This window comes from Somniosus microcephalus, unplaced genomic scaffold (assembly GCF_052327205.1).
Source record: "Somniosus microcephalus isolate GS21.2 unplaced genomic scaffold, FLI_Smic_1.0 scaffold151, whole genome shotgun sequence".
Taxonomy (NCBI): Eukaryota; Metazoa; Chordata; class Chondrichthyes; order Squaliformes; family Somniosidae; genus Somniosus; species Somniosus microcephalus.
The window spans coordinates 463585-607763 of record NW_028225338.1 but is presented as its reverse complement, the minus strand read 5'-3'; the positions used below and the strand labels follow the sequence as shown (position 1 = coordinate 607763).

Here is a 144179-nt window from a genome sequence, read left to right as displayed (position 1 = left end):
GAGCATACTAACTATTGGAGGGAAAAGATTCTACACTTATGCTATTCGGCTGCCTTATGCTGCACAAACTATAACAATATTCCACCAAGCTGTTGCCTCACTTGACATGTTTACATCACGTTCTCATCCTTTAGGCCTCGAACTTTCCCCATAAGCATTGTTTATTGTATATTAATGCGTGGGACAATCTTTTGCTTTTAATGTGGTATCTGGTGTCTTACCTGCTAGTCCCATATCCAGGGATGGACAATCTCTTGATCTGGGTGTTTATCATTCTCTTTCTTTGAGTTTCCAAGCTGTCATTTGTTCACACCAAGAGACAAGATTCACCTACCCCTTTCCTCCCATTCGACTGGAACACGTATGAGTCTTTAAATATTGTAACATTAATAACAAAATAATTTGTAGAATTGTAATGTAACTGTAACTGCATACATGATGAATTGTCATTGTTTAACAACAACAGGAAGTGTATTGTGAAACGGTGATAACTGCAGGCATCAGGAATGGCAAAATAATAAAAACTGCAGATATGTCCTATTGTGATACATTGATCACCACAGACATGGGGAATTGTAATATATTAAAAACTACAAGTATGCCAAATGTAATATTGATCACACAGACAAGGGGAATTGTAACATATTAAAACTATGTTAAAACTACGTCAAAGGTTGTAATCTCTGGATTACTCCCGGTTCCATGTGCTAGTGAGTATAGGAATAGGAGGATAGAGCAGATGAATGCGTGGTTAAAGAGTTGGTGCAGGAGGGAGGGCTTTAGTTTCCTGGATCACTGGGCCTGCTTCTGGGGAAGGTGGGACTTATACAAGTCGGACGGGTTGCACCTGAATCAGAACGGGACAAATATCCTTGCGGGGAGGTTTGCTAGCACTGTTCAGGGGGGTTCAAACTAAAATGGCAGGGGGTTGGGAACCTGAGCAGGGAGACAGAGGAAAGGGAACAGGGATAAAAGCAAAAGATAGGAAGGAGAAAAACAAAAGCGGCAGTCAGAGAAATCAATGGTTTAAATCAAACGTGGCCACAGTAAATAATAATTCTAATAGGTCTAAGAGCGTTAAAAGAACAAGCCTGAAGGCTTTGTGTCTTAATGCGAGGAGCATTTGTAATAAGGTGGACGAATTGGCTGTGCAAATAGAGGTAAATGAATATGATTTGGTTGGGATTACAGAAACGTGGATCAAGGATGGCCAAGATTGGGAACTCACCATCCAGGGGTATTCGATATTCAGGAAAGATAGGCAAAAAGGAAAGGGAGGTGGGGTAGCATTACTGGTTAAAGAAGGGATTTATTCAATTGTAATGAAGGATATTACCTCTGATGATATGGAATCTGTATGGGTAGAATTGAGAATTACTAAAGGGAAAAATACATTAGTGGGAGCGGTATATAGACCTCCCAACAGTAAGGCAGAGGTTGGGGATGGCATTACAAGGGAAATTAAAGAAGCGTGCAATAAGGGCACAGCAGTCATCATGGGTGACTTTAATCTACATATAGATTGGGCCAACCAAATTAGTAACAATACTGTGGAGGAGGAATTCCTGGAGTGTTTACGGGATGGTTTCCTGGACCAATATGTCGAGGAACCAACCAAAGATCAGGCCATCTTAGACTGGGTATTATGTAACGAGAAAGGCTTAATTAGCAATCTTGTTGTACGAGGCCCCTTGGGTCGGAGCTATCATAATATGATCGAATTCTTCATTAAGATGGAGAATGAAGTAGTTGACACAGAGTCTAGGGTCCTCAATTTAAATAAAGGAAACTACGATGGTCAGAGGAGCGAGTTGGGTAGGATTGATTGGGGAATGGCACTCAAAGGGTTGACGGTGGATAGGCAATGTCAAACATTCAAAGACCGAATGGCTGAGCTACAGAATTTCTTCATCCCAGTTTGGCATAAAAATAAAACAAAAAAGTGACTCAAGCATGGCTAACAAGGGAAATTAGGGAAAGCATAAGATCCAAGGAGACGACATATAAATTGGCTGGAAAAAGCAATAATCCTGAGGATTGGGAGCAGTTTATGATTCAACAAAGGAGTACAAAGGGATTAATTAAGAAAGGGAAAATAGAAAATGAGAGTAAGCCAACAGGGAACATAAAAACTGACTGTAAAAGCAGTTATAGACATGTGAAGGGAAAAAAATTGGTGAAGTCAAGTGTAGGTCCCTTGCAGTCAGAATCAGGGGAATTTATAATGGTAAACAAAGAAATGGCAGAACAACTAAATTCATACTTTGGTTCTGTCTTCACAAAGGAGGACACAAATAACCTCCCAGAGATGCCGGGGAACATAGAGTCCGATGAAAGGGTGGAACTGAAAGAAATCAGTATTTGTAGGGAAATGGTGTTAGGAAAATTGATGGGACTGAAAGCCGATAAATCCCCAGGGCCTTATAATCTACATCCCAGGGTACTTAAGGAAGTGGCCCTAGAAATAGTAGATGCATTGCTGGTCATCTTCCAGAACTCGATAGACTCTGGAACAGTAACCATGGATTGGAGGGTAGCTAATGTTATCCCACTGTTCATAAATGGTGGTAGAGCAAAAACGGGTAAGCCTGACATCGGTAGTGGGGAAAATGCTAGAGTCTATTATAAAAGATGTAATAGCAGAGCACTTGGTAAGCAGTAACATGATTGGACAAAGTCAACATGGATTTGCAAAAGGTAAATCATGCTTGACTAAACTACTTGAATTTTTTGAGGATGTAACTGGTAAAATCGGTAAGGGAGAACCAGTGTATGTGGTGTAGTTGGACTTTCAGAAGGCTTTCGATAAGGTCCCACATAAGAGATTAGCGTGCAAAATAAAGGCACATGGGATTGGGGGCAAGGTATTGACTTGAATAGAGAACTGGTTGGCGGACAGAAAGCAAAGAGTTGGAATAAATGGGTCATTTTCCGAGTGGCAGGCAGTGACTAGTGGGGTACCGCAAGGATCGATACTAGGACCTCAGCTGTTTACAATATATATTAATGATCTGGACGCGGGAATTGGATGTAATATCTCCAAATTTGCAGATGACACAAAGCTGGGTGGGAGGTTAAGCTGTGAGAAGGATGTCGTGAAACTCCAGTACGATTTGGTCAGGTTCGGTGATTGGGCAGAAAAATGGCAAATGCACTATAATGTGGATAAATGTGAGGTTATACACTTTGGTGGCAAAAACATGAAAGCCGATTATTATTTGAATGGCAATAGATTGGGAGCAGGGGAAGTGCAAAGAGACCTGGGTGTTCTTGTGCACCAGTCGCTGAAGGTAAGCATGCAGCTGCAGCGGGCGGTTAAGAAGGCAAATGGTAAGTTGGCCTTCGTAGCAAGAGGGTTCGAGTACAGGAACAAGGATGTCTTGCTACAGTTGTACAGGGCCTTGGTGAGACTGCACCTTGAGTACTGTGTGCAGTTTGGTCGCCTTACCTCAGTTCTTGCCATGGAAGGGGTGCAGCGAAGATTCACCAGGCTGATACCTGTGATGGCAGGAATGACGTATGAGGAGAGATTGTGTTGATTGGGCTTATACTCACTGGAGTTTAGAAGATTGAGAGGGGATCTCATCGAAACCTATAAAATTATGTCAGGCCTGGACAGACTAGATGCAGGATGGATTTTTCTGATGGCCGGGGAGCCCAGAACCAGGGGTCATAGTCTAAGGATAAGGGGTAAGCCATTTAGGACTGAAATGAGGAGGAATATCTTCACCCAGAGAGTGGTGAACCTGTGGAATTCTGTGCCACAGAGGGCGGTGGAGGCCAGTTCATTAAATATTTTCAAGAAAGAGTTGTATATATTTCTTAAGGCTAAAGGGGTCAAGGAATATGGGGAGAAGGCAGGGACAGGATATTGAAATTGGATGATCAGCCATGATCTCATTGAATGGCGGAGCAGGCTCAAAGGGCCGAATGGACTACTACTGCTCCTATCTTCTATGTTTCTATCCAATTGTAATATTGAACACACAGACATGGAAAATTTGAAATATATTAAAAACTAAAGGTATATCCAATGTAATATTAATCACCCGCTAACAAGGGCCTGAATGAAAGGCAGCAGATGAACTGTGTTTATTTGAGGTGTTGTCGTGAGTGAGCGAGCCTGGGGAATAATTTGAAACATTCTGTTACATGGCAATGTTGGGCCGTCTTACCTTACTAGGTTCCTTGTCCCGGACAAGCCCAGTGTCACTCTCGTCTCTGATGATCGTAGTTTCAATATCCACACCAAGGGTTTGTGCACATAATTGGACATGACTGAATGAGTGTTGCATTGTTGGGTGTGCCGTCTGTCGAACAGAAAACGCAATAAACTTCACCTCTGCCTCGGCAGGTGGAAGGGAAATAACCACGGCTCTTTTGCAGGAAGAGCAGGGAGCTCCTACTCGTGCCTTTATGCTGATTGAGAGGCCTGGAATAATGATCCAGAGACTTACGTTCAAATTCCACCATGGCAGATGGGGAATGGAAATTGAGTTAATTAATTCAACCTGGAATATAAAGCTTGTATCCTGTAACTACCGGATTGTGTTAAAAACCATTAGGTTCACTAATGTCCTGTAGGGAAGGATATCTGCCGTCCTAACCTGGTAAAGCCTACAGTTGACTCCAGATCCACAGCAATGTGGTTGACTCTTAAATGCCCTCTGAGGTGGCCGAGCAAACCACTCAGTTGCATCAAACCGCTACAAAAAAGTGAAACGTGGGAGTACCTTCACCACACGGAGCACAGCGCTTCAAGAGGGCGGCCACCACAACCGTCTAAAGGGCTATTAGGGATGGCCAATAAATTCCGCCTACATCTCAGGAATGAATAAACGAATGACAATTACTGTTGAATTAAATGGTTATTGCTCTATAAAACGGTGCTTATTTCATGACTAAACGTTATTAGATTTTAAGTAAATAGTTGTAAAATTAACCCGAATTAATTATATTTTGTGTGTGGTAACAGAATGAAGGTTCTCGATGGTCTCCTGATCCAACTCCCTGCCTCGGCCAAGGGTTCATTTTAATAAACTGAGCGCGCTGTTTGTCTGGATTCATTTCACTGCTTGTTCAACACAGTCACCTGATTATTGTGGACTTGATTTAACAGGAAAATAAAAAAAAGATATTTCAGTCCTTTAAACAGAAACTGGAGTTTCATGAAATGACGTGTATATTCAAATTTTATAACATTTCCGATGTGTAAAGAAGGTGACTGTCAAATGTTTTACCATCGAATTCAGTATTTTAGATGCAATTTAAATGGTCGGGGTTAACAGTAACAGATTTAGCTCTGGTGGTGTAAAAAATCCATTTTTGGAATCGCAGTCTCATGGTTAGAAAAACTGGCTGAATATTCAGGGTCAATGTTCTGAAGTAAACTCCAAACATGTGATGTTGGTTTTGTGACTTCCGTTGTCAGTTATTTTCAGTGAGTGATTTCTGTGTTGCCAGGGTAACAGTCTGTCAGATCTCAGCACAAGAGGCCTTGGCTCCAATTTATATCCGAAAGACCGGGAAACATTCAGTGTAAACTCCTGTCTGTGTAGTCTGCAGTCCAGGAGTAGGAACATCTCCTGAATAATTTTAAGACAATGGCCACAATATTAAAATAAGATTCTAAAGCTGTTGTTTTGTTGCAGTATGTTATATAGATACAAATAATGCCTAATACATCCACTTGCCATGGTTTAATAATGCTTCTTATATTCATAAAGCCTATTTCAACCCCATTCTGTAAATGGAATATTGCTCCATGTGTTCACACATGTTCCAACATTTGGCCAGGTCCACCTGCCATTCTGGCCTATTCCAACAGATGCGATGAATTTACATTTCAGTTCATCAATTGAGATTGAGCAATGCCATCGAGATTCACCAGTGTTGAATTAATTCTTGTTTGTAAAGTACACTTTCTGTAAGATTCACATTTTCTGTTGGCCCAACTCATCTCCTGTTAAATTCATTTCCTGTTATACCTCAGAAATCAAAGTTCTAGCGAATCCTTTCACACGTCCAAATAGCAGTGGATCTGCTAGTTCTAATTACATGAGAAACGTTTATTCATGTTACAACTGTTTAGAGAGAGTCCTTAAGTGATAGATTCTGAAAATTGGTTCCAGATAATTAACACATGATAGAAATATCGGACAATACAAGATCATAGACCGATAGTAACAAGTGGAAGCCATTCAGTCCCTCAATCCTATTCCGTCAATAACTTTGGTGAGAACTGGCATTCGATAAGGTGCCACACAAGAAGTTATTAAACAAAACTTGGACTCATGGGATTTGGAGTAATATATTAGCATGGATTGAGGATTGGTTATCGGACAGAAAACAGACAGTTGGAATAGACAGGTCATTTCCTGTTGGCATGCTGTAACTCGTGGGGAACCGCAAGCATCAGTGCTTGGGCCACAGCTATTCACAATCTACATCAACGATTTGGATGAGGGAACAAAATGTAATATATTCAAGTTTGCTGACATTATAATGCTTTGTGGGAATGTAAGTTGTGAGGTGGATGCAAGGATGCTTCAAGGGGATTTAGACAGGCTATGTGATTGGGCAAGATCATGGCAAATGTAATATAATGTGGAAAAATGTGAAGTTAACCACTTTGGTAGGAAATATAGAAAAGCAGTGTATTTTTTAAATTTTGAGAGTTTGTGAAATGTTGGTGTTCAGAGGGACATGGGTGTCCCTTTACACAAATCACTGAAAGTTCAAATGCAGGCACAGCAAGCAATTAAGAAAGCAAAAGATTAGTTGTCAATTATTACAAGCGGATTTGAGCATAAGAGTGAATAAGTATTACTACAATTATGTAGGATCATCGTGAGACCACACCTGATGTATTGTGTACAGCAGTGGTTCCCAACCTGTGGTCCGTGGACCAGCAGTGGTCCGCGAGGGTACTGCAGGTGGTCCGTGAAAAAATGGTCCAACCCCCTAAAATAAACGTGTCTGTAGTCTCCACAGATGTTGAATGACCCGTCGTGTGGTTCCAGTGTTTTTATTGCTGTTTAAATCTGGGTTTTGGGCATGATCTGATGTAAGTGAAAACCTGCCGCGGATGGAGGGCGAATTGGTTTTCTGCAAGGAGCAAATCAACTGGGCCGAAAAATCAGCTACAGACAAATTCACCAAAATATTTCCCACCTCACTACTGCACAACAGCAAGTGCTGCTCCACTCTAGCATATAAATCCAACTGGTGCTCCCTAAATTCAACAATCTTCACCTGTGTCTCCACTATGATACAACCGCAGGTGTGCATGTACTACAGAGTGTGGGTCTTTGACTGTGGGATTTATACAACAGCAGCGGCCAGTCCTCTTGCGTCATACTAAGTAAAACTAGTTGTCATAAATATAACATCCTCAATCATAAATCCAGTACGGAATTCAGGAAAACTTGTTTATGCAAAGAGTGTTTGGAATGTGGAACGCAATACCACAGGTACCAGATATCAGTGAGTGGAGCAGAAAAACTTCAGCTTCGTGGCTTAGCTGGTCAAAGCAACTGTCTCAGAGAGCCTGGATTAGATAGCCAGCGGGGCATTTCAAAAAACAAAATATTATCTTATGATCCCACAGAGGATGGTTGCTTTTCACCTGAAAGTGATACAATCCTTTGGGATGGAAACGGATAAAGGCTCATCACACGCACATCACAAATACATATTAAAGTCTGACTGTCATTCGGCGAACATGCTATCATTTAACATTTCCTCCAGTCTGCAACAGAAAGTTAGCGGTATATTAATGGCGTTTAAAACAAGTATTCATCGTGATACTGCCTTTAATTATAGGTTCGTGTAATTAATTTAATAAACTGCGCAACTGTTTTCAAAAATCTGACCGGAAATCAAACCTGTGCTCTGGTTGCACCAAATTCCAACACCTGGCCCATCAAGGAATGCTCCGCACAGCAGCTGTGTGAACTGTAATTATACTGTGTGCATTCCCGCTGGATACAAATGTATTCCTGATTGTGTTCGATGTAAATGTTTATTATCTCCGCAAGCATGCAAACGAGACTCCAGGATGGTGTGTTGCCTCCCTGGTGCAAGGGTCAAGGATGTCTCAGAGCGGCTGCAGAACATCTTGGATGGGGGGGTGAACAGCCAGTTGTCGTGGTGCATATAGGTACCAACGATATAGATAAAAAACGGGATGAGGTCCTAAAAGCTGAATATAGGGAGTTAGGACGTAGATTTAAAAATAGGACCGCAAAGGTAGTAATCTCAGGAGTGCTACAAGTGCCACGTCCTAGTCAGAGTAGAAATAGAAGGCTATTTCAGATGAATACATGGCTAGAGGAATGGTGTGAGGGGGAGGGATTCAAATTCCTGTGACATTGGAACCAGTTCTGGGAGATGTGGGAACATTTCAAACTGGATGGTTTGCACCTGAGCAGGGCCAGGACCAATGTCCACGGGGAGTGTTTGCTAGTGCTCTGGGGGAGGGTTTAAACTAAAATGGCAGGGGGTTGGGTACCTGAGCTGGGTTACAGAGGAAAGGGAAACAAGGATAAAAGCAAAAGATAGGAAGGAGAAAAACAGAAGTGGCAGTCAGAGAAATCACTGGTTTTAATCAAACATGGCCACAGTAAATAACAATTCTAATAGGTCTAAGAGCGTTAAAAAGACAAGCCTGAAGGCTTTGTGTCTTAATGTGAGGAGCATTCGTAAAAAGGTGGATGAATTAGCTGCGCAAATAAAGGAATACGAATAGGATATGATTGGGATTACGGAAACATGGCTCCAGGGTGGCCAAGGCTGGGAACTCAACATCCAGGGGTGTTCAATATTCAGGAAAGATAGCGAAAAAGGAAAGGGAGGTGGGGTAGCATTGCTGGTTAAAGAAGGGATTAACACAATTGCAAGGAAGGATATTAGCTCTGATGATGTGGAATCTCTATGGGTAGAACTGAGTAATACCAAGGGGCAGAAAACGTTAGTGGGAGTGGTATATACACCTTCAAACAGTAATGCGCAGGTTGGGGATGGCATTAAAAGGGAAATTAGAGAAGCGTGCAATAAGGCCACAGCAGTCATCATGGGCGAATTTTATCGACATATAGATTGGGCTAACCAAATTAGTAAGAATACTGTGGAGGTGGAATTCCTGGAATGTTTACGGGATGGTTTCCTGGACCAATATGTCGAGGAACCAACCAGAGATCAGGCCATCTTAGACTGGGTATAATGTAACGAGAAAGGATTAATTAGCAATCTTGTTGTACGAGGCCCTTTGGGCAGGAGCGATCATAATGTGATCGAAATCTTCATTAAGATTGAGAATGATGTAGTTGACTCAGAGACTAGGGTCCTGAATTTAAATAAGGGAAACAACGATGATCTGAGGCGCGAGTTGGGTAGGATTGATTGGGGAATGTCACTCAAAGGGTTTACGGTGGATAGGTAATGGCAAACATTCAAATAACGCATGGATGAACTACGTAATTTTTTCATCCCTGTTTGGCTTAAAAATAAAACAAAAAAGGTGACTGAACCGTGGCTAACAAGGGAAATAAGGGATAGCATAAGATCCAAGGAGAGGACACATAAATTGGCCAGAATAAGCGGTAAACCTGAGGACTGGGAGCAGTTTAGGATTCAACAAAGGAGGACAAAGAGATTAATTAAGAAAGGGATAATAGAATATGAGAGTGAGTTGGCTGGGAACATAAAAAACTGACTGTCAAAACTTTTATAGATATGTGAAGAGAAAAAGATTGGTGAAGTCAAGTGTAGGTCCCTTGCAGTCAGAATCAGGGGAATTTATAATGGGGAACAAAGAAATGGCAGACCAATTAAATATATATTTTAGTTCTGTCTTCGCAAAGGAGGACACAAATAACCTCCCAGAGATGTCGGGGAACATAGGGTGTGATGAAAGGGAGGAAATGAAAGAAATCAGCATTTGTAGGGAAATGGTGTTGGGGAAATTGATGGGATTGAAGGCCGATAAATCCCCAGGGCCTGATAATCTACATCCAGGGGTAATTAAGGAAGTGGCCCTAGAATTAGTAGATGCATTGCTGATCATCTTCCAACATTCGAAAGAATCTGGAACAGTACCCATGGATTGGAGGGTAACTAATGTTACCCCACTCTTCAAAAAAGTTGGTAGAGAGCAAACGGGGAATTACAGACCAGTAAGTCTGACATCGGTAGTGGGGAAAATGCTAGAGACCATTGTAAAAGATGGAATAGCAGAGCACTTCAAAAACAGTGAAAGGATCGGACAAATTCAACATGGATTTACAAAAGGTAAATAGTGCTTGACTAATCTACTGGAATTTTTTGAGCATGTAACTAGTAAAATATATAAGGGAGAATCAGTGGGTGTGGTGTATTTGGACTTTCAGAAGACTTTCGATAAGGTCCCACATAAGAGATTAGCGTGTAAATTTAAGGAACATGGGATTGGGGGCAAGGTATTGATTTGGATAGAGTACAGATTGGCAGACAGAAAGCAAAGTGTTGGAATAAATGGGTCTTTTTATGAGTGGTCCCTATATCCAGGGCTCTAATACCTATGGTCCCTATATCCAGTGCTCTTATATTCTCAGCCCCTATATCCAGGACACAAAAGACCCGTTGGAATAAACCGGTCTTTATCCGAGTGGCAGGCAGTGAATAGTGGGGTTTTGCAGGGAGTGTCCTTGGACCCCAGCTATTCACAATATATATTAATGATCTAGACAAGGGAACTAGATGTAATTTTTCAAAATTTTCAGACGACAAAAAGCTGGGTGGGCGTGTGTGCTTTGAGGAGGATGCCGAGAAACTACAGGATGATTTGGATAGGTTGGGTGATTGGGCAAAAGCATGGCAAATGCAAAATAACGTGGATAAATGTGAGGTTATCCTCTTTGGTGGCAGAAACAGGGAGGCAGATTATTATCTGAATGGCAATAATTGAGAGAAGGGGAAGTGCAACGAGACCTAGGTGTTGTTGTGCACGAGCAGCTGAAGGTAAGCATGCAGGTGCAGCAGGCAGTTAAGAAGGCAAATGGTATGTTGGCCTTCATAGCGAGAGGGTTTGAGTACAGGAACAAGGATGTCTTGCTGCAGTTGTACAGGTATTTGGTGAGACCACTTCTTGAGTATTGTGTGCAGTTTTGGTCGGTTTATCTGAGGAAGGATGTTTTTGCCATGGAAGGAGTTCAGCGAAGATTCACCAGGCTGATACCAGGGACGGCAGGAATGACGCATGAGGAGAGATTGGGACGATTGGACTTGTACTCGCTGGAGTTTAGAAGAATGAGAGGGGATCTCATTGTAAATTATAAAATTCTGACAGGACTGGACAGAATAGATGCAGGAAGGATGTTCCCGATGGCCGGGAAGTTCAGAATCAGGGTCACAGTCTAAGGATAAATGGTAAGCTAATTAGGACAGAAATTAGGAGGAAGGCAGTAGACGCCAATACATTAAATATATTCAAGAAGGAGTTGGATATATTTCTTAAGGCTAAAGGGATCAAAGGGTATGGGGAGAAAGCAGGGACCGGGTATTGAATTTAAAGAAGCCATCCCCTATGGATAAGACCTGCGAATACACAGGATCTGCTCAGACAAGGAGGAACGCGATGGACACCTACAGATGCTGAAAGACGCCCTCGTAAGAACGGGATATGACGCTCGACTCGTCGATCGACAGTTCCGATGGGCCACAGCGAAAAATCGCATAGACCTCCTCAGAAGAGAAACACGGGACATAACCAACAGAGTACCCTTCGTCATCCAGTACTTCCCCGGAGCGGAGAAACTACGCCATGTACTTCGCAGCCTTCAACATGTCATCGATGATGACGAACACCTCGCTAAGGCCATCCCCACGCCTCCACTACTCGCCTTCAAACAGCCGCCTAACCTCAAACAGACCATCATTCGCAGCAAATTACCCAGCTTTCAGTAGAACAGCGACCATGACACCACACAACCCTGCCACAGCAACCTCTGCAAGGCATGCCAGATCATCAACACAGATAGCTTCATCACACATGAGGACACCACCCACCAGATACATGGTACATACTCATGTGACTCGGACAACGTTGTCTCCCTCATACGTTGCAGGAAAGGATGCCCCGGAGCATGGTACATCGCGAGACCATGCAGACACTGCGACAATGGATGAACAGACACCACGCAACAATCGCCAGGCAGGAGTGTTCCCTCGCTATCGGGGAACACTTCAGCAGTCAAGGACATTCAGCCTCCGATCTTCGGGTAAGCATTGTCCAAGGCGGCCTTTGAGACACACGACAATGCAAAATCATCGAGCAGAAACTGATAGCCAAGTTCCGCACCCATGAGGACGGCCTGAACCGGGATCTTGGGTTCATGTCATGCTACATGTAACCCCACCTGACGTAGGGTCATCTAGACTCGAGTCGTCGTTGGCTTGTTCTCTCCACACAGATGCGGCCGGACCTGCTGTGATTTCCAGCAAAAAAAATGTTAATTGTCTGTTTTTTTGTTTTTCATACAGACACCACCTCATTGCTTTTTGATGTAATGTTTTCCTGATTGACCTGTTTGGAAACCATTTACACCTTTGATTGCTGTGATTATCTCTCTGCCGAGGTGTGATAAATGGCAGTTAGAAAGATTACCTGTAAACATCTGACATTATTCTCTGACTATATAAGCTGTGTTTTTATGCATCTCTCCACTTCACCTGACGAAGGAGCAGCGCTCCGAAAGCTTGTGATTTCAAATAAAGCTGTTGGACCATAACCTGGTGTTGTGTGATTTCTTACATTTGTCCACCCCAGTCCAACACTGGCTTCTCCACACCATGACTGTCTATAAGGTCAGAGGGATCACATCCAGCTATATATAGTGAGTGTATAAAAATCGCAATCATAAATTAAAATAATTAAGATCAAGAGTCAAAAATTCAAAAATTAGAAGCATAAATCTGTCAAGAAAAACAATAAAACACCACAAGACCGTTTGAGACCAAGTACAGGATCATTTAATTCTTGAACATAAATAAAGGCAATTACAAAGCTATGAAGACAGAGTTGGCAATCGTGGACTGGGAAAATAGATTAAAGGGCAAGTCGTTAGAAAAACAGTGGCTGTCAATTAAGGAGATTTTTCATAACTCTCAGGAAAGGTTTATTTCAGTGAGAAAGAAAGAATCTACGAGAAGGATGAATGATCAGTGACTAACTAAGGACGTGAAGGATGCTATGAAATTGAAGGAAATTCTGCTGATGATACAAAGCTAGGTGGGACTGTAACTGTTAGGAGAACACAAAGAGTCTGTGTAAACATTAACCTGGGGAAGGTATTCTGTAACATCATAAACAAAAGACTTATAAACTTCCTTGAGGAGCACAATGTCTTGAGTAAAAGCCAAATTGGATTCCTGCCAAACTATAGAACATCAGATCATATCTTCACCCGACAGACCCTAATTGACAAACACGTTCACCATAACTAAAGTTAAATCTACGCATGCTTTATAGATTTCCAGAAGGCTTTTGACTCCATCTGGCATGACGGTTTATTCCTGAAACTTATCGAAAGCGGGGTATGGGGAAAAACATATGATGTAATTAAATCAATGTATACAAACAACAAATGTGCAGTTAAAATTGGAGACAAACAAACAAAATACTTCCCACAGGGGCGGGGGGTGATGCAGGGCTCGCCAATCTCACCGACACTCTTTAATATTTACATAAATGCATTGGCAAAACTACTTGAACAATCTACAGCACCCGGCCTCACCCTATATGAATCCAAGGTTAAATTCCTCCTCTATGCAGACGACCTGCTTCTGCTGTCACCAACTAAGAAGGGTCTACAGCAGAACCTGGATCTGCTGGAGTCGTACTGCCAGACTTGGGCCCTGACAATAAATCCCCAAAAAACCAAAGTCCTTGTGTTCCAGCAAAGATCCAGACAGCAGGGACCCAAAATAAATTTCACACTAGGAACAACCAAAATTGAACAAACCACTAACTGCACATACTTGGGCTTAAAAATCAGTTCTACGGGAAACTTCAAACTGGCTGTGAATGAACTGAAAGAGATAAGCAAGAAGGGCTTTCTATGCCATTAAAAAAACAATCCAAATAGAAATCCCAAATAGCAGTTGGCTAAAAATTTTCAAATCAGTAATTGAACCAATTGCACTCTATGGCAGTGAGGTATGCAAAATGGGACAAACACCCAATTGAGATCCTACATGCAGAATTCTGTAAAAGTATCCTCCGGACTCAAAGGAAAACAGTAAACAATGCATGCAGGGCGGAACTAGGCCAATATCCATTAATAATCACTATCCAAAAAAGAGCCACCAAATTTTGGAATCACCTACAAATGAGCAACCCCCAATGCTATCACTACGACGCCCTGAAATGCCAAGAGCTGACCATAAAGAAGAATACCCTCAGTCAACTAGTCCTGGGACTCAGTGAAGTAACTACTAACACTACTAACAATAACCAGCCCCAGGACAGTGACAGCATAACACAAAGAATTCGACCCAACACAATCGTCGCTGAGCAAAAGGAAAAATATCTGACATGTTGGGCAGAAACAACAAAAACCCAAAGCAAACTCAATTGCTACTTGGCCCTAAACAGACAATACAACATAGCTGATTACCTGATCTTGGTAAAGGACAGCAAACTGAGAAAAATCCTGACAATGTACAGACTTAGTGAACATAGCCTGGCGATCGAAAAAGGTAGACACAGGCAGACCCGGCTACCAAGAGAGGACAGGATATGCTCTCACTGCAGTCAGGGAATGGTGGAGACAGAGATGCACTTCCTCACAGCTTGTAGAAAATATCAGGGCATAAGGGAGAATTTCTACCCAAAATTTACAAAAATATGCCCGGAATTCAGAAAATTGAATGACGACCAAAAACTCACATACCTACTAGGGGAAGAGAGAAGTTGCATAACACTAGTGGCACACTATGTTACAGCTTGCCATAAACAGAGGGACAACCACTAAAGATAAGATAAGAGTATATATAAATTATATGAAAGTATATTTATACACTCAGGGATATATCTGTTTATACACTGTATGGATAGATCTGTATTTTTGTGAACAAACATGAATGTTTTCCGATGCTTTGGCAACATAAGATGTAACTTGTCATGCCAATAAAGCGATTTGAATTGAATTGAATTGATATATATCTATACATATAAATCGGTCCTTCTGTCTGTCCTTCTGTCTGTCCTTCTGTCTGTCTGCACGTGTGCATCTGGGCGGCAATGCGCTCGAAAGTTACAGGGCGTACCTACGCGTGCGTTACGTCGAAAGAAAGCTTACCTTTCCAACACTGTTTTAAGCATATTTAAGTTTCGGCCTGGCTAAAATCGCGCCCGCGGCATCTGAAAAACCTTAACATTCCGCTCATTAGCATCTCATTATCCGCTCATTAGCGACAGAGTGACCTCGAGCTCGACCAATCGTACGCCAGGTTGCTGGCGTGTGCCGCCGGGCCAATCGGTGCGTGTGTGGGCGGGACTTATCGTTCTGAACCGAGGTGAGTCGCTGCAATCTTGATTCCAAAATTTTCCTTTCTTTTTCCCGCTTTCTGCGTCTTTAAAAAAAACGTTGCTTTTAAAACACATATTGTTTTTTAAAAAAATGATTTAGAGAATGTAATTAACTTATCTAATCTCATTAATTTTCCTACCTTTCCCCGTTTTTCCAGGTTGGCGTCGAAGCCTCCGCCTCTCCTCCGCACCCACGCCCGAGCTAGGCACCTCCCGGCCCCACTCGAAGGCTGGAGGGGCGGGCCTCAGCCCAGCGCCGCTACCTTACAAAAGGGTGCGTGCGCGTGCAGCAGGAGCAGCTGAGATGCGGTGTCTCTCTCTCTCTGGCTCGGCTGGGGGGGCGGGGCTTGGTGAGCGTCAAGGGTTACCCTGGCAACCGGGCCCGCCGGCCGTCTCGCACAGCCGCAATCTTGAAGCCAGCTCGGGAGGCCGGTGCTCGGAAGATCACGCCTCCGGAGTTCGGTGCTTGGTTGGTGGGGGGGGCGAGCCTCGGGGGGTGGGGGTGGGGTTGGGGGTGGTGGTTGGGGGGGCGAGTCTCGGGGGGGGCAAACCTCGGGAGTTTGGGGGGTGGGGATCAGGTGGCTCGGGAGTTTGGGTGGACGGGGATCAGCGGGCTTGTGGAATCACCCCCTTCCCCTCCCCTCCCCCCCTCCCTTCTCTCCCCCTCCTCTCTCCTCCTCCCTCCTCACCCCCTCCTCCCCTCCCTCCCTCCGCCCCTCCCTCCCCCCTCTCCTCCTCCCTCCCCTCCCCCCCGCCCTCGCCACCCTCCCTCCCTTTCTCCCCCCTCCCCTTCCCTCCCTCCCCCCTCCCCCCCCCTCCCCTCCCTCCCCTCCCCATCCTCCTCTCCCCCCTCCGCCCCTCCCCTCCCCCTCTCCTCCCTCTCTTCCCCCCAGTCGTTCTCTCTCTTCCCCCCAGTCGCTCTCTCTTCCCCCCCCAGTCGCTCTCTCTCTTCCCCCCCAGTCGCTCTCTCTCTTCCCCCCCAGTCGCTCTCTCTCTTCCCCCCCAGTCGCTCTCTCTATTCCCCCCGAGTCACTCTCTCTCTTTCCCCCCAGTCGCTCTCTCTCTTCCCCCCCAATCGCTCTCTCTCTTCCCCCGAGTCGCTCTCTCTCTTCCCCCCAGTCGCTCTCTCTCTTCCCCCCCAGTCGCTCTCTCTCTTCCCCCCCAGTCTCTCTCTCTCTCTCTCTCTGTCTCTCTCTCTCTCTCTTCCAACAACAACATGCCCTCGAAAAAACCTCGGCACCGCTGGGCACTCCAGCTAGTATATATATATATAGATACTAGCTGGAGTACTCAGCATTGCCGAGGTAACTGAAGAATCCTCTGCCATGTTTATAAAACTGTTACTAAAACAGTTGGGATTGAAGAACTCTTCCTAAGCACCCAGGAGGTGGCTCTTTAACTTTGTTTTTTGTTTATGGGGATCGCCAGTAGCCATATACTCCAGGTTTTATAGTTTTGGGTATGTCTCGCCTGGTCAACAGCTTGCCGTGCCTGAGTCTCGTCAGGAGTCTGAGGCTCTGGCTTGGGTATGTCTCGCTTGGCCAACAGCTTGCCGTGCCTGAGTCTGGTCAGGAGTCTCTGACACCCCCCTCCCTCCCTCACCCTCTCTCCCTCCCTCCCTTCCTCCCTCCACCTCTCTCTCCCTCCCTCTCACTCCCACCCCTTCTCTCTCTCCCTCCCTCCCCCGTCTGTCCCACTCCCCCTCCCCCTCTCACTCGCTCCCCTTCACTTTCTCCCTCCCTCCCCCTCTCTCTCCCTCCCCGCGCTCCTTCTCAGCCTCTCCTCTCCCTCCCTCCCCCTCTCTCTCCCTCCCCCTGTCTCTCCCTCCCTCCCCCTCTCTCCCCCTCTTCCCCCTCTCTCTCCCTCCTCCCCTGACTAACAATCTATCTCTTCCAATTGTGCCTTCAGTGTCCTTGCCCGCTGTACTCTGTCCTTGCTGCCCATCCCTGCCCCGGTTGAGAGAAGTGCCAGATGAATGCAAGTTGCTGCCGAGGAGGAGGGTAATATTGGCGTCCGAGCAGGTTGACGGGCAGCTGCAGGGCAGAACCAAATAGATGGAGACTGGAACCGTTCACAGTAACTCCAAGTGTGGTTAGGAGAGAGAGAGAGAGGGAGGAGGAAGGAGAGAGAGAGAGAGGGGGGGAAGGAGAGAGAGAGATAGAGAGGGGGAAGGAGAGAGAGGTTTGAAGGAGAGAGAGAGAGAGGGGGAAGGAGAGAGAGAGAGAGGGGGAAGGAGCGAGAGAGAAAGAGGGGAAGGAGAGGGAGAGAGTGGGGAAGGAGAGAGGGGAGAGAGGGGGAAGGAGAGAGAGAGAGAGGGGGAAGGGGAGAGAGGGATGGACAGAGAGAGAGGGAAGGAGAGAGTTAGAGAAGGAGAGAGAGAGAGAGGAAGACAGCCCAGGGAAGGCGTTGGACACAGAGCCCGAGCGCAGTGACCCGGAGCCCCTGTGCGTGGCCTAGCGCCTCAGGCCCGGCCCGACTCACCTCAGCTGAGCTCCTGCTCCAGCCCACCGCGCGCGCTCCCCCGCTCACTGTCTCTCGGGCCGCGCAGTTCTCTCTGTGTAGATACATAGGAGAGAGAGAGAGAGAGAGGGAGGGGTGAAGCAGAGAGAGGGGGAAGGAGAGAGAGAGAGAGGGGGAAGGAGAGGGAGAGAGAAGGAGAGAGAGAGAGAGGGAAGGAGAGAGAGGGGAAGGAGAGAGGGGGGAAGGAGAGAGAGAGCGGGGAAGGAGAGAGAGAGATAGAGAGGGGAAGGAGAGAGAGAGAGAGAGGGGGTGAAGGAGAGAGAGAGAGGGGGAAGGAGAGAGAGAAAGGGGGGGAAGGAGAGAGAGAGAGAGAGGGGGAAGGAGAGAGAGAGAGGGGGGAAGGAGAGAGAGAGAGAGGGGGGAAGGAGAGAGAGAGAGAGAGGGGGAAGGAGAGAGAGAGAGAGGGGAGAAGGAGAGAGAGAGAGGGGCGAAAGGAGAGTGAGAGAGAGGGGGAAGGAGAAAGAGAGAGAGGGGGAAGGAGAGAGAGAGAGAGGGGAAGGAGAGAGAGTGAGCGAGGGAAGGAGAGAGAGAGAGAGAGAGGGAGAGAGGAAGGAGACAGTAAGGGAAGGAGATAGAGAAGAGAGGAAGACACCGCGGGGAAGGGGTTGGACTCAGAGCCCGGCCTTGGTGACCTGGAGCTCCCATGCGCAGCGTAGCGCCTCCGGCCCAGCTCGAGTGACCACAGCTCAGCTCTCGCTCCGGCCCGCCGCTGCCGCTCTCCTGCTCGCTGTCTTTCGGGCTCTCAGGCCGCGCAGGTGTGTCTGTCTCTGTGCGTGTATGTTCGCTGTCTCTCGGGCTCTCGGCCCACATGGTTGTCTCTGTCTATGTCTGTGTATCTGTTTTCCAGGTCCCGCACTTACGGCAGGCTGTAGGATTAGGCCCGCCCCACTCACACCATGAACCGCCCCCCATTGGCAACCATCACGTCACTCAACGCTAATGAGCGGATTTTGTCTTTTTTTGAAGGTTTTTTGTATACAATCCGAGCAATTTTTATCTAACAAAAAAGTAAGTACATCTGTGACATTCCCCTAATCATAACCTTTCTTTTGATATAACAGATGTGTAGGTACGCTCTATAACTTTTGAGTTTACCGTGGACATACAGACAGACAGACAGACAGACTCATTTATATATACTGATATATATAGAAGAAGTGAGTGGGCAGTAAGGTAGCAGGTGGAGTATAATGTATGGAAATGTGAGGTTATTCACCTTGTCAGGAAATATAGAAAAAGATAATATTTTTTAAATGGTGAGAAACGTTCAAATGTTGGTGTTCAGAGAGACTTGGGTGTCCGTGTCCAAGAAACAGAGAACCTAGCATGCAGGTACAGCAAGCAATTGGCATGTTGGCATTTATTGCAAGGGGGTTGGTGTACAAGAGTAAGGAAGTCTTGCTACAAATGTACAGTGCCTTGGTGAGACCACACCTGTAGTACTGTGCACAGTTTTGGTGTCCAATTCTAAGCTAGGATACACTTACCTTTAAGGCAGTGCAACGATGGTTCACCAGACTGATTCCTTGGATGAGAGATCTGTCCTATGATGAGAGATTGTGTAGAATTGGCCTATACTCTCTGTAGTTCAGAAAAATCAGTGGTGATCTCATTGGAACATACAAGATTCTGAAGGGGTTTTAAAGGCTCAGAGGCTGTTTCCCCTGGCTCGAGTGTCTGTAACTAGGGGACATTGTCTCAGGATAAGTGGTAAGCCATTTAAGACTGAGATGAGGAGGGATTTCTTCACTCAGAGGGTTGTGAATATTTGGAATTCTCTGCCCCAGAGGGCTGTGAACGCTGAGTGTTTGAGTATATTCAAGGCTGAGATAGATATATTTTTGGACTCTGGGGAATCAAGGGATATGGAGATCGGGCTTGAAATTGCAGTTGAGTTCGATGATCAGCCATAATTTATTGAATGGCAGAGCAGGCTCGAGGGGCCGTATGGCTTACTCCAGCTCTTACATCTTACGTTCATATGTCCTTATGAAAAGGCATACGACGTTGCAAGATTAGTGGTAGGCCAGAGCATTGTGATTTTTTTAGAAACCAGCAAAGGATGACTAAAAAATAATTAAAATGGAGAAATAGGTTATGAGAGTAAACTAGCAAAAAATATAAAATTATAAAAAGAAGAGAGTAGCTCAAGTAATGGTTAGTCATATAGAGGATGAGACTGGGGAATTAATAATGGGAAACAAGGAAATGGTAGAGAATTTGAACAAAATTTCGTATCAATCTTCATGGTAGAAGATTGTGAATCAAGCGGCTATAGGGAGGGAGGAATTTGAACAATCACTCTTAGCAGAGAAAATGTACTAATCAAACTAATGGGACTGAAGAATGACAAGTCCCCTGGACCTAATGGCACACATGCTATTGTTTTTAAAGTACTGGCTGCAGAGATAGTGGATGTGTTGCTTGCAATCTACCAAAATGGATTGCGGATAGGTCCCAGCTGATTGGAAAACTGCAAAAGTAACTCTGCTATTCAAGAAAGGAAGGAGCCACAAAGCAGGAAACTATAGGCCAGTTAGCCGACCATCTGTTATCGAGAAAATGTTGGAATCCATTATTAAGGATAAAATAACAGGACATTTAGAAAATCATAATATAATCAAGCAGAGTCAACATGGCTTTATGAAAGGGAAATCGTGTTTGACAAATTAGCTGGAGTACTTTCAGGATGTATCGAACAGGGTGGATAAAGGGGTACCAGTAGATGCAGTGTATTTGCATTTCCAGAAGGCATTCAATAATGTGCCACATAAAAGTTTACTGCACAAGATAAGAGCTCGTGGTATTGGTGGTAATACATTCGATTGGATGGAGGATTGGCTGAATAAAGCAAATCAGAGATTCAGAATAGATGGATCATTTTCAGGTTTGCAAAATATAACTAGTGGGTTGCTAAAGGGATCAGTGTTGGTGCTTCAACTATTTACAATTTATATTACTGACTTGGATGAAGGGATCGAGTGTACTTTTGCTGAATTTGCTGACGATACAAAGATAGGTGGGAAAGCAAGTTTTGAGGAGTACAGAAAGAGTCTGCAAAGGGTTAAATTAATGGGTAAAAAATTGTCAGATGGAGTATAATGTGGGAAAATGAGAGGTTATCCAATTTGTTAGGAAGATTATAAAGCAAAATATGATTTAAATGCAGAGACACTACATAATTCGTCGGTGCAGAGGGATCTGGGTGTTCTTGTACATGAAGCACAAAAAGTTAGCATGCTGGTACAGCAATAAGGAAGGCAAATGGAATATTGGGCTTTATTGCAAGGGGGAAGGAGTATAAATGTACAGAAGTCTTGCTACAACTGTACAGAGCGTTGGTGAGACCACAGCTGGTGTACTGCGTACAGTTGTGGTCTCCTTATTTAAGGAAGGGTATACTTGTATTGCAAGAAGTTCAGAGAAGCTTCACTTGGTTGATTCCTGAGTTGAATGGGCTGTCTTAAGAAAAAATGATTGATCAGGTTCGACCCATACTCATTGGAGTTTAGAAGAATGAGAGGTGGTCTCATTGAAACATATAAGTTTCTGAGGGGGCTTGAGATGGTAGATGCTGAGAGGATGTTTCACCTCATGGGGGAATCTAGAACTATGGGGCATAGCTTCAGAATACTGGTCGCCCAATTAAAACGGAGATGAGGAGGAACTTCTTCCCTCAGAGGGCCGCGAATACTTGGAAATCTCTACCCCAGGGAGCTGTGGAGCTGAGTCATTGAATATATTCAAGGCGGAGAAAGAAATCTCTATTTGAAAGTATGGTACATTCAAGAAGAAGGAAGCATAAGGGAACCAAAGCAAGGGCTCATTGGATTACGAGAGAGATAGAGAAGATGATGAAACAAAAAAGAGGGTGTATGATGCATGTCAGGTGAATTCTTCAAGGGACAACCAGACTAAATATAAAACGTTGGGAGGGGAAGTGAAGATGAAAGTAATATTGGCAAAGAGAGAATATGAGAGTAGAATGGCCGTTAACATAAAAGGGAACCTGAAAATCTCCTACCAGCATATAAAGAGTAAACAGGTATTAAGAGGCGGGGAGGGGCCTATTAGGAACAAAGCAGTTGATATATGCTCAGAGGCACAGGGCTAGAATACTTAATGAATACTTCGTATCGGTGTTTGCTAAGGAAGTGGATGCTGACAAAATATTGGTAGAAGCCGATATGGTAGAGGTATTGGATGGGGTGGAAATTATAGGCAGGATGTACTGGAAATGCTGGATATGCTTCGAGTGGGTAAGTCGGCTGGTCCAGATCGCTGGCATCCCAGATTGCTAAGGCAAGTAGGGTTTGAGATAACAGAAGGGCTTGCCATAATCTTCCAATCTTCCCTAGACACGGGAGAGGTGCCAAAGGATTATAACGTGGCAAAGATGACACACTTGTTCCAGAAAGGGTGCAAGGACAATCCACGTAACTACAGTTTAATATCAGTGGGGGGTCAGGTTTTAGAAACTATAATCAGGGAAAAATTAACAGGAACTTGTAGAGCTTTAAGTTAACTAAGAAGAGCCAGCACGGATTTACAAAGGGCCGCTCATGTTTAATTAATCTAATTGAATTTTTTGATGAAATAACAGAGAAGGTTGATGAAGGGAATGCAGTGGATGTTGTCTATATGGATTTGAAGACCGCGTTTGAAAAAGTACCACATAAAGGGCTGGTTATCAAAATTGGGCCTCATGGAATAGGAGTGTCAGTGTCAGCTTGCATAAGAAACTGGCTTAAGGACAGAAAACAGCGAGTCATGGTAAATGGTCATTCTTCAAACTAAAGCATGGTAGACAGTGGGCCTCCCAAAGTGTTAGTGCTGGAGCCACTGTTTTTTGATATATATATATATATATATATAAACGACTTGATATTGGAATACAGGACAAAATTTTAAAGTTTGCCGATGATACCAAACTTGGAGGTGTGGCAAACAGTGAGGAGCATACCAATCTACAGCAACAGAAAATAGATAGGCTGGAATAACGGGAAGACAAGTGGCAGCTGGAATTTAATACAGAGAAGGATGAGATGATGCATTTTGGCAGAAGGATAGGGAGAGGCAATATAGACTTAATGGCACAGTTCTAAAGAGTGTGCACAGACGGACCTGGGTTTCATGAGCACAGATCTTTGAACGTGGCAAGACATATTGAGAGAGTAGTTTTCAAAGCATGTGGGATCTTGGGCTTCATAAATAGAGGTATAGAGCATAAAAGCAGGGAAGTTATGCTGGAATAACAACAGAAAATGCTGGAAAAACTCAGTAGGTCAGGCAACATCCGTGGAGATAAATTTGAGTTGACGTTTCGTGTCGAACCCTTCTTCAAAACTGGAAAAAAAAGAAAATAGATCGAAGGCAGGGCTGCGATCGGACAAAAGAAGTGAAAGAAACAAAAGAAGTAAAAGTGCTAGACGAGATGGTAATAGGCTGAGATTAGGTGTAAAGTGTACTGGCAGGGCAAGAGATAGCTGCCAGGTGTGAGAGAGAAACAAAAGGAAAGGGGGGAGGAAAGGAGTGGAAAAATTACAAGAAAAAATGTGAAATAGGGGCCGAGGTTATGATCTGAAATTGTTGAACTCGATATTGAGTCCGGAAGGCTGCAGAGTGACCACTTTGCGGAACACCTCCATTCAGTCCGTAAGCGTGACCCCGAGATTCCGGTCGCCTGTCATTTTAATTCACTGCTCCATTCCCACTCGGACCTCACCGTCCTTGGCCTCTTGTATTGTTCCACGGAAGCTCAACGTAAACTCGAGGAACAGCACCTCATCTTCCGATTAGGCACTCTGCAGTCTTCCGGACTCAATATCGAGTTCAACAATTTCAGATCATAACCTCGGCCCCTATTAAACATTTTTTCTTGCAATTTTTCCACTCCTTTCCCCCCCCCTGTCCTTTTGTTGCTCTCTCACACCTGGCAGCTATCTCTTGCCCTGCCAGTACACTTTACACCTAATCTCAGCCTATCACCATCTCGTCTAGCTCTTTTACTTCTTTTGTTTCTTTCACTTCTTTTGTCCGATCGCAGCCCTGCCTTCGATCTATTTCCTTTTCTTTCCAGTTTTGAAGAAGGGTTCGACCCGAAACATCAACTAAAATTTCTCTCCACGGATGTTGCCTGACCTGCTGAGTTTTTCCAGCATTTTCTGTTGTTATTTCGGATTTCCAACATCTGCAGTATTTTGCTATCGTACAAGTTATGCTGGACCTTTATAAAGCTCTAGTTAGGCCACAACTATGCTATTGCATACAGTTATGGTCACGACAGTTTAGGAAGGATGCGAAGGTGCTTGAGCTGGTTCAGAGGAGATTGTCCAGAATGGTTCCAGGGATGAGGATTTTTATCCAGAAGGTTAGGTTGCAGAGGCTGGGTTGTTCTCCTTGGAGAAAACGAGTTTGAGGGGAGATTTGATAGAGGTGGACAAGATAATGACGGGTTTGGATAAGGTAGACAGAGAATGGCCGTTCTCATTAGCTGATGATATAAGGACTAGGGGATACAGATTTAGCTTTAGATCTCCACTGTTTCTAGCATTGGACCTCTAATATTTCTAGCATTGAAATTCCAGTTTTTCTAGCTTTGGACCTCTAATATTTCTAGCTTTGAAAGTCCAGTGTTTCTAGCTTTGGACCGCTAATATTTCTAGCTTGGAAGTTCCAGTGTTTCTAACTTTGGACCGCTAATATTTCTAGCTTTGAAATTACACTGTTTCTAGTTTTAGATCTCCACTGTTTCTAGCTATGAACCTCCAGTGATTGTAAATTTGGAACTCCACTGTTTCTAGTTTTGGACCTCCAATGATTCTAGCTTTGAACCTCCAGTTATTCTGGATTTGGACCTCCACTGTTTCTAGATTTGAACCTCCACTGTTTCTAGATTTGAATCTCCAATGTTTCTAGCTTTGAACCTCCAGTGATTCTAGATTTGAACCTCCACTGTTTCAAGGTTTGAACCTCCACTCTTTCTAGATTTGAACCTCCACTGTTTCTAGATTTGAATCTCCACTGTTTCTAGATTTGAACCTCCATTGTTTCTAGTTTTGGACCTCCAATGTTTCTAGATTTGAACCTCCACTGTTTCTAGATTTGAACCTCCACTGTTTCTAGATTAGAATATCCACTGTTTCTAGATTTGATCCACCACTGTTTCTAGCTTTAGATCTCCAATGTTTCTAGCTTTGGACCTCCAGTGATTGTAGATTTGGACCTCCAGTGATTGTAGATTTGGACCTCCATTGTTTCTAGCTTGGGATCTCCACTGTTTCTAGATTTAAACCTCCAGTGATTGTAGATTTGGACCTTCACTCTTACTAGTTTTAGACCTCTACTGTTTCTAGCTTTGACTCTCAACTGTTTCTAGCTTTGGGCTTCCTCTGTTTCTAGCTTTGGATCACCACTTTTTCTACCATCAAAACATTATTCCTTTTACTGTATTTATAAATCACTGCTGACAAGATGAAAACCCGTTCAGACCCTCCTGTAACCTTCGACTTTTATTATGTTAATGGCGACTTCAACTTATTATATTAGACAAGTTACTGGGTTTTAAAGTCAGGGACAGAGGAACACCAGCCCAACAAGTTAAGAGCTGCTATGATGATTCGGCATTAACGTTTACATTACCAAGGCGAGTAAATGGAGATCAGATACAGATCAACCATGATCCAATTGAATGGCAGAACATGTTCGATGGGGTGAATGGCCTTCTACTATTCCTATGTTACTAATCAAGCCAAATAATCTTAAATTGCTAAGTGTTTCCCCTTGCATTGCCCGGATACCACCAAAATCAATGTGTTTATTTTGTTTTACAGTTGATTCAAAACATGAAGATCTTTCCTGGTGCAATATGTGGTTTCAAATTTCGTCCAAAAAAATGTTTACTTTTTTTGTGATCCTTTTGGTGACACTTGGTATATTTGGATATTTACTCTGCAACATTCCTGACCCTTGTCTTTACACAGAATTAAATGACACTTCCTATTTAATGTGACCTGATAGGAGATGTGATATCAGTCCCACATTTCTGGTCCTTCTCATCACCAGTGCCTAGGACTAGTTCGAAGCTCGCTCGGTCATTTGCCAGACCTGGGGGAGAGAGCCGACAACACAGGGCAAGAGGGTCATGACCTATATCCTGCTCGGGTACAGCCAGGAGCATCAAGAGCATCTGCTAGAGGAAGGTTTGCTGCACAAAGACATCATACAGAAAGAGTTCAGCGACACTTATTACTACCTGAACACCAAGGTGCTGATGGGACTGGAATGGGTGAGCCAATTTTGTCCGTCTGCCTCCTTTGTGATGAACACCGATTCAGACATGTTTGTCAATGTTGATTATTTAAGAGATCTCTTGTCGTGAACCAGTCGCAGGAACATCTACACCGGCCACATACAGAGATATGCAAGACCTGTCAGGGACAAATCCAGCAAATGGTACGTGAGTGAACAGGAATACTCTCTGGAAATGTATCTGCCATACTGCTCCGGCACTGGGTACGTGCTCTCAACTGATGTCGCCTGCCGAGTTTGGAACGTTGTGAATACCGTCCCGAAATTGAAACTCGAGGACGTTTTTGTCGGTCTCTCTCTGGCTAAGTTGAAGATAGCGCCGGTGGAACTCCACTCATGGCAAACGTTCCACATTTCAAAGGTCCCATTTTCTGTTTGTGACTTTTGTAAATTCATGGCCTCTCATAGGGTGAAACCCTCCAACTGCTGATCTACTAGAAGACACTGGCAGATGCAGAAACTGAGGACTGCCCTGGAGATACGTTAAGGGGGCCAACTTGTCCTTTGCCCCTCCAAATGCCACTTGCTCCAGTCCATTTATTGAGAGGCATCACTGCATGCTGTCTGAACCCATCACTGCGGCCGCAGGGGTGCAGGCAGAATACTCACTGCCCCTCCAAAATAAGCTGTGTCAAGTGCACTAAGGTGTTTCTCGGAGATTCGACAAGGTGTTACGGTTATCTACCCTTTATTGGAATTTGTAGATCTCCTTTGATTCACTACATTCTGTTCACTTTTAGGAAGGTTAGCTCCAGTATCGACTTCCATGCTGTAATTAAACGCTCCTTCCAGTTGTGGTGCTGCCGAGCCTCAGTTTGACATCTCCCACTTCCTCCGCCTGTATCAGAGAGAAGCCAAATCCACATCTCCGCTTCCCAAATTGCCATTTACCTCGATTTATGACCACAAATAATAATATAAATTCAAGATATGTAAAGATGTTCATTTTTAAGGGAGTTAGCCATTGAACCAGAGAGAAGATGAGATTAATTTTTGTCTCGCAGCAACTTCTTATGATCTGGAATGCAGTGCTTTGAAATGGTTGTGGAAGCAGTTTCAATAGTAACTTTCAAATTAATTGGATAAATTCTTCAAGGGGAAATCATGCTGGGCTATGGGGAAGGATCAGAGGAGTGGGACTAAATAGAGGCTCTTTCACAGAGCCGGCACAGAAACAAGTTTCTTGATCAATCAATAAATTTAATCAAAGAGATCGTTGAAAATAATATCTGTCATTTTTTTCAGTAACTGAAATGTCTAATCTTCAAAATAAGTATCTAAATAAAAACAAAAATATCATTTTCGCATCAACATCATTCAATCTAATGATTGCATTGTTTTAAATATTTATTTCAGGGCCTTCCATGAAGATTTGCCTTCAAAGCCTCAGCATATCTCAGAAACTTGGGTTTACATGAAGATTTTTAACCTTTGAATTGTTAAATAAATCTTTCAAAGTCACATGTACATTCTAAGATGTTCGAATTTCTGAATCCCAGAAAGCCACATTTCATATTTCCCCCAATTACCTAACAACAGTGCCGTTCTCTGTGTTCACAAACTTTTAGGCCACATTCCCAGTGCTCGCTGATCCCAAGTCTGGACTCAGTGCTCTGACACCCTGAGATCCCCAATCATTTTCCCAGGGCCCTAAAACTAATGCTAAACCGTGAAACCTCAATGTACAAAAAAAACGTCGCTCTTACAAAACGGAATCTATCCATTCCGCCCAATCAGTCAATTACTTTATTTACCCTCCACACGAGCAAATAGCTCCACATTGACCGCCCCTGTTCCAAAACAAGTTGCGAATTTCAAGGTAATTGACAGGAAAGCCAGTGACGTCATGAGGAAATATTATTTTTGTACAGCGAGTCGTTGTTATCGGGAATGCAACACCTGAAAGGGTGGTGGGGACAGAATCAATAGTAATTTGCAAAATGGAATTGGAAACGGCAATAACCGTTGCTGTAAAATCCGTCTCACGGCATGTTATGAAACAATGAGAGTTTATTCTGTCCCGTTACAAGTTTAAATGTCCCTGTACTCCTAATTTATAGGAGGGGGCAGTCTCTCACTTTATTTCCCCATTAAACTGGATCCACAACGAATTCAGCTGTAACTTGCGCGAAATTTTTGGCAGAGATAACAGAAGTTCTCTCCCCGAGCGGGGCCTCACACACAGCTGGAAGATTAACTGATGTTCCCGGGTTAATTGTCCCCGTTTAACCATAAGATGATGGGACGATAAAGGGTTACTCGATGCGGCAAATGTATTTGGAGATTTGTCATGGTTCATGTCGGGACAAGTGACAAAGGGCAAAAAGGGCGGCGTTCTAGCTGAGGGATTATGTGGAGTGAGGAGCTAAATTATCAACCAGGTCTTCAAGGGTGCTAATCTCAGCATTATTACCCGGGCCACGTTCTAATTGTTAAAGAGACAAGCAGACCAGAAAAGTGAACACATGGCTGGATGAGTGGTGTATGAGGGAGGGGATCCATTTCATGGGGCAAAGTACAGGGCAAAGAGATAGCCATACCGTTGGAACATGTTGTACCTGAACTAAGACAGAACCAAGGTCCTAGTGGAACGTATAAATAGCGAGGCAAAAACACATTATTCTCATAAATGGGGTGGGGGGAGGATTCAGTCATAAACAACAGTAAAAATTATAATTGAACGATAAAAAGGATTAGAGCAGATTGCAGGTCATGACGTGATACTCCAGTGAAGGGAGTACTAAAATAATTAAAGCAGTTACAGCAGGCGAGACAAATAAGAAAGGTGTTAAGTTGAACGGTGTAAGAAAGACCGCATCAGGTCAAATACGTGTGCTACGTACTAATATATGGGGTATAAGCAATACATTGAATGAATTGGAGGCTGCAATGTGTCAAATGAATCCGAGTTTGCAGATGATACAAAGTTGGGTGTGAAAGTAAGGTGTGAGGCAAATGCAAAGATGATGCAAAGCAATATAGACAGGTTACGTGAGTGGGAAAGAAAATGGATGATGGAATATAAGATGGAGATGTGTGACCTTATCCACTTTGGTAAGAAAAAGAGGAAAACAGAATATTTTTAAATGGTGGAAGATTGGGTCATTTTGGACTTCAATTGAAACTATGTGTCCTTCTACACTGCAAGTTAGCCTGCAGGTGCAGTTAGGAAAGCAAATGACATATTAGCTGTGTGGTGGACCTGCGAGAGGCATAGAGTCAGCGAGAGGAGGATAAAAAGAGCGTGGAGAGGAGGCCTGGTACCGGAGCTGAGCAGTGGACCTGTGAGAGGCACAGAGCCAGTGAGAGGAAGAATAAAAGAGCACGGAGAGGAGGACTGGGACCGGAGCTGAGCGGTGGACCTGTGAGAGGCACAGAGCCAGCGAGAGGAAGAATAAAAGAGCACGGAGAGGAGGACTGGGACCGGAGCTGAGCGGCGGACCTGCGAGAGGCACAGAGTCAGCGAGAAGAGGATAAAAAGAGTGCTGAGAGGAGGCCTGGGACTGGAGCTGAGCGGCGGACCTGTGAGAGGCACAGTGTCAGCGAGAGGAGGATATAAAGAGCATGGAGAGGAGGACTGGGACCGGAGCTGAGCGGTGGACCTGGGAGAGGCACAGAGTCAGCGAGAGGAAGAATAAAAGAGCACGGAGAGGAGGACTGGGACCGGAGCTGTGTGGTGGACCTGTGAGAGGCACAGAGTCAGCGAGAGGAAGAATAAAAGAGCACGGAGAGGAGGACTGGGACCGGAGCTGAGCGGCGGACCTGCGAGAAGCACAGAGTCAGCGAGAGGAGGAAAAAAGAGTGCTGAGAGGAGGCCTGGGACTGGAGCTGAGCGGCAGAAATGCGAGAGGCACAGTGTCAGCGAGAGGAGGATATAAAGAGCATGGAGAGGAGGCCTGGGACCGGAGCTGAGTGGCGGACTTGCGAGAGGCACAGAGTCAGCGAGAGGAGAGAGAGAAGTAAAAATAATTGAAGTGTGACGTCACCAGAAAGCAGGTAAGTGATTGGTTGGTGAATATTGCTCTCTTTCTCGCTTTTTTTCCAAATTTAATTTCCGTGTTTTATAGTTTCTAGGGTTCCTGTTGCATAGCGGTGAGTGCTGGTAAAGAAGGGCACTGAGTATATAATTTAATTGTAGTGTAATTAGCGGTATTGATTTGATTTAATTTAATTTGAATTAATTAAAGGGTAATTAATGGCAGAACTGCCCGGCTCTGTGGCATGCTCCTCCTGCTCTATGTGGGAAATCAGGGACACTTGGTGTGTCCCTGATGATCAAATGTGCGGGAAGTGTATCCAGCTGCAGCTACAATCAGACCACATTGTGGCGCTGGAGCTGCGAATGAATATATACTGAAGCATTTGCGATGCTGAGCACATTGTGGATAGCATGTATAGGGAGTTGGTCACACCGCAGGTAAAGTCTGCACAGGCAGGAAGGGATTGGGTGACAACCAGGCAGACTAGTAAGCGCAGGCAGGTAGTGCAGTGGTCACCTGTGGCCATCCCACTTTCAAAGAGATATACCACTTTGGATATTGTTGAGGGGGTTGGGTTCTCGGGAGAAGGCAGCAGCAGCCAACTTTCTGGCAGCATGGGTAGTCATGCTGCACAGGATGGGAGGAAAATGTGCGGGAGAGCTATAGTGATAGGGTATGCTATTGAAAGAGGAATAGAAAGGCGTTTCTGTGGCCACAAATGAGACTCCAGAATGGGATGTTGCCTCCCTGGTGCAAGGGTCAAGGATGTCTCGGAGCAGCTGCGGGGCATTCTGGAGGTGGAGGGTGAACAGCCAGTTGCCGTAGTGCAGATATGTACCAACAATATAGGTAAAAAACTGCATGAGGTCCTAAAAGCTGAATATAGGGAGTTAGGAGGTACATTAATAAATAAGCCCTCAAAGGTAGTAATCTCAGGATTGCTACCAGTGCCACGTGTCTGGTTAGTGTAGAAATAGAAGGATATTTCAGCTGAATACTTGGCTAGAGGATTGGTGCAAGGGGGAGGGATACAAATTCATGGGACAATGGAACCAGTTCTGGGGGTGGTGGGACAAGTAAAAAGTGGACGGTTTGCACCTGGGCAGGACCGGAACCGATGTCCTAGGGGCAATGTTTGCTAATGCTGTTGGGGAGGGTTTAAACTAAAATGGCAGGGGGCTGGAAACCTGTGCAAGGTGACAGAGGAAAGGTAAGCAATGGATAGAAACAAAAGGCAGGAAGGAGAAAAGCAAAATTGGAAGGCAGAGAAATCAAGTGTGGAAATCAAACAGGGCCACATTGGAGAATAATTCTAAACAGGACTAAGAGTGTTAAAAAATCAAGCCTGAGATCTTTGAGTTTAATGTGAGGAGCATTCATAATAAGGTGGATGAATTAGCTGCGTATATAGATGTAAACGGGAATGAGATCATTAGGATTATGGAGACTTGGCTCCAGGGGGACCAAGACTGGGAATTGAACATCCAGGGGTATTCAATATTCAGGAAGGAAAGGAAAAAAGGAAAAAGAGGTGGAGTAGTATTGCTGGTTAAAAAGGAGATCAGCAATAGTAAGGGAGAATATTAGCTCTGATGTTGTGGAAATTGTATGGGAATAGCTGAGCAATACCAAGGGGAAGAAACCGTTAGTGGGAGTTGTATACAGACCCCCAAACAGTAATGCTGAGTTTGGGGATGGCATTTAACGGCAAATTAGAGAAGCCTGCAATAAGCGCAGTGCAGGTATCATGGTTGACTCTAATCTACATATAGATCGAGCTAACCAAATTAATAAAAATACTGTGGAGGAGGAATTCGTAGAGTGCATACGGGATGGTTTCCTGGACCAATATGTTGTGGAACCGACTCGAGATCAGGCCATCTTAGACTGGGTATTATGCAATGAGAAAGGATTAATTAACAATCTTGTTCTCCGAGGCCCCTTGGGGAGGAGCGATCAAAATATGATGGAAATCATCTTTAAAATGTAAGAAGTCACACAACACCAGGTTATAGTCCAACAGCTTTATTTGAAGTCACAAGCTTTCGGAGCGCTGCTCCTTCATCAGGTGAAGTGGAGAGATGCATAAAGACACAGCTTATATAGTCAGAGAATAATGTTAGATGTTTACAGGTAATCTTTCTAACTGCCATTTATCACACCTCGGCAGAGAGATAATCACAGCAATCAAAGGTGTGAATGGTGTCCAAACAAGTCACTCAGGAAAACATTACATCAAAGAACAATGAGGTGGGGTCACAAGGGGTCAAGGACATTCAGCCTCTGATCTGCGGGTAAGCATTCTCCAAGGTGGCCTTTGAGACACACGACAATGCAAAATCGTCAAGCAGAAACTGATAGCCAAGTTCCGCACCCACGAGGACGGTCTGAACCGGGATCTTGGGTTCAAGTCACGCTACATGTAACCCCACCTGATGTAAGGTCATCCAGACTCGAGTCATCATTGGCTTATTCTCTCTACACAGATGTGGCCGGACCTGCTGTGATTTCCAGCAAAAAAAATGTTTTTTGTCTGTTTTTCTGTTTTTCACACAGACCCCAGCATCTGCAACATTTGACCCCTTGTGACCCCACCTCATTGTTCTTTGATGTAATGTTTTCCTGACTGACCTGTTTGGACACCATTCACACTTTTGATTGCTGTGATTATCTCTCTGCCGAGTTGTGATAAATGGCAGTTAGAAAGATTACCTTTAAACATCTGACATTATTCTCTGACTATATAAGCTGTGTCTTTGTGCATCTCTCCTCTTCACCTAATGAAGGAGCAGCGCTCCGAAAACTTGTGACTTCAAATAAAGCTGTTGAACTATAACCTGGAGTTGTGTGACTTCTTACATTTGTCCACCCCAGTCTAACTCCGGCATCTCCACACCATCATTAAAATGGAGAGTGAGGCAGTTGACTCAGAGACTAGGCTCCTGAATTTAACTAAAAGAAACTAGGAGGATATGAGGCACGAGTTGGCTAGGATTGATTGGTGAACGTTACTTAAAGGGCTGACGGTGTACAGGCAATGGCAAACATTTAAAGATCGCATGGATGAACTCCCAAATTTGGTCATCCCTGTTTGTCATAAAAATAAAACAAAAAAGGTGACTCAACCGTGGTGACAAGATACATTATGGATAGCATAAGAAACAAGGAGAGGACGTGTAATTTGGCCAGAAAAAGCAGCAAACCTGAGGGTTGGGAGCAGTTTAGGATTCAGCAAAGGAGGACAAAGGGATTAATTAAGAGGGGTAAAATAGATTATGAGAGCAAGCTAGCTGGAAACATAAAAACTGACTGTAAAAGGTTCTATAGATATGTGATGAGAAAAAGATGGGTGAAGTCATGCGTAGGTCCCTTGCAGTCAGAATCAGAGGAATTTATAAAGGGGAACAAAGAAAAGGCAGGCCTATTAAATACATACTTTCGTACTGTCTTCACAAAGGAGGACACAAATAACCTCCCAGTGATCTCGGGGAACATAGGATCTAATCAGAGGGAGGAATTGAATGACATCAGTATTTGAAGGTAAGTGGTGTTAGGGAAATTGACGGGATTGATGGCCGATAAATCCCCAGGGTCTGATAATCTGCACCCTAGGATAGTTAAGAATGCCCTAGAAATAGTAGATGCATTGCTGCTCATCTTACAAAGATCTATAGACTCTGTAACAGTTCCCATGGATTGGAGGAGAGCTAATGTAACCCCACTATTTAAAAAAGTTGGCAGAGAGAAAACGGGGAATTATGGACTGGTAAGTCTGACATCGGTAGTGGGGAAAAAGCTAGAGTCCATTATAAAAGATGTAAAAGCAGAGCACTTGGAAAACAGTGACAGGATCGGACAAAGTCAACATGGATTTACAAAAGGAAAATCATGCTTGACTGATCTACTGGAAATTATTGATGATGTAACTGGTAGAACATATAAGGGAGAACGAGTAGATGTGGTGTATTTAACTTTCAGAAGGCTTTCGATAAGGTCCCGCATAAGAGATTAGCGTGCAAAGTTAAAGCACATGGGATTGGGGGTAAGGTACTGTCTTTGATAGAGAACTGGTTGGCAGACAGGAAGCAAAGAGTTGGAATAAAAGGGTCTTTTTCCGAGTGGCAGGCAGTGACTAGTGGTGTACCGCAGGGATCAGTGCTAGGACCCCAGCTATTCAAAATATATATAAATGATCTAGCCGAGGGAACTAGATGTAATATCTCCAAGTTTGCAGATGACAAATAGGTGGGTGGGCGTGTGTGCTGTGCGGAGGGTGCTGAGAATCTCCCATATTATATTGACAGGTTGGATGATTGGGCAGATGCATGGCAAATGCAGTATAATGTGGATAAATGCGTGGTTTTCCACTTCGGTTGCAATACAGGAAGACAGCTTATTATCTGAACAGCAATTGATTGGGAAAAGTGGAAGTGCAACGATGCCTGAGTGTCCTTGTGCACCAGTCGCTGAAGGTAAGCATGAAGGTGCAGCTGGTAGTTAAGGAGGCATATGGTATGTTGGCCTTCATAGTGAGAGGATTCATGTACAAGAGCAAGGATGTATTGTTGCAATTTTACAGGGCCTTGATGAGACCACACCTTGAGTATTGTGTGCAGTTTTGGTCGCCTTATCTGAGGAAGGATGTTCTTGCAATGGAGGGAGTGCAGCGAAGATTCACCAGACTGATACATGGGATGGCAGGAATGACGTATGAGGAGAGATTGGGTCGATTAGGCCTGTATTCGCTAGAGTTTAGAAGAATGAGAGGGGAGCTCATTGAAACTTATAAAATTCTAACAGTACTGGACACACTAGATGCAGGAAGGTTGTTCCCGATGGCGGGGGAGTCCAGAACCAGGTGTCATAGTCTAATGATAAGGGGTAAGCCATTTGGGACTGAGATGAGTAAGAATTTCTTCACCCAGAGAGTGGTGAACGTATGGAATTCTTTACCACACAAGGCAGTTGATGCCAATTCATTAAATATATTCAAGAACGAGTTAGATATATTTCTTTAGGCTAAGGGCATCAAGAGATAAGTGGAGAAAACAGGGACATGGTACTGAATTTGGATGATCATCCATGATCTCATTAAATGGCAGAACAGGCTCGAGGGGCCGAATGGCCTACTCCTGCTCTTATCTTTTCTGTTTCTATGTTTCTATTACAAACCGATTGAAGTATAATATTAAATCAGTCACTCTGCAATTTTATACGTCCTTGCTAGGGATGTTGAGGATGGGGATGTTCATTGATCTTTCTCCCTCCGGTTAGTTGTTTAATTGTCCACAACCATTTATGACTGGATGTGGCAGGACTGCAGAGCTTTGATCTGATCCATTGGTTGTTGGGTGACTTAGCTCAGTCATTAGCATGTTGCACTGCTATTTAGCATGCATGCACTCCTGTGTTTTAGCTTCACCACATTGGCACCACATTTTCAGGTACGTCGGTTGCTGCTCCTGGCATGCTCTTCTATATGCTTCATTGAACCAGGGATGTTCCCCTGGCTTGATGGTAATGGCAGAATGATGGATATGCCAGGCCATTATAAGATCGCAGAGGGAACCTGGATCCAATTGATTCGAGGTTGAACCGTACTGGGGACAATAATTTCTCCTTATGCAGCACAAGCAAGGCTTAATACATTACACTGTTTGAGCAGTCGTTTGGAGAGGACACTTGAGACTTACATTAATCTGTTAATCTCCGGGTAGAAGCGCAACCGTGAAAAAGTTGCACCCTATGTCTCTGGTCACTCCTCTTCCTTTTTCTCCCGAGTGTCTCCTTGAATCTTCCTGAAATCTTCTACAAAATGACCCAGAAATTCGGGTCCCCATGCAAGAGTACACGCTGGGTACTCATGCATCGGCCCAACGAAAGTGCCGGTTTTGTGCATGCACTGCACATGCGTGGGAAACCGGAACTTCCATTCCCTTGAAAGAAGGGGTTGACAGGTGGAACGCGTGCACCAGAGAGGCAGTGCGTGCGCATCAAACTTACGTTTTTTTTGCAGGTTTCTCCGGGAGGGTAAGTCTCCAGCAGTTACACTTTTACAAAGCAGACGCAAGGCCTGCTTCTAACAAGGTAAGTGGTGAATTAATTAAAGTTAAAACATTTTTCCACAGGTTTATTATTCTTAAATACTTTAGCGAAAGATAATGTTATTTTTAGCCCCATTAGAATATGTAATTAATTTTTTCAAAATTTTAAATTATTGTTTAAAATAGTTGTTTCTTGTTATTTATAGATATTTAAAAAATATTGTCCCAGAAATTCGGGTCCCCACTCGAGAGTACGCTCTCGATACTCACGTGTAGGCCCAACCAAAGTGCCGGTTTTGTGCATGCACTGCACATGCGTGGGAAATCGGAACTTCCGTTGCCTTGAAAGAAGGGGTTGACAGATGGAATGCGTGCGTCAGAGAGGCAGCGCGTGCGCATCGAATTTATGTTTTTTTTGCAGGGTTCTCCGGGAGTGTAAGTCTCCAACAGTTACACTTTTAAAAAGTAGGCGCAAGGCCTGGTTTTGACAAGGTAAGTGGTGAATTAATTACAATTAAAACATTTTTCCACAGGTTTATTATTTTTAAATGCTTTAAAGAAAGGTAAGTTTATTTTTAACCCAGTTAGAACATGTAATTAATCTTTTCAAAAGTGTAAATTATTGTTTAAAATAGTTATTTCATATAATTCATAGTTGTTATAAAAATGTGATTTTGTAAAATTAATTGAAGTTTTAGTGATGTTTTGGGGCTTATAGTATTTATAGGTTTGACAGCTCTTCCTGTCAAATTTATGAATGAAGCATTCCCTGCTACCATTGGTTCTCCATGGCCCACATGATCCCAAGGGATGCTTTGAACTAACTACGCCCCTGCTATACGCAAGCACTATGCGCCGGCAGTTGCAGGTGGCCCAGGATTGGAATACCACGGGGGCCCACAGCACAACGTCCAGCGCGCAAGGTAAGTGCAGGTTAGAGGCTTGTGCCCTCGGGAAGCCTCTGACACGAATTTCTGGGCCTTTGTGTCTGTTAAGATCCCCCTGTTATACACTTACTCGCATTCAAAACCTTTTGGACTCTTACTGTGCAATTGCTGGCTGCCATCCAAAAGCCCTCAAATCAAATCACAGAGATGCCACGTCCGCTCCTACTTGGCTTACGCATGTTCTAGACATAAGTGAATAATACATCAACTGTTTTTGACCAACAAGACACATATTTGGGTTAATTATGGCAATACAACGGCACATGTCTCCAGTTTGCAGAGATATAGCGTCCTAGCTGTTTCTGTGAAAGGCTTAGGTTTTCGTTTCGTTGGAGAAGTCGTAACATTCCATTACAGTGGCAGCTACACCTGACCTTGCCTCTCAGGCTAGTTGCACTCTATGTATCATCCTTACTGTGGCTAATATCCACCTTTCACCCACAACCTCCCTATTCGGCTATAGCAATTCTCTTTCTCATCCATAAGCTTACAGCATAAGTACATCATTTTAATTATAAGCGCAATGATTACAAAAATATAATTCAGGTTACCATTACATAAAAATGATGATAACAGATTTCTACATTTAATTCATATACATGATTATAACCTCATTACAGATGATTGGATTGGAGGCAGTTATAGAGTGGTGTTCCCCAGAGGTCTGTACAAGGACCATTGCTTATCTTGATATATATTAATGACTTGAGCTTGGGTTTACAGGGAACAATCCAAATTTTCAGATGACAGAAAACTTGCAAGTATAGTGAACAGTGGGGAGGATAGTGGTAGACTTGAAGAAGACATAGGCAGGTTGGTGAAATGGGCAGACACGTGGCTGATTAAATTTAACGCAGAAAAGTGTGAAGTGTTACATTTTGGTGGGAAGAACGAGAAGAGGCAATATAAACTAAAGTGTACAATTCTAAACTGGGTGCATGAATAGCGAGACCGGAAGGTGTAGGTGCTCAAATAGTTGAAGGTGGCAGGGCAGTTTGAGAAAGCGGTTAAAGAAACATTCGGTATCCTGGGCTTCATAAATAGAGGCATAGAGTACAAAAGCAAAGAAGTTATAATGAAAGTATATAAAACACTGGTTCAGCATGAACTGGAGTATTGTGTCCAATTCTGGGCGCCACACTTTAGCAAGAATGTGACGGCCTTAGAGACATTGCAGAAAATAATTCCGAGAATGATTCCAGGGACGAGGGAATTCAGTTACGTGGATAGACTAGAAACACTGGGGATATTCCCCTTAGAGCAGAGAAGGTTGAAAGTAGATTTCATAGATATATTCAAAATCATGAGGGGTTTAGACGGAGTAGATAGAGAGAAACTGTTCCCATTGGCGAAAGGGTCGATGAACCAGAAGACACAGATTTAAGGTGATTGGGAAAAGAACCAAAAGCAACATGAGAAATATTTTTTTATGCAGCGAGTGGTTAGGACATGGAATGCACTGCCTGAAAGGCTGGTGGTGGCAGACTCCATCGGAGCTTTCAAAAGGGAATTGGATAAATACCTGAAGGAAAAAAATGCAGGGCTACGATGAAAGGGCGGGGAAGTGGGACTAGCTCAAGTGCACCTGCACAGAGCCAGCACGGGCTCGAGCGGCCGAATGGCCTCTTTCTATGCTGTAAATATTCTGTGTTTCTATGATTATCGATATTTATTATAAGATATTAAATCAATATTCTAAAATCCAATTAATGCATGATAATCTTGCACCATGGCTTTACAGATTGTGGTCTTATCCAATTTTGTGGCTGCTGATGGCGCACGGCGTCTAGTAGAAGCTATGTTTTGAGCTGCTAATTCTGTTCTGAATCATTTAGCAAGGTGGTCGTGCCACACAACACGTTGGAGGTTCTCCGCAGTGAATAGCCGGCACTTCGTCTCGACAAGAACTGTGCGGTGGTCTCTCCTAAGTATACTGTCATAAACAGATGCATCTGCGACAAGTAGATTGCTGTGGACGAGGTCAACTAAGTTTTCCCTCGTGTTGTTTTTCTCACCACCTGCCCCAAGCTGAGTCTGGCAGCTATTTCCTTCTGGAGTCGGCCAATTCGGTCAGTAGAGGTGCTACTGAGCCAGTTTTGATTTTGGACATTTAGGTCCGCCTCTCAGAGAACATTCTGTGCCCTTGCTACCCTTAATGTTTCTTCCAATGGTGTTCAACATGAAAGAGCACTTCTTCGTCACTGATGGAGGCTGGTATGTGCTAATCAGCATGAGGTTTGCTTGCCCATGTTTGGCCTGATGGCATGAGACTTCATGAGGGCCGCAGTCAATATAGAGTATTCCCAGTGCCGCAACTTCACGAATGCATACCACACTGTTGGCACATCTTGGAGGTTTCTCCTGCTGGTGGGACAGCACATACCCACGGATGGTGATAGAGGAGCCTTGGACATTAGCTGCCTGACTGGGCTTTTGGCAGGTGGTGAGAGAACAATCACGAGAGTAAAAACTACTTGACCTCGTCCTCACCATCTACCTGTTGCAGATGCATCTGACAATTACAGCACTGATAGCAGTGACCAGCGCACGGTCCTTGTGGAGATGGAATCCCGTGCTAAATGGGATAGAATCAGATAAGATCAAGCAGCTCCAAGCTGGGCTCGGTGAGGCGCGTGGCCATCAGCTGCAGCAGCATTGTATTACACCTGAACCTGTAAACTCATGGCACAGCATATCCCTCATTATGCTGTTACCATCAAGCCAGGGCCTTTGCAACCTTCTTCAGCCAGTATTGCTGAGTGGATGAACCGTCTCAGCCTGCTCCTGAGATCGCCACCTTCACAATTAGCTCAGAAATTCGGGTCTCCACGGGTGAGTACGCACGGGGTACTCACCTGTAAGCCCAATGGAAGTGCCGGTTTCCTGCATGCACTGCACAAGCGCGGGAAACCGGCACTTCCAGTCCCCTGAACGAAGTGGTTCAGAGGTCAAACACGTGCATGGGAGAGGCTGCGCGTGCGCATCAAACTTAGGTTTCTTTTGCAGGTTTTCCCGGGAGGGTAAGCCTCCAGAAGTTAGACATGTAAAAAGCAGGCGTAAGGCCTGCTTTTTACAAGGTAAGTGGTGAATTAATTAAAATTAAAACATTTTTCCACAGGTTTATTATTTTTAAATACTTTAAAGTGAGGTAAGTTTATTTTTAGCCCCGTTAGAAAATAAAATTATTTTTTTCAAAAATTTTAATTATTGTTTAAAATAGTTATTTCATGTAATTTTTAGTTTATTTAAAAAATGTGAATTTTTTAAAACATTTATTTGAAGTTTTAGTGCTATTTTGGGGCCGAGGTATTTGTAAGTTTTGACAGCTCTTCCTGTCAATCTTATGAATGGAGCACTCCCTGCTCCGATTGGCTCTCCATGTCCCACATGATCCCAGGGGACGCACTGAACTAACTGCGCCCCTGGGATACGCAAGCACTGTGCACCGGCAGCTGGACCAGGCCCCGGATCGGAATTCCACGTGGGCCCACAGCTCAATGGCTGGCGCGCAGAGTAAGTGCAGGTCGGGGGCTCGCATCTGCGGGAAGCCCCCGACCCGAATTTCTGGGCCAATGTCAGTTTCATCCAATTCGATTCACTCCACGTGACATCAAGAAACGACTGAGCGCGCTTGATACGGCAAAGTCTGTGGCCCGACAGCATCCGGGCTGTGGTGCTGCAGATTTGTGCTCCAGATCCAGCTGCACTTCTAGCCAAGCTCTTTCAGTACAACTACAACATTGGCATCTACCGATATAGTGAAAAATTACCCCGGAATGACCTGTCAACAATAATCAGGACAAATCAAATTCGGCCAATTAACGCCTCATCACCTTACTCTCAATTATCAGCAAAGTGATGGAAGGTGTAGTCGCCATTGCTATCAAGTGTCCCTTAATGATCAATAACCTGATCATGGATGCTCAGTTTGGTTTCCACCACGTTAACATGGCTCCAGATCTCATTACAGCTTATTCCAAACATGGACAAAGGATCAGAATTCCAGAGGTGAGGTAACGATGATTGCCCCGGACATCAAACAGCATTTGACCTAGTGTGACGTCCAGCAGCCCTGGTAAAATTGACGTAAATTGGTTACAGGGGGAAAATAATTCTCTGGCTGGAGTCATACCTAGCAAAAAGGAAGATTGTTGCAGGTCAGTCATATCAGCCACAGAACATCGCTGAAGTATTTCCTCAGGGCAGTGTTCGAGACACAACCATCTGAAGCAGCTTCATCATTGAAGTTCCAGCCATCATAAGAACAGAAGAGTCTGGATGTTCACTGCTGATTACAGAGTGTTCCGTTCCATTCATAGTTCTTGGGATAATGAAGCCCACATGCAGCGAGAGCAGGACAACTTGCGGGCTTGGGCTGAAAAATGGCAAGAAATATTGCTGACAGACATATGCCAGGAAATGAAAAAATCCAAAAAGAGTGAGTGTAACCACCTCCCCTTGAAAGCCAACGGCATTACCATTGTCGAAACTCCCAGCACAAACATCGTAGGAGACACCAATGACCAGAAAATTAACAGGAGGCGCCAAATAATTAATGTGGCTGCAAGAACAGGTCAGAGGTCGGGTGTTCTGCGGCGAGTATCCCACCTCCTGACTCCCCAAATTCTTTCTCCCATTTACAAGGCAGGAGTGTGATGGAATACTCGCCACTTGCCTTGATGAGTGCAGCTCCAACAACACTCAAGTAGCTCAACAGTTCCAGGACAAAGCAGCTCTCTTGATTGGCACCGATTCACCACTTTAACCATTCACTCCGTTCACCTCCGTTGCACTGTGACTGCAGTATGTACCATGTACTGCAGCAACTCGCAAAGTTTCTTCGACAGCCCCTCCCAAACATGCAAAATCTGTCGCCTGGAAGGACAAGGACAGCAGGCACATTGTGAAAACGACCACCTGCCAGTTCAACTCCAAGTTACACACTATTCAGACTTGGAATTATGTCTCCGTTTCTTCGTCGCCCTTCGGTCAAGATCCTGGAAATCCCTCCCTAACAGCACTGTGGGAGGACTTTCAACAAATGGACAGCAGTTGTTTAAGAAGGCGGCTCACCACCAAATTCTCAAGGGCAACTGGTGATGGGCAATAACGTTTGGCTTTGACTGTGCACACCAACATCCCATGAGCAAATAAAAAAAACGTCAGAAGCAGTAATGGTAGAGATGAGTCATCACCCATTGGCTTAGATTATTGTTACCAGCAGTAACATTTGAGATGGGTCACTACCAGCAATATTAAAATCGGATCACCAGGAATAATGGTGATTAGGGTCACCTACATTATTATTAGAGCCATGTAAGCACCAGTAATATGATCGTAGAGTCACCAGCAGGAATGTAACAGTAGGGGCATAGCCATTAATGTTAGAGTAGGGTCACCCCCAGTCATGTTAAAGTAGAGCCACCGCAAGTAATGTTTGAGTAGGGTCACCCCCAGTCATGTTAAAGTAGAGCCACCGCAAGTAATGTTTGTGTAGGGTCTCCCCCGTCATGTTAATGTACAGGCACCACCAATAATGTTAGTGTAGGTGCATCACCTGTTTGTTAGAGTAGTGTCTTCACCAGTAATGTTAGAGCAAGAGCACCACCAGTGACGTTAGAGTAGAGCCACCAACAGTAATGATAGAGTAGAGTCACCACCACTAAAGTTAGATTAGGGCCAGCACAAATAATGTTAGAGTAGGGTCACCACCAGTAATGTTAGAGTAGAGTCAGCACCACTAAAGTTAGATTAGCGTCAGCACAAATAATGTTAGAGTAGGGTCACCACCAGTAATGTTAGAGTAGGTTCACCACCTATAATGATAGAGTAGAGTCATCACCATTATTGTTGGAGTAGCGTCACCATCAGTAATGTTAGAGCCGATTCAACATCATTCATCATCACAGTAAAAAACACAGTTTAATTAGGCAATGGATGAGCGACAATTTCACCAAATTAAGATGAGGCTCCAAGAAAGATGAGGCAGCACGGTGGCATAGTGGTTAGCACTTTTGCCTCACAGCGCCAGGGACCCGGGTTCGAATCCGGCCTCGGGCGACTGTCTGTGTGGAGTTTGCACATTCTCCCCGTGTTTGCGTGGGTTTCCTCCGGGTGCTCTGGTTTCCTCCCACAGTCCAAAGATGTGCAGGTTAGGTTGATTGGCTATGATAAATTGACCCTTAGTGTTAGGGGGATTAAATACGTGGGGTTATGGGGATAGGGTGGGATATGTGTTGGTGTAGGGGTTACGGGGATCGGGTGGGATATGTGTCGGTGCAGGCTCGATGGGCCGAAATGGCCTCTATCTGCACTGTGGGGTTTCTGTGATTTCTGTGATTTCTGTGAAATCAACGCAATATCCGGGGGAATGTTTGCTTTATCCTTCAGGATTTACTGGACACGCGCAGAGTGCAGTGCTTCTGGGATTACTTTCCGTTAATGGATGCTAATAGACGGAGTTTCATGGACTGAGCTGTTCAATTTCCCCATTGGCGGCCCGGGCGCACTGAAGTTGAAAATCGCTCCTTGTTTGTTAAGTGACTGTAACTAAAGCCAATTATTGTGTAACCGGATTGTCCCACCGGGGCACCGATTGGTCTATAAAGGGGGAGCATTTACGGATCTCAGAAACACTCAAGCCGGAACCGTAAACTAGCTCAGAATTCACACAAATCTTAAAAACAATGGTACGGCCAATAATTCTACAGATACGGGACATTTACTACCATGTCCTCGCAGCATTTGGCATTCCCGGTAAGTCAATGTATACTGTTGCCTAATACCTGTTGACTATCTCAGTGTTAATGTAACAGATTCCGAGAATGTCCACACTGCAGAGTCATTTATTCACCGGGATCAGTCGGTGAAAATCAACGGCAATTCCAGTCGCCCGCACGACCGCTGAGGCGCTGTTCCGGTCGCTGGATCGCGGGCACCGGGCGCTCAATATTCCTCCCTGTACTGAGGGAGGGCGAGGCTGATTCCCCGGCCTCCCCAACAACACATAGCTAATAAAGAATGTGTTGCTCAGTGCCCATCATAATCACGTCTTTTGTGCCGTTGTTCCCTGTCTACATTACGTTGATAATAACTCGGACTGCAGAAACTTCCATCCAACAGGCGTTTTACGAAATAAATTCCACGCTGGAAGGAGCTCACCTCCTCTCTGCAGCGTTTGAGTATAACTTGAACGCTTGTTTTTTATCGGAGTTGAGAATTTTATTTGAATTATATCTTTCCATTAATTGCCGTGTAATTATATTTAATACTTGACTGAAGTTTGCTGGACGGACGGCGTGTTTTCAGCCCCTCGATATTGAATGTTCAGTGATTACCTTCCTTTAAATAAAGTGTCTTCACCATCGCCTATGTTAATGAATAAAACCGTGCGATTAACGCTAAATAGGGACACATCTGAACATTTCCCCACAATAGTCTGTGAGATTTATCTGAATGACCCAGTTACTGACCTCTTGTTGCTCCTTCTTACAGCGAACCTACTGACAATCGTGATTCTCTCCAGAGGAAACTGCGGCCTTTCCAGATGTATCTCTGTCTACATGGTGGCCATGGCAACAGCAGATCTACTGGTCATGATCGTCAATTTATTAGTGAACCGCATTTTACGTTATTACTTTCCACATATATTCCTGTCGTTAACTGCTGTCTGTAAGTTCATTATATACCTGCAATGTGTCGCACTCTATCTGTCGGTGTGGTTTACAGTCTCGTTCACATTTGACCGATTTGTAGCTATATGTTGTAAGAAGTTTAAATCCAAGTATTGCACAGTAAGAACTGCAGCCGCGGTTATAACAACGATCTCTGTCCTGATCTGTTTACAGAGCCTCCTCTATTGGTTTGCATTTGAACCTGAGCGAATAATTAAAAATGTTCACTGGGGTTGCCGCTCCAGAGCGGAGTTTATTTCATTGCCTGTAGGTGTGGCGTTTTCCTGGTTACGTAGCATTTGTTTTTCTTGGCTTAGTTATGCTTTGATATTACTGTTTAATTGTTTGACAGCCAGACGTATTTTAGTGGCCAGTCGAGCCCGCAGGGGACTCCGGGGTCACAGCAGTGAGAATCATAGCGATCCAGAGATAGAGAGCCGAAGGAAATCGATCATTTTACTGTTCTCTGTATCGGGCAGTTATATATTGTTGTGGCTGACAGCTGTAGTATCTGTTTTAACTGCCAGTCTGATAAGCACCGTGCATTACAAAGGAGATTATGCAGCCCCTGCCTATATTGCCACTGAAACCGGATATATGCTCATGTATTTGAGTTCCTGTACAAACACGTGCATTTATGCAGCTACACAAACTAAATTCAGGGAAGAGTTAAAGCAGCTGATGAAAACTCCTTTGACATTTATTTGCAAATAAATAAACAATAAAACAAAATTTCTGGTCCAAACTAGAGTGCAAATACTATGGTTTGCTGTAGTGAAAATTGAAAGGCATCAGAGAACAGTTACTTCACTTTGTGTCTTGTGTTTGTTGTCTGCTGCTTTCCCCTGGTGAACAGAATCGATACCCGCTAAAACAGCGCACTTCCCGCTCAAGATCCAAAGAGAACAGTTATGACTGAGCTTCAGCAGTGGAGTAGAACATGTGGGCGTCAGCGTTAACCTGCTTACACCGTAGTTACTGGAATGAGACGCCCCAGTATAATTAATAGTTAAAGGTTTCTTTAATGTAGAACCTATGTGATACAATCGTGGTTTTCTGCAATTCTGTAATGTTGGTGTGAATGTTGCAGGCGCTGGTCTCCCCATCAGACTCCTCCCCACATTGTCTCCTGGACCAATAGAACGGGGCCTGTCTCCTGATCAGTGTCTCATGATGGAGACAGTAGGAACTTGACTCGTCAATGTGACACTAGACATCTTTGTTCACAAATGTTTACTTAAATCCCAAACTGGTCATCGAAATGTTGTAGAATTGATAACAGGGGAACAGATCATTTTAGCCAAGGAGTTCGTGTCCGCATTTACACAGCACCCGAGAAAATATTTCCATTCACTTTAAACCCCCTGATCTCAACATCCCATCAACCTATTTTTATTCATTGATATATACAATTTAAACTTGAAATGGACGTAATTTCTCCCTCTGTGAATTCCACAACCTCACAACTCTCCATGTAAAGAGGGTTATCCTACTCGCAGTTCTAAATCACTTCCGTTTATTCCTTTATCTATGGCAGTTAGGTCTTGATCCTGAACTAAAGCAAACTCTCTCATTCTATCAATGCTATCACGTCCCTTCTTAACGAAAGTCACCTTGGCACGACTCGTTGAAAGATATAAGTCTGGAATCAATGTACAATCTTTTGAAAACAACCCTACTTGAAAAGGTTAATGTGGTTGTGGAGAGTTTAATGTGTAAAACCAATGGGTAGAGATCTGCACAAAAGAATAGACCGCGATAGATATACGTTGCTGATGAGATATAGATTAATGCTGACATGAAATACTCTAATCCTATGACGGAGGGCACTGTACGGGAAGGGAAAATCAGACTGTCCTGAAGTCTGCTAATGCTATACTGTATTGGTTTATCTTAATGTATTAATATTTACCTTTAGCCTTTGCCTCTTAAGCAGTTAATTTAAAGTAGCACTGAGCTGATGAGCGAGGGCTCACCCTGCAGCAATGATCAGATTCAGGATGCAGTAAGAAGAAATGTAATTAAAGTCATATAATTTTAAACTGATTCATATATTTCATAGAACTTTACTCATTTGATAACAGTGTTGGAAATCTGTTAATTATGTAAAGGAAAACATCTGGAATGTCATCATAATTTTTTATTCGTTCATGGGATGTGGGAGCGCTGGCAAGGCCAGCATTTATTGCCCATCCCTAATTGCCCTTGAGAAGGTGCTGGTGAGCCGCCGACTTGAACCACTGCAGTCCATGTGGTGAAGGTATTCCTACAGTGCTGTTAGGTAGGGAGTTCCAAGATTTTGACCCAGCGATGAAGAAGGAACGGCGATGTACTTCCAAGTCAGGATGTTGTGTGACTTGGAGTGGAACTTGGAGGTGGTGGTGTTCCCCTGAGCCTGATGCCCTTGTCATTCTAGGTGGAAATGTTCGTGGATTTGGAAGGTGCTGCCGAAGGAGCCTTGGCGTGTTAATTTGTACAAATAGCACAGAAAAAAAGACAGAGTTATAATTAAACTTGGTCAAATAGCAATTAAAGGAACAAGAGTGAAATTATTGTTCTTATAATGAACTAAGCTAATTATACGGGTCAGCCAAGAGGAAAACGTCCTCTTTAAGTAAAGATAACTATCATTTATGATAAAAGGATGAGACCATTAAATTTTCCTCATATAGATTTGTATTTTTACTTCTATATGATTAGATAATGCAAAATTGTGAGGATTGATACGAAGAGGCAGTGGAAATGTGACAGTTTGGACTGAGCATTCGCAATGGTCCAAGTAACTGAGTTCAGAATTACAACACGTTTGAATCCCCAACCAACAATCAGCAGCTGTGATTGTAGTTAGTAACTTTAATTGTATGATTAATTACTATTGCTTATACTTTGTGCTAAAATACCTATGCCACATCACTTCAATGCTCAAGAAGTTGATTGAAGACAATTCGCTGACAATAGCTTCAGTGCGTTGTGAATGAGCTTCATTTATTAATCGTGATTAAGTGCCCTATTAAACCGTCACTCTTCAAAGTTCCTCTTGATCCTGAGCTTCTGTAAAAGACAAACTCCACTTGGTTTCAAGTCTCTCGAGAGCCCAGGCTTTGCCAATCCGGCTGCCATCCAGCTTCTGCGGAAGTGATTATGAGTTTCGAGTAAGTCTGTGTAGCAGGCACATTCTCATTTAACTGGAATCAGTCGTACATATGGCACCAGTAAGGCTTCATGCAGAGGTTTTCACTCCATCAGACTCAGATGCGATGCATCTGCACCCAGCTACAATCGTGAGAAGTCGATATGTAATCAATCGCATCATCCAAAATCAAAAAGTAAAATAGAAAGCAAAGTTAACAATTGCATTAACGTGTCAAATTCCATTCCATATGGTTGTGATTCTCGACCTCGTTTCTAATTAAACAGCCAGGACATAAAAATCACTCTTCCCTAAACCTTTCCAATTCTGATGAAGGGTTCAATCTGAAACGTTGCTTTTAATTGTCTCTCCTCCATGCGGCCTGAACTGCTGAGTGTTTCCAGCATTTTCTGTTGTTATATCAGATTTCCAGCTCTGCTCTATTTTGCTATTCACATTGAAGTGTTGTTGTGTGCTCCTGGCATTCCTGTGATCTCTATTTGTTATTAAACGGTGAATAGCCTTCCATGTCCACAAATTACTCTGCCATCTATCACTAATTACATAGTTACTGTGTTCCCCTGAGTACCTGCACTCTATCTCTAATCACACAGAAAATGTGTTCCTCGGAATAACCTGCCCTCTGTTTCTAATCAGACAGTTACTCTGTGCCCCTAAATTAACATGTCCTCTATTTCTAATTACACAGTTACTGTGTTCCCCTTAAATTTCCCTGTCATCTATCACTAATTACAGAGTTAGTTTTCCCCTAAATTACCCTGTCCTCTATCTCTAATTACACTTACTGTGTTCCTCCATATCATCCTGTCATCTCTCTCTAATTATCGTTACTGTGTTGCACTAAATTACCCTGCCCTCTATCGCTAATTACAAAGTTATCGTGTTCACCTAAATTAACCTGTCCTCATTCTTTAATTACAGTTACTGTGTTCCCCTAAATTACACTGCCTCTATCGCTAATTACACAGTTACTGTGTTCCTCTAAATTACCCTGCCCTCTACCTTTAATAACAAATTTACTGCATGGCCCTAAATTACCCCATCTTCTATCTCTAATTACACAGTTACAGTGTTGCCCTAAATCACCCTGTCCTCTATCTCTAATTACACAGTAACAGTGTTCCCCTAAATACACCTGTCCTCTATCTCTATTTACACAGTTACTGTATTCCCCTAAATTACCCTGCCCTCTATCTCTAATTACACAATTACTGTGTTCCCCTAAATTACCCTGTCCTCAATCAGTAATTACAGTTACTGTGTTCCCCTAAATTACACTGTCCTCCATCTCTAATTAAACATACACTGTTCCTCTATATTATCCTGGCCTCTATCTCTAATTACACAGTTACTGTGTTCCCCTAATTGTCCCTGTCACCTATCAATAATAACATAGCTTGTTTTCCCCTAAATTACACTGCCCTCTATCTTTAATTAGACAGTTACTGTGTCCCCTAATTGTCCCGGTCATCTATGACTAATAACATGGTAGTTTTCCCCTAAATTAACCTGTCCTCTATCTCTATTTACACAGTTTCTTTGTTCCCCTAAATTATCCTGCCCTCATTCTCTAATTACACAGTTACTGTGTTCCCCTAAATTACACTGTCCTCAATCTCTAATTACACAGTTACTGTGTTCCCCTAAATTACACTGTCCTCTATCTCTAATTACACAGTTACTGTGTTCCCCTAAATTACACTGTCCTCTATCTCTAATTACACAGTTACTGTGTTCCCCTAAATTACACTGTCCTCAATCTCTAATTACACAGTTACTGTGTTCCCCTAAATTACAATGTCCTCAATCTCTAATTATACAATTACTGTGTTCCCCTAAATTACACTGTCCTCTATCTTTAATTACACAGTTACTGTGTTCCCCTAAATTACACTGTCCTCTATCTCTAATTACACATTTACTGTGTTCCCCTAAATTAAACTGTCCTCAATCTCTAATTACAGAGTTACTATGTTCCCCTAAATTACACTGTCCTCAATCTCTAATTACACAGTTACTGTGTCCCCTAAATTACACTGTCCTCCATCACTAATTACACATTTACTGTGTCCCCTAAATTACACTGTCCTCTATCTCTAATTACACATTTACTGTGTTCCCCTAAATTAAACTGTCCTCAATCTCTAATTACAGAGTTACTATGTACTCCTAAATTACACTGTCCTCAATCTCTAATTACACAATTACTATGTTCCCCTAAATTACACTGTCCTCAATCTCTAATTACACAGTTACTGTGTTCCCCTAAATTACACTGTCCTTTATCTCTAATTACACAGTTACTGTGTTCCCCTAAATTACACTGTCCTCTATCTCTAATTACACAGTTACTGTGTTCCCCTAAATTACACTGTCCTCAATCTCTAATTATACAGTTACTGTTTTCCCCTAAATTACAATGTCCTCAATCTCAAATTATACAATTACTGTGTTCCCCTAAATTACACTGTCCTCTATCTTTAATTACACAGTTACTATGTTCCCCTAAATTACACTGTCCTCAATCTCTAATTACACAGTTACTGTGTTCCCCTAAATTACACTGTCCTCAATCTCTAATTACACAGTTACAATGTTCGCCTAAATTACACTGTCCTCAATCTCTAATTACACAGTTACTGTGTTCCCCTAAATTACACTGTCCTCTATCTCTAATTACACAATTACTGTGTTCCCCTAAATTAAACTGTCCTCAATCTCTAATTACACAGTTACAATGTTCGCCTAAATTACACTGTCCTCAATCTCTAATTACACAGTTACTGTGTTCCCCTAAATTAAACTGTCCTCAATCTCTAATTACACAGTTACTATGTTCGCCTAAATTACACTGTCCTCTATCTCTAATTACACATTTACTGTGCCCCCTAAATTACGCTGTCCTCTATCTCTAATTACACATTTACTGTGTTCCTCTAAATTATCCTGCCCTCTATCTTTAATTAGGCAGTTACTGTGTTACCCTAAAATAATCTGTCCTCCATCACTAATTATACAGTAACTGTGTTCACCTAAATTAAACGGTACTCTATATATAATTACACAGTTACTGTGTTCCCCTAAATTAAACTGTCCTCTATCTCTACTTATACAGTTACTGTGTTCCCCTAAATTACACTGTCCTCCATCTCTAATTAAACATACTCTGTTCTTCTATATTTTCCTGACCTCTATCTCTAATTACACAGTTACTGTGTTCCCCTAATTGTCCCTGTGATCTATCAATAATAACATAGTTTGTTTTCCACTAAATTACCCTGCCCTCTATCTTTAGTTAGACAGTTACTGTGTCCCCTAATTGTCCCTGTCATCTATGAATAATAACATGGTAGTTTTCCCCTAAATTACACTGTCCTCTATCTCTATTTACACAGTTACTGAGTTCCCCTAAATTATCCTGCCCTCTGTCTCTAATTACACAGTTACTTTGTCCCCTAAATTATCCTGCCCTCTATCTTTAATTACACAGTTACTGTGTCCCCTAAATTATCCTGTCCTCTCTCTCTAATTACACAGTTACTGTGTCCCGTAAATTATCCTGCCCTCTCTCTCTAATTACACAGTTACTTTGATCCCCTAAATTATCCTGCCCTCTATCTCTAATTATATAGTTACTGTGTTCCCCTAAATTACACTGTCCTCAAACTCTAATTACACTTTTACTGTGTCCCCTAAATTACACTGTCCTCTATCTCTAATTATACAGTTACTGTGTTCCCCTAAATTACACTGTCCTCTATCTCTAATTATACAGTTACTGTGTCCCCTAAATTACACTGTCCTCTATCTCTAATTATACAGTTACTGTGTTCCCCTAAATTACACTGTCCTCTATCTCTAATTATACAGTTACTGTGTCCCCTAAATTACACTGTCCTCTATCTCTAATTATACAGTTACTGTGTTCCCCTAAATTACACTGTCCTCTATCTCTAATTATACAGTTACTGTGTCCCCTAAATTACACTGTCCTCTATCTCTAATTACACATTTACTGTGTTCCCCTAAATTACACTGTCCTCTATCTCTAATTACACATTTACTGTGTCCCCTAAATTATTCTGCCCTCTATCTTTAATTATACAGTAACTGTGTTCCCCTAAATTTAACGGTAAGCTATTTATCATTACACAGTTACTGTGTTCCCCTAAATTACCCTGTCCTCCATCACTATTTACACAGTTACTGTGTTCCCCTAAATTAAACTGTCCTCTATCTCTAATTATATAGTAACTGTGTTCCTCTAAATTAAACGGTCCTCTATTTATAATTACACAGTTACTGTGTTCCCCTAAATTAAATTGTCCTCTATCTCTAACTATACAGTAACTGTGTTCCCCTAAATTAAACGGTCCTCTATTTATAATTACACAGTTACTGTGTTCCCCTAAATTACCCTGTCCTCTATCACTAATTGCAGAGTTACTGTCTTCCCCTAAATTACCCTGTCCTCTATTTCTAATTACACATTTACTGTCTTCCCCTAAATTTCACTGCCATCTATCACTAATTAAATAGTTACTTTGATCCCCTAAATTACCCTGCCCTCTAGCTCTAGTTACATTTACTGTGTTCCTCTATATTATCCTGTCATCTGTCCCTCATTATACATACTCTGTTGCACAAAATTACCCTGCACTCTATCACTAATTACACAGTTACTGTGTTCCCCTAAATTACCCTGTCCTCTATCACTAATTACACAGTTACTGTTTTCCCCTAAGTTACCCTGTCCTCTATCTCTAATTAAATAGTTACTTTGATCCCCTAAATTACCCTGTCCTCTATATCTAATTACACTCTTACTGTGTACCCCTTTTGATTGTGGGATCGCTTAGCTCTGATTATAGCATGCTGCTTCCGCTGCTGAGCATGCATGTACCTGTGTTGCAGCTTCCCCAGTTTGGCAACCCATTTTTAGGTACGCATTGTATTTCTCCTCGCATACACTTCTGCACTCCTAATTGAACCAAGTTTGCTACGCTGGCTCGAAGGTAATGGGAAATTGAGGGATATGCTGAGCCATGAGGTTACAGATTGTGGTGAAATACAATTCTGCTGCTGCTCATGGCCCACAGCGCCTCATGGATGCCCAGTTTTGAATTGCTAGATCTGTTCTGAGTTTTACATTTATCACGGTGATAGTGCCACACAACACGATGGAGGGTGTACTCAGTGTAAAGACGGGACTTCGTCTCCATAATAACTTTACCATGGTCACTGCTACCACTGCTATCAAGGATAGCTGCATCTGCGACAGGTAGATTGCTCAGGACGAGGTCAGGTAGCTTTTTCCCTCGTGTTGGTTCTCTCACCACCTGCTGCCGGCCAAGACTGGCAGCTATGTCCTTCGGGACTCGGCCAGTAGTGGTGCTATCTTGGTGATGTACATTGAAGACCCCCAGCCAGAGTACATTCTGTGCCTTTTCTACTCTCAGTGCGTCTTCCAAGTTGTGTTCAACATGCAGGAGCACTGAATCATCAGCTGAGTAAGGGCAGTAGGTGGTAATCAGCAGGCGGGTTCCTTGCCCATGCTTGACCTGAAACTTCACGGGGTTCCCAGTCAATGTTGACGGCTCCTGGGTCTAGTCCCCCCCGATTGTACACCACTGTGCCCCCACCTCTGGTGGGACATGACATATCCAGGGATGGTGATGGAGGAGTCTGGGACATTGGCTGAAAGATATGAAACTGTAAGTATGACTATGTCACACTGTTGCTTGACTAGTCTGTGGGACAGCTCTCCCAATTTTGTTACAAGTTCCCAATGTGCGTGACGAGGATTTGGCTGACTCAACTGGGCTGGGTATGCCAGTGGTGAGGTCCAAGCCAAGAGTTCCATCTGCTTTTATTCTTATTCGTAGCGGTTTGGTTCAACTGATTGACTTGTTATTCCATTTCAGAGGCCCGTTCAGAGTCAAGCACATTGCAGTGGGTCTGGAGTCACATATCAACCAGACCACGTAAAGTCAGCAGATTGCCTTCCCTAAAGGACATTATTGAACCAGATGAGGCTTTACGACAATCTGATAGTTTCATGGTAATCATTACTGATACAAACTTTTTTATTCCAGACTTTTATTTAATTAATGAAATTAAATTCCTCAGGTATTATGGTGGGATTTCAACTCACGTCTCGGGATCACTAGTCCAGGCCTCTGGATTACAAGCACAGTAACATAAACACTATACCACCGTACACTCATAGGAGCCCACAGTTAGAAATTGCATCATGTTAATGTCTCACTTTCTTAAGTCCTACTGCTTGTCAGTTTTAGCTCACTTCCTGTTCAGAGACACACTGATGGAGGTACATCTCATAGAGCTCTGCCTGCAAAAAAGAAAGGAGTATTCCCATGTTAATAAAGGAAATTCAAGAATGAATTGCGTCAAAACTGGAATGTCTGGTGAATATAATTGTCGAGAGACAGATATATACAAATATAGAAGATAAATACAGGGCCTGTAAAAGGCAAATATAATGCAAATGTCGATATAGAGAAGTTTATAGGTCGATTGTTAGGATCAGAGAGAGGACAGAAAGACAGGAAAAATTCACCTGTTTCTCAACCACAACACATTTGACATAGTCACGGTTTGCTTCTAGTTTCTTTTTCTCCTTCCTCAATAGAGTCGTTTTTGTGCTGAAAAATGGAGGCAGAAATTCAGCAGAGTGAGTGGGTGAGCAGTTTCCTCATCTCCTCATTCACAATCTAGCATTATTTATATCTGGCAAACTGCACCTGCAGAAATCTTCCTCCCTGGTTAAATGCCTACCCCTCTACTGATGATAGTCTCCTTCAAACTATCTCTCTCTCTCTCTCTCTGTCTGTCTGTCTCTCTCTCTCTCTCTCTCTTGCTGTATATCGCTGTCTCTCTCTTCCCTCTATCTTTGCTTTACTCTCTCTTTCTGTCCCTCTTTCTTTCTCCCTGACGCTCTCTTGGTCTCCTCGATCTCTGTTTCTCTCTCTGTCTTTCACCTCTCTCTCTCTCTGTGCTTCATTATATCTCTGTCCCCGAGTTTCGCCTGTATTTCTCTTTAACCCCCTCTCTCTGTTTATGCCTCCACTTGTCTCTGTTTTTTCCCTTACATCTGCCTGTGTGTTTGTAGATGTCTTTGGCTCTTTCTGATATTACCTAGCTTCCTTCACCTGTTACTCCTTCTCTTCCTATATCTGACTCTTTCAGTCTCTCCAGCCTTATCCCTTTACATCGCTTTCCCTTTGTTTTTGTTCTACTGCATCTTCCGCTGTCAGAGTAACATTGAAACGGACATGAATCCGATCAGCATCATCAGCGCCAGAAGGTAACTGTCTCCGGTTAACCACTTCCAGGTTTTAGTTCTCATGTTTGAAGGAACCACATTTTGTGTAATAAAACACTTTCTTCATTTACAATGGCATGTCTGCTACTTACATGCATCTTGCCCTTCACAGGCTTGGGGGTATCAGACCAGTTCCATTCCTGTTCTTGGAATGGCAGCAAGCATTCCGTGAGAGGGGCCTAGAAGCTACTTCTGATCAGACTCTGAAGCACAGCCTGAGAAGAGCCACTCGCGTAGAAGTTCAGGGCAGCAGCCATCTTCTCAGCCACCAACAGAGATGTCCTGCACGTTATCTGATGCTGCAGATCTGGCTGAAGCAGCTGGCACAGCTCAGTCACCACCTCCTTTGTAAAGCGCAGCCTTCTGATACACTGCTCCTCCGACATGTCCATGTAGGAAAACTGCTGTCGGAAAACCCTGCCAGCGCAAGGTCTGGTGTGGCGACATCAGTTGGCCATCCTCCGTCTGGCCATGCCTGCCCCTCTCTCCATGTTTCTCTGTGCCGTTCCCTGATGATTCAGCAGCAGGGCGCTCCCCTCCAATGCAGCCCCCATAATAAGTGCACACAGGAAGTTTTCCCATTGTCAATGCTCACCAACACCAACGTGATGGTCAGAAGGCTGAAGTTCCTCTGCCAGTGCTGGCTCAGTGGTGAAATGGCTCGCAGTGTGCAGCTCAGCAACTCTCTGTAACTCTCGAGGAACTTGTGAGCCAAAAAGGCTGGCGCTTTCAAACCACACCAGTCCCCTTTAAATAACGCCCCTCCAGCCCAAGAGGGACTGGGGAAGGCTTGAGGTAAGGGCCTAGAAATTCGGTAGGCTTAGCGCCGCTTTTGAGGCGCTAGAGGGTCTAGCGCCAGAGTTATGGCCAGTTTAGAAATTGAATGGGTCCCTAAATTGGCGTTAGGCCGTTAGCGCTGCGCCGGCACTGATGACGTCATCGGTGTGCGCAGCGTCCCGGTTGCCATGGTAACCCGCTCGAACTCCGAAATTGACTTGCGGCCGCCTCGCCCGTGGCAGCCGCAAGCAACGTTCTGGCAGAGGTGCCTTACTGGACTTTGCGCCGGCGCATAAAAGGCCCCGCGGCGGCCGGCCGCTTTCCCGCCGGCCGCCTGGCTGCAGCTCCCTCCCCGGACTTCTCCGCCCCCCCCCGGGATAGATGCAAGCCCGGCACTTGTCCGAGGTGCCGGGCTCATTTTTACAATGATTTTCGCGGGCCGCGACCGGGTGCAGGCAGCTCCTCCTTAAGGGAAGGAGGAGGCCTGCACTTCCCGAACCTGCCGCACCGCAGCGGGCGCCGCAGCGCCGGAATAGCACCGCAATTCAGCACGTAGCGCCAGTTTTCAGGCGCAAACAGCTTTCAGCAGCGCCGGCAGCCGTTTGGGCGCAGAACTAGTGAATTTTTGGCCCGCCCAGCGCGACTTAGCTCCGGCACTAACTTCCGGCGCTAAAGCCGTCGCTGCGCCAAAACCCAATTTCTAGGCCAAGCTGTCCTTAATATCGCCAGGCGGTACGGAATGGGGCGCTACTGAATTTCCGGTCCGGGGCACCCTAAAGTCGTTGCACGCTCAAATGATGTCATCATCTGCCTGCGCCTGTGAGCGGGCGCTAAGATTTTGCGCTGGCGCTAAATATCAGCTCAATATGGGGAGAGGTGCTGGGTTCGCTGCGCCCATCTGGAAATTGGCTAGCGCCCCATTTCTCAGCCTCTTTAGGTGCTGAACGGTGGCGCTACCAACCGAATTTCTCCCCCATGAACTTTTCTTTAATGCAGAGATTATCGTCGATAATTTGTATATTCAGTTCCTCGTCTGTAAATAGGCACAGTGACAGGAGCTGAAGTAATCACAGATTGGGGAATTAACATGCTAGTTACCACGTGGCCTGTGTATGACCACTTTCCAATGAGTTGCCATAGAGACGGATCAACTTTGTTCAGACTTGTACTGCCACCAATACATGGTCGCTGCCTCGCTGTCTGTCCTTGCATCCACAACATCCCTGTATATATTGTTTCTTTTTTATTTTAAGAAGTATTAAGCCGGCATTGATAAAAGGTCTTTTTCCAGTGGACTCATCTGTATTTTGAGTTATAATGCTTAATAATATCAGAAATCCGGCTCCACTTCCATGAGAAAATGTAGTTTCGGCTTATATTTTTTGGTTAAACAACACTTGTGGTACAGTTGTTGTTAAAAGCAGTTTATTTCTGGCACACCACCAGCGGCAGGCACTTTTCAATGCAATGTGTGCGCGTGTGCGCACTTCATGCAAAAAATAACAAGATATGGCAACAGAAAAAAGTTAGTAAAACATCCAGTCATATCATGAAGTTGTCTCTGATAGTTGCTAGCGAGACAGAAGAAAATGTCCTTATTATTCTATGTTTGTAAAAATGTCAACTAGCTGGTATTAATTTTACCTTTGAACGATAGAGTAAGTTAGTTATATCGAGTTTACTGCAGAATCAACTTACAGTTCGTTATAACAACGGTAAACTCAAATGATCACTTACTTTGAAAATTCTGACATCCACGGTTCCAGATAACCTCTCACTTTTTGCGAGGTTAATGTCGCTATTTGATATGAAGTTTGACATATATTCCCCATTCCAATTTATAATTCAACAGTTACTGTGATCCCCTATATCCCCAATTCCCATTTATACTTAAACAGTTACTGTATTCCCCTATATCCCCATTCCCCATTTATAATTAAACAGTTACTGTGTTCCCCTATATCCCCCATTCCCCATTTTTAATTAAAAAGTTACTGTGTTCCCCTATATCCCCATTTCCCATTTACAATTAAACAGTTCCTGTGTTCTCCAAATCCCCCATTCCCCATTTATAATTAAACAGTTACTGTGTTCCCCTATATTCCCCATTCATAATTAAACAGTTACTGTGTTCCCCTATATCCCCATTCACCATTTATAATTAAACAGTAACTGTGTTCCCCTATATTCCCCATTCCCCATTTATAATTAAACAGTTACTGTGTTCCCCTATATACCCATTCCCCATTTATAATTAAACTGTTACTGTGTTCCCCTATATCCCCATTCCCCATTTATAATTAAATAGTTACTGTGTTCCCCTATATCCCCCATTCAACATTTATAATTAAACAGTTACTTTGTTCCCCTATATTCCCCATTCCCCATTTATAATTAAACAGTTACTGTGTTCCCCTATATCCCCACATTCCCCATTTATAATTAAACAGTTACTGTGTTCCCCTATATCCCCCATTCCCCATTTATAATTAAACAGTTACTGTGCTTCCCTATATTCCCCATTCCCCATTTATACCTAAACAGTTAATGTGTTCCCCTAGATTCCCCATTCCCCATTTATACCTAAACAGTTACTGTGTTCCCCTATATTCTCCATTCCCCATTTATCCCCAACCAGTTACTGTGTTCCCCTATATACCCCATTCCCCATTTATAATGAAACAGTTACTGTGTTCCCCTATATCCCCATTCCCATTTATAATTAAACAGTTACTGTTTTCCCCTATATTCCCCATTTATAAATAAACAGTTGCGGTGTTCCCCTAAATTCCCTATTCCCCATTTATAATTAAACAGATACTGGGTTCCCCTATATCCCCATTCCCCATTTATAAATAAACAGTTACTGTGTTCCCCTATATACCCATTCCCCATTTATTATTAAACAGTTACTGTGTTCCCCTATATTTCACATTCCCCATTTATAATTAAACAGTTACTGTGTTCCCGTATATCCCCCCATTGCCCATTTTGAGTATTGTGTGAAGTTCTTTTCGCCTTATGTGAGGAAGGATGTTCTTGCCATGGAAGGAGTGCAGCGAAGATTCACCAGGCTGATACCTGGGATGGCAGAAATGACGCATGAGGAGAGGTTGGGTCGATTGGGCTTGTACTCGCTGGAGTTTAGAAGAATGAGAGGGGATCTCATCGAAACTTATGAAATTCTAACAGGACTAGACAGACTAGATGCTGGAAGGATGTTTCCGATGGTCGGGGAGTCCAGAACCAGGGGTCACAGTCTAAGGATAAGGGGTAAGCCATTTAGGACAGAGATGAGGAGGAATTTCTTCCCAGAGAGTGGTGAACCTATGGAATTCTCTGCCAAAGAAGAAGTAGAGGGCAATTCATTAAATATATTCAAGAAGGAGTTGGGTATATTTCTTATGGCTAAAGGGATCAAGGGATATGGAGAGAAGGCACGAATAGGATACTGATCATTGAATGGTGGAGCAGGCTCGAGGGGCCGAATGGCCTACGCCTGCTACTATCTTCTATGTTCAACAGATGTTGGAGTCTCTGGCAGGTTTTGTCTCCAGGGTCACTGTGATTGTGAAGCGAATGGAGGAGTCCATAGCAAACATGAGCAGAGCCTTTGTGGAGTCATTGGCGCTTGAACGCATCACCATGGAAAGGATGGCAACCTGCATGGAGGAGATAAGTCGCCAGGGTATGGAAAACATGGTGAGTGTTCATAATAGAATGACATCTCTTGAGGAGCGATGGGCATCTATTGAACAGAGAAACCAGACCTTCATGGAAGTCCTTCTGAGTTGGACTGCCAGTGCAGAAATGGGTCCCCATGATGTGCAAGCAACGTGCTCTCAAGCCACTTCCAAGTGCTGGCCCGTTCAGCTTCAGGTGGGTGAGCAGCAGCCTGGTGCTCCTGTTGCTGCTGCTGTTCTTCCTGGTTCTGCTGGTGCCACGGCTGATGTTCGAGGTCATCTAATGCCCAGAAGGGAAGGAAATAAATGGCTCCCATGCTTCTGGTATATGCCTTTGTTGAGGAAACGCTGAGTGAAGCTGGCGAGCAGGGTTTCGCAGGAGGTCACACTGGCGATGTGTGTGAGGCTCCAACCTTCCACAGGTGTGGTTAAGCCTGGTAAAATTTGCCCCAGGCCTGAAACAACATAGTCCTGCCACCTGCAAATGATGACTGATCAAATCTCCTCTTTAATGGTTGACATGGTTGACCTGCAGCTAATAGTCAGCAAGCCAATAGTGCTCATGCCAGGTTTTACAGGCGTGATCTGCACCAGGTGTGTTTTACGTAGGAAAAGGGTTAAACAGGCCTGTTAAAATGGTATTATAATGGCCAATTAGTGCTGTTTTAGCGCCCTGAAGACCAGTCCCGCCTGTTGCAGGCGGGACTGATTCGGGACCAGCAGACATGCCTGGGATAAAATGGCTAGGCATCTGGAACCAGGCGGGGGGGCCCGACCCCCAGGTTCTGTGATTTTAACCCCTCACATGCCTCAAAGCCCACCTGATGGCTGAGTTAAAATTGAGCCCAATATATATATAATTTGTTTTTACAAAATTATTGTCTTGATTGGGTTGATCTGAAGGGGAGAGTAAAATCCCACAGCAGGATATGACATGAAACACTTCACAAACATTCCCTGAGAAAGTCTAGTCCAGGAAAGTAACACACACACACACACACACACACACACACACACACAAAATTGCCACAAATCACTGTCAGCCATGAAAGAATGTTGAATTCTCTCATTGCTCTGCTATGTTGGGTATTTTAAAAGCAAACTGACACTGTTCAGTATCTTATCTTTTCATTTCACGGCCGACAGAAACGAGCTTTCTATTCTGCATCAAAAGCAAAGGCTGTGGATGTGGGAAATCTGAAATAATAAAAGAAAATGCTGGGAATACTCAGCAGGTCAGGCAGCATCTGTGGAGGGAGAGAGAAACAGAGATAACGGACCCGATTTTCTGGATCGTGCGTGCAATTTTCGGGTTCCCTGAATGTCGGGTTCCGACCTGAAAATAAATGGGTCAGCCAGCTGCACGCAATTTTCCCTCAAGTGGCCAATTAAGTTCCAGCATGTGGGCAGCCTTGCTAATTGTCCATTTCCAGTCAGAAAGCCCCACAGTATCATGTCATCATTCGTGGTGCTTTTAAAGTGTCCAGCCAGCTTCTCAACCTCTGCAGGCTTCTCAACCACTCTTGCAGAATTGCAGAGGAGCCTGCATCAGCTGCTGCCAGCGGCAGAGGCCGAGCTGCTGCCAAATTCAACGAGACGTCACTGCAGACATTGGTGGATGGGGTAAGGACCCATAGTGAGGTCCTCTACCCTCACTCAGGGAGGAAGAGGCCTCCCAAAGAGACCAGGGCTGCCTGGATGGAGGTTGCTGCAGAGGTCAACACTCTGGGAGTCACCTGACGCACCTGGATGCAGTGCAGGAAGCGCTTCCATGACCTTCACCGCACAGGGAAAGTACGAACGAAGTTTCCATCACCCACAACCTGATTCACATTGCCTTTCCCCAACAGCACTCAGCTTCAGCAATCTCTTCCTCCACATCCCACTTCACAGTCACATCCATGCACCCTTACCCTTTCCATATGTCTCTATGCACACATTCACATCTCTATTCCACCATGCAGCCCTCACACTGCCTCTCACTCTGATGCTTGGAACACAAATGACAACATACAGGGAGGGCCCTTGTGTCAGGGTTGCTGTCAAGGGGCCGTGTAGACACGGGGCCGTGTTGTCCAGGCGAGGCTGCTTCTGGACCCAAGTGCAGACAGACGAGGCGAGTAGCAGGTATGCAGTCTTAAATAAAGGTAATTTACTAGAATCACACAGGTAAACAGTACAAGTATAGGAGCTCAAGACAAGCTACCACATAGGCAAACGGCTGGTCAAGATAGGAACCCAAGACAAGCTACCATGAGGCAACCGGCTTGTCAAGACTGAGCTCGAGACAAGCTACCACAGGGCAACCGGCTTGTTCGAACTGAGCACCTTATCAAGACTGAGCAACTTGTCAGCACCTTGTCAAGACCGAGAACAAAGAGAAAAACCACAGAACTTAAATACAAGCAAAACATAACACAGATAAACAGTTATAGACATAGGAGCTCAAGGCAAGCAACAACTAAAGCAACCGGCTTGTCAAGGCAAGCTACCACAGGGCAACAGGCTTGTCGAGACTGAGCACCTAGTCAAGACAGAGCACCTTGTCAAGACTAACTCCCTTGTCAGGACTGAGCCCAGAGGGAAGAAACCACAGACTTAAATACAAGCAAAAACAGGTGAAACCAATAAACTAGATAAAAGGCAGTTAAATAATAAACACAGGAGAAACTAGTCAATTAACAAAGGGAATACCAACCAGTGAAGGTGCTATCTAGGGGTTACTGAAGGAACTGACCGTCACCCTCACAGGACCCCCTCCCCTAGGAACGGCTCCTGAAGTTCCTCCTGGACGATTAGGGTGGCGACGGCTAAAATCCCTGATGAGTTCAGGATCCAATATGTCCCAGGCTGAAACCCAGGAACGCTCTTCAGGACCATAACCCTCCCAGTCGACCATGTATAGAACGCTCCTCCTAACCCAGCGACTATCAAGGAGGCGACGGACAGTGTAGGCTTGCTGACCTTCAATCATGTGGGGCGGGTGGGCGGGTGGGCGGGGGGGGAGTCTGGAAGCAGGAACCAAAGGACTGATAAGGCAGTATTCGTGGTCCTGGTGTACAAAACTCCATGCCTGTACAGCCAAAAAAGCGTCATTTAGCACAGTCATTGCCTCTACCTTAAAACACTCAGCTTCAAACATTTAAAAACAAAACACAAAATCAATTAATCAAGACAGAACTACCAAGAGCACATTTAGCAAAACAAAAGAACCCAGAAAGCTTGCTGCCCAAGAGCAGTGGTGAAATGGCCAATACACCTCCTGCAATTTGGGTAACCAGCAACATGAGAGCAAACAAACAGCAAAACATTGCTCAAAACAAACCATAAAGCACATAACCAGAAACAGACAATTATAAAATGGCCCTTGTTTCATTATAAAGACATAAGGCATAAAAAAATCATTTAAGTAAAAATAGAGCATATGCTTAAATCATCCACACTTCTGTATTATAGTGGTATGGATACCCAAAGGGGAAAAAGACTTAAAAGGCTCAAACTTGATAACTCCGAAGTCACAGTCACACGTGTACAAAGGTAGCTAGCCACACACCCTCCTGGGAATTTAGAACTAGAAGTCAAAAATGAAAGAGTCTGTATTAGTACACATAGCGAATTTTAACGCTTTTCAAGCAGTGATATTTCCCATTCCGACTGAGCACGAACTGCAGATGTTCAGAAATCTCAAGACAAAATCAACCTCCTCATCCACTAGCGGCAGGCACATGTCATAGCAATCAAATGATCATAATCTTCATAAGCGACGGAGCCATCATTTTCCAGAGTTAGCACGCTCAATGGATTATATTCCGAAGGGATGCAGGAAGGGCGAGGAAAGCACCTTAACAGGCGAGAATAGAACGAAATTTCTCCATCGCTGCTGGGTCCATACTGGCTCAGTCCTAACGTCAGGGTGGCTGTCACGGGGCCGTGCTGTCCGGGTGAGGCTGGTTCTGGACCGAAGTGCAGACAGACGAGGCGAGAAGCAGATATGCAGTCTTAAATAAAGGTACTTTACTAGAATCACACAGGTAAACAGTACAAACATAGAAGCTCAAGACAAGCTACCACATAGGCAACCGGCTTGTCAAGATAGGAACTCAAGACAAGCTACCATGAGGCTACAACACTGGCATTCACCCGGCAATGTGGAAAATTGCCCAAGTATGTCCTGTCTTCAAAAATCAGGACAAATCCGACCCGGACAATTACCGTCCCATCAGTCTACTCTCAATCATCAGCAAAGTGATGGAAGGTGTCATCGACAGTGCTATCAAGCGGCACTTACTCAGCAATAACCTGCTAACTGACACCCAGTTTGGGTTCCGCCAGGGCCACTCAGCTCCTGACCTCATTACAGCCTTGGTCCAAACATGGACAAAAGAGCTGAACTCAAGAGATGAGGTGAGAGTGACTGCCCTTGAAATGAAGGCAGCATTTGATCGAGTGTGGCATCAAGGAGCCCTAGCAAAACTGAAATCAATGGGAATCAAGGGAAAAACTCTCCATTGGTTGGAATCATACCTAGCAAAAAGGAAGCTGGCTGTGGTTGTTGGAGGTCATTCATCTCAATCACATGACATCACTGCAGGAGTTCCTCAGGGCAGCGTCCTAGGCCCAACCATCTTCAGCTGTTTCGTCAATGACCTTCCCTCCATCCTAAGGTCAGAAGTGGGGATGTTCGCTGATGATTGCACACTGTTCAACACCATTCGAGACGCGTCAGATACTGTCGCAGTCCGTGTCCATATGCAGCAAGACCTGGATAACATTCAGACTTGGGCTGACAAGTGGCAAGTAACATTCGCACCACACAAGTGCCAGGGAATGACCATCTCCAACAAGCGTGAATCTAACCATCTACCCTTGACATTCAATGGCATTACCATCGCTGAATCCCCCACTATCAACATCCTGGGGGTTACCATTGATCAGGAACTGAACTGGACCAGCCATATAAATATTGTGGCTACAAGAGCAGGCCAGAGGCTGGGAATTCTGCGGCGAGTGTCTCAACTCCTGACTCCCCAAAGCCTTTCCACCATCTACAAGGCACAAGTCAGGAGTGTGATGGAATACTCTCCACTTGCCTGAATGAGTGCAACTCCAACAACACACAATAAGCTCGACACCATTCAGGATAAAGCAACCCACTTGATTGGCACTCCATCCACCACCTTCAACATTCACTCCCTCCACCACCGCCACACTGTGGCTGCAGTGTGTACCATCTACAAGATGCACTGCAGCAACTCGCCAAAGCTCCTTTAACAGCAGCTTCCAAACCCGCGACCTCTACCACTTAGAAGGACAAGGGCAGCAGACACATGGGAACATCACCACCTACAAGTTCCCCTCCAAGCCACACACCATCCTGACTTGGACCTGTATCACCGTTACTTCACTGTCACTGGGCCAAAATCCTGGAACTCCCTTCCTAACAGCATTGTGTGTGTAACTACACAATATGGACTGCAGCGGTTCAAGAAGGCGGCTCACCTCAATCTTATCAAGGGCAATTAGGGATGGGCACTAAATGCAGGCCTAGCCAGCGACGTCCGCATCCCATCAATGAATAAAAAATAAAAAACGGCTTGTCAAGACTGAGCTCGAGGCAAGCTACCACAGGGCAACCGGCTTGTCCAAACTGAGCACCTTATCAAGACTGAGCAACTTGTCAAGACCGAGAACAAAGGGAAAAACCACAGAACTTAAATACAATCAAAACATAACACAGATAAACAGTTATAGACATAGGAGCTCAAGACAAGCAACCACTCAGGCAACCGGCTTGTCAAGGCAAGCTACCACAGGGCAACAGGCTTGTCGAGACTGAGCACCAATCAAGACAGAGCACCTTGTCAAGATTAACTCCCTTGTCAGGACTGAGCCTAGAGGGCAGAAACCACAGAACTTAAATACAAGCAAAAACAGGTGAAACCAATAAACCAGATAAAAGGCAGTTAAATAATTAACACAGGAGAAACTAGTCAATTAAGAAAGGGAAACCCACCAGTGAAGGTGCCATCTACGGGTTAGTGAAGCAACTGACCGGCACCCTCAGAGGAGCTCATTGTGTTGCAGCAGTGAGAGGAGAAGGCTGTGCTGTTCCTGAGCTCCTGCTGCTGTGGGGAGCACCACTACTAGCAGCCTACATCATCCTGTTGCAGCAGTGAGAGGAGAAGGCTGTGCTGTTCCTGAGCTCCTGCTGCTGTGGGGAGCACCACCACTACTACTAGCAGCCTACATCATTTACAGAGGTGCCTGGAGAGGACGGAGGACAGGACAGAGGGGGAGGCCAGCATTCCAACAGGAGGGGCTTTTTTTACATCACTGCCTCCCAAGTCGGCCTCCAGCCCAGGAGAGGGAGAGAGGAGACCAAACAGCTCCACGTGGAAGGAGGGGAGGAGCTGCAACTCGAAACATCTGCAGGTGGGTGTCTATGTGCATTCCCCCCTAAAGACTTTACATCCTAGGCGGGGGGAGGAAAGAAGACGGGCCGAAAGCCTGGCCTGGGTTGGCTGGAGCCTGCCCAGGTGAAGTTTTGTTTCCTCCATACCAAGAAGGCCTGGTGTGGGCTGAGCCTGGGCTTTTTTCCAGCCAACCCAGGTGAAGACATCCTCTCCCCCTGCCCGAAGACCATCGGGAAAGACTTTTTAATTCCATCGGGGGAGTGCACCCAGCCGACGCCCACCCACCGACCAACACCTTAAGTGGGGACCCTGCCTTTGCGGCCCCCCTCCTTCCCATCCCCCTCTTTCTCTCTCCTTGTCCTCTCTCTGCCTCTCCAAAAGGCACCTCTTTTTTCTAATTACCCATTGAGCAGAGGGAAGGAAGGGCCCCCCTCCCAATTAATACCATCAGGGGGAGAGGCGGGCCAGTTAATTTACACTCCCTCTGCTCTGGGAAAGACACACTTACTGAGGCCATTAACATCCTGGGGTCTGTGACTTTTGGGGTGTGTGTAGCTCTTCCTTAAAAACCGCCCCATTATGGCGAGCACTTCTTCGGCGGTGACGGGGTCAGCAATGACCTATGCGGTGGCGGCGGCCAAGGCCGGGGCTGCTCCCGCTGCTGCTGCAGCCCCGTCGCCATTCCGACTAATGAACATGAAGCTCGGGGTGAAGAGCTACACCCACCCCAACATGACTATTGAGGCGTGCATGAAGGCTATGGCCGGGGTTGTCGGCCCTCCGGCCATAGTCGCTGCCTCAAAAATGTACGGGAAGGCTGTCTTCTTCCTGGAGTCCGAGCGGGCGGTGGCCCTGGCCATCGCCCAGGGGCTCACCGTGGGCGGGACTTTCCTGCCGGTGGAACCGCTGGAGGCCACCGCGCAGAGGGTTGTCCTGTCGAATGTCCCGCCCTATATCGCCAGTGAGCTCCTCCTCCCCCACCTTCGTCAACTTGGGGAGGTGAGGTCGGGGATTTCCCCGATCCCGCTCGGGCTCCGGGAAAGCAGCCTTCGCCATGTCTTCTCCTTCCGGCATCAGGCCTTTGTCCAGCTGGCGCGGGAGGGGGAGACGGACGGGGCTTTCACGGTCCTCCACGGGGGGACACCGTACCGCGTCTTTTGGACCATGGACAGCGTGCGGTGCCACGCCTGTAGGGAGGTGGGGCACGTTGGGAAAAACTGTCCCACCTCCAAAGCCGCCAGGGTGACTGGCGCGACCAAGGCTGGCGCCACCGCCGCTCCTCCCTCCGGGTCCAGCCGCGCCCCCTCCCGAACAAAAGCTAAGGGGCGCGGTCGTCATCGGAGACCATCGTCATCCAGGCCTCCGGCGGGGGGGAGGAGGGAGGTCCGGTCGGAAGGAAGGCGCTGGGAAAGAATAAACACCGTAGGGTGTGTCCCCCCGTGGAGGGCGAACCCTTCGATATGGACCCACTGACGCCCGAGAGCATCGCGGCGTTGTTCGTGGAGTGCGGAGCTGGGGGGGACCCCATGCCTGAGCCCGTGGCCGCGACCGCCGAGGCGGGACCACCAGAATCTGCGGCCGGGCTTGGGTCCGGGGGACCCAAAGAACTCGCTCCTCTGGAGGGAGCAGGGGGGGCCCCTGAAGACATGGAGGCCTCCCTCTACCCCTCTGCGCTCAAGCGAAGGCGCGACTCCCAGGACGAGGGGGGGGACCTGTAGGTGGAAGGACCCTCCGGTCAGGGGGAGTCGTCGCCCGCCGCAGGCGCTGAGCCCCACCCCACCGCTATCACCATCGCGAGCGAATGGCGGGGGTCGCCCCTCCCCGGGGAGGCTGAGGCAGAAGCGTCTGCCCAGCTCGTGCCTCCCGGGGACGGGGACGAGACCCTGCCCGTGGGGGGGGTCGCGGGACGTCCCGCAGCGGGGATCGATCCCCTGTTGGTGGCGTTACCCCTCGATGGGTCGGGCGGCCAGGGGACCGGGCCGGGCGAGTCATCCGATGATGAGCTCGCCCAGAGCGGCCCGGACCTTTCCCAGGTGCTGCTCGACCTCGTCGAGGTTTGTCAAAATTTTTCCCCGTCTGCTGGGTCGGAGGCCGGGGGCGTTGCGGAGGACGGCCCTCTCTCTGTGTCTCCGGCACCGGGCGACTTGGAGGGGGCCGGGTTTTCGTTTTCTCCGGTCTCTCCGGTCGTTCCGGCGCCTGGGGCGGAGGGGGTCTCCGAGCCGCCGCCGCCTGCTGGCCCGGCCCCCCTAGAGGAGCCCGGGGGGGAATCCTCCGCTACCGATCCTGGGGGTGGGATCCGGGCGGAGGCGGAGCCGGCTGTCGCGGCCGGGCCGCCCGATGCGCACTGCGTGGCGGACGGTTCGGCCGCCGGTGGCGACCCCCCGGAGGAGGACGGGGACTCGGTGGTGGGGGCGGAGGAGGACTTAGAGTCCATCGCCGACGAGGCGATGGATGACCTCGCGCCCCTCGCCGGGATCCCCTCGTTCTTATTCCCATCAGGGAGCTCCGGGAATTTGTGGCCACGAGCCAGGGTCGCCGCATGACCCAGCTGGCCCTCGACAGATGGTCGGGGCTGGCGCTGCTCATCGGGTCGGCCCGCGTCGCCTATAAGACCATGGGTGCGGACGCGGGCGTGAGCCCGTCCGAGCTGCGTCGGTACCGGACATTCCTCACCGGGCTGCTAAGGGAGTGGCGGTTGAATAGCGGCCGCCCTCCCTTCCCCCGTTAGGTTTAAGTAGGGGTTGGTTGTGCTTCTGAAATGAAGATAACCATAGCCAGCCTCAACGTCAACGGCAGCAGGGAAGCTAGCCGCAGATTTAATAACTTTTCGGTCCTTCGGGACGGGAAGTATGCGGTGTGCTTCCTGCAAGAAACCCACACCGTTCCGGGAGACGAGGCCACGTGGCTCCTGGAGTGGCAAGGAGGGGTCAACATGAGTCACCTCTCCAATGTTTCCAGTGGGGTGGCTATCTTCTTGGCCCCGCATTTTCAGCCGGAGATCTTGGGGGTCAAGGAGCTCGTGCCGGGCCGCTTGCTCCAGGTCACTGTTCGCCTGGGGGGCGTGCCGTTCCATCTAGTGAACGTGTACGCCCCTCGGGCCGTTGCGCAGCAAGCGCGCTTCTTTGAAGAAGTGTCCACTCTTTTGGGCTCCATCGACGCGGGCGAGTGCGTCGTCCTCGGGGGGGATTTTAATTGTACCCTCGAGGCGAGGGACCGCACGGGTACCCAGCCAAGCCCGGCGTCGGTGGAGAAGTTGAGGGACCTGGTCGGGTCCCTCGACTTGGTGGACGTCTGGCGTAATCTCCATCCCGACTCCAGCGCCTTCACTTTTGTGAGGTCTGGGGGAGGAGCGTCCAGGATCGACCGCCTCTACATTTCCCGGGCATACGTCTCCTGCGTTCCGACGGCTTCCGTGCGGCTGGTGCCGTGCACGGACCACCACCTGGTGTGGGCGGAGCTCGTGCCGCCGCGCGCCGGGGGGGTGTCCGCGTACTGGCACTTTAACAACCTGCTGCTGGAGGACGCGTGGTTCCGGGATTCGTTCGGTCGGTTCTGGGCTGGCTGGAGAAGGAAGCAGGGGGGCTTACCCTCCTTGAGGCTATGGTTGGATGTGGGCAAGACTCACATCCATCTCTTCTGTCAGGAGTACGCGAAGGGGTCGACCAAGAGGCGGGAGGCCCGGGTCGGGCAGTTGGAGAAGGAGGTGCTCGACCTGGAGACCCGTCTCAGTCAAGTCGCCGAGGACCCGGCCCTGCGGCTGGCGTACGAACAGAAGAAGGGTGCGCTGAAGGACCTGCGGCTCGTCGGGTCCCGAGGCGCGTACGTGAGGTCGCGGATCCAGTTCCTGCGGGACCTGGACCGCGGCTCCCCCTTCTTCTACTCGCTGGAAAAAAGACGGGGTGTCCGTAAGCAGCTTTTGGAGCTGCTGGCCGACGACGGATCTCCGGTCTCTGATCCGGAGGGTATCCGCGCGGAGACCCGCGCCTATTACGGGGCTCTGTTCTCTCCGGATCCGTCCAGCGAGGACGCGTGCAGAGTTTTTGGGAGGACCTGCCGAAGTTCGGCCTGGAGGGCGCCGAAAAATTGGACGCTCCTCTGAGTTTGGAGGAGCTGTCCGGCGCCCTCCGCCAGCTCTCTAGGGGGAAGTCCCCGGGGCTGGACGGGCTGACCGTGGAGTTCCACAGGGCGTTCTGGGGCGTCCTGGGGGGCGACTACGTGCGGGTCCTGGGGGAATGTTTGGCGACCGGGGAGATGCCCCTCTCGTGGCGCAGGGCGGTGATCGTCCTGCTGCCTAAGAGGGGTGATCTCCGCCTCCTTAAGAACTGGCGCCCGGTCTCCCTCCTCAGCACGGATTATAAAATCTTTGCCAGGGCCATGTCTGTTCGCCTTGGCACCGTGCTGGCCCGCATGATCCATCCCGACCAGTCCTACACGGTCCCGGGCCGGACCATTCACGATAATATCCATCTGGTCCGGGACCTGGTCCACCATTCCCAGAGGGCTGGTCTGTCGGTCGCCTTCCTTTCCCTGGATCAGGAGAAGGCGTTCGACAGGGTGGATCACGAGTATCTTTTCGGGACTCTGCGCGCTTTCGGGTTCGGGACGCATTTCGTCGCCCGGATCCGACTTCTGTACGCTGCCGCGGAGTGTCTGATTAAAGTTAACGGGTCCTTGACGGCGCCCCTTCGCTTCGGGAGGGGGGTGCGTCAGGGATGCCCCATGTCCGGCCAGTTATACGCCATTTGCGTGGAGCCTTTCCTGCGCCTCTTGCGGAAGAGGTTGGCGGGATTGGCTCTGCAAGGGCCGGGCGTGGAGGTGGTCCTCTCGGCTTACGCCGATGACGTGCTCCTCGTGGTCACGGATCCCGTTGACTTGCGGAGGATGCGGGAATGCCAGCAGATTTACTCGGACGCATCCTCCGCCAGGATCAACTGGGGGAAATGTTCCGGACTCCTGGTGGGTCAGTGGCAGGTGGACTCTCTGCCGGAGGAGTTCAGGCCCTTCGCCTGGAGTACTACGCACCTCCTCTACTTGGGAGTCTACCTCAGCCCGGCCGAGGACGCCTGGCCGGCGAACTGGCACGAGCTGGAGGCCAAAGTCACCGCTCGCTTAGGACGCTGGACAGGATTGCTCCGAGTGTTGTCCTACAGGGGTCGGGCGTTGGTCATAAACCAACTGGTGGCCGCCATGTTGTGGTACCGGTTGGTTACTCTGACCCCCCCCCCTGCGTTTGTCGCCAGGATACAGAAGAGGCTCGTCGACTTCTTCTGGAACAACAGGATGCACTGGGTCGCTGCCGCGGTTCTGAGTCTCCCGCTTAGGGAGGGCGGTCAGGCGTTGGTGTGCCTCCGCACCCAGATTGCGACTTTCCGTCTTCGGACGCTGCAGAGATACCTGTACGTCGAGAATCCTCCAAGATGGTGTGCGCTGGCGACGTATTTTTTCCGCCAGCTGCACGGCCTCAATTACGACACGCAGCTCCTGTTTTTGGAGGGGAGCGGCAGGCGTGAGAGCCTGCGGGAGCTGCCTGTCTTTTACCAGGAACTACTATGGGTTTGGAATCACGTCGCCTCCAGGCGGAGCTCTCCCCCGTCAGGAGCGGCGGCTGTCCTCCGGGAGCCGCTGTTCAGGAATCCGCACCTCCACGTCCGCGAGTTCGGGTGGCTGGCGGAACGGAGGGCTGTGCCTGCCGGGGTGACTAGAGTCGGGGACCTACTCGATGGCGGAGGAGCGGGCTGGATGGCGCCAGAGGAGCTGGCGAGGCGCATGTCGTGGGACGACGTCCGGCTCGCGGTCAATGCCATCGGGGCGGTGAAAGCGATGCTGCCCCCCGGCGCCACGAGGTGCGTCGAGGCGGCTCGGGCACGTGGGGAGATCCCGTCCGAGCTTACTCCCGTTCGGATGGAATTCCTTATCGGCGCCTTTCCCCGAGACTCCCCTCGGAGATCGGCGCCTCACAACTTGAGCCGTCTCGAGGAAATACCCTCCGTGCTTTTTCATTCTGCGCGGAGGGGTTTCCTGTACGGGCTGCTCTTGCACACCTTCCACTTTGCCATCTTCGCCTGCCGTCCGGACACGCCGTGGCGTGCCGTTTTACCTCCGGACGGAGGCGGAGGTCCCCGATGGGGGGCTCTCTATGCGGGAGTCCTCCCCTGTTCTATCGGGGATTTGGCCTGGAGGGTGTTGCACAGAGCAGTTCCGTGCAATAGATTTTTAAGTAGGTTTACGGACTCCCAGACCGCCTGTTTGTTTTGCGGTCTGGAGGAGTCCGTCTTTCACGTCTACACGGGGTGTGAGAGGTTGCAGCCCCTCTTCCATTTTTTGAAGGGGCTGCTCCTCAAATTTTGGTTGCACTTCAGTCCCACGCTCCTGATCTACGGTCACCCCGTGCGGAGGGGAGCGGGCAGGTCGGAGGACCTCCTCGTGGGCCTGCTCCTGGGCCTGGCCAAGAAAGCCATTAATTGGTCCAGGCAGCGGGCGGTCGAGGGGGTCGTCCGGCCGGATTGCCTCCCTCTCTTCCGCGGCCACGTTCGCGGCCGGGTGGCCCTGGAGATGGAGCACGCGGTGTCCGCCGGCGAGCTCGAGCTCTTTCGTGACCGGTGGGCGCCGCGGGGACTGGAGTGCATAATTGGTTTAAACAACCAGACTTTAATTTAAGGGGTTAAGTTTTGTTTCGGGGTTTATTGGATTGGGTGTATTTGTTTAATGTTTTTGTTTTATTGGTTTAACACAAGAGGAGAAACTAGTCAATTAAGAAAGGGAAACCCACCAGTGAAGGTGCCATCTACGGGTTAGTGAAGCAACTGACCGGCACCCTCAGAGGAGCTCATTGTGTTGCAGCAGTGAGAGGAGAAGGCTGTGCTGTTCCTGAGCTCCTGCTGCTGTGGGGAGCACCACTACTAGCAGCCTACATCATCCTGTTGCAGCAGTGAGAGGAGAAGGCTGTGCTGTTCCTGAGCTCCTGCTGCTGTGGGGAGCACCACCACTACTACTAGCAGCCTACATCATTTACAGAGGTGCCTGGAGAGGACGGAGGACAGGACAGAGGGGGAGGCCAGCATTCCAACAGGAGGGGCTTTTTTTACATCACTGCCTCCCAAGTCGGCCTCCAGCCCAGGAGAGGGAGAGAGGAGACCAAACAGCTCCACGTGGAAGGAGGGGAGGAGCTGCAACTCGAAACATCTGCAGGTGGGTGTCTATGTGCATTCCCCCCTAAAGACTTTACATCCTAGGCGGGGGGAGGAAAGAAGACGGGCCGAAAGCCTGGCCTGGGTTGGCTGGAGCCTGCCCAGGTGAAGTTTTGTTTCCTCCATACCAAGAAGGCCTGGTGTGGGCTGAGCCTGGGCTTTTTTCCAGCCAACCCAGGTGAAGACATCCTCTCCCCCTGCCCGAAGACCATCGGGAAAGACTTTTTAATTCCATCGGGGGAGTGCACCCAGCCGACGCCCACCCACCGACCAACACCTTAAGTGGGGACCCTGCCTTTGCGGCCCCCCTCCTTCCCATCCCCCTCTTTCTCTCTCCTTGTCCTCTCTCTGCCTCTCCAAAAGGCACCTCTTTTTTCTAATTACCCATTGAGCAGAGGGAAGGAAGGGCCCCCCTCCCAATTAATACCATCAGGGGGAGAGGCGGGCCAGTTAATTTACACTCCCTCTGCTCTGGGAAAGACACACTTACTGAGGCCATTAACATCCTGGGGTCTGTGACTTTTGGGGTGTGTGTAGCTCTTCCTTAAAAACCGCCCCATTATGGCGAGCACTTCTTCGGCGGTGACGGGGTCAGCAATGACCTATGCGGTGGCGGCGGCCAAGGCCGGGGCTGCTCCCGCTGCTGCTGCAGCCCCGTCGCCATTCCGACTAATGAACATGAAGCTCGGGGTGAAGAGCTACACCCACCCCAACATGACTATTGAGGCGTGCATGAAGGCTATGGCCGGGGTTGTCGGCCCTCCGGCCATAGTCGCTGCCTCAAAAATGTACGGGAAGGCTGTCTTCTTCCTGGAGTCCGAGCGGGCGGTGGCCCTGGCCATCGCCCAGGGGCTCACCGTGGGCGGGACTTTCCTGCCGGTGGAACCGCTGGAGGCCACCGCGCAGAGGGTTGTCCTGTCGAATGTCCCGCCCTATATCGCCAGTGAGCTCCTCCTCCCCCACCTTCGTCAACTTGGGGAGGTGAGGTCGGGGATTTCCCCGATCCCGCTCGGGCTCCGGGAAAGCAGCCTTCGCCATGTCTTCTCCTTCCGGCATCAGGCCTTTGTCCAGCTGGCGCGGGAGGGGGAGACGGACGGGGCTTTCACGGTCCTCCACGGGGGGACACCGTACCGCGTCTTTTGGACCATGGACAGCGTGCGGTGCCACGCCTGTAGGGAGGTGGGGCACGTTGGGAAAAACTGTCCCACCTCCAAAGCCGCCAGGGTGACTGGCGCGACCAAGGCTGGCGCCACCGCCGCTCCTCCCTCCGGGTCCAGCCGCGCCCCCTCCCGAACAAAAGCTAAGGGGCGCGGTCGTCATCGGAGACCATCGTCATCCAGGCCTCCGGCGGGGGGGAGGAGGGAGGTCCGGTCGGAAGGAAGGCGCTGGGAAAGAATAAACACCGTAGGGTGTGTCCCCCCGTGGAGGGCGAACCCTTCGATATGGACCCACTGACGCCCGAGAGCATCGCGGCGTTGTTCGTGGAGTGCGGAGCTGGGGGGGACCCCATGCCTGAGCCCGTGGCCGCGACCGCCGAGGCGGGACCACCAGAATCTGCGGCCGGGCTTGGGTCCGGGGGACCCAAAGAACTCGCTCCTCTGGAGGGAGCAGGGGGGGCCCCTGAAGACATGGAGGCCTCCCTCTACCCCTCTGCGCTCAAGCGAAGGCGCGACTCCCAGGACGAGGGGGGGGACCTGTAGGTGGAAGGACCCTCCGGTCAGGGGGAGTCGTCGCCCGCCGCAGGCGCTGAGCCCCACCCCACCGCTATCACCATCGCGAGCGAATGGCGGGGGTCGCCCCTCCCCGGGGAGGCTGAGGCAGAAGCGTCTGCCCAGCTCGTGCCTCCCGGGGACGGGGACGAGACCCTGCCCGTGGGGGGGGTCGCGGGACGTCCCGCAGCGGGGATCGATCCCCTGTTGGTGGCGTTACCCCTCGATGGGTCGGGCGGCCAGGGGACCGGGCCGGGCGAGTCATCCGATGATGAGCTCGCCCAGAGCGGCCCGGACCTTTCCCAGGTGCTGCTCGACCTCGTCGAGGTTTGTCAAAATTTTTCCCCGTCTGCTGGGTCGGAGGCCGGGGGCGTTGCGGAGGACGGCCCTCTCTCTGTGTCTCCGGCACCGGGCGACTTGGAGGGGGCCGGGTTTTCGTTTTCTCCGGTCTCTCCGGTCGTTCCGGCGCCTGGGGCGGAGGGGGTCTCCGAGCCGCCGCCGCCTGCTGGCCCGGCCCCCCTAGAGGAGCCCGGGGGGGAATCCTCCGCTACCGATCCTGGGGGTGGGATCCGGGCGGAGGCGGAGCCGGCTGTCGCGGCCGGGCCGCCCGATGCGCACTGCGTGGCGGACGGTTCGGCCGCCGGTGGCGACCCCCCGGAGGAGGACGGGGACTCGGTGGTGGGGGCGGAGGAGGACTTAGAGTCCATCGCCGACGAGGCGATGGATGACCTCGCGCCCCTCGCCGGGATCCCCTCGTTCTTATTCCCATCAGGGAGCTCCGGGAATTTGTGGCCACGAGCCAGGGTCGCCGCATGACCCAGCTGGCCCTCGACAGATGGTCGGGGCTGGCGCTGCTCATCGGGTCGGCCCGCGTCGCCTATAAGACCATGGGTGCGGACGCGGGCGTGAGCCCGTCCGAGCTGCGTCGGTACCGGACATTCCTCACCGGGCTGCTAAGGGAGTGGCGGTTGAATAGCGGCCGCCCTCCCTTCCCCCGTTAGGTTTAAGTAGGGGTTGGTTGTGCTTCTGAAATGAAGATAACCATAGCCAGCCTCAACGTCAACGGCAGCAGGGAAGCTAGCCGCAGATTTAATAACTTTTCGGTCCTTCGGGACGGGAAGTATGCGGTGTGCTTCCTGCAAGAAACCCACACCGTTCCGGGAGACGAGGCCACGTGGCTCCTGGAGTGGCAAGGAGGGGTCAACATGAGTCACCTCTCCAATGTTTCCAGTGGGGTGGCTATCTTCTTGGCCCCGCATTTTCAGCCGGAGATCTTGGGGGTCAAGGAGCTCGTGCCGGGCCGCTTGCTCCAGGTCACTGTTCGCCTGGGGGGCGTGCCGTTCCATCTAGTGAACGTGTACGCCCCTCGGGCCGTTGCGCAGCAAGCGCGCTTCTTTGAAGAAGTGTCCACTCTTTTGGGCTCCATCGACGCGGGCGAGTGCGTCGTCCTCGGGGGGGATTTTAATTGTACCCTCGAGGCGAGGGACCGCACGGGTACCCAGCCAAGCCCGGCGTCGGTGGAGAAGTTGAGGGACCTGGTCGGGTCCCTCGACTTGGTGGACGTCTGGCGTAATCTCCATCCCGACTCCAGCGCCTTCACTTTTGTGAGGTCTGGGGGAGGAGCGTCCAGGATCGACCGCCTCTACATTTCCCGGGCATACGTCTCCTGCGTTCCGACGGCTTCCGTGCGGCTGGTGCCGTGCACGGACCACCACCTGGTGTGGGCGGAGCTCGTGCCGCCGCGCGCCGGGGGGGTGTCCGCGTACTGGCACTTTAACAACCTGCTGCTGGAGGACGCGTGGTTCCGGGATTCGTTCGGTCGGTTCTGGGCTGGCTGGAGAAGGAAGCAGGGGGGCTTACCCTCCTTGAGGCTATGGTTGGATGTGGGCAAGACTCACATCCATCTCTTCTGTCAGGAGTACGCGAAGGGGTCGACCAAGAGGCGGGAGGCCCGGGTCGGGCAGTTGGAGAAGGAGGTGCTCGACCTGGAGACCCGTCTCAGTCAAGTCGCCGAGGACCCGGCCCTGCGGCTGGCGTACGAACAGAAGAAGGGTGCGCTGAAGGACCTGCGGCTCGTCGGGTCCCGAGGCGCGTACGTGAGGTCGCGGATCCAGTTCCTGCGGGACCTGGACCGCGGCTCCCCCTTCTTCTACTCGCTGGAAAAAAGACGGGGTGTCCGTAAGCAGCTTTTGGAGCTGCTGGCCGATGACGGATCTCCGGTCTCTGATCCGGAGGGTATCCGCGCGGAGACCCGCGCCTATTACGGGGCTCTGTTCTCTCCGGATCCGTCCAGCGAGGACGCGTGCAGAGTTTTTGGGAGGACCTGCCGAAGTTCGGCCTGGAGGGCGCCGAAAAATTGGACGCTCCTCTGAGTTTGGAGGAGCTGTCCGGCGCCCTCTGCCAGCTCTCTCGGGGGAAGTCCCCGGGGCTGGACGGGCTGACTGTGGAGTTCCACAGGGCGTTCTGGGGCGTCCTGGGGGGCGACTACGTGCGGGTCCTGGGGGAATGTTTGGCGACCGGGGAGATGCCCCTCTCGTCGCGCAGGGCGGTGATCGTCCTGCTGCCTAAGAGGGGTGATCTCCGCCTCCTTAAGAACTGGCGCCCGGTCTCCCTCCTCAGCACGGATTACAAAATCTTTGCCAGTGCCATGTCTGTTCGCCTTTGCACCGTGCTGGCCCACATGATCCATCCCGACCAGTCCTGCACGATCCCGGGCCGGACCATTCATGATAACATCCATCTGGTCCAGGACCTGGTCCACCATTCCCAGAGGGCTGGTCTGTCGGTCGCCTTCCTTTCCCTGGATCAGGAGAAGGCGTTCGACAGGGTGGATCACGAGTATCTTTTCGGGACTCTGCGCGCATTCGGGTTCGGGATGCATTTTGTCACCCGGATCCGACTTCTGTACGCTGCCGCGGAGTGTCTGATTAAAGTTAACGGGTCCTTGACAGCGCCCCTTCGCTTCGGGAGGGGGGTGCGTCAGGGATGCCCCATGTCCGGCCAGTTATATGCCATTTGCGTGGAGTCTTTCCAGCGCCTCTTGCGGAAGAGGTTGGCGGGATTGGCTCTGCAAGGGCCGGGCGTGGAGGTGGTCGTCTCGGCTTATGCCGATGACGTGCTCCTCATGGTCACGGATCCCGTTGACTTGCGGAGGATGCGGGAACGCCAGCAGATTTACTCGGACGCATCCTCCGCCAGGATCAACTGGGGGAAATGTTCTGGACTCCTGGCGGGTCAGTGGCAGGTGGACTCCCTGCCGGAGGAGTTCAGGCCCTTTGCCTGGAGCACAACGCACCTCCTCTACTTGGGAGTCTACCTCAGCCCGGCCGAGGACGCCTGGCCGGCGAACTGGCACGAGTTGGAGGCCAAAGTCACCGCTCGCTTAGGACGCTGGACAGGATTGCTCCGAGTGTTGTCCTACAGGGGTCGGGCGTTGGTCATAAATCAACTGGTGGCCGCCATGTTGTGGTACCGGTTGGTTACTCTTATCCCCCCCCCGTGTTTGTCGCCAAGATACAGAAGAAGCTCGTCGACTTCTTCTGGAACAACAGGATACACTGGGTCTCTGCCGCGGTTCTGAGTCTCCCGCTTAGGGAGGGCGGTCAGGCGATGGTGTGCCTCCGCACCCAGGCTGCGACTTTCCATCTTCAGACGCTGCAGAGATACCTGTACGTTGAGGATCCTCCTAGATGGTGTGCGCTGGCGAAGTATTTCTTCCGCCAGCTGCACGGCCTCAATTACGACATGCAACTCCTGTTTCTGGAAGTGGGCAGCAGGCGTGCCAGCCTGCAGGAGCTGCCTATCTTTTACCAGGAACTGCTATGGGTTTGGAACTCCATCGCCTCCAGGCGGAGCTCTCCCCCGTCAGGAATGGCGGCTGTCCTTCGAGAGCCGCTGTTCAGGAATCCGCACCTCCGCGTCCGTGAGTTCAGGTGGCTGGCGGAGCGGAGGGCTGTGCCTGGCAGTGTGACTAGAGTCGGGGACCTACTCAATGGCGGAGGAGCGGGCTGGATGTCCCCGGAGGAGTTGGGACAATGTCCGGCTCGCGGTCGATGCCATCGATGCGGTGAAGGCGAGGTTGCGCGCCGGCGCCATGAGGTGAATCGAGGCGGCTCAAGCGCGTGGGGCGATCCTGCCCGAGCTTACTCCCGTTCGGACGGAATTCCTTATCGGCGCCCTGCCCCAAAGCTCCCCTCGGGGTTTGGCGCCTCACAACTTCAGCCGTCTCGAGGAGATGCCCTCTGTGCCTTTTCATTCTGCACGGAGGGGTATCCTGTACGGGCTGCTCTTGCATACCTTCCACTTTGCCATCTTCGCCTGCCGGCCGGACACGCCGTGGCATGCCGTTTTACCTTCAGGCGGAGGCGGAGGTCCCCAATGGGGGGCTCTCTATGCGGGAGTCTTCCCTTGTTCTATTGGGGACTTGGCCTGGAGGGTGTTGCACAGAGCAGTCCCGTGCAATAGGTTTTTAAGTAGGTTCAAGGACTCCCAGGCCGCCTGTTTGTTCTGCGGTCTGGAGGAGTCCGTGTTCCATGTTTATGTTGGGTGTGCGAGGTTGCAGCCCCTCTTCCACTATTTGAAGGGGCTGCTCCTCAAATTTTGGTTGCACTTCAGTCCCACGCTCTTGATCTACGGTCACCCGGTGCGGAGGGGAGCGGGCAGGTCGGAGGACCTCCTCGTGGGCCTGCTCCTGGGCCTGGCCAAGAAAGCCATTAATTGGTCCAGGCAGCGGGCGGTCGAGGGGGTCGTCCGGCCGGATTGCCTCCCTCTCTTCCGCGGCCATGTTCGCGGCCGGGTGTCCCTGGAGATGGAGCACGCGGTGTCCGCCGGCGAGCTCGAGCTCTTTCGTGACTGGTGGGCGCCGCGGGGACTGGAGTGCGTAATTGATTTAAGGGGCCAAATTTTAATTTGATTAATCGGGTTATTTAAAGCGCTGTTAGACCTTTAGTTATAGTTTATTTGTTTAATGTTTTTTTTTGGTTTATAATAAAAAAGAGGAGAAACTAGTCAATTAAGAAAGGGAAACCCACCAGTGAAGGTGCCATCTAGGGGTTAGTGAAGCAACTGATCGGCACCATCAGAGGAGCTCATTGTGTTGCAGCAGTGAGAGGAGAAGGCTGTGCTCTTCCTGAGCTCCTGCTGCTGTGGGGAGCACCACTACTAGCAGCCTACATCATCCTGTTGCAGCAGTGAGAGGAGAAGGCTGTGCTGTTCCTGAGCTCCTGCTGCTGTGGGGAGCACCACTGCTACTACTAGCAGCCTACATCATTTACAGAGGTGCCTGGAGAGGACGGAGTAGAGGTCAGAGGAGGAGGCCAGCATTCCAACAGGAGGGGCTTTTTTTTACATCACTGCCTCCCAAGTCGGCCTCCAGCCCAGGAGAGGGAGAGAGGAGACCAAACAGCTCCACGTGGAAGGAGGGGAGGAGCTGCAACTCGAAACATCTGCAGGTGGGTGTCTATGTGCATTCCCCCCTAAAGACTTTACATCCTAGGCGGGGGGAGGAAAGAAGACGGGCCGAAAGCCTGGCCTGGGTTGGCTGGAGCCTGCCCAGGTGAAGTTTTGTTTCCTCCATACCAAGAAGACCTGGTGTGGGCTGAGCCTGGGTATTTTTCCAGCCTACCCAGGTGAAGACATCTTCTCCCCCTGCCCGAAGACCATCGGGAAAGACTTTTTTTTATTCCATCGGGGGAGTGCACCCAGCCGACGCCCACCCACCGACCAACACCTTAAGTGGGGACACTGCCTTTGTGGCCCCCCTCCTTCCCATCCCCCTCTTTCTCTCTCCTTGTCCTCTCTCTGCCTCTCCAAAAGGCACCTCTTTTATTTTTTCTAATTACCCATTGAGCAGAGGGAAGGAAGGGCCCCCCTCCCAATTAAGACCATCTAGGGGAGAGGCGGGACAGTTAATTTACACTCCCTCTGCTCTGGGAAAGACACACTTACTGAGGCCATTAACATCTTAGGGCCTGTGACTTTTGGGGTGTGTGTGGCTCTTCCTTAAAAACCGCCCCATTATGGCGAGCACTTCTTCGGCGGTGACGGGGTGAGCAATGACCTATGTGGCGGCGGCAGCCAAGGCCGGGGCTGCTCCCGCTGCTGCTGCGGCCCCGTCGCCGTTCCGACTAATGACCATGAAGCTCGGGGTGAAGAGCTACACCCACCCCAACATGACTATTGAGGCGTGCGTGAAGGCTGTGGCCGGGGTTGTAGGCCCTCCGGCCATAGTCGCCGCCTCAAAAATGTACAGGATGGCTGTCTTCTTCCTGGAGTCCGAGCGGGCGGTGGCCCTGGCCATCGCCCAGGGGCTCACCGTGGGCGGGACATTCCTGCCGGTGGACCCGCTGGAGGCCACCGCGCAGAGGATTGTCCTGTCGAATGTCCCGCCCTATATCGCCGGTGAGCTCCTCCTCCCCCACCTTCGTCAACTTGGGGAGGTGAGGTCGGGGATTTCTCCGATCCCGCTCGGGCTCCGGGAAAGCAGCCTTCACCATGTCTTCTCCTTCCGGCGCCAGGCCTTTGTCCAGCTGGCGCGGGAGGGGGAGACGGACGGGGCTTTCACGGTCCTCCACGGGGGGACCCCGTACCGCGTCTTCTGGACGATGGAGGGCGTGCGGTGCCACGCCTGTAGGGAGGTGGGGCCCGTTCGGAAAAACTGCCCGGCCTCCAAGGCCGCCAAGTCATCTGGAGTTTCCAAGGCTGGCGCCGCCGCCGCTCCTCCCTCCGGGTCTAGCTGCGCCCCCTCTCAATCAAACGCTACCGGGGCGCGGTCGTCGTCGGAGGCCAACGACATCCAGGCCTCCGGCGGGGGGGAGGAGGGAGGTCCGGTCAAAAAGAAGGCGCTGGACAAGACCAGAAACCGTAGGGTGGGACCCCCGCGGAGGGCGTACCCCTGAATTTGGAGGCCCTGACGCCCGAGCGCGTCATTCAAATAATCGCGGGGTTCGGAGGTGGGGGGGACCTCGTGCCCGAGCCTGTGGCCGCGACCGCCGAGGCGGTAACGCCAGAACCTGTGGCCGGGCTTAGGCCCAGTGGATCCAAAGAACTCGCTCCGCCAGAGGGAGCAGGGGAGGCCCCTGAAGAAATGGAGGCCTCCCTTTACCCCTCCGCGCTCAAGAGAAGGCACGACTCCCTGGACGAGAAGGAGGACCGGGAGGTGGAAGGTCCCTCCGGTTGGGGGGAGTCATCGCCCGCCGCGGGCACTGTGCCCCACCCCACCGCTAACACCATCGGCGAACGGCAGGGGTCGCCTGTCCCTGGGAAGGCTGAGGCAGAAGCGTCTGCCCAGCTCGTGCCTCCCGGGGGTGGGGACGAGACCCTGCCCGTGGGGGGGGTCGCGGAACAACCCGCGGCGGATCTAGATCCCTTAACGGTGGCTCTTCCCCTCGACGGGTCGGGCGGCCAGGGGACCGGGTCGGGCGAGTCGTCTGAGGACGAGCTCGCCCAGTACGACCAGGATTTTTCCCAGGTGCTGCTCGACCTCGTCGAGGTATGTAAAAATTTCACCCCAACTGCTGGGTCGGAGGCCGGTGGCGTCGCAGAGGAGGGCCCTCTGTCTGTGTCTCCATCGCCAGGCGACTTGGAGGAGGCCCGGTTTTCGTATTCACCGGTCTCTCCGGTCTCTCCGGCCGTTCCGGCGCCTGGGACGGAGGTGGTCTCCGAACCGCCGCCGCCTTCTGGCCCGGCCCCCCTAGAGGAGCCCAGGGAGAAATCCTCCGCTACCGATCCTGGGGGTGGGATCCGGGCGGAGGCGGGGCCGGCCGTCACGGCCGAGCCGCCCAATGCGCACAGCGTGGCGGACGGTTTGGCCGACGGTGGCGACCCCCCGGAGGAGGACGGGGACTCGGTGGTAGGGGCGGATGAAGATCTAGATGCCGTCGCCGAGGAGGCGATGGATGACCTCGCGCCCCTCGCCGGGACCCCCCTCGTTCTAATTCACATCAGGGACCTCCGGGACTTTGTGGCCACATGCCAGGGTTGCCGCACTACCCGGCGGGCCCTCGACCGATGGTCGGAGCTGGCGCTGCTCCTCGGGTCGGCCCGCATCGCCTACAGGACCATGGGCAAGGACGCGGGCGCAGACCCGCTCGAGCTGCCTCGATTCCGGCTGTTTCTCACTGGGCTGCTGAGGAAGTGGCGGTCGACTAGCGGCCGCCCTTCCTTCCCCCGTTAGTTATAAGTAGGGGTTGGTTGTGCTTCTGAAATGAAGATAAACATAGCCAGCATCAACGTCAACGGCAGCAGGGAAGCTAGCCGCAGGTTTAATAACTTTTCGGTCCTTCGTGATGGGAAGTATGCGATGTGCTTCCTGCAAGAAACCCACACCGTTCCGGGAGACGAGGCCACGTGGCTCCTGGAGTGGCAAGGAGGGGCCAACATGTGTCACCTCTCCAGTGTTTCCAGTGGGGTGGCTATCTTGTTGGCCCCGCATTTTCAGCCGGAGATCTTGGGGTCAAGGAGCTCATGCCGGGCCGCTTGCTCCAGGTCACTGTTCGCCTGGGGGGCGTGCCGTTCCATCTAGTGAACGTGTACGCCCCCGGGGCCGGTGCGCAGCAAGCGCGCTTCTTTGAAGAAGTGTCCACTCTTTTGGGCTCCATCGACGCGGGCGAGTGCGTCATCCACGGGGGGGATTTTAATTGTACCCTCGAGGCGAGGGACTGCACGGGTACCCAGCCGTGCCCGGCGGCGATGGGGAAGTTGAGTGACCTGGTCGGGTCCCTCGACTTGGTGGACGTCTGGCGTAATCTCCATCCCGACTCCAGCAACTTCACTTACGTGAGGTCTGGGGGAGGAGCGTCCAGGATCGACCGCCTCTACATTTTGCGGGCATACGTCTCCTGCATTCCAGCGGCTTGCATGTGGCCGGTGCCGTGCACGGACCACCACCTGGTGTGGGCGGAGCTCGTTCCACTGCGCGCGCGGGGGGGGTCCGCGTATTGGCACTTTAACAACCGGCTGCTGGAGGACGCGCGGTTCTGGGATTCGTTCGGTCGGTTCTGGGCCGGCTGGAGAAGGAAGCAGGGGGGCTTCCCCTCCTTGAGGCTATGGTGGGATGTGGGCAAGGCTTCTTTCCGTCTCTTCTGCCAGGAGTACGCGAAGGGGTCGACCAAGAGGCGGGAGGCCCGGGTCGGGCAGTTGGAGAAGGAGGTGCTCGACCTGGAGTCCCATCTCAGTCAAGTCGTCGAGGAGCCGGCCCTGCGGCTGGCGTACGAAGAGAAGAAGGGCGCGCTGAAGGACCTGCAGCTCGTCGGGTCCCGAGGCGCATACGTGAGGTCGCGGATCCAGTTCCTGCAGTACCTGGACCGTGGCTCCGCCTTCTTCTACTCGCTGGAAAAAAGACGGGGGTTCCGTAAGCAGCTCTTGGAGCTGCTGGCCGACGACGTATCTCTGGTCTCGGATCCGGAGGGAATCCGCGTGGAGACCCGCGCCTATTACGGGTCTCTGTTCTCTCCGGATCCGTCCAGCGAGGACGCGCGCAGAGTTTGGTGGGAGGACGTGCCGAAGTTTGGCCTGGAGGGCTCCGAAAAATTGGACGCTCCTCTGAGTTTGGAGGAGCTGTCCGGCGCCCTCCGCCAGCTCTCTAGGGGGAAGTCCCCGGGGCTGGACGGGCTGACCGTGGAGTTCCACAGGGCGTTCTGGGGCGACCTGGGGGGCGACTACTTGCGGGTCCTGGGGGAATGTTTGGCGACCAGGGAGATGCCCCTCTCGTGGCGCAGGGCGGTGATCGTCCTGCTGCCTAAGAGGGGTGATCTCCGCCTCCTTAAGAAATGGCGCCCGGTCTCCCTCCTCAGCACGGATTACAAAATCGTTCCCAGGGCCATGTCTGTTCGCCTTGGCACCGTGCTGGCCCACATGATCCATCCCGACCAGTCCTACACGGTCCCGGGCTGGACCATTCATGATAACATCCATCTGGTCCAGGATCTGGTCCACCATTCCCAGAGGGCTGGTCTGTCGGTCGCCTTCCTTTCCCTGGATCAGGAGAAGGCGTTCGACAGGGTGGATCACGAATATATTTTCGGGACTCTGCGCGCATTCGGTTTCGGGACGCATTTTGTCGCCCGGATCCGACTTCTGTACGCTGCCGCGGAGTGTCTGATTAAAGTTAACGGGTCCTTGACGGCGCCCCTTCGCTTCGGGAGGGGGGTGCATCAGGGATGCCCCATGTCCGGCCAGTTATATGCCATTTGCGTGGAGCCTTTCCTGCGCCTCTTGCGGAAGAGGTTGGCGGGATTGGCTCTGCAAGGGCCGGGCGTGGAGGTGGTCGTCTCGGCTTACGCCGATGACGTGCTCCTCATGGTCACGGATTCCGTTGACTTGCGGAGGATGCGGGAATGCCAGCAGATTTACTCGGACGCATCCTCCGCCAGGATCAACTGGGGGAAATGTTCTGGACTCCTGGTGGGTCAGTGGCAGGTGGACTCCCTGCCGGAGGAGTTCAAGCCCTTTGCCTGGAGCACTACACACCTCCTCTACTTGGGAGTCTACCTCAGCCCTGCCGAGGACGCCTGGCCGGCGAACTGGCAAGAGTTGGAGGCCAAAGTCACCGCTCGCTTAGGACGCTGGACAGGATTGCTCCGAGTGTTGTCCTACAGCGGTCGAGCGATGGTCCTAAACCAACTGGTGGCCGCCATGTTGTGGTACCGGTTCGTCACTTTGATCCCTCCCCCTGCGTTTGTCGCCAAGATACAGAAGAAGCTCGTCGACTTGTTCTGGGACAAAAGGAAGCACTGGGTCTCTGCCGCGGTTCTGAGTCTCCCGCTTAGGGAGGGCGGTCAGGCGTTGGTGTGCCTCCGCACCCAGGCTGCGACTTTCCATCTTCAGACGCTGCAGAGACACCTGTACGTCGAGAATCCTCCGAGATGGTGTGCGCTGGTGACGTACTTTTTCCGCCAGCTGCACGGCCTCAATTACGACATGCAGCTCCTGTTTTTTTAACTAAGCGGCAGGCATGCCAGCCTGCGGGAGCTGCGTGTCTTCTACCAGGAACTACTATGTGTTTGGAGCTGCGTCGCCTCCAGGCGGAGCTCTCCCCCGTCAGGAATGGCGGCTGTCCACCGGTAGCCGCTGTTCAGGAATCCGCACCTCCACGTCTGCGGGTTCGGGTGGCTGGCAGAGCGCAGGGCTGTGCCTGCCAGGTTGACTAGTGTCGGGGACCTACTCGATGGCGGAGGAGCGGGCTGGATGGCACCAGAGGAGTTGGCGCGGCGCATGTCCTGGAACAGCGTCCGGCTCGCGGCCAATGCCATCGGGGCGGTGAAAGTGATGCTGCTCCCTGGCGCCACGAGGTGTACCGAGGCGGCTCAGGCGCGTGGGGCGATTCCGTCCGAGCTTACCCCCGTTCGGACGGAGTTCCTTATCGGTGCCCTGCCCCGAAACTCCCCTCGGGGATCGGCGCCTCACAACCTGAGCCGTCTCGAGGAAATGCCCTCCGTGCCTTTTCATTCTGCACGGAGGGGTTTCCTGTAAGGTCTGCTCCTGCACACCTTCCACTTTGCCATCTTTGCCTGCCGTCCGGACACGCCGTGGCGTGCCGTTTTACCTTCCGACGGAGGCGGAGGTCCCCAATGGGGGGCTCTCTATGCGGGAGTCCTCCCTTGTTCTATTGGGGACTTGGCCTGGAGGGTGTTGCACAGAGCAGTGTCCGTGCAATAGACTCTTAAGTTTGTTTACGGACTCCCAGGCCGCCTGTTTGTTTTGCGGTCTGGAGGAGTCCGTGTTTCACGCATATAGTGGGTGTGAGAGGCTGCAGCCCCTTTTCATTATTTGAAGGGGCTGCTCCTCAAGTTTTGGTTGCACTTCAGTCCCACGCTCTTGATCTACGGCCACCCGGTGCGGAGGGGAGCGGGCAGGTTGGAGGACCTCCTCGTGGGTCTGCTCCTGGGCCTGGCCAAGAAGGCCATTAATTGGTCCAGGCAGCGGGCGTTCGAAGGGGTCGTCCAACCGGATTGCCTCCCTCTCTTCTGTGGCCATGTTCACGCCCGGGTGGCCCTGGAGATGGAGCACGCGGTGTCCACTGGCGCGCTCGAGCAATTTCGTGACCGGTGGGCGCCGCGGGGACTGGAGTGCATAATTAGTTCAAACAACCAAATTTTAATTTGATTTGTTAAGGTTTATTTAAAGGGTTATTCGAGTTTTGTTTGAAGTTTATTTGTTTGACTTACTTGTCTCGAAGAAAGTGGAACCAACCAGTGAAGGTGCCATCTAGGGGTTAGTGAAGCAACTTACCGGCCCCCTCACAAGCGCAGTCTGTTCCTTGCAGTCAGAGGAGCAGGTTGTGTTGCTCAGCTGCTCCTGCTGCTGCTGTGGGGAGAGAGTGTGTGGTTGCCTTGGCCTGGGAGTAGAGTGGAGTGGAAGGAAGGAGTGACCCCAGGCCACCACCACTACAACCTACCCACACTCACCCATCTACATCATCTACAGAGGTGCCTGGAGAGGAAGGAGTGGAGGACAGAGGAGGAGGCCAGCATTAGAACGGGAGAGGCCCTTTCCAGCACTGCCTCCCAATTCAGCCTCCAGCCCAGGAGAGGGAGAGAGGATACAAACAGCTCCACTTGGAAGGAGGGGAGGAGCTGCAACTCAAACATCTGCAGGTGGGTGTCTCTGCGTATTCCCCATAAAGACTTTTGCATTCCAGGCGGGGGGAGGAAAAGAAGACGGGCCGAAAGCCTGGCCTGGGTTGGCTGGAGCCTGCCCAGGTGAAGCTTGTTCCTGCGCATCATGAAGACCTGGTGTGGGCTGACCTTGGGCGTTCGCCGGCCTGCCCAGGCGAAGACATCCTCTCCCCCTGCCCGAAGACCAGCTTATAGCTTAAAGACTTTGTGAGTTACCATTGGGGGAGTACAACCTGCCGACACCCACCCACCGTCTACCATCATTGAGTGGGGACCCTGCCTTTGCGGCCCCCCTCCTTCCCTCCCCCTCTCTCTCTCTCTCTTTGTCCTCTCTCTGCCTCTCCAAAAGGCACCTCTTTTCTCATTCTATTATTACCAATTGAGCAGAGGGAAGGAAGGGCCCCCTCCCAATTTATTCGGTCAAGGGGAGAGCTGGCCCAGTACATTTACACTCCCTCTGCTCAGGACTCCTTTTCCGAGGCCATTAAAAACCTCCAGGCCTGTGACGAAGTTGGGGTGTGTGTAGCTCTTTTTAAGAACCACCCCATGATGGCCAGTACTTCTTCGGCGGTGACGGGGCCAGCGATGACATATGCGGCGGCGACGGCCAAAGCCTCGGCTGCTCCCGCTGCTGCTGCTGCCCCGTCGCCGTTCCGGCTAATGACTAAGAAGCTTGGGGTGAAGAGCTACACCCACCCCAACATGACCATCGAGGCGTGCGTCAAGGCTGTGGCTGGGGTTGTCGGCCCTCCGGCCATAGTGGCCATAGTGGCTGCCTCGAAAATGTATGGGAAGGCTGTATTCTTCCTGGAGTCCGAGCGGGCGGTGGCCCTGGCCATCGCCAAGGGGCCCACCGTGGGCGGGACCTTCCTGCCGGTGGACCCTCTTGAGGCCACCGCGCAGAATGTCGTTCTATCAAACATCCCGCCCTTTATCTCCGGTGAGCTCCTCCTCCCCCACTTGTTCCAACTTGGGGAGGTGAGGTCGGGGATTTCTCCGATCCTGCTCGGATTCCGGGAGAGCAGCATTCGCCATGTCTTCTCCTTCCGGCGCCAGGACTTTATCCAGCTGGCGCGGGAGGGGGACACGGACGGGGCCTTCACAGTCCTCCACGAGGGGACCCCGTACCGCGTCTTCTGGACGACGGACGGCGTGCGGTGTCACGCCTGTAAGGAGGTCGGTCACGTTTAGAAAAACTGCCCCGCCTCTAAAGCCGCCAGGGTGACTGGCGTGGCCAAGGCTGGCGCCGCCGCCGCTCCTCCCTTCTGGTCTAGCCGTGCCCCCTCCCAAACAAATGCCACCGGGGCGCGGTCGTCGTCGGAGGCCATCGCCTTCCAGGCCTCCGGCGGGGGGGAGGAGGGAGGTCCGGTCGGAAAGAAGGCACAGTACAAGACCAAAAACCGCAGGGTGGGTCCCCCCGTGGAGGGGGTCCCACTTGATTTGGAGCCCCTGACGCCCGAGCGTGTCATCGCGCTGATCGCGGAGTGCGGAGGTGAGGGGGACATCGTGCCTGAGCCTGTGGCCGCGACCGCCGAGGCGGGTACACTAGAACCTGCTGCCGGGCTCGGGCCCGGGGGACCCGAAGAACTCGCACCACCGCAGGGAGCAGGGAAGGCCCCTGAAGAAATGGAGGGCTCCCTCTACCCCTCCGCGCTCAAGAGAAGGCGCGGCCCCCTGGACGAGGAGGAGGACCGGAAGGAGGAAGGTACCTCCAGTCGGGGGGAGTCGTCGCCCGCCGCGGATACTGCACCCCACCCCACCGCTGACACCATCGCGGGCGAACGGCAGGGGTCGCCTGTCCCTGGGGAGGCTGAGGCAGAGGCGTCTGCCCAGTTTGTGCCTCCCGTGGATGGGGACGACACCCTGCCCGTGGGGGGGGTCCGCGGAACAACCCGCGGCGGGGTTGACCCCTTAACGGTGGAATTGCCCCTCGATGAGTCGGGCGGCTTGGGGTCTGGGTCGGGCGAGCTCGTGGAAGATGAGCTCGCCCAGAGCGGCCCGGACTTTTCCCAGGTGCTGCTCGACTTCGTCGAGTTCTGTCAACAATTTACCCCATCTGCTGGGTCGGAGGCCGGTGGCGTAGCAGAGGAGGGCCCTCTGTCTGTGTCTCCGGCGCCGGGCGACTTGGAGGAGGCCGGGTCCATGTATTCTCCCGTCTTTCCGGTTTCTCCGGCCGTCCCGGCGCCTGGGGCGGAGAGGGTCTCCAATCCGCCGCCGTCTTCTGGCCCGGACCCCTAGAGGAGCCCAGGGAGGAATCCTCCGCTACCGATCCTGGGGGTGGGATCCGGGCGGAGGCGGGGCCGGCCGTCGCGGCCAGGTCGCCCGATGCGCACTGCGTGGCGGACGATTCGGCCACCAGTGGCGAACCCCCGGAGGAGGACGGTGACTCGGTGGTAGGGGCGGAGGAGGACTTAGATTCCTTCGCCGATGAGGCAATGGATGACCTCGCTCCCCTCGCCGGGACCCCCCTCATTCTTATTCCAATCAGGGAGCTCCGGGACTTTGTGGCCACGTGCCAGGGTCGCCGCAGCACCCGGCGGGCCCTCGACAGATGGACGGAGCTGGTGCTGCTCATCGGATCGGCCCGTGTCGCCTACAAACCATGGGCGAGTACGCGGGCGTGAACCCGCTCGAGCTGCGTCAGTTCCGGTTGTTTCTCACTGGGCTGCTGAGGAAGTGGCGGTCGACTAGCGGCCGCCCTTCCTTCCCCCGTTACTGATAAGTAGGGGTTGGTTTATGCTTCTGAAATGAAGATAACCATAGCCAGCCTCAACATCAACGGCAGCAGGGAAGCTAGCCGCAGATTTAATAACTTTTCGGTCCTTCGGGACGGGAAGTATGCGGTGTGCTTCCTGCAAGAAACCCACACCGTTCCAGGAGATGAGGCCATGTGGCTCCTGGAGTGGCAAGGAGGGGTCAACATGAGTCACCTCTCCAGTGTTTCCAGTGGGGTGGCTATCTTGTTGGCCCCGCAATTTCAGCCGGAGATCTTGGGGGTCAAGGAGCTCGTGCCGGGCCGCTTGCTCCAGGTCACTCTTTGCCTGGGGGGAGTTCCGCTCCATCTAGTGAACGTGTACGCCCCTCAGGCCGGTGCGCAGCAGATGCGCTTCTTTGAAGAAATGTCCACTCTTTTGGGCTCCATCGACACGGGCGAGTGCGTTATCCTCGGGGGGGATTTTAATTGTACCCTCGAGGTGAGGGACCGCACTGGCGCCCTGCCTTGCCCGGCAGCGACGGAGAAGTTGAGGGACCTGGTCGGGTCCCTCGACTTGGTGGACGTCTGGCGAAATCTCCATCCCGACTCCAGCGCCTTCACTTGCGTGAGGTCTGGGAGAGGAGCGTCCAGGATCGACTGCCTCTATATTTCCCGCGCATACGTCTCCTGCGTTCCGGCGGCTTCCATGCGGCCGGTGCCGTGCACGGACCACCACCTGGTGTGGGCGGAGCTCGTTCTGCCGCGTGCACGGTGGGGGTCCGTGTATTGGCACTTTAACAATCTGCTGCTGGAGGACGCACGGTTCCGGGATTTGTTTAGTCTGTTCTGGGCTGGCTGGAGAAAGAAGCAGGGGGGCTTCCCCTCCTTGAGCCTATGGTGGGATGTGGGCAAGGCTCACATCCGTCTCTTCTGTCAGGAGTATGCGAAGGGGTCGACCAAGAGGCGGGACGCCCGGGTCGGGCATTTGGAGAAGGAGGTGCTCGACCTGGAGTCCCGTCTCGGTCAAGTCGTCGAGGATCCGGCCCTGCGGCTGGTGTACGAAGAGAAGAAGGGTGCGCTGAAGGACCTGCAGCTCGTCGGGTCCCGAGGCGCGTACGTGAGGTCGCGGATCCAGTTCCTGCGGGACCTGGACCGCGGCTCCCCCTTCTTCTACTCGTTGGAAAAAAGACGGGGGTTCCGTAAACAGCTCTTGGAGCTGCTGGCCGACGACGGGTCTCTGGTCTTGGATCCGGAGGGAATCCGCGCGGAGACCCGCGCCTATTACGGGGCTCTGTTCTCTCCAGATCCGTCCAGCGAGGACGCGCGCAGAGTTTTGTGGGAGGACCTGCCGATTGTCGGCCTGGAGGGGGCCGAAAAATTGGACGCTCCTCTGAGTTTGGAGGAGCTGTCCGGCGCCCTCCACCAGCTCTCTAGGGGGAAGTCCACGGGGCTGGACGGGCTGACCATGGAGTTCCACAGGGCGTTCTGGGGCGTCCTGGGGGGTGACTACGCGCGGGTCCTGGGGGAATGTTTGGCGACCGGGGAGATGCCCCGCTCTTGGCGCAGGGCGGTGATTGTCCTGCTGCCTGAGAGGGGTGATCTCCGCCTCCTTAAGAAATGGTGCCCGGTCTCCCTCCTCAGCACGGATTACAAAATCTTTGCCAGGGCCATGTCTGTTCGCCTTGGCGCCGTGCTGGCCCACATGATCCACCCCGAGCAGTCCTACACGGTCCCGGGCCAGACCATCCATGATAACGTCCATCTGGTCCGGGACCTGGTCCACCATTCCCAGAGGGCTGGTCTGTCGGTCGCCTTCCTTTCCTTGGATCAGGAGAAGGCATTCGACAGGGTGGATCACGAGTATCTCTTCGGGACTCTGCGCGCATTCGGGTTCGGGACGCATTTTGTCGCCCGGATCCGACTTCTGTACGCTGCCGCGGAGTGTCTGATTAAAGTTAACGGGTCCTTGACGGCGCCCCTTCGCTTCGGGAGGTGGGTGAGTCAGGGATGCCCCATGTCCGGCCAGTTATATACCATTTGCGTAGAGCCTTTCCTGCGCCTCTTGCGGAAGAGGTTGGCGGGACTGGCTCTGCAAGGGCCGGGCGTGGAGGTGGTCCTCTCGGCTTACGCCGATGACGTGCTCCTCATGGTCACGGATCCCGTTGACTTGCGGTGGATGCAGGAATGCCAGCAGATTTACTCGGACGCTTCCTCCGCCAGGATCAACTGGGAGAAATGTTCCGGACTCCTGGTGGGTCAGTGGCGGGTGGACTCCCTGCCGGAGGCGTTCAGGCACTTTGTCTGGAGCTCTACACACCTCCTCTACTTGGGAGTCTACCTCAGCCCTGCCGAGGACGCCTGGCCGGCGAACTGGCAAGAGTTGGAGGCCAAAGTCACCGCTCGCTTAGGACGCTGGACAGGATTGCTCCGAGTGTTGTCCTACAGGGGTCGAGCGATGGTCATAAACCAACTGGTGGCCGCCATGGTGTGGTACCGGTTCGTCACTTTGATCCCTCCCCCTGCGTTTGTCGCCAAGATACAGAAGAAGCTCGTCGACTTCTTCTGGGCCAAAAGGAAGCACTGAGTCTCTGCCGCGGTTCTGAGTCTCCCGGTTAGGGAGGGTGGTCAGGCGTTGGTTTGCCTCCGCACCCAGGCTGCGACTTTCCGTCTTCAGACGCTGCAGAGATACATGTACATCGAGAATCCTCCGAGATGGTGTGCGCTGGCGACGTATTTTTTCCGCCAGCTGCACGGCCTCAATTACGACATGCAGCTCCTGTTTTTGGAACTGCGCAGCAGGCATGCCAGCCTGCGGGAGCTGCCTGTCTTCTACCAGGAACTACTATGGGTTTGGAGCTGCGTCGCCTCCAGGCGGAGCTCTCCCCCGTCAGGAATGGCGGCTGTCCTCCGGGAGCCGCTGTTCAGGAATCCGCACCTCCACGTCCGCGGGTTCGGGTGGCTGGCGGAGCGCAGGGCTGTGCCTGCCAGGTTGACTAGAGTCGGGGACCTACTCGATGGCGGAGGAGCGGGCTGGATGGCGCCAGAGGATTTGGAGCAACGCATGTCCTGGAACAGCGTCCGGCTCGCGGCCAATGCTATCCAGGCGGTGAAAGCGATGCTGCCCCCCGGCGCCACGAGGTGTATCGAGGCGGCTCGGGCGCGTGGGGCGATTCCGTCCGAGCTTACCCCCGTTTGGACGGAGTTGCTTATCGGCGCCCTGCCCCGAAACTCCCCTCGGGGATCGGCGCCTCACAACCTGAGCCGTCTCGAGGAAATGCCCTCCGTGCCTTTTCATTCCGTACGGAGGGGTTTCCTGTACGGGCTGCTCCTGCACACCTTCCACTTTGCCATCTTCGCCTGCCGTCCGGACACGCCGTGGCGTGCCGTTTTACCTTCCGACGGTGGCAGAAGTCCCCAATGGGGGGCTCTCTATGCGGGAGTCCTCCCTTGTTCTATTGGGGACTTGGCCTGGAGGGTGTTGCACAGAGCAGTCCCGTGCAATAGACTCTTAATTTTGTTTTCGGACTCCCAGGCCGCCTGTTTGTTTTGCGGTCTGTAGGAGTCCGTGTTTCATGCATATAGTGAGTGTGAGAGGTTGCAGCCCCTCTTTCATTATTTGAAGGGGCTGCTCCTCAAGTTTTGGTTGCACTTCAGCCCCAAGCTCTTGATCTACGGTCACCCGGTGCAGAGGGGAGCGGGCAGGTTGGAGGACCTCCTCGTGGTCCTGCTCCTGGGCCTGGCCAAGAAGGCCATTAATTGGTCCAGGCAGCGGGCGGTCGAGGGGGTCGTCCGACCGGATTGCCTCCCTCTCTTCCGTGGCCATGTTTGCGCCCGGGTGGCCCTAGAGATGGAGCACGTGGTGTCCACCGGCGTGCTCGAGCAATTTCGTGACCGGTGGGCGCTGCGGGGACTGGAGTGCATAATTAGTTCAAACAACCAAATTTTAATTTGATTTGTTAAGGTTTATTTAAAGGGTTATTAGAGTTTTGTTTACAGTTTATTTGTTTAACTTATTTGTCTCGCAAAAAGAGGAACCAACCAGTGAAGTTGCCATCTAGGGGTTACTGAAGGAACTGACCGGCACCCTCACACCTTGGTCTTGCAGCCTCACACCATCTTTGTCTCCTTCTAAGCATCTCTGCTATGCAATCTCTACACTCACACCTGCACTCTCACTCAAACTCCACTTGTCTCTCTCATTGCAGGAAAAGAGAGCTCACAATAGATGAGAGCGTGCGAGGACTGGAGGAGGACCACCCTCAGTCGCCCAACTGAGCCCCTGGGAGGAAGCTGCGATCGAGATTGCTGAGGCTGACGTGCCTGTGGATGCTGGGGCAGGAGAGACAGGAGCAAGCCCGCAAGCTGGTGACCGAATAGTTCCCCATCTTTCTCATTGACATAGCATGAGTTGCTGATATGATTCTGAAGCCACATCATTTGGACTTATGAGCATATGCCAAATCCAATGTGCAAGTAGCCTTAGCACCACATCTGTAACTCTTTCCTTTACTCCCCCACAGGACCATCCGGAGCCCCCGTCGCCACTGCTGAGGAGGAAGAGGCTTTGCAGCCAGACTCCTCAGAGGAAGCTCCAGCCTCTGAGGGCGCAGCATCACCAGTGCACCCAGCACCAGGGCAGACACTCACACCTCGGTGGGACCATCGGGACATAGAGTAGAGTTGTCACCTGGTGTGTCAAAGCTCACAAGTGAGCATCAGCAGATTGTGGAGACAGGGACCGCAGTGGAGAGTCCTCATCAGAGGGTGCAGGTCTCTGTCAGCTCAGCTCAGCTGCATGTCGACCCTATGCCTCTGGGTCCATCCGCAAGAGAGGAGGTGATGGATCTCCATGCACAGATGTAGGAGTCTCTGGGAGGTTTTGTCTCCAGGGTCACTGCAAGTGTGGAGCGAATGGAGCCGTCCATGGCGAGCATGAGCAGAGCCTTATTGGAGTCATTGGCGCATCAAAGCATCACCACGGAAAGGATGGCTACCACCGTGGCAATGCTGGCTGCAGCCGAAGAGAGGAGGGCTGCAGCCGAGGAGAGGAGAGCTGCAGCTGAGGAGAGGAGGGCTGCGGCCATGGAGGAGCTTAGTCGCCAGGGTATCGAAAACATGGTGAGTGCTCTGAATTGAATGGCATCCCTTGATGAGCGATGGGCACCTCTGAGCAGGACTTCCAGTGCTGAGATGGGTCCCCATGGCCCCCCTGATGTGCAGCAAGGTGCTCTGCAGCCACTTGCAGGCGCTGAGGGGGAGTTGGCCCATGAGAGGGAGGTTGTTGGCACACCTCAAGGAAGTGGGGGCTCCTCTCCACGCGCTCACACTTCCATGCCACTTCAGAGCCCTTGGTCAGAGGCCCGCCGGAGTCCACACCCCAGTGAGATAGGACTCTCAAGCCCTGCACAGCCGCAGGAGCAGCAGACTGCTGGCGATCCCTCACAGGCTCGCCACCCCAGAGGATGCCCACCAAATGTGCCGAGACAGGCGCAGCAGGAAAGTGAGCAAGGGGCCTCCACATCTGCTGTAGCCACAGGAGTATCACTACGTAGGAGCATGCGAAAGAGAAAAATAAAGCACCACTAATCACAAGGGTAGTCACTTGGGTGAAAAGTCTTGTAAATAGTTTTAATGCCATCATTTTCCTGTACATAAAAAATCTGGTGGCAACTGCTGCAGTTATGGCGTCTGCCATTTGGCGAATGGTGATATCACATATAGGCCTTAGGATAACTTGCAGATGTCAGCAAGCTGGTCAAATAGGTAGGAATGTGCAGGCATCGGCCACTGTCCATGGTCAGTTAAGAAGCAGTGAGGCTGCAGTGTTTGATGTACCAGGCTACGCAAATCTGCCCAGGATTAGTGCGTTCCATGCATTCCGCCCAGCAATGTTCTCGCGCACTGGTGCCGCTGGTTGGCGGGCCTCTGCAGGATGCTCGTTTCCATCCTCCTCCTCCTCCGCCTACTGCTCCTTCTCCTCAGCATCATCCTCATCCGAGGTGGCTCTGCGAGGAGCCTCTTGGTCCTGCGGAATCGGCAAGCCACGAAGCTGTGCCATGTTGTGAAGCACACAGCATACCACGACGATTTTGGAGACCCTGGCTGATGAGTACTGTAGGGCTCCACCTGATCTAGCGAGGCCTCTGAAGTGCATCTTCAGCAATCCGATGGTTTGCTCGATAATGCATCTGGTGGTAATGTGGCTGGAGTTGTAGCGCTCCTCAGCTTCGCTGGCTGGTCTCCTCAACGGCCTCATTTGCCAAGAGCACAGGGGATATCCCTTGTCTCCAAGTAGCCATCCTTGAAGTTCGCTTGGCGGACTGAATAGCGGAGGCACAGTAGGCTGGCGCAGTATGAAGGAGTCATGGCAGCTGCCAGCGCACCTGGCACAAACATGCAAAATCAACTTCTTATGGTCACACTCCAGCTGAACATTAAGGGAGTGGAAGCCCTTGCGTTTGAAAAAAACTCCTGGATTGCGGTGGGGTGCCCTAAGGGCCACATGTGTGCAGTCAATGATGCCCTGCACCCTTGGAAAGTCTGCCAGCTAAGCTAATCCAAGCGCTCGCACCCTCACATTTGCGCGATCCCTGGTAAAATGGATGTGATTGAGCGCGAGGGCAAAGAAGGCATCGGTGACCTGAGTGTTGCAAGTTTGTGCGGCCACCTGGGAGATGCCGCTTATGTCTGCTGCTGATCTCTGGAAGGAGCCTGACGCATAAAAGTTGAGTGCGGTGGTGACTTTGATGGCCACTGGTAAGTAGTTTGGACCTGGTGCTCTGGGCTCCAGGTCTTGCTGCAGCATTGCGCTGATGTCAGTTACAACCTCTCGCGAAAGTCAGAGCAACCAATGGCACTGCTGCTCAATCATGTTGAGGTAGCTGACCCTGTGTCTGTAGACACTGTTTGGGGGGTATCTCCTGCGCCGACGGCCTTCCATGCGCTGGCCCCTGCTGGCCTGTGCTGCCCCAAGTGGCTGAGCCGCAGCCTGTCTCTCCTGCTGGTGCTGCTGTTGCTGGAGTAGCTCCAGCCTCCTCTGATGTTGGAGATCCTCTAATGCCAGGAAGCGAAGGAACAAAAGGCCTCCCATGCTTCTGGCAGATGCCTCTGTTGAGGAGGCGCTGAGATAGGGTGGTGAGAGGGGCTTCCCAGGAGCTCACACTGGAGAAGTGTGTGACACTCCAACCTTCCACAACTGTGCCTAAGCCTTCAACAAGTTGCCCCAAGCCTTCAGCAACAAGGTCCTGCAGCCCGCAAATGCTGTCTGATTAAATCTCTTCAATCCTGATTGACCTGCAGCTGAAAGCAAGCAAGCCAACTCTGTTTACGCCAGGTTTCATCAGCGGTGTCCCCACCAGGCGTGTTTTACGTGGGGAAAGGCTGAAAATTGCAAGGGCCCTTGAAAATAGGACTAAACATGCCGATAATTGATCATTAGGCTCCCGCCGACCATTCCCGCCTGTGGTGGGCGGAACTGATTCGGGTCATGCTGAAATACGGGGGCGAAAGTCGGGCGGGGCGGCGAATTGGGCGGGGGGGTGTCGCGACCTCCAGTTTCTGCGATTTTTGGCCCATGCCCGCCTGAAAACCCACCAGACGGCTGGGAGAAAATCGGGGTCAATGTTTCAGCACGATGACCTTTCGTCAGATTCTGGCAAGGTTCTGATGAATGATCATCCAGCTGAAACGTTAACTCTGTATCTCTCTCCACAGATGCTGCCTGACCTGCTGAGTATTTCCAGCATTTTCTGTGTTTATTGCTATTCTGCATGTTGTCTTGATTTCATGCGTCTCTCTCACTGCCTGCCAGCCTTGTCTTGATTTGAGTGGAGTGGAATATAAATAATGCAAATATCCCAGAGCAGCTTCTACTGTCAGCCAGTCCACAAAGACATTTTTCAGTATCTCACTGACTGTCTTGAAGTGAAGTGAAATTAAATAAAGTGCAATAAAGTGACACACAGCAGCATTACATGTGGACCAGGCCAGAATGAAATCAATAGGGTTTAATACAACAACAGCAGGTAATAAGACAGCAGACCACATCTCACACAAACACTGACTTTTGCACTCACTCTCGCACACAGTCACCCTGGCCAGCCTGCAGAGAGATGATTGCCGTGTTGGAAGATTAAAACCGAAGACACTTTTCATTATGTTATCTTTTCACTTTGCGGCCTACAGAAAGAGGCTTTCTATTCTGCAACTTGCCTTTTGATTTCATATCTCTCTCTCACTGACTGTCTGACTCTCTCACTCACAGTTTCCCTCCCACCCACATTGAATTTAAATTTACAGTAACATGACACACAGACTCAGCAATTTGCAGAAGCACAGATATCCACTCACATACAGACACACTCACACAGACTCTGCAATTTGCAGAAACTCATATTCACACTCACACATCCACTTTGAAAGGGGTGAAGCCTGGGAGTGTCTATTTTTGATGAAGTCTCTTCCTGACTGTGCGGCCATGTTTAATGAGGGCAATCCACCAGGAAGTAGTGAAGCCGAGGCCCCAGAATTCCGGGCCACCGAGAGGAAATGAAAGCCCGGGAGAGTGAAAAGAAGTAAATACAATCAGGAATAATATATATACTGTGGCGTACCGATCACAGAAAGGACACAATCCACTTTCCGGTCCATAGACTATAAATCAGGCGTCATGCCTTTAAGAAGGATCACACCTTTAAGAAACTCGATCTGCAACATAGTTAAGCCCAGAGCGGGGGAGGAGCAGTCAAAGCTGTGCACTGATGAAAGGCAGTCGTATTTTGTGTAGTCTCTGACTCCATTTTGTGTTCAGCATGCATCCTCAACAATTAAACCTTTTCTTTTGAACCTCTCCAAGTTCAGTATTTTTTGCTAGGAGTATGTAGACTCCTACATTGGTGACCACAACGCTCAGGATGACTCCTAAGCATAACGATGGCTGACACAAACGCAGTTTCTGTGAAGCTGCCAGAGTTGTGGGAGAACCTGGCCACCACCTGGTTCCTTCAAGCCGAGTCGCAATTCCGACTCCGCATCATCACCGCCGACGCAACGATGTACGACTACCTCCTCGCCTCCTTGGGCAGCTCCACAATCACGAAAGTCTGGACAAAACTACAAAACCCTCCGGAGGAAGGCAAGTATGCACATCTCAAGGCCGCGCTTATTAAAAAATTCATAGCCTCCCAATTCTTGTGCAACTGTCACCTCATCGACCTCCCGGGCCTCGGTGACTCCACGCCGTCAGACTTGCTCTCACACATGCTTGCTCTGACCGACGAGAAACCGCCCGGCTCCCTCTTCCACATGCTCTTTATCCGCCAACTAGCTCCCAACATCCGCCCGGCGATCGTGGCGTCCAGCCTCGCGGACCTTGAGGCCCTGGCCGACGAAGCCGATAAGCTCCTGTCCGCCAGCTCCAAACATGCCGTCACCCCCGACCTGGCCTCCGCAGCATCGGCGCGCGCTCCACCCTCTATCGCGTGGCCATACAGCTCGGCCACGAGGCCCCCCAGGCCCCCACGTCCCCCAAGCCCTCCGACCAAGGGCTACTGCTACTTCCATACCCGGTTCGGCGCACCGGCACGCCGCTGCAGCCATCCCTGCACGTTTCCAACCACCCCCACACCAGACTACATGATGGCCGTGGGGCAAGCAAGCGCGCTGCTGTACGTTACGGACAGCATCTCCGGACGCCGTTTACTATGCGACATGGTCACGCAGTGAAGTATCATCCCCGCGTCCGCCCTCTAGATCCAGCGAGGTGGCCGCGGCCCTGCACTGGCTGCCGCCAATGGCACCGACATCCGGACGTATGGCACCTGCACCGTCACCATCGACCTCGCAGGCCGCCGCTACCACTGGGAGTTTATCACCGCCAAGGTGCTCTCCCCGCTCCTCGGTGCGGATTTCCTGTGCGCCCACGGCCTGTTGGTCGACATGCCTCGGTGCCGCCTCGTGGACATGAACACCATTTCACCTATCCCGAGTGCCATGGCCCCACCCAACCCACCAAAATAGCGTGGCAGTGCCGCGCCCACTCAACGGACGACTGCTCAGCACTCCTGGCTGAGTTCCCAGCCTTCACCAACCCGACCTTCTCCGCTAAGGTTGCTATGCAACGGGTAGAACGCTTCATCCCCACCACAGGCCCACCGATGTATGCCCACGCCCGCAGGCTGGACCCGGCCAAGCTGGAGATCGCGCGGGCGGTGTTCACCACAATGGAACAGCTCGGCATCATCCACCGCTCCAAATGCCTCTGGGCCTCCCCACTCCACATCGTCAACAAACCCGATGGGGGATGGCGCCTCTGCGGGGACTACCGGCGCCTAAACGATGCCACCATGGCGGATAAGTACCCCATACCGCACATTCACGACTTCTCGGCTAGACTGGCCGGCAGTTCAGTCTTCTCCAAAGTCGACCTGGTGCGCGGTTACCATCAGTTGCCAGTCCACCCAACGGACGTACCCAAGACAGCCATAATCACCCTTTTTGGGCTATTCGAGTTCCTCCGAATGCCCTTCGGCCTCAAAAACGCGGCCCAGGCCTTCCAGCAGCTCATGGACTCAGTCCTCCGGGACCTGCAGTTCCTCTTTGTCTACCTGGATGATAACCTGGTAGCTAATTCCTCCAAGCAGGAACACATCGAGCACCTCCTCACCCTGTTCCAGTGGCTCAGTGAGCACGGGCTCATCATCAGCCCAGCCAAGTGCCAATTCGACCTCAGCAGTATTGAATCCATCGGCCACCACATCACGCAGGACGGAGCCATTCCCCTGCCCGCCAAGGGGCAAGCCGTCCAGCAGTTCCCCCGGCCTACCACCATCAAAGGCCTCCAGGAGTTCTTGGGGATGATCAACTTTTACAACCGATTATTTCCCGGAGCGGCCTCCCTCATGCGGCACCTATAAGAAGCCCTCCGGGGTAAGAAAGACAGAATGGCGATCGAGTGGTCGGCGGACATGTTGACCACTTTCGACACGACCAAAAAGGCGCTCGCCGAAGCCACCATGCTCGCTCACCCACAGCCCAACGCCAGGGAGGCGCTCACCACGGACGCCTCCGACCACGTGGTCGGTGCCGTGTATGAGCAGCGGGTCGACGGGGCCTGGCAACCGCTGGCCTTTATCAGCCGCCAACTGCGCCCCCCAGAGGACAAATGCAGCGCCTTTGACCGCGAGCTCCTCGCACTGTAGCTGGCAGTCCACCATTTTAGATTTCTTCTGGAGGGCCGCCCCTTCACCGCGTTTGTCGACCACAAACCCCTGACATTCGCGATGGCGAACTTTGTGGACCCGTGGTCAGCCAGGCAACAACGCCAGCTCGCCGCGGTGTCCGAATTCACCACGGATATCCAGCACATCTCTGGTCGAGACAACGTGGTGGCCGACTGCCTATCCCGCCCTGCCATCCACGGCGCCCACCTGGCAGTGGACTATGCTCAACTGGCAGCGGAGCAACGCACCTACCCCGATCTGCTCTCCGTGCCCACAACCATCCCAGGGCTGCGACTGACCGACGTCGCCTGCGGCCCGTCCGCCATTACAGTCAAATGCGACACCTCCTTGGTGCAACCCCGCCCTGTAGACCCGGCGTCCTGGCGAAAACGGGTGTTCGACATCGTCCATGGCCTCTCACACCCCGGCACCCGCGCGTCCATTAGGCTGGTGGCCAAACGATTAGTCTGGCACGGCCTGCGCAAAGATGTGCGCATCTGGTCCAGATCCTGCATAGCTTGCCAGCGTGCCAATATCCAGCAGCACATCAAAGCCCCACTCGAGGAGTTCACCGTTCCAGAAAGAAGGTTTGACCACGTCCACATCGACCTCGTCGGCCCCCTGCTGCCATCACAAGGTCACACGCACCTGCTGACAAACGTGGACCGTAACACCCACTGGCCTGAGGCCATTCCACTGACGTCCACCACCACCGCCGACATCGCGAGGGCGTTCATCGGTACCTGGGTCGCTCGGTTCGGCGTCCCCTCCGACATGATGTCGGATAGAGGCCCGCAGTTCACCTCTGAACTGTGGGCCACTATCGCCCGAAACCTCGGGTTGGCTGTTCACCGCACCATGGCTTACCACCCCCAAGCCAACGGACTGTGTGAGCAATTCCACAGGTCCATGAAGGCGTCCCTCCACACCAGCCTCGAGGACGAGGCTTGGCTCGACCACCTCCCGTGGGTGCTGCACGGCCTACGCTCCGCGGTAAAGGAAGACCTGCAAGCCTCGGTGGCGGAACTCGTGTACGGCTGGCCGCTGTGCATACCCCGAGAGTTCCTGCCCAACACCATGACCCCCTGGTCGGCTGACCAGCAACGCTGTGCTTTCTCCAACCAAGCACAACAGTTCGCTCCGGTACCTACCACACGGCACGGCAAACCAGCAACCCGCATACCACCTAGCCTGCACATGGCCAAATTTGTTTTCGTGCACCATGACACACTCCAATGACCTCTACGGCCCCCATACGATGGACCCTTCAAGGTACTCCAGACGGGGAACAATTTCTTCATCCTCGAAGTGGGCAGCACAACTGACAAGGTGTCGGTCGACCGGCTCAAGCTGGCGCACCTAGAGCCTGACGAACCCGTTCAAGTGGGCCAAACCCCACCATGGGGCATACCGCCTAAGAGCCCGATGCGTCCGACTGCCCCGCTCCCGACACCAACCGCCAAGAGCCGTTCCGGCCGTGCCATCAAGCCAGCACGTTGGTTCGTACACTCCCTACTAGTGGAATCTGGGGGGAGCTGTGTGGCGTACTGATCACAGAAAGGACACAAACCGCTTTCCGGTCCGTAGACTATAAATCAGGCGTCATGCCTTTAAGAAGGATCACACCTTTAAGAAACTCGACCTGCAACATAGTTAAGCCCAGAGTGGGGGAGGAGCAGTCAAAGCTGTGCACTGATGAAAGGCAGTCGTACTTTGTGTAGTCTCTGACTCCATTTTTGTTCAGCATGCAGCCTCAGCAATGAAACCTTTTCTGCTGAACCTCTCCGAGTTCAGTATTTTTTGCTGGGAGTACCTAGACTCCTACATTGGTGACCCCGGCGCTCAGGACGACTCCAAAGCATAACCATGGCTGACACAAACACAGTTTCTGTGAAGCTGCCGGAGTTCTGGGAGAACCTGGCCACCACCTGGTTCCTTCAAGCCGAATCGCAATTCCGACTCTGCGGCATCACCGCCGACGCAACGATGTATGACTACCTCCTCGCCTCCCTGGGCAGCTCCACAATCACGAAAGTCTGGACAACACTACAAAACCCTCTGGAGGAAGGCAAGTACGCACATCTCAAAGCCATGCTCATTAAAAAATTCACAGCCTCACAATTCTTGCGCAACTGCCACCTCCTCGACCTCCTGGGCCTCGGTGACTCCACGCCATCAGACTTGCTCTCACACATGCTTGCTCTGACCGATGAGAAACCACCCGTCTCCCTCTTCCGCATGCTCTTTATCCACCAACAACCTCCCAGCATCCGCCCGGCGATCGTGGCGCCCAGCCTCACGGAGCTCGAGGCCCTGGCCGATGAAGCCGATAAGCTCCTGTCCGCCAGCTCCAAACACGCCGTCTCCCCCGACCTGGCCTCCGCAGTGTCGGTGCGTGCTCCACCCTCTATCGCGCGGCCACGCAGCTCGGCCACGAGGCCCCCCAGGCCCCCACGTCCCCCAAGCCCTCCGACCAAGGGCTACTGCTACTTCCATACCCGGTTCGGCGCACGGGCATGCCGCTGCAGCCATCCCTGCACGTTTCCAACCGCCCACTCACCGGCCTACACGATAGCCATTAGGCAAGCAAGAGCACTGCTGTACATTACGGACAGCGCCTCCGGATGCCATTTCCTATGCGACACGGGCACGCAGCGCAGCATCATCCCCGCGTCCACCCTCGAGATCCAGATAATAGAGGTGAAATCACGGGCATAACATTTAAAGCTCTGTCCTCCATTGTCAGCGTAGGTACAACACGGTTTAGAAACAGAATAAAGCACCTTCAATACTGCCCCATCAAAAACTCACAGGCCGCGTAGACAGGGGTTAGGCGCATTATAAATCTCAATGTACAGACATTAATCAAGCAGTGTGAACTGAGATACAGCATGTGTCTAAGTCAGCGTACAGCTCCTATGAAACTACAGAACGAAGCACACCATCTCATGTAAAGCATGGTATGAATACAGGACAGAAATCCTTAAGTGTGTAAGCATCAAGCACTCCTTGGCTGTTTCCCAAGTTTCATTGCTGTGCCACTGCTTTTTTTGATATATATAAATGACCTGGATATCGTAATACAGAGTAAAATATCTACATTTCCCGATGACACCAAACTTGGGGGTGTGAAAGCAGTGAGGGTGATACCTATCGAATGCAACAGGACATAGAAAGTCTAGCAGAATGGGCAGACAAGAGGCCGAAGGAATTTAATACAGAGAAGTGTGAGATGATCCATTTAGGCAGACAGAACAGGGATAGGCAATATCCACTTAATGGCAATGTTTTAAAGAGTGTATGGGGACAGAGGGACCTGGGAGTTCATGTGAATAGGTCCCTGAAGGTGGCAGGACATATTGAGAGAGTGGTTAGCAAAGCATATCGGATCGTGGGCTTACTAAATAGATGTAATGAGTGTAAAAGTAGTGAAGTTATGTTGAACCATTGTAAAGGACTGGTTAGGTCACAACTGGAGTATTGTATGCAGTTCTGGTCACCACACTTTAGAAGGATGTGAAGACACTTGAGAAAGCGTGGAGTAGATTTACCAGAATGGTTCCGGGGATGGGAGATCTTAGCTACAATAACAGATTTGTTTCAGTAGAGCAAAGGAGGTTGAGGGATGATTTGATAGAGGTGCACAAGATTATGACGGGTTTGTATAGGCAAGACGGGGAAAGGCTGTTCCCATTAGTGGATGCTAAACGGGTTAGGGGAAAAACATTTTATATACTGGAGCATTCGCGATGCTGAGGTCGTCGGTCATAGCACATTTAATGAATTCGTCACACCGCAGGTAAAGGCTGCACAGGTAGGAAGGGAATAGGTGATCAACAGGCAGAGTAGTAGGCAAAGAAAGGGAGTGCAGGGGTCCCCTGTGGCCAACCCACTCTCAAACAGATATACCGCTTTGGATATTGTTGAGGGAGATTGCTTGCTGGGGGAAGGCAGCAGCAGCCAACTTCTTGGCACCATGGGTGGTTCTGCTGCACAGGACGGGAGGAAAAAGAGTGGGAGAGCTTTAATGATAGGGGATTCTATTGTAAGGGGAATAGATAGGCCTTTCCGCGGCCGCAAACGAGACTCCAGGATGGTATGTTGCCTCCCTGGTTCATGAGTCAAGGATGTCTCGTAGCGGCTGCAGGGCATTATGGAGGGGGAGGGTGAACAGACAGTTGTCTTGGTGCATATAGGTACCAACGATATAGGGGAAAATACGCGATGAAGTCCTAAAAGCTGAATATAGGGAGTTAAGAGGTAAATTAAAAAATATGATCTCAAAGGTAGTAATCTCAGGACTGCTACCAGTGCCCCGAGCTAGTCAGAGTGGAAATAGAAGGATATTTCAGATGAGTACGTGGCTAGAGGAATGGAGCAAGGGGGAGGGATTCAAATTCCTGGGATATTGGAAACGGTTCAGGGGGAGATGGGACCAGTACAAACTGGACGGTTTGCACCTGGGCAGGACCAGAACCGATGTCCTAGGGGGGCTGTTTGCTAGTGCTGTTGGGGAGGTTTTAAACTAAAATGGCAGAGGGTTGGGAACCTGTGCAAGAAGACAGAGGAAAGTGAAGCAAGGATAGAAGCAAAATTCAGGAAGGAGAAAAGCAAAAGTGGCAGTCAGAGAAATCAAAGGTTCAAATCAAACATGGCCACAGAAAATAATAATTCTAAAAGTTCTAAACGTGCTAAAAAAAACAAGCCTGAAGGCTTTGTATCTTAATGCGAGGAGCATTCGTACTAAGGTGAATGAATTACCTGCACAAATAGATGTAAACAGATATGATATAATTGGGATTTACAGACATGGCTCCAGGGTGATCAAGGCTGGGTATACAACATCCAGGGGTATTCAATGTTCAGAAAAGAGTGGCAAAAAGGAAAGGGGGGTAGTGTAGCATTGCTGGTTAAAGAGGAAATTTAAACAATAGTATGGAAAGATATTAGCTCCGATGATATGGAATCTGTATGGTTAGAGCTGAGAAATACCAAGGGGCAGAAAACGTTAGTGGGAGTTGTATACAGACCCGCAAACAGTAATGCTGAGGTTGGAGATGGCATTAAATGGGAAATTAGAGAAGCGTGCAATAAGGGCACAGCAGTTATCATGGTTGACTTTAATCTACATATAGATTGGGCTAACCAAATTAGTAACAATACTGTGGAGGAGGAATTCTTAGTGTGTATACGGGATGGTTTCCTGGACTAATATGCCGAGGAACCAACTAGAGATCAGGCCATCTTAGACTCGGTATTATGTAATGAGAAAGGATTAATTAGCTGTCTTGTTGTGCGATGCCCCTTGGAGAGGAACGATCATAATTTGATAGAATTTTTCATTAAGATGGCGAGTGAACTTTTTGACTCAAAGACTAGGATTCTGAATTTAAATAAAGGAAACCGCGATGGTATGAGGCGGGAGTCGGGTAGTGTGGATTGAGGAACGGTACTTAAATGGTTAACGTTGGATAGACAATGGCAAGCATTTAGAGATCGCATGGATGAACTACAGAATTTGTTCGTCCCTGTTTGGCATAAAAGTAAACCAAAAAAGGTGACTCATCCGTGGATAACAAGGGAAATTAGGGATAGCATAAGATCCAAGGAGAGGACATATAAATTGGTCAGAAAAAGCAACAAACCTGAGGACTGTGAGCAGTTTAGGATTCAGCAAAAGAGGAAGAAGGGATTTATTAAGAGGGGGAAACTTGATTATGAGAGTAAGCTTGCAAGGAATGTAAAAGCTGACTGTAAACGCTTCTATTGATGTGTGAATAGAAAAGGATTGTTGCAGTCAAGCACAGGTCCCTTGCAGTCAGAATCAGGAGTATTTATAATAGGGAACAAAGAAATGGCAGACAAATAATACATACTTTGGCTCTGTCTTCAAAAAGGAGGACACAAATTACTTCCCAGAAATGTTGGGGAACATACGGTCTAATAAGAGGGAGGAACAGAATGAAATCAGTATATGTAGGGAAATGTTGTTAGGGAAATTAATGGGATTGAAGGCCGATAAAACCCCAGGGCCTGATAATCTATATCCTAGTGTACTTAAGGAATTTGTCCTAGAAATAGTAGATGCAGTGCTGGTCATCTTCCAAAATTCTATGGAATCTGGAACAGTTCCCATGGATTGGAGGGTAGCTAATGTAACCCCGCTAATTAAAAGAGGAGGTAGAGGGAAAATGTCAAATTATAGACTGGTAAGCCTGACCTCGGTAGTGGGAAAAATGCTAGAGTCCATTATAAAATATGGAATAGCAGAGCACTTGGAACACAGTGACTGGATCGGACAAAGTCAACATCGACTAACAAAGGGTAAATCATGCTTGACTAATCTACTGGAATTTTTGGAGGATGCAACTGGTAGAATAGATAAGGGAGAACCAGTGGATGTGGTGTATAAAGGACTTTTAGAAGGCTTTCGATAAGATCCCGCATAAGAGATTAGCGTGCAAAGTTAAAGCACATGGGATTGGGTGTAAGGTACTGACGTGGATAGAGAACTGTTTGGCAGACAGGAAGCAAAGAGTTGGAATAAATGGGTCTTTTTCCGAGTGGCAGGCAGCGACTAGTGGGATAGCATAGGGATCGGTGCTCGGCCCCCAGTTATTCACAATGTATATTAATGATCTAGACGAGGGAACAAGATGTAATATCTCCAAGTTTGCAGATGACACAAAGCTGGGTGGGCGTGTGTGCTGTGAGGAGGATGCAGAGAAACTCCCATATGATTTGGACAGGTTGGGTGATTGGGCAGATGCATGGCAGATGCATTATAATGCAAGGTTATCCGCTTTGGTGGCAAAAACAGGAAGGCAGATTATTATCTGACCAGCAGTAGATTGGGAAAAGGGGAAGTGCAACGTTACCTTGCTGCCCTTGTGCACCAGTCGCTGAAGGTAAGCATGCAGGTGCAGGAGGCGGTTAAGAATGCAAATGGTCTTCATAGTGAGAGGATTCAAGTACAGGAGCAATGATGTCTTGCTGCAGTTGTACAGGGCCTTGTTGAGCACACCTTGAGTATTGTGTTCAGTTTTGGTCGCCTTATCTGAGGAAGGATGTTCTTGCCATGGAGGGAGTGCAGCGAAGATTCCTCTGATTGATACCTGGGATGACGCATGAAGAGAGATTTCGTCAATTGGGCTGGTATTTACTAGAGTTTAGAAGAATGAGAAGGGATCTCATTGAAACTTATAAAATTCTAACAGGACTAGACAGACTAGATGCAGGAAGGATGTATACGATGGCGGGGGAATCCAGAACCAGGGGTCAGAGGCTAAGGATAAGGGGTAAGCCATTTAAGACTGACATGAGGAGGAATTTCTTCACCTAGAGAGTGGTGAACATTTGGAATTCTCTACCACACAAGGCAGTTGAGGACAATTCATTACATATATTCAAAAAGGAGTTAGATATATTTCTTAACGCTAAAGGTATCAAGGGATACGGGGAGAGAGCTGGAACAGGAAATGATCATCGAGGGGCTGAATGGCCTTCTCCTGCTCCTATCTTCTATGTTTCTAGGTTTAATTTAAGGGTTTGGGCACGAGAATAGGGGGAATTTGAGGAGATCTTTTTCACACAGCGAGTGGTGAGTACCTGGAATCCGCTACCGACGGAAGTGGTTGAAGTGGAGACACTCAATATTTAGAAGGGGAGACTGGATTGGCACTTGAGCGAAACAAACTTGCCTGCTATGGGGATAGAGCGAGGGGAAATGGGACTGACTGGATTACTCTACAGAGAGTCATCACGGACTCGATGGGCGAATGGCCTCCTTCTGTGCCGTTATGACTCTATGACTATATGGGCCAAATTGATTTCTGTCCAAGAATTCAGTGTATGAGCATTTTACGAAGGAACTTCATTTGATATGGAACCTCTTGAGTCCGACACATCAACAGGCCTTTGCAGGGCCATCCGCGCCCCTCTCCACAGGAGCCTGTAAGCTAAAGTATCACAGCGTGAATGGATCAAATAAAAAGAATTCGAAGTCTGCCTCACGCACACAGTGACACTCTTGCTCTAACTTTTTCTATATATTTCAGTCTATTTCTGTCTCTCTGTCTGTTTCTCTCTCACTCCTTGTATCTCTCTCACTACCACCCCATTGCTCTGTCGCTCTGCTTCACAAAAGCAACAACAGTTTGCATTGATATACGAATTTAACGCAGTGAAACTTCACAACGCGCCTCACAGGAGCGATCACAGTCACAAGCAGATTCCGAGGCACATATGGAGGTGTTAGAACAAGTGACCAAAATCTTGGTCAAAGAGGTAGGTTTTAAGGCGCGGCTTAAATGCGGCGAGAGAGGTGAAGCAGTGGTGAGGTTTAGGGACGGACTGCCAGAGCTTGGGGCCCAGATGCTTGAAGACACGGACGCCAAAGTTGCAGTGAAGGACATCGGGATTAGGAAGGTGGCAGAATCTGAGGAATGCAGAGTTCTGTGAAGATTTTTGGGCTGGAGGAGCTTACAGAGATAGGGATATACGATCCATGGATGGATTTAACACGATAAATTTAAATTGAGTTGTTGCTGGAACGTGAGCCAATGTAGGCCAGCGAGCACAGGGAGTGATGGTGAACCAAACCTGGTGCGAGTTAGGACACGGGCAGCAGAGTTTTGATAGAGCTGTATTTTATAGAGGGTGGAAGATGGGAGGACGGCCAGGTGAGTATTGGAATCATCGCGTCTGGAGGAGACAAAAACAAAGATGTAACAAAAAATCCATATCTGATCCCTCTCACTCTGTCCGTACAGTCGGAATCAAGCACCACCTGGGCGGAGCAGAGACGCGAAACGCTGCCAGGGAAAAGACCTGAAAGAGAGGTGATTGAGAATATCTATCAACGGGAATCTTAAGAATGGGAAGAGGCGCTGTGTGAAGTGCCCGAAATGCGGGTGCTGAGGGTCTTGTTAGTTTTACACAGGCGAGTTGGATGACGGTAACAACATATATTTATAGGAGGCAGCAAATAGAAGTCTGGAAATAATGGTGAATATAGCATCCAGAGAAGGGCTAGGTCGATCCAGTGAGCGAGCGCAGCAATGTGGGGCATGTTAAGGTGGTGTAAGTGCCTCATGCTACACAATTTTGTCGAAGGCAGTGTGAGTGAGTGTGAAATGAATACAGGGTCTGTCTGTATTGCTCCGCATATCAATGTAGTTGCTGGTGTGTTTGTCGATGGGATCTTATTAACAATGTGTGAGTTTTTCCAATTCACTTTTTTCACAGGCTGAGCAGAAACACTGGGTCTGAGAGGGATGGAAAACGGATCATTTAAAGCTGTGGGCTTTTGCCACTTTAAGGCGTTCCATTGGGGACCATTATCCCACAGTTTATTTGCTGTTAATAAGCCGGTCAGTATTGATCATTCTGGAGGTTGGTTCTTCTGAGCGGGCAGGAAGGGACCGAATGCTTTTTAATGCCTTGCAGTGCGCCTGCTCTCTCTGCGCCCTGTTCGACAGTTATCGGATTGCCGGGTTAAACAATTGGTAACCTGGTAATCAATTAAAAGGCCGAGTTTTGCAATCCCTCCCATTTATACGGCCCAGGCCGGCACCACCTCCCCCAATACGGCGCACCCTTACCCCACACCACCCAGTCGTGATTCCTGTCATGGCTGGAGCGCCGGCAGTAGGGGAGGAAAATTCAGGCGCAGTTCTGTACCTCACAGGCGATCCAGATCTTGTGGCTCCATTGCAACCTAACCTCACTTGCAGCATCAACCATTTCTTCAATATTTCCAGAGCTATCCCCTCCACTCATCCTAACTGGGAGTCTGCTCCAAGTGTCAGCATCAGTCATTTCTTCAATGTTTCTAGAGCTTACCCCTCCAATGATCTCATAGAACCATAGAGGCATAGAGTTCTACAGAACAGAAAGAGGCACTTCCACATATCGTGTCCGCACTGGCCATCAAGCCCTGTCTAGTCGAAACCCATTTTCCAGCACTTGGTCAGTAGCCTTGTATGCTATGGTGTTTCACGTGCTCATCTTAATGCTCCTTGAGTGTTATGAGGGTTACTGCCACTACCACCCTTTCAGGCAGTGAGTTCCAAATTCCAATCACTCTCTGGGTGAAAGAGTTTTTCCTCAAATCCGCTCTAAACTTCTTGGCCCTTAACTTGAAAAAATGCCCCCCTGGTTATTGACCCCTATACAAAGGGGAAAAAGTTCTTTTCTATCTACCCTATATATGACCCTCATAATTGTGTACACCTTACTCAAGTCCCCCCTCAGCCTTCTCTGCTCTAAGGGAAACAACCCCAGCCTGTTCAATCTCTCTTCATAGCTGAAGCGCCCCAGCTCAGGTAACATCCTGGTAAACATCGTCTGCACCCTCAACAATGCAACAAAATCCTTCGTATTTTGTGGCGACCAGAACTGCAGACATTATTCCAGCTGTGCCCTAACTAGCGTTGTGTACAGCTCCATCATAAACTCCCTGCTCTTATGCCTCGGCTAATGAAGGCAATTCTCACATATGCCTTTTTAACCACCTTATCTACCCGTCCTGCTGCCTTCAGGGTTCTATGTACATGTACACCAAGGTCCAGCTGATCCTCTTTCCTTCCTACAGTCCTACCATTCATTGTGTATTCCCTTGCCTTGATCTACATGGGAGTCCGTTCCAAATGTCGGCAGGAATCATTTCTTCAATGTTTCTAGTGTTTTCCCCTCCAATGATCTACTTGGGAGTCCGTTCCCAGTTTCAGCATCAATCATTTCTTCAATGTATCCAGAGTTTCACCTCCATGGATCTAACTGGGAGTCCGCTCCAAGTGTCAGCATCAATCATTTCTGCAATGTGTCCAGAGTTTCCCCCTCCACTGACATGCCCGGGATTCCGCTCCCAGTGTTGGTCACTCTTTGTTTCAATGATGGTGGAGCCCAAAAGACAAGTGCAAAAGACAAGGCTGAAGCATTTGCTCCAATCTTCAGCCAGACGTGCCGAGTGCATGATCCACCTCGGCCTCCTTCTGAGTTCCCCACCATCACAGAAACCAGTCTCCAGCCCATTCGATTCACTCCATGTGATATCATGAAACGGTTGAGCGCACTGGATACAGCAAAGGCTATGGGTCCCGACCACATCCCGGCTGCTGTGCTGAAGACTTGTGCGACAGATCTAGCCACACCTCTTGCCAAGCTGTTCTAGAACAGCTGCAACACTGGAATCTATCCGACAATTTGGCAAACTACCAAGGTATTTCCTGTCTACAAAGAGCAGGACAAATTCAAGCCAGCCAAATACCGCCCCATCAGTCTACTCTCAATCATCAGCAAAGTGATGGAAGATGTCATTGACAGTGCTATCAAGTGTCACTTGTTCTCTAATAACCTGCTCTCCGATGTCCAGTGTGGGTTCTGGGAGGACCACTCGGTTCCAGGCCTCTGTACAGCATTGTTCCAAACATAGACAAAGCAGCTGAATTCTAGAGGTGAGGTGAGAGTGACTGCCCTTGACATCAAAACAGCATTTGCCCGAGTGTGGCACAAAGGGTGTCTAGTAAAATGGAGATCAATGGGAATCATGGGTAAACTCTCCACTATATGGAGTCGATCCCAGCACAAAGGAAGTTGGTTGTGGCTGTTGGAGGTCAATCATCTCAGCCCCAGAAAATCGCTGCAAGAGATCCTCAGGGTAGTGTCCTAGGCCCAACCATTTTCAGCTGCTTCATCAATGACCATCCCTCCATCATAACGTCAGAAGTGGGGCGTTCGCTGAAGATTTCGCAGTGCTTAGCTCCATTCGCAACTCCTCAGATAATGAAGCATTCCATATCTGCATTCAGCAAGACTGGGACTACATTCAGTTTTGGGATGACACCTAGGAAGTAACATTCACGCCAACAAATGCCGGGCATTGACCATATTCAAAAAGAAAGAGTCTTACCACAGACCATTGACATTCAATGGCTTTACATAAAATCATAGAAATATAGAAGATAGGAGCAGGAGTAGGCCATTCGGCCCCTCGAGACTGCTCTGCCATTCAATGAGATCATGGCTAATCATCCAAACTCACTACCTTGTCCCTGCCTTCTCCTCATATTCCTTGATCCCTTTAGCCTTAAGAAATATATCAAACTCCTTCTTGAATATACCACCGCTGATTCCCTCACCATCAATATCATGGGGGTGTAAGACCTTATTGATCACTCAGAGTTCTTGGACAATTCACTAATATGTAGCAGCCAGTATGTCTGAGCAATTGATCAAGAATTATTAAGCTTGCAGCGTAATATACTTAACATCAGGCGATAGGGTTAACGAATATCTCGCAGCCCTTGATCTCTGGCGCCTCTCAGACACAGATGAGTTGCCTTAAGTCTGTTCCTTTGTTCTCGATGGTTGTTTTAGCCAGTGTACATATATGGTCTTTAACATAATCACCTTCTTCAATTGGTTCTAATGGTCAAAATACCATCGTCACTCAGACTAAGTGCAGCAACTTGGCAGTTCCTTTTTCCAGTACTTTTCAACAAACCTAACCTGCTGTCTTGTTACCTTGTTTGTAGTTCTTCACCCCATTGGAATTTACCATATCTCTTGATGCCTGCCTCCCTGATACAGGCAGTACAATGCCTTATACCAAGGGCCCAGCCCATGTCAGCGGTGTCTCCCTAGTCTAGACGGTATCAAGACTATCTTACTTCAATCTATCAGATGGATAGCTTAACTCCCATGACGTCGCCCATTTTATGTTCCTTATAATAATTTCCTTTTAGTTATCTTTACAATTAGGTTTCTTAAGCGAACTCTAATTCCTACTTAGCATTAGGACAAGCCATTTAAAAATTTAAACTTCACTCACAGCCTGTGGCTGCTTATTATCAGAGCTTAGTCAAAGCTGCTTCTGAATGACGTTGCAGCTGCATTCTGAACAAGTCTTAGCAATTTATTTACACAGGAGTAATTATGGGTAATATTAGTTGATCAATGGCTACACTTGAATTTATACAAATATGATTCTCGCCTACTAAATATCTCTAAATATCAGCCTTTCGTACAGGGATCACCATTGACCAAAAAGTTAACTGAAACAGCCACATAAATACTGCAGCTGCAAGAGCAGGACAGATGCTGGGTATCCTGCGAATAGTGACTCAACTCTTGACTCCCAAAGCCTCTCCAACATCTACAAGGCATAAGTCAGGAGTTCGATAGCATACCCTCCACTTGCCTGGATAAGTGCAGCTCTAACAACACTCAAGAAGCTCGACACCATATAGGACAAAGCAGCCAGCTTGATTTGCAGCCCATTCACTCCCTCCACCAGTATAGAAAAAGAAGAAATAAAGCAAAATGTACAACTAACTAATCAGTTTCATCTGAGCAGAAATTTCTCAGAATAATGAGGAAGCTTGTGCATCACATTGGCCTGGATTTTCTGGGGCCTCTGACTGTGGACGCGCCCCGCACATTCTAGGTTTCCACAGACGATGTCAAGTTTAAGCTTGACAGATCATATGAATCCCTGGGAAATGGACATTCACTGGCGGAGAGCGGGAATTTTGTCTAGCGAATGTCCGTGAATCTCTTACACCTGGTAAAAGCGGGTATAAGCCCTTCTTTTAACAGCATAAGGAATAAAATAAATATTTAAAAAAAGTTTTGAACAGAAAATACCTTACCAATTAGATTAGGTTATTTTTGGAACCTTTAAAAATGTTTACATTTATTTTTCAAAAAAATAATTTTTGATTACATTTGTATTTTTTTTTAAGTTTGTATTTTTATTATGTTAAGCATGTAATTTTTTTATTTCAGTTTTGTGAAAAATTATTTTTGGATGATTTCAGTTACCTTTATGGAGATTCCATATCTACATAGAATCACCATAAGCATAATGGGAATCCCCCTTTCTGATTGGTTGCACCGGTGCACGTGATCCCAGGGACCCTTGCGAAACACATGCTCTCCTGGGATACGTGGATCTTTATGTAGACGTACGTGTAGAGACCCAGGAGCGTAAGTGTTCGGAGGTTCCGACGCAGCAGGTAGGTTCATATTTTACTTATGGTTCAGAGGCTTTTACCCGCAGAAATCTCCGACCGCAATTTCAGGCCCAGAATATATTCTCTCTCCACCCTATCCAAAACCACGTGAGCTCTTGTGAGTAGCAAAAAACCAAATCAAAACCCAGGATACTAATTCAGTGAGAAGGCGTCCTGCACCAGTAAATCCTGTCCCAACACGTGAGTACGGTCGGGGTGCTCACGCGTCTGGCCGGAGGAAATGCCAGTTTTCAGCATGCACAGCGCATGCGGGGAAAACCAGCATTTCCTGTCCTCTGAACGAAGGGGTTCAGAGGCAGAACGCGTGCGACTGCACAGGCAGCACGTGCGCAGTAAAATTCCTTTTTTTTTCAAAGTTGTGCGTGTGTAAAGGCCTCCGGTCTTTACGCGTGGAAAAACAAGATGTAAGTATTTAGTTTTTCAGGTAAGTGGGCTTTTAGCTAAATGTAAAAAAAAAATTTCCACAGATTTGTTATTTTAAAGAATTTACAGGATGGTAAGTTTAGTTTTAGACCCTATTTATTAAAAAATTATTTTTTTCAAAAAATTGATTAATTGTTTAAAACATTTTTTTAAACTTATTTATAGTTATTATAATCAGTGGGATATTTTTCAAAATTTTATTTAAAGTTATAGTAGGGTTTTGTCAGCCCATACTTTTCATGAGTTTGACAGCTCTTACTGTCAAGCTCATGAATGAGTTTCCCCTCCCCTGATTGGCTGCACAGTGCTCACCTGATTCCAGCCGGCACATCGCACTAACTAAACCACTGGATCAGGTTAGCACAGTGCGCCGACAGCTGAACCGGGCCTGTGACAGGAAATGCAAGCAGGCCCGGGCTTCAGATGTCGGCGCGCAGGGTGAGTGCAGATCGGTGGCTTGCACGCGCGGCAAGCCCCCGATCTAATTTCAGGGCCAATATGGTAAAGGTGCTTCCTCAGTGTTGAGAGGTAGGATTTTCTAGGATTTCGACCCAGTGATGATGAAATAACGGTGATATATGTTCCAGTCAGGATGATGTGTGACTTGAATTGAAAGCTGGGCGTTCCCACACGTCTGCTGTCCTTGTCCTACTCGGTGATAGTGATTGCTGGTTCGGGAGGTGCTGTCCAAGAAGCCTTTGCAAGTTTCTGCAGTTCCTCTTGTAATTAGTAGCCATTGCAGAAACGGTGCACCAGTGATGGCGGGAGAGTGTGTTTAACATAGGACCATAGGAACAGGAGTAGTCCAATCTGCCCCTTGAGCCTGTAACATCATTCAATTAGATCAGCAATGATCTTTACCCTATCTATATCTATCCGCCTTCACTCCATATGCTTTAACAACCTAGGCTAGCAAAAACCTATCGATCTCCAATTTAAAATGATTAATTTCGCTAGCTTATTGTGGGAGAGAGCTCCAAAGTTCCACCACCATTTTGTGAAGAATTATTTCCTACCTTCTCTCCTGAAAGGCCTTGCTCTGTTTTAATGGTTATGTTCCCTGTCCTAGACTCGCCAGGCAGCGGAAAACATTTCTCTCCACTCTGTCACAGAATCATCTGATCATTACAGCACAGTAGGAGGCCATTCGGCCCGTCGAGCCGGTGCCGGCTCTCTGCAAGAGCACTTCAGCTGGTCCCACTTCCCCGCCATTCCTCATAGCCCTTCAATCAGTTTCCCTTCGGGAACTTGTCAAATTCTCTTTTGAAAGCCACGATTGAGTCTTCATTCACCATCCATTCAGGCAGTGCATTACAAATCATAACCACTGGCCGAGTAAAACAGTTTCTCCTCATGTCGCCTTTGGTTCTGCTGCCAATCACCTTAAATCTGTGTCCTCTGGTTCTCGACCCTTCCGCTAAAGGGAACAGTTTCTCTCTATCTACTCTGTCTAGAACTCTCATGATTTTGAACATAAAATCTCCTCTCAATCTTCTCTGCTCTTACGAAAACAACCCCAGCTTCTCCAGTCTACCCACGCAGCTGAAGTCCTTCATCTCTGGATTCATCCCTGTAAATATTTTCTGAACCCTCTCTAAAGCCCTCACTTCCTTCCTAAAATGTGGGGCCCAGAATTGATCACAATGCTCCAGTTGTGGCCGAGGCAGTATTTTATAAAGCTTTATCATAACTTCCTTGCTTTTGTACTTTATACCTCTATTTATAAAGCACAGGAACCCGCCTGTACTTTCAACTGCTTTCTCAACCTGCTCTGCCACCTTCAACGATTTGAGTACATATATCGCCATGTCACAATGTTCCTGCAACCACTTTAGAATTTTACTCTTTAGATCATATTGCATCTGCTCGTTCTTCCAACCAAAATATATCGCTTCACACTTACTGCGTTAAACTTAATTTGCTATTGTATTCATCTGCCACGTATCTGCCCATTCCACCAGACTGTCTAAGTCCTCTTGACGTCTATCCCTGTCCTCCTCACTGTTCACTATAATTCCAAGTATTTTGTCATCCACAAAATTTGAAATAATGCCAGTTACACCCAAGTCCAAATTATTCATATATATCCAGAAAGCACTGGTCGTAGTAGCGACCCCTGTAGAACACCACTGTGCACCTTCCTCCAGTCAGAAAAACAACCATTCACCACTACTCTCTGTTTCTGTCACTTAGCCAATTTCGGATCCATGCTGCCACTGTCCCTATTATTCCATGGATTTCAACTTTGCTGGCAAGCCTATTATGTCGCACTTTATCAAACGCCTTTTGTAAATCCTTTTACACCACATAAACCGCATTGCCTTAATCGAGTCTCACTGTTGCCACATCGAAAAAATTCAATCAAGTTAGTTAAACACGACGTGCCTTTAATAAATCCGTGCTGGCTTCCTTTAATTACTCCACGCTTGTTACTGGTAATTTTGTCCTTAAAAACGTTTTATTTTTTTTACCTATTATCCATCTATATTTCAATATAGAAGGTTAATTGGTGAAAAATATAGTTCTTGTAATCTCTCCTAATAGTCTAACCCTTGGAGCCCTGGTAACATTATGATGAATCTGCGCTGTAATCCTTCCAAGGCCAATATATCCTTTCTGAGGTGCGGCTCACAGAACTGTAAACAGTATTCCAGATGTGTTCTAAGCAGGGTTTTGTATAGCCGTAGCAAAGCATTCTACCCTTTACCTGGTAGCCCTCTAGTTATAAATGCTAATATACCATGAGCCGTTTTGATTATTTTGTATTTGACTAATACATTTTAATGATCTGTGTACATGGATCCCTAAATCTGTTAGGACCTCCACTGTTCCTATCTTTCCAACATTCAAAATATTCAGATGTATCATTTTTTGGTCCAAGATATATATTCACACATTTACCTGTATTGAAGCACATCAGCCACAATTTTGCCCTTCACTTAATCTATCAAAAGCTCTTCATAATGTTCTGTTCCTGTGTACATTACTTACTGTACCACCAACCTTTGTTTCATCAGCAAACTTTGATATATGAATCTCTATTTTTTTATGGAAGACATTAATAAATGAAGTGAATTGTTTAAGACCTAGCACAGTTCCTTGTGGGACACCAACAGTCACTTCCTTCCAATGCAATATATACTCATTCTCCCGACTCTCTCTTCTACCGTCCAACCAGTATCCTAACGACGTCAATAATTTGCGTTTAACTCCATGAACTTTAATTTGAGGGAACAGTCTTATATGTGGAACCCTAGCGAATGCCTTCTGTGATTCCATATGAACTATATCAATATACATTATCTTCACTACCACTATAGTTATCTCCTCAGAATAATTCAAATAGGTTTGTTAGACATGACCTCCCATTCACAAAACCATGTTGGCTTTCTCTATTCAGCTCGATATCATCGAAATGCTCACTCACGCTGTCTTTAATTATAGATTCCAATAACTTCCCTACAGCAGATATTAGACTAAAGGGTCTATAATTACCTGGTTTCTCTCTGACACCTTTCTGTAGAATCTTAAAATTGTGTTACGTTCCTCCTTTTAGAAACTAACCTTGCATTCGATCGTATTTTGCTCACTGTTAGACAGTAGTTGTCTTACTGTTAGATTAATAATACGACTGGCTCATTATTCATTACTAAATCTACTATGGCCTGCCCTCCTGTTTGATCTTCAACATATTGCTCCAGAAAACTATCTTGAAAGGACTCAATAAATTCACTACCTTACCGACTTGAGCTACTTTTCTCTTCACATTCTATCTGACAGTTAAAGTCTCAAAATAAAACAACCCTCTTTTTGCTATAATCCTCTCTAATCTCTGAAATAACATATTCTGTATCATCATTCCTGCTATTGGGAAGCCTGTAGACAACTCCTGTTAAAGCTTTTCGTACAAGCTTATTCCTCAATTCCCACCACAGAGTCTCAGCTGATTATTTTCCCTTAAGTGTATCCTATTTTACTAATGCTGTAATATACCATTAATCATTAAGGCTACCTCTCCTCCTCTTACAGATTCCCTATCCTTTCTATGGAATAGATAACCTGGAATATTATCTCCCAAGCATTACCGGATTACTGCATGTCCCAGTAATCATACGATTAGTGCCCTCAAAGCTGTATTTAAGAATATAAGCAATGGGAGCAGGAGTTGGACACATGGGCCCTGGAGCCTGCTCCGACACTCAATAGGACCATGGTTGATCTTCTGCCTCAACTCCACCCTGCCGAACCACCTTCGTATCCCTTGATTCTGTTAATATCCTAAAGAACTACTGATTTATATCTTGAAATGAGCACCCACGGTCTTCTGGTGTAGAGAATTCCAAAGATTCACAAACATCTAAATGAAGAAATTCCTCCTCATCTCAGTCCTAAATGGCCGAAACCTTATTCTGAGACTGTGTTCCCTAGTTCTAGACTCCCCGGCCAGATGAAACCTCTCCCAGCATCTACCCTGTCAAGCCTTGTAATGTTATATGTTTCATTGAGATCACCTCTCATTCTTCTAAATTCTAGGGAATATGGGCCCGGTCTCCTCAATCCCTCCTCATAGGACAATCCCCTCATCCCAAGCAATCAGCCTGTTGGACTTTCATTGCACTCACTCCAAGGCAAGTATATCCCTCCTTAGGAGAGGAAACCAAAACTTTACATGGTGCTCCTGGTGTGGTCTCACGAAGGACTGATATAATTGCATTACGACTTAATTAGTCTTATACTCCAAACATTTTATTGAATTAAATCTAACATATCATTTGTTTCCTAATTGCTTGCTGCACCGACATGCTAGCTTGCAGTGTATAATGAGACCCAGTTCCCTCTGAATCACAACATTTCCCGTTCTTCCAACATTTAAATACTTTCTGTCTTTCTATTTTTCCTACAAAAGTGGATTACTTCACATTTATCCACGTTATATTCCATCTGCCATGTTATTTACCAATCCCATTACCTGTCTATATCCCTTTGAATCATCTTTGCATTCTGCCTCACAACTTACTTTCACACCGAGTTTTGTATCTTCAGTAAACCCGGATACATTTGACAAATTTGAGCCTGCATTTCACTGAATGTATTTCTCACACACCGTACCTTAGTGTATAAAACTCTTATTTGGGAAAGAGACCCTAAGCTGAACTTTTGACCGAATGCTATCTTTCTTACACCGTTGAACAACTGTTGGCTGTGGTGTTTGAAGGTCAAGCATCAAAGCCCCAGGACAATGTGGCATAGTGGTTAGCACTGTTGCCTCACAGCGCCAGAGACCCGCGTTCGAATCCGAACTCGGGCGACTGTCTGTGTGGAGTTTGTACATTCTCCCCGTGTTTGCGTGGGTTTTCTCTGGGTGCTCCGGTTTCCTCCCACAGTCCAAAGATGTGCGGGTTAGGTTGATTGGCTATGATAAATTGACCCTTAGTGTTAGGGGGCTTAAATACTTGGGGTTACAGGGATAGGGTGGGATATGTGTTGGTATAGGGGTTACGGGGATCGGGTGGGATATGTGTTGGTGCAGGCTCGATGGGCCGAAATGGCCTCTATCTGCACTGTGGGGTTTCTGTGATTCTGTGATTCTGTGAATGCGGCAGGAGTTCCTCAGGGCAGTGTCCTAGGCCCAAGTATCTTCAGCTGCTTCATTAATGACCTTCCCTCCAACATACGGTCAGAAATTGGGATGTTCGCTGATGACTGCACAGTGTTCAGTGCCATTGTCAATTCCTCAGAAAAAGAAGCAGACCATGCCCGCTGGCAACTAGAAGTGGACGATATAAAGTCTTGAGCTTATAAGTGGCAGATAACATTCGCCCCACACAAGTGCCAGGCAATGTCCATCTCCAACAAGCAAGAGACTCACCATGGCCCCTTGACATTCAACGGCATTACCATCGTCCAATCCCCCACCATCAAAATCCGGGGGGTCACCAATGACCAGCAAATTAACTGGACCAGCCACGAGTGGTGATGACCTGGAATTCATTGCCGATGGAAGTGGTGGAAGCAGACACACTCAATGTTTTCAAGGGGAGACTGGATAGGCACTTGAGGGAAATAAACTTGCAGGGCTACGGGGATGGAGTGGGGGAATGGGACTGACTGGATTGCTCTACAGAGAGCCGGCACGGACTCCACGGGCCGAATGGCCTCCTTCTGTTCCGTTATGACTCTCTCATAACTTAACAGGATTATTATTTGTCAATTCTCTGTAACTACTTTAATTATTTCAGTGTTTCCTTCACCTGGAGTGTCACTGTGGTGACATGAACTCTGCTCATATACGCTCTTATCATTTAATTCTCATTTTTACTGTTATTTATGACTGAGCCCTGTCCCTACCCCATTTAAAAGTTTAATGTAAATTTTTGCCACGCTATTATCCTTTCCACTAAGACTTTGGTTTCAACCAGGTTCAGGTAAAGCCTGACATCAGTAGTGGGGAAAATGCTAGAGTCCATTATAAAAGATGTAATAGCAGAGCACTTAGAAAACAGTGACAGGATCGGACAAAGTCAACGTGAATTTACAAATAGTAAATCGTGCTTGACTAATCTACTGTAGTTTTTTTAGGATGTAACTGGTAAAATGGATAAGGGAGAACCAGTAGATGTGGTGTATTTGGACTTTCAGAAGGCTTTTGATAAGGTCCCGCATAAGAGATTAGCGTGTAAAGTTAAGGCACATGGGATAGGGGGCAAGGTATTGACTTGGATAGAGAACTGGTTGGCAGACCGAAAGCAAAGTTTTGGAATAAACGGGTCTTTTTCCGAGTGGCAGGCAGTGACTGGTTGGGTACCGCAGGGATCGGTCCTTGGGCCCTAGCTATTCACAATTCCGAGTGGCAGGCAGTGACTGGTGGGGTACCGCAGGGATCGGTCCTTGGGCCCTAGCTATTCACAATATATATTAATGATCTGGAAAGGGGAACTAAATGTAATGGCCTAGAAATTCAGCTGTTTGCGCCAGCCGTTAGTGCCAGATTTCCGGCGCTATCCACTTAGCGCCCGGGCACCGCCGGATCTGCGCCTACGCCGAAATTCAGCTGGGCTTTAGCGCCGGCGCAAAGTGTTAGCGCTCGCTCAGCTGCGCGTGCATCTTATGACGTCATTCCGTCGTGCAACGCCGTTTGTGCGCCCCAAACCGGAAATTCAGTGGCGCCCGGCCGATGTGGCTGTGGCGCTGCTAAGAACTGTGAAATGGAACTCAACAGAGGCCCTGTGGGATTCGGGGAGCGCTAATTAAAGGGCACATCCACTCATCCATAAAAGCCAGCCATTTCGCTGCAATGACTTGACTGGTTTGGATTTCTGCACAGAGAGCAAGGCACAGAGATTACTGATTTCGGACACCATAGGAGAGGTATTTTTGGCTTCGAGCCACTGCTTTGACATTTGCATCCTTGTGATTTTGCTGTTTGGAACTTTGTAATGGGGGCTGCATGGGGGGCCAACCCTCAGTTCCTACATTTTGTGCGAAGGGCTCGCAGACACTTTGAGAGAGGGCCAGGCATGCCTAGACGCAGAGGGTCCATTAGGCGTCACCAACGTAGGCCTTACCCAGTCAGGCAATACCGGGAGCAGGTCTCATATCTCACCATGACTGCGGCGCATCGTGTTAAGAGGCTGCGCTTCAGAAGGGAGGTGGTTGAAGAGATCTGCCAGCTGCTTCATGCAGATTTGCAGCCACAGCTCATGTCCAGGGCGTCTCTCTCGGTGGAAGTGAAGGTCACGGTGGCTCTCAGCTTTTATGCAAGCGGCTCCTTCCAAGCCGCTGCTGGGGACATCGCGAACATCTCCCAGTTCGCCGCGCATCGCTGCATCCGACAGGTCACCGAAGCACTTTTCGCGAGGAGGCACCAATTCATCTCCTTCCCCATGAGCCAACACAAGCAGGAGCAGCGTGCATTCGGATTTGCCAGGATCGCGGCCTTCCCCATGGTGCAGGGCGCCATTGACTGCATGCATGTGGCTATGCGGGCACCTATCCACAATGCCGAGCAATACCGCAACCGGAAGGGCTACCATTCCCTAAATGTGCAGCTGGTGTGTGACCACAGGCAGCGCATCCTAGCTGTCAATGCCCGCTTCCCAGGAAGCAGCCACGATGCCTTTATCCTGCGCCAGACTACTGTGGCTGACATGTCCCAGGCACAGCCTCCACCAAGGGGATGGCTTATCGGGGACAAGGGCTACCCTTTGTGCAGATGGCTCATGACCCCGCTCCGCGCGCCCAGGACCCCAGCGGAGCTGGCATACAACGAAAGCCATCAAGCCACAAGGAACCTAATAGAGCAAACGATAGGCATCCTCAAGCAACGATTCCGTTGCCTGGATCGTTCGGGCGGGTCTCTTCAGTATTCGCCGGATAGAGTCTCCCAGTTCGTCGTGGTGTGCTGCATGCTCCACAACCTGGCTATCCGCAGGACTCAGGCACTGCCACCTGACATTGCCCCACGACCTCAGGAGGACGAGCAGGAGGACCCTGAGGAGGAGGAGCACCAGGCCAGGAGGGAGCGACAAGGTTCAAGGGCCGTCCGCCGGGGGCTTATTGTTCGACACTTCTAGGCCCCCTGTCAGGGAATGGACTGGCCCACTGAACGCAGCCGCTTCGCAAGCCCTCAGCCGGTTAACCCAACAACCACTTGAAACATGACACCTGCACATGGTGAATAAATAAACATCTTTATTTCAAAAACTCAGGGCCCTTCCCACATGGAAGAGCAAAACAGAGAAGACCACCAAAAAACAGTAACAAACTTCTGTCACTCCCAAAACCTGGGGAGGACTAACATAACATCACCATCCAAATGGCCTTCGTCACTGGCCTAACAAAAACAAGCCCCCCCCACAACACAAAGACCCCCATAAAACCAAACCACATAATGCCCCCCAGAACAGAAGCCCCCGCATCACCCAAACCCTCGCTCAACACATTCTATTCGGTGTGGCGAGAGGGCGAGTCTGTCGACAGCCGTCTTTTGCACCGGCCTGTCCTGCTGCTGCGCCTCAAGCTGGGCCGTGAGGCTGTGGCGAGGCTGGGGGAAGGATCCTCAGGGCGACAAGGCGTCTCGCCAGATGCCCTTGGGGGTCGGCCTACACGAGGGCGGGCCCAGGAGGGGCCGGCTGGTGGCTGCTGCAGCTGTGGGTGGCCCTCTTCACTGGCTGCAGTAGATCCTTGCACCCTGGCTGGGGGAGTCGCAGGCTCGCCTGCACCAATGGGGACAAGGTGGGTGATGCCAGGCGCGCGCTGGGCGCCAGACACACGTGCACTCGGCCGGCCTGGCCGGGGAGCAAGCGCGCCAAACTGTTGGTCGCCAGACTGGTGTGCGGCAGCAGAGCGGCGGCTGGCCTGGCGACATCTCCGCGCCAGTGCGAGGGTGGCAGAAGTCAGTGCCCCAACTGCGCCGGCATGTCCCCGCATCTGCAGTGCCATTGTCTGCACAGCACCTCTCAGCTGGCGACTGGCGTGCTGCGCTGCCTCGAGTTGTTCGACCCCCCTCTCATGCGCTGCCACAAGGAGCTCCACCCCCCTGGCGTGCGCTGCTGCGAATAGCTCTAGGCCCCTGGCCTGGGATTGGCTGAAAGCAACCACACTTTGAGCGAGGCTTTCGATGGCGTGTGGCATCTGTGCCACCACCTCCATGATTTCGACGTGCCGGCGCTCCGACGCCGCCGACATCTCGTCTAGGAGGCGCACCTCCTGGGCGACGTCCGAGTCCGGACTGGAGGGCGCCTCCACCCTCTGGCCAGAAGGCTGGCGTGCCGCCGGAGCGTTGCCGCGTGCGGCCACGCCACTGGGACCAGGTTCTGCCCTCCCTTCCTCTGCCTCCCCCCTCTGGGCAGAAGGCTGGTGTGCCGCCGGAGCCTTGCCGCGTGCGTCCATGCCACTGGGACCAGGTTCGGGGCTCCCCTCCCCCGCCTCCCCCTGGCTCTCCGGCACGCCAGACGTCTCCCCTTCATTGCCATCTCCTGGAGCGGAGGAGGGTTCCCCGAGGTGGCGCCTTCCTGCTGCTCCTCGACGTCCTCCTCCTCCGAGGGCCTGGCTGTGTGGGCTTCAGGGAGCACCTCCTCCTCACCAGCTGAAAGCAGAAAGGCACAAGTGTAGCTTTAGAGTGAGGACAGGCCGACAGCGAGGGAGGCCGCACTGGTGCATTATGCGCATTTTTCGGCCAGTGGGGAGGATGTAGATCTGATGCGCGAGGGCAAGGAGAGAGGTGCACCCGGTCCTGTCCTTACCAGTGGGTTCCAGTATAGGGTCGGCGTCGCCGAGCGCCACAGGCCCAATCACCGGGTGACGCAGCAGTCGGGCCACCCTCTCTTCCAGAGCCGTTAGCTCCTGGTAATCGCGAGGGCCTCCACCAGTGACACGCAGGCTCCTGGCGTTCCTCGCCAGCTTGGCCTGCAAGAGAATGGAGGGCGTCGAAGTACAGTGTGGTGCCCCGTTGCTGTGTGTGAGGCCTCCCATGGTGCAATAGCTTGCACAGTGTGGTGCCCTGTAGCTGTGTGTGAGGCCTCCCATGGTGGAATAGCTTACACAGTGTGGTGCCCTTTTGCTGTGCGTGAGGCCTCCCATGGTGGAATAGCTTGCACAGTGTGATGCCCCGTTGCTGTGTGTGAGGCCTCCCATGGTGGAATAGCTTGCACAGTGTGGTGCCCTGTTGCTGTGTGTGAGGCCTCCCATGGTGGAATAGCTTGCACAGTGTGGTGCCCTGTTGCTGTGTGTGAGGCCTCCCATGGTGGAATAGCTTGCACAGTGTGGTGCCCTGTTGCTGTGTGTGAGGCCTCCCATGGTGGAATAGCTTGCACAGTGTGGTGCCCTGTAGCTGTGTGTGAGGCCTCCCATGGTGGAATAGCTTGCACAGTGTGGTAAGTGCAGAAAGAGCTATTGATTAACATGCAAGTGCCATTGCAGCGGCAGCAGGGCTGGGCATTAGACCTTGGATGTCCCTTTGGCCCTATTGTGAGGTGCACATGCAAGGATGAGGGGGACATTGGAAAGGGTACTCACCTTGACCAGCCGACATAGGTCATTGTATTTCTTGCGGCACTGGTCCGCACTCCTGGGAACATCGGAGTTGGAGGAGACCCTCCGGGCAATTTTGGTCCACGCCTCCCTGAACTGGCTCCTGGGAGCCTTCCTGCCACTAGCCGGGCTCACGACCCATCTTCTTTTGCGCACCCCATGAAGGAGCACACCCAGCGCATGCTCAGAGAACCGCTGGGCTCTTTCACGGGCCCTCTCCATGACCTCCAGGCGTTGATATGGCACACAACCAGTCCTGAGGCCTAGTTGCAGGGCTACAGCATGCAGGGCGTGGCTGCAGTCAAAGTTGACCCTTCCCCCTTTAAGAGCTGGCCGGCATCAGGGTGTCTGCTGACACTCACCACATGATCGCACCTGCGCTGCGCCCGGAATCGTCGTTATCAGGCTGCATCGCCGGATTAGCGCCTGAACACAGGGTTCCAACGCCTTTTGCAGCGCTCGGCCAAAAAGTTGGCCAAATCTACTGAATTTCGGCGAGCTCGCCTGCACTTTCCGGCGGCCGCTAAATTTGACGAGCGCCCGACTTTAGCGCCGCAATAGCGTCCGAACTGAATTTCTAGGCCTCTATCTCCAAATTTGCAGATGACACAAAGCTGGTTGGGCGTGTGTGCTGTGAGGAGGATGCCGAGAAACTGCAGGATGATTTGGACAGGTTGGGTGACTGGGCAAAAGCATGGCAGATGCAATGTAACGTGGATAAATGCGAGGTTATCCCGTTTGGTGGCAAAAACAGGAAGGCAGATTATTTTCTGAATGGCAATAGATTGGGAGAAGGGGAAGTGCAATGAGACCTGGGTGTCCTTGTGCACCAGTCGCTGAAGGTAAGCATGCAGGTGCAGCAGGTGGTTAAGAAGGCAAATGGCATGTTGGCCTTCGTAGCGAGAGGGTTTGATTATAGGAACAAGGACGTCTTGCTGCAGTTATACAGGGCCTTGGTGAGACCACATCTTGAGTATTGTGTGCAGTTTTGGTCGCCTTATCTGAGGACGGATGTTCCTGCCATGGAAGGAGTTCAGCAAAGATTCACCAGGCTGATACCTGGGCTGGCAGGAATGATGTATGAGGAGAGATTGGGTCAATTGGTCTTGTACTCGCTGGAGTTTAGAAGAATGAGTGTGGATCTCATTGAAACTGATAGAATTCTCACAGGACTGGACAAACTAGATGCGGGAAGGATGTTCCCGATGGTCGGGGAATCCAGAACCAGGGGCACAGTTTAAGGATAAGGGGTAGGCCATTTAGGACAGAAATGAGGAGGAATTTCTTCACCCAGAGAGTGGTGAACCGATGGAATTCTCTACCACAGAAGGCAGCAGAGGCCAATGCATTAAATATATTCAAGAAGGAGTTGTATATATTTCTTAAGGCTAAAGGGATCAAGGGGTATGGGGAGAAAGCAGGGACCGTGTACTGAATTTGGATGATCAGCCATGGTCGCATTGAATGGTGGAGCAGGCTCGAGGGGCCGAATGGCCTACTCCTGCTCCTATCTTCTATGTTTCTATGTTTATGTTTCGCCCAGCACTGGTAGCAGTGTCCCATGAAATGAAGCCTCTCCCTCCCACAACACTCATCTAGCCACGTGTTCACCTTTCTGGTCTGTTTGACTCTATGGCAATGAGCACGTGATAATCGGGTAATAATCCTGAGATTTGCACCATTGAAGACATGGGCCTAGAAATTCAGTCTGGACACTTTTGGGGCGCTAAAGTCGGGCGCTCGCTAAAGTTAGCGCCCGCCGGAAAGTGTAGGCCACATCGCCGAAATTCAGTAGAGTTGGCCCTAAGTTTGGCCGAGCGCTGAAACTGGCGTTGAAATGCTGTGTTCCGGCGCTAAGCCAGCGATGCGGCCTAATAACGCCGAAGCCGGGCGCAGCGCAGGTGCGGTCATGTTTTGATTGACAGCAGACACCCTGACGCCGGCCAGCTCTTAAAGGGGGAAGGGTCAACTTTGAGTGCTGCCACGCCCTGCATACTGGAGCCCTGCAGCTAGGCCTCAGCACTACTGGTGTGCCAAAGTAGCGCCTGGAGCAATGGAGAGGGCCCGTGAGCGAGCGCAGCGCTTCTCAGAGCATGCTCTGAGTGTGCTCATTCATGGTGTGGAGAAGAGAAGAGAGATCCTGTGCCCGGACAGTGGCAGGAAGGCTCCCAGGAGCCAGTACAGGAGAGCCTGGGGCAAAATCGCCCGCAGCGTGTCATTCACCTGTGATGTCCCCAGGAGTGTGGACCAATGCCGTAAGAAGTTCAACGACCTCACTCGGATGGTGAAGGTGAGTACCCTTTCCAGTGTCCCCCTCATCCTTGCATGTGCACCTCACATTATGGGCAAAGGGACCTCAAAGGCCTAATGGGTAGCCCTCCTCCCGCAGCAATGGCACTTGCATGTTCATCAATAGCACTTTCTGCACTTAACACACTGGCCAAGCTATTCGACCATGGGAGGCAGTGCACCCAGCAACAGGGCACCACACTGGCCAAGCTATTCCACCATGGGAGGCAGTGCACACAGCGACAGGGCACCACACTGTACTTAGAGGCCGTCCTTTCTCTTGCAGGCCAAGCTGGCGAGCAATGTAAGGAGCCAGGCTGTCACTGGTGGAGGCCGTCCCGAGTACCAGGCGCTCACTGACCTGGAGGAGTGCATGGCACGACTCATGCGTGGCCGGGTGACAGGCCCTGTCGCGATCGGCGAGGCGGACCCTGTACTGGTGCCCACTGGTAAGGACATGACCGGTTGTGCCTCTCTCGTTGCCCTCGCGCTTCAGATCTACATCCTTTCCCACTGACCGACAAATGCGCATAATGCACCACTCAGGCCTCCCTCGCTGACGGCCTGTCCTCACTCTAAAGCTACCCTTGTGCCTTCCTGCTTTCAGCTGGTGAGGAGGAGGTGGTCCCCGAAGTGCAGAAAGCCAGGCCCTTGGAGGAGGAGGACATCGAGGACCAGGAGGAAAGTGGCACATCGGGGGAACCCTCCTCCGTGCCAGGGGATGGCAATGGAGGGGAGACGTCTGGCCTGCAGGAGAGCCAGGGGGAGGTGTTGGAGGGGAGGGCCGAAGCTGGTCCCAGTAGGGTGGACGCACGCGGGAAGGGTCCGGCAGCACGCCAGCCTTCTCCCCAGAGGGGGGAGGTGTTGGAGGGGAGGGCCGAAGCTGGTCCCAGTTGGGTGGACGCACGCGGGAAGGCTCCGGCAGCACGCCGGCCTTCTGCCCAGAGTGGGGAGGTGTTGGAGGGGAGGGCAGAACCTGGCCCAAGTGGGGTCGATGCACGCGGGAAGGGTCGGCCAGCTCGGCGGCCTTCTCCCAGGAGGGAGAGTCCGCCCTCCAGTCCGGACACGGTCCTCGCCCAGGAGGTGCGCATCCTCAATGAGATGTCGGCGGCGTCTGAGCGGCGCCACCAAGAGTTCATGGGGGTGGTCGAACAGATGCCTCACGCCATTGAGTCCCTGGCTCAGAGTGTGGTGGCTTTCAGGGAATCACAGGCCACGGGGTTCGAACAACTCACGGCAGCGCACGACAGGGGTGTCCAGCAACTGGCCGCAGCGCACGACAGGGGTGTGCAGCAACTCGCGGCAGCGCAGGACACGACTAGCGAGATGAGTGGTGCCGTCCACACACTGGCAGAGCTGATGCGGGCACATACCAGGGCAGTTCGGGCACTCACTTCTGCCACACTCGCTGTGGCACAGAGGCATCGCCATGGCACCCGCCGCCCTGCTGCAGCACCGCGGTCTGGCCTCCCCCAGATTGCTGCGCTTGCTACACTGCCAGCCCGGCCGAGTGCCAGTGTCTCTGGCGAGCAGCGCGCACCTGCCATCAGCCAGCTTGCCCCCAATGGTGCTGCCGACACTGCCACTCCCCCAGCCAAGGTGCGACGAGCTGCTGCTAAGACTGATGCTGCCCAACCACAGCTGCAGCAGTCAGCAGCCGGCCCCTCCCGGGCCAGGCCTCGTCTAGGCCGACCCCCAAATGCATCTGCCGACACACTTTGTGGCCCTCATGAGCCTTCCCCCAGCCTCGCCACACCCGCAGGGCCCAGTTTGAGGTGGAGCAGCAGGTCGGCCAGGGGCCGGAGAAGCCTGTCTAATGACTCGCCCTCTCGGCACACCCATTAGAGTGTGGTGAGAGCGGTTTCTTTTATATTGGGGGGCTTGTGTTGTGGGGGGCATTATTTTGTTAAGGCCGAGGATCAAGGCATATTTTGTTTTCATGGGGGTGTCTCTGTTGTGCGGGGGAGCTTATTTTTGCAAGGCTGCTGTTGAAGGCCTTTTGGATGAACAAGTTTTGTTAGTCCTCCCCAGGTTTTGGGAGTGACAGATGTTTTTGACTGTTTTTTGGGGGTCTTGTCTGTTTTTCTGTTTCATGTGGGAAGGGCCCTGAGTTTGTGATATAAAGCTTTTGATTTATTCAGCATGTCCAGGTGTCATGTTTGAAGTGGTTGTTGCATTAACCGGCTGAGGGCTTGCGGAGCGGCTGCCTCAGGTGCGTTCTTTGCCACAGGCCATTCCCTGACAGGGGACCTAGAAGTGTCGATCAATAAGCCCCCGGCGGACGGCCCTTGGCCCTTGTCGCTCCCTCCTGGACTGGTCCTCCTCCTCCTCCTCCTCCTCCTCCTGCTCGTCCTCCTGAGGTGGTGGTGCAATGCCAGGTGGCAGTGCCTGAGTCCTGTGGATAGCCAGGTTGTGCAGCATGCAGCACACGACGACGAACTGGGAGAATCTATCCGGCGAATACGGAAGAGATCCTCTGGAACGATCCAGGCAGCGGAACCGTTGCTTGAGGATGCCTATCATTTGCTCGATGATGTTCCTTGTGGTTTGATGGCTTTCGTTGTATGCCTCCTCCGCTGGGGTCCTGGGCGCGCAGAGCGGGGTCATGAGCCATGTACACAAAGGGTAGCCCTTGTCCCCGATAACCCATCCCCTTGGTGGAGGCTGTGCCTCGAACATGTCAGCCACAGTAGTCTGGCGCAGGATAAATGCATTGTGGCTGCTCCCTGGGAAGCGGGCATTGACAGCTAGTGTGCGCTGCCTGTGGTCACACACCAGCTGTACATTTAGGGAATGGTAGCCCTTCCGGTTGCGGTAATCCTCTGCATTGTGGATAGGTGCCCGCATAGCCACATGCGTGCAGTCAATGGCGCCCTGCACCATGGGGAAGCCCGCAATCCTGCCAAATCCGACTGCACGCTGCTCCTGCCTCTGTCAGGTCATGGGGAAGGAGATGAATTGGTGTCTCCTCGCGTAAAGTGCATCGGTGACCTGCCGGATGCAGCGGTGCATGGCGAACTGGGAGATGTTCGCTATGTCTGCAGCAGCGGCTTGGAAGGAGCCGCTTGCATAAAAGTTCAGAGCCACCGTGACCTTCACTTCCATCGAGAGAGACGGCCTGCACATCAGCTGTGGACACAGATCTGTGTGAAGCAGCTGGCAGATCTCTGCAACCACCTCCCTTCTGAAGCGCAGCCTCTTCACACAATGCGCCGCAGTCATGGTGAGATAGGACACCTGCTGCCGGTATTGCCTGAGTGGGTAAGGCCTACGTTGCCGACGCCTGATGGCCCCTCTGCGTCAAGCCATGGCTGGCCCTCTCTCACAGCGTCTGCGAGCCCTTCGCACATAATGCTGCAACTGAGGGTTGGCCCCCCATACAGCCCCCATAATAAAGTTGAGAACAGATAAATCACAATGAATCAAATGTCAAAGCACTGGCCAGAAGCCAAAAATAACTCTCCTATGTTTTCCCAAATCTGTAACCTCTGTCCCTTGGTCTCTGTCCAGAAATCCAAAGCAGTAACGTCATTGCAGCAAAATGGCTGGGCTTTATAGGTCAGTGTAAATGCCCTTTAATTTGCGCTCCCCGAGGCCCACAGGGCCTCTTATGCGTTCCACCTCACAGTTCTTAGCAGCGCCACGCCCACATTGGGCGGGCACCACTGAATTTCCGGTTTGGGGCGCACAAACAGCGCTGCTCGACGATATGACGTCATAAGCTGCGCGCGCACCTGAGCGGGCGCAAACACTTTGCGCCGGCGCTAAATGTCAACTGAATTTGGGCATCGGCGCAGATTGGACTGCGTTCAGGCGCTAAGTGTCTAGCGCTGGAAATATAGCCCTTTTATGGCGTTAGCGGCTGGCGCAACCCACAGAATTTCTAGGCCATGGTTTTTAATGACGCTCCTCACTCCACATACTCCCTCAGAAATAACTCCTCACTTTTTTACCTTTTGTCACTGGTGCCGACATGAACCACGACTAATCCCGCTTTCCAAACTCCTTTGCAACTGCATCGAGCTATCCCTTATCATGGCATAAGATTATGGGTAAACGGAGGTAATGAATCCGGGAATTTCCGATAATCCTCCCTGTGTGTGTGAGGCCCCACTCGGGGAGGGAACTTTAGTCACCTCCGCAAAAACGGTCCAGCAAGTTACACCTGAAATAGTTGTAGACGCAGTTTATTGGGAAATAAAGTGAGAGAGTCCCCTCTCCTATAAATTAGTTGCAGAGGAACATTTAAAACGTGTAACGGTGCAGAATAAACGCTAATTTCTTTCGAAACATCCCTTGGGACGAATGTTACAGCAGCAGTTATCGCCGTTTCCAAAGCTCTTTTGCAATTTACAATTGAATATGGCCCAACTACACTTTCAGGTATTGTTTTCCCGATATTAACATCTCGCTGTATAAAAAAAGTTTCCTTATGTCGCGGCTGGTTCTTCTGCCCATTATCTTGGAAATCACAAAAGGGCGTGTCAATATGATTGGAGCTATTTGCTCGTGTGGAGGATAAAGAAAGCCATTTACTGGTTGGGCGGAATGGAATGTTTCCGTGTTGTAACATCGATGTATTTCTGTGTACATTGAGATCTCTCGGATTAGCATTGTATTAGGATCCTGGGAAAGTGATTGGGGACCTCAGGATGTTAGAACACTGGGGCCAGACCTGGGATAAGGGAGCACTGGGGATGTGGCCTAAAGGTTTGTGAACAGAGAAACCGGATCTGGAGTGAGGTAGTTGGGGCAAATATGAAACGTGGCTGTTTGAGATCCAGAAATGCGAACAACTTGGAATGTACATATGTCTTTGAAAGATTTTGCCAAGCTTCAGTTTCGAACCCGGTATTGGCAGATTTTCAACATTTGCCATAAGGCTCGTCCTCTGATGCCACAATTTGACTGGGAATTGACTCATCTGTGAATCTTGGCCATACCTCACCTTGGAGAGCTTGAAAATTACATTCACGTCGAATTTTATCATGTAACCGTACTGTGCTGTGCTTGAGTTAGTTAGCTTCATTGGAATGTGTCAGAGGAGCTTTATGCTGCATTGACCACATGCTGTATCTGAGTTACAAAATAAAGCGAAATTTATACTGTGTTTAACCTCTGCCGTACCTGCCCATGGAGTATTTGACGGGACAGTAAAAAGGGAGCTTAATACAGTATCTAACCTGTTGTATCTGTGTATAATAAGACACAGACGGCAGGAGAACGGTACAACAGGTGTTTACTCAACGTGGCTCACACGGGAACTGATCTGTACAGATTACTACTCAGTGCTATATACAGGTGTGGTCACTGCTGGTACTACAGTATACATGAGCTGTAAAAGATAGTTCCCCCCTTAAAGGTATATACATTACAATTCCTCCGCTTTTAGATTAACAGTACCATAACTCTCATTTGACAATTAAATATCAAAGTATTTACAATTAACACTTTTAACATGCAACATTAGCTGAAAATAGTCCATTTATATATTCAGTCTTTGGGGAGGCTTCCTGATCCTTTCTGGTTAGCGCTTTTCCCGAGTGTCTTGCTCTTGGTGCGGTGACGATTCTGGCCCCCTGTCGTCAGTTGGTTCATCAGCTTCCGATGCTACTGTTTCTGAGGTAGATGCAACCTGTGCATCGGGTTCATCACCAGGTATGTATGGGCGAGGCATGGGGATGACTTGTTCCTGTGACTGTAGGATCTGGTCAGCATGGCATCTCACGATGCTCTCCCCAACGTCCACTGTGCACATTAGTGGGCCCTGCCGTGTCCTTATTGTTCCTGGCTGCCATTTTTCTGTTCGGCAGTCACGGGCCAAGACTGGTTGCCCTACATTGAAGCTTCTTGTTGGCTTCTCATGGATGTGCTGGAATTGCTTACTCTCAACATCTCTTCGTACGTTTGTTCTGAGCAAATCCATGCGAGATCTTAACTTTCAGTTAAAAAACATCATGGCTGGGGCCTGGTTGGTGACTGCATATGTCGCATTCCAGTAGGCGAACAGGAAATTGTCCACCTTGTGCTGCAGCGGAATGTTGTCATTGTACATAGCATTTATTACCTTCTTAAAGGTTTGTACGAACCTCTCAGCCAATCCATTTGTGGCTGGATGATACGGGGCGGATGTGTAATGCCTTACCCCATTCTTTTTCAAGAACCTCCGGAACTCTTCGGACACAAACTGTGGTCCGTTGTCAGAGAAAATCTGTTCTGGCAAGCCGTTCCTGGCAAAAATGGTCCGTAGGACTGCAATAGTTTTCTCCGTGGTGGTGGAGGACATTTTGATGACCTCAGGCCATTTCGAGTGCGCATCCACGGCTATTAAAACATTAAGTCCATGAATGGACCAGCAAAATCAATATGCACCCGTTGCCATGGAGATGAGGGCCACTCCCATGGGTGTAGAGGGGACTGTGGTGGTGCATTTTGGACTTTCTGGCATCCTGAGCAGCTCTTGGTCAGGTCCTGGATTTGTTTATCAATTCCTGGCCACCACACATAGGCCGTGGCTTGGGTTTTCATTTTTACCCCTCCCAGATGAACCTCATTAAGCACATTGAGCACTCTATCCCTTAACTTGGGTGGAATTACCACTCGGGATCCACACATCAAGGTCCACTGGCACACTGACAGCTGTTCTCTCCTTGTCGAGAATGCTGGCAACAGTGAGTCGCCATGTGCTGGCCATCTCTTCACCGTCAAATCATATACCCGAGACAGTGTCGGGTCATCTCGGGTTTCCTTATCGATACAAGCATTAGTTACTGGTAGGTATTCAACTATAGTCGAATGGAATATTTCGACAGGATCCACTGCTGGTGCTGCCTCCACAGTAGGCAGTGGCAGGCGTGATAGCCCATCAGTATTTCCATGCTGTTTCGTGCCCCTATATTCAATCTCATAGTGGTGCGCCCCTAGAAAAAGTGAACATCTTTGTAGTCGTTGCGCATTCATCACCGGAACGCCCTTCTTCGGATTAAAAATGGAGACAAGAGGCTGGTGATCAGTCAGCAAGGTGAATTTCTGCCCATGCAGATAGTGATTGAACTTTTTCACTCCCCACACTAGTCTGAGGGCCTCCCTGTCAATCTGGGTGTAGTTATGCTCGGCTGAGATTAGTGATCGTGACGCAAAGGCTATTGGCCTCTCTGAGCCTTCCGAGAATTTGTGCGACAGCACAGCTCCAATCCCGGAGGGTGACGCATCACATGCCAACCGAATTGGTAATGCTGGTTTGTAATGGGCCAATACCTCTTTCGATGTGATTAGTGTTTTGCTCTTCTGGAAAGCTCGTCTACATTCGTCACTCCACTTCCATGGCACCCCAGTTTGAAGTAGGGTGTTCAGTGGGTGTAGTATTGTCGACAAATTTGGCAAGAACTTATGGTAGAAGTTTACCAACCCGAGGAACGACCTCAGTTCTCACACATTTTCCGGTGCTGGAGCCTTGATTACTGCTTCAATCTTCTCTGGGGACTTATGTAACCCCTCTTTATCGATAACGTGGCCACAATACAAGACAGTTCCCCCCCTTAAAGGTATATACATTACATAACCCGTGCTGTACCTGTCCTGAGAGTGTATGATGAGCAATGTAGAGGGAGCTTTACACTGTATCTAGCCCGTCCTGTACCTGCGCTGGGAGTGTTTGAAGTGTCAGTATAGATGGAGCTTTACTATCTAGCCCGTCCTGTATCTGCCCTGGGAGTGTTTGATTGGAGGTTTAGATGGAGCTTTACTCTGTTTCTAACCCGTGCTGTACTTGCACATGGACGGTTTGATGGGACAATGTAGAGGGAGCTTTACTCTGATGAGACTCTAAACTATTATTTTGGATCGGTCTTCACAGCAGAAGACATTAAACACATCCCAATAATAATAAATAATCAAGGGGCTATTGGGAGGGAGGAACTTAAAACAATCTCTATCGCTAGAGAAAAAGGATTAGGCAAGCTAATGCGTGTAAAGGCTGACTAGTCCCCTGGATGCGATTGCCTGTATCCTAGGGTCTTAAAAGAAGTGGCTGCAGCTATAGTGGTTGCGTTGTTTGTAAGCTACCAAAATTCCCTGGATTCTGGAGAGGTCCCAGCAGATTGGAAAACCGCAAATGTAACACCACTATTCAAGAAAGGAGGCGGACAAAAAGCAGGAAGCGGAAGGCAAGTTAGCCTAACATCTGTCATTGGGAAAATGTTGAAATCCATTATTAAGGAGTTAATAGCAGGACATTTAGAAAATCATAAGACAGTCAAGCAGATTCAGCATGGGTTTATGAAAGAGATATCGTGATTGACAACTTTGCCAGAGTTCTTTGAGGATGTAACAAACATGCTGGATACAGGGGAACCAGTAGATGTAGAGTATTTGGATTTCAGGAAGGCATTCGATAAGGTGCCACATAAAAGCTTACTGCACAAGATAAGAGCTCACGAGGTTTGGGATAATATATTGGCATGGATAGCGGATTGACTAACTAACAGAAAACAGAGAGTCACGAAAAATGGGTTATTTGCTGGTTGAAAATCAGTAACTATTGGAGTGCCACAGGGATCAGTGCTGGGAACTCAACTTTTTGCAATATATATTAACTAGCTGGGGGGAGCCTGGCTTTGCCAGGGCTGTTTTGGGCCAGGCGGTTTAAATCGAGTGCCAAGCTTTGGGCCCTGTCTGTGTCCCTCTGTGAATCTGCTGCCGGGCAACATTTTAAATTGAGTCCCAGGCTTTAGGGCCCTGTCTGTGTCTCTTTGTGAATCTGCTGCCGGGCAACATTTCTACCTTTTAATACCTTGAAAGATGAAAGTGAAAGTACTTATAAATTGTTTTTGGTAAATCTTATGTTATTTTGAAAATAGATGCTAACTTTTTCAAAGCTGGATGATCAAAGTAGTTTGAGCTGGATGCTGAAGTCATGGCAGTGAAACAATGGCTGCCACAACCCCGAGATGAAAACGATTAGTCCCGCCCACACACACACACACTGATTGGCCAACCATCAGGGGACCGTACTGTAGGATTGGTCAATCGTGACGGCACAGGATTGGTTGAACCTTGGCATCAGTCAATCAATGCTAAGTAGCAGATAATGGCCTAGAAATTCAGTTGGCGCCGCGCCAGGGCTTTAGCGCTGGAAATTTAGCGCCGGCGCTAAGTCCCCCTGCGCGCGCCAAAAATTCAGTAGCGCCGCGCCCAAACGGCTGCCGGCGCTACAGGAGGGTGTCAGCGCCTCGAAATGGGCACTGACTGCCGCATAGCGGTGCAATTCCGGCGCTGCGGCACCCGATGCGGTGCAGCAGGCTGGGGAAGTGCAGGCCTCCTCATTCAGTTAAGGAGGAGCTGCCTGCACCCGCCCGCTGGCCGCTTAAATCTTGAAAAAAATGAGCCCGGCACCTAGGAAAAGTGCCGGGCTCGCAGGCCAGATGCATCTGTTCCGCGGGATGGGGGTGGAGGAGTCCGGGGAGGGAGGTGCGGGCAGGCGGCCGGCGGGAAAGCGGCCTGCCGCTGCGTGACATTAATGCGCCGGCGCTAACTCGCGTAGGACTCTGCTGAAACATCGTTAGTTGTGGCTGCCACGGGCGAGGCGGCTGCAACTCAATTTCGGCGTTGGGGCCCGTCACCATGGCAACCGGGACGCTGTGCACACCGATGACGTCATCGGTGCCGGCGCAGCGCAACCGGTCTAACGCCGAGGGCAGGGCCCCACTGAATTTACAAACCGGCCATAACTCCGGCGCTAGGCCCTCTAGCGCCTCAAATGGGGCGCTAACCCTACTGAATTTTCAGCCCAATGAGTTTAATTTTGAAGGTTTTTTGCATAAGGCGCGAAGAATTATCGTCCGACCGAAAAGTAAATACACTTACGAGCGTCCCGGAAGCGTAAGCTTTCTTGGGAGGTAACGCGCACATAGGTACGCCGTATAACTTTCGAGCGCATAGCCGGACAGATGCACACCCGAGGACAGACAGAAGGACAGACAGACAGATCGATTCCTTTATATATATAGATAACTTGGATGAAGGGACCAAGTGTACTGTAGACAAGTTTACTCATGATACAATGATAGGTGGTTTAGCAAATTGTGAGGAGGACACAAAGTGTCTGCAAAGGGATATAGATAGGTTAATTGAGTGGGAAAATTGGCAGATGGAGTGCAATGTGGGAAAATGAGAGTTTATCCACTTTGGAAGGAAGAATGAAAAAACAAATTATTATTTAAAGTGGCGAGACTACAAAATGCTGTGGTACAAAGGCATCTGGGGCTCCTAGTACATGAAACACAAAAGTTGGCGTGCAGGTACAGCAATAATTAGGAACGCTAATGCAATGTTGGCCTTTATTACAAGGGGAATGGAGTATAAAAGTAGATACGTTTCGATGCAACTTTACAGGGCGCTGGTGAGACCACACCTGGAGTACTGCGTACAGTTTTGGTCGCCATATTTAAGGAAGGATATATTTGCATTGGAGGCAGTGCAGAGAAGGTTCACTATGTTAATTTCTGGGATGAAGTGCTTGATGTATGGTTGAGCAGGTTGGGCTTATACTCGGTGGAGTTTAGAAGAATGAGAGGTGATCTTATTGAAACATATAAGATTCTGATGGGGATTGACAGGGTAGATGCTGAGAGGATGTTTCCCCTAAGGGGGTATCTAGATCTAGGGGGCATAGTTTGAGAATAAGTGTTTGCCCATTTCAGCCGGAGATGAGGAGGAATTTCTTCTCTCAGTGGGTCGTGAATCTTTGAAACTCTCTACCCCAGAGAGCTGTGGAGGCAGATTCATTGACTATGGTGAAATGGAGATTGACAGACATTTGAACTGCAAGGGATTCAAGGGGTTTGCAGAGTGAGTGGGGCAGTGGTGTTGAGGCCAAGATTGGATCAGCTATGATCTTATTGAATGGCGGAGCAGGCTTGAGGGCTCGACTGGCCTACTCCTGCTCCTGTTTCGTATGTTTTTCGTATGTTTCTGTTATGTATCTAAGACTCCAGGCTGCTATATAAATGTCTCCTGTCTCCTTTGTGGTGTCACCTGGAGCCAAGTTTCTGCCCCTGGTTACGCCCCATCAGTGGTGTGTCATTTTGGGCAGAGCTGGAGTGGGCAGCAGATACTGTGAATGATGTTAATGCCTATAAATAAGGGCAAACAAAATAACTATTTAAAATTAAAATAATTAATTCAAATAAATTGTAAATATTTTAAAATTAAATATATTAATATTCTCAAAAATAGTCTCATTGTTTTTCTGTAACAAAGTTTCTAATTAAGATGAATCATGTTTATCTTAAAAGTTTCTTTGATTGAGCAGTATCCCAGGAAGGTAGAGAGAGTGAAGACGAATCATCACTACACTAACTGGGGTGCAAGAAAGGTCGTTAGGTTCATACAGAAGATCTGGTGGGACCAAGACACCCAGTGTCGAAGACCAGAAACGGGAAGCTTCAAGAATGATTGCAAATGTGAGGAGCATTACTGAGAATCTCTTCAGTCGATGATTTCACCGCGGTCAGAGTCTAAAAAGGTTTTGGGAGAAGTTTAGCAACTGGCATAATACTCGGCATTTGATGCAGTAATTTGACTGGGGATTCACTGGTATGTAAATCTAACGGATATCTCTAGTTCTTGACCCACTCCCCAGAGGGAATAGTTTATTCTATCTGCTCTACCAAAACTCATATCATCTTCAAGACCTCTATTATGTAACTTCTTAACTTCTCTGTTCCAAGGATAATAGTCCTAACTGTTCAAACTTATCCTCATAACTGAAGGTCATCATCTCTGGTAACATCCTGGTGAACCTCCTCTGTTTCCTTTCTAAGGCTTTTACATCCTTCCTGAAATGTGGAGCTCAGCAATGTCAACAATGCTCCAGCTGAGGATTTGCCAGTGATGTATAAAGTTCCAACATGCGCTTTTAGCTTTTATATTGTATTCTATTATAAACCCAAGTAATGTATAGGATTTTTTAAGCACTTGTCAACTTGCCCTGCCACCTTTAAGGATTTGTGTATGTGGACTTCAAGGTACCTGTGCACATTTGAACTTTTCAAAATTGTGCCATTTATAGTATATTGACTTTACATTTTAGTCCTCCAAAGTGCCACACTTACAATACTCCGCACTTCTCTGCCATGCTTCTTCCCATTGCACCATCCTAGCTATGAAATCCTGAACACTATCATCTACGTTTCCAAGTGCATCATGTGAAAACGAGATAATACTGCTCTCTAGGTTGTTTATAAAAAATTAAAAGAATAATGAATTAAAATGATACTTGATGAACACCATAGACAGCTACACCGCCCACTCGCCCCCAGTCTGAATAAACATCCATTCGCTTCCACCATTGGCTTCCTGTCACTGAGCCTATTTTGTATCCTTATCACCACTTTCCCCTTAATTCGCTCGGCTTATATCTTCTTAACAAGCCACATATCCAAGTATGCTGATGACACAAAATAGGCAGCTTTGTAAGCAATTTAGATGGAAGAAAACATTACAAAGAATTATTAATAGATTAATTGACTGGACAGAACTATTGCAATTTGATTTTAATGTAGGCAATTGTGAGGTCACCGACTTTGGACGTAAAAATGATACATCAGGTTAATTTCTAAATGGTTAATAACTAGAAAAGCTGAGGGCCCAAAGAAAGTTGTGGATCACAAAAATGTCATGGACAGGTGCAACTATACAAATCCCTGGTTAAACCACACCTGGAATACTCTGTCAGTCCTGCGCACCACACCTTAGGAAGGATGTATTGTCTTGGAGCGATTGCAGTGTAGATTTACCAGAAAGATACATAGACTACAAGGGTTATATTAGGAGTGAATGGTTGGATTCCCTGGAATTTAGAAGGTTAAGATGTGAGTAGAATGAAGTTTTCAAGATATTAAGGGGAACTGATAGGGTAGATAGAGAAAAAATATTTCCGATATTTGGGGAGTCCAGGTCTGATGAACACTTCTAAATGCAAAGGATGGTAGACATTTGGAACGCTCTTCCACAAACGGCAGTTGATGCTAGGTTAATTGATAATTTTAAATCTGAAATGGATGGATTTTTGTTAACTAAAGGTATTAAGGGATATGGGCCAAAGGTGAGTATATGGATTTCGGTCGTAGATCAGCCATGATCTCAATGAATAGCGGAATAGGCTCGAGGGTCTAAGTGACCTACTCCTGTTCCTGTTTAATGTCACTGCATTTGGGGAGGGCTAACAAGGAAAGGGGATACACGTTAAATGGTAGGAAATTGAGTAGTGCAGAGTAACAAAGGGAACTTGGAGTACATTTCCACAGACTCCTGAAGGTAGTAGGCCAGGTAGATAAGGTTTTTAAGAAGGCATACGGAATGCTTGCCATTATTAGCCATGGTATAGAATACAAGAGCAGGGGGGTTATGCTTCAACTGTATAAAACACTAGTTATGCATCAGCTAGAGTAATGCGTGCAGTTCTGGTCACTACATTGCAGGAACGATGTGATGGCGCTAGAGAGGGTACATAGTAGATTTACAAAGATGTTGCCGGGAGTAGAGAATCTTAGCCATGAGGAAAGACTGGATCGGCTGGGTCTGTTTTCCTTGGAACAGAGGAGGCTGAGGGCAGACCATATTGTGCTGCATAAAATGATGTGGGGCCTAGATAATGTGGTTAGAAAAGGACTTATTTCCCTTAGCAGAGGGGTCAAAAACCAGGGGGCACAGAATTATATTAGTTGGTGCAAGATTTGGAGAGAAAGGTCTTCACCCAGAGGGTTGTGGGGTCCTTGAACTCGCTGCCTGAAAGGGTGGTAGAGGCAGGAACCCTAACCACATTTAAAAAGTACTTGGAAGTGCACTTGGGCTGCGTTAACCTGCAGGGCTGCGGACCAAGAGCTGGGAAGTGGGATTAGGCTGGATAGCTCTTTGTTGGCCGGCATGGACACGATGGGCCGAACTGGCCGCCTTCCGTGCTGTAACTTTATATGATTCTATGATTCTAGGAGGGGACAGATAGTGTAACAAAGGTAATAAGGCATCAGTGACTAAGGTGACAGCAGGGAAAAAGAGAAATATGTCAAATCTCAAGGCAGTATATTTAAATACGCAAAGCATTCACAACAAAATAGGTGAATTAATAGCGCAGATAAAAATTAACAAGTTTGATCTAATAGCCATAATGGAGACATGGTTGCAAAGTTGCCAACGTTGGGAAAAAAATATTCCAGGATACATAACTTTTAGAAGGGATAGGTTAAATGGAAAAGGATGAGGGGTAGCCCTGATAATAAAAGATGGAATACAGACAGCAGAGAGCAAGAACCTTAGCTCTGAAAATTAAGAAGTAGAATTCGTTTGTGTGGAGCTAAGAAACAGCAAGGGCCTGAAAAAATTGGCGGGAGTTGTTTATAGGCCCCTAAACATTAGTTGTAATGTAGGGCAGAGTATAAATCAGGAAATTAGAGGCGAGTGTAGCAAGGGTAATACAGTAATGATGGAGGACTTTAATCTACATATGGACTGGGCAAACCAAATTTGCAGTAACAGCGTGGAGGATGATTTCATGAAATGTATGCA

The 144179-nt window shown here is 49.5% G+C and overlaps 2 pseudogenes; both read left to right on the top strand.

Moving 5' to 3' along the window:
- The first annotated feature begins 26093 nt into the window (after positions 1-26093).
- On the top strand, positions 26094-39253 carry LOC147082186 (beta-1,3-galactosyltransferase 5-like; annotated as a pseudogene).
- A 4802-nt stretch (positions 39254-44055) lies between these two features.
- On the top strand, positions 44056-110295 carry LOC147082185 (putative G protein-coupled receptor 139; annotated as a pseudogene).
- Positions 110296-144179: the final 33884 nt, after the last annotated feature.